Source organism: Homo sapiens, chromosome 5, assembly GCF_000001405.40.
Source record: "Homo sapiens chromosome 5, GRCh38.p14 Primary Assembly".
Classification (NCBI taxonomy): domain Eukaryota; kingdom Metazoa; phylum Chordata; class Mammalia; order Primates; family Hominidae; genus Homo; species Homo sapiens.
In genome coordinates this window covers 148,058,174-148,160,556 of record NC_000005.10, presented here as the reverse complement: position 1 = coordinate 148,160,556, position 102,383 = coordinate 148,058,174, and the positions used below count along the sequence as shown (strand labels likewise).

The following is a 102,383-nucleotide window of genomic DNA, read 5'->3' as shown; positions in this document are numbered from 1 at the left end:
TATAACCCTTAAATTCATGTGTTATGATCCTGATATCCAGTATATCAGAATGTGGCAGTATTTGGAGATAGGGTATTTAAAGAAGTAATTAAGGTTAAATTAGGTCATTGGGGTGGGCTCTGATTCAGTATGACTGGTGTTCTTATGAGAAGAAAAAATTGGGATAAAGACAAGCAAAGAAGAAAAATCATGAGAAGGCTCACAAAGAATATCGCCATCTATAAGCCAGAGATAAGTCAACCCTGCTGACACCTTCATCTCAGACTTCTAGCTTCCAGAGCTGTGAGCAAATTTCTGTTGCTTATGCCATGTAGTCTGTAGTACTTTATTATGACAGCCCTGGCAAATTAATACAGTTGCATGTTTAGAACACTTAGATTCACAAAGACCAACAGTTGAACATGTTTTTAAATAACTCCTTTGACTTTTCTGAAGCACTTTTAAATTATATTGACCATAAGTTTGATAGGGAAATGATAGATTTGTTTTTAAATTTCAAAATTAAATTATTTATATGGTAAAACACGTACAGCAAAATATTAATGGCAAAATTTTGGAGGTGGGTATATGAGTTTTGCCATAAAATTCTTTCAACTTTTTTGTATTTTCTGATATTTAATAATAAACTATTGAAAAAAATTTCACAACTGTGAATATCACTCACTTTCATTTATTGATCGGTAATGGATTTGGAGAAAGTTAATGAGTGCATTCTTTTTTTTTTTTTTTTTTTTTTTTTTGAGACGGAGTCTCGCTCTGTCGCCCAGGCTGGAGTGCAGTGGCGCGATCTCGGCTCACTGCAAGCTCTGCCTCCCGGGTTCACGCCATTCACCTGCCTCAGCCTCCCGAGTAGCTGGGACTACAGGCGCCCGCCACCACGCCCGGCTAATTTTTTGTATTTTTAGTAGAGACGGGGTTTCACCGTGTTAGCCAGGATGGTCTCGATCTCCTGACCTCGTGATCCGCCCGCCTCGGCCTCCCAAAGTGCTGGGATTACAGGCGTGAGCCACCGCGCCCGGCCATGAGTGCATTCTTGACCAACTGAGATCTTAATGATTTAGAGAAAAATGCAATACTTTTCAAAAATATTTTAGAACTTGAAATTTTTAAAAATCTTAAAAGCAGTTATTAGCTATCCCTAGTAAATACTCATTCAGCCAATTGAAGAAGTCAAATCAAATTTCCCTTGGGTGTCTAATTTAAATTGTAAATTTATTGCTAGAAATATATCAAAAGTTTGTAATATTGTGACTAGCGTTGAGCTCATTGAGCTTAACAAAATTATCAACAAGATATAGAAGGTAAAACAAATTTTATTTGAACATTTTTAATTTTAAATAATAATACCTTGAAATGTCTTCCTCAGGTTAGTCAACTACAGATCTCTGTTGACATTTTTTCATAGGGCATTTAAGTTGGAGGCTGGACAAGGCAAAATACTCGCAGGGCTAGGAATAAATGAAATCACTCATATTGACAGGCAGGAAGGCTGGCGTAGGCAAAATAAGCTATCACCATAAGCAGAAGATACTGATAAAAAGAAGGAGAAAACAGAAAAGAATTCACATCCTAGAAGAGAGAAAACCATAAATTAAGAGAATAACAATTCGAGGTCAGAGGGTACTATGTCAGAGAGGAGACACTATGTAGGCTGAATGTGCTTATTTGGGGCCAGGGCTAGGAGAAGCTGACAAGGGGATTGTTTTCTTGATACACAATCCCAAAGACAGAGGAAGGAATATCACTGATACTCTGAGCAGTGAAAGGTCTTAATGTTTGAAAGAGTATGTTCAAATTTACAAGAAAAAAACAAACAACTCCATTAAAAAGCGGCCAAAGGGGCTGGGTGTGGTGGTTCACGCCTGTAATCCCAGCACTTTGGGAGGCTGACGGGGGGGGGATCACGAGGTCAGTAGTTTGAGACCAGCCTGGCCAACATAGTGAAACCTTGTCTCTACTAAAAATACAAAAAATTAGCTGAGTGTGATGGTGGGTGCCTGTAATCCCAGCTACTTGGGAGGCTGAGGCAGGAGAATTGCTTAAACCCAGAGGCAGAGGTTGCAGTGAGCCAATATTGCACCACTGCACTCTAGCCTGGGCAACAGTGCGAGACTACATCTCAAAAAAAAAAAAGTGGGCAAAGGACATGAACAAACATTTTTCAAGAGAAGACATTTATGCAGCCAAAAACATGAACAAAAGCTCAACGTCACTGATTATTAGAGAAATGCAAATCAAAACCACAATGAGATACCATCTCATGCCAGTCAGAATGTTGATAATTAAAAAGTCAAGAAACAACAGATGCTGGCAAGGCTGTGGAGAAAAAGGAATGCTTTTACACTGTTGGTGGGAATGTAAATTAATTCAACCATTGTGGAAGACAGTGTGGCAATTTCTTAAAGACCTAGAACCAGAAGTGCCATTTGACCCAGCAGTCCATTACTGAGTACATACCCAAAGAATATAAATCATTCTATTATAAAGATACATGTATGTGTATTTTCATTGCAGCACTATTTACAATAGCAAAGACATGGAATCAACCCAAATGCCTATTGATAATAGGCTGGATAAAGAAAGTGTGGTATGTAGACATCATAGAATACTATGCAGCAAATGAAGGGAATGAGATCATGTCATTTCCAGCTTTTTCACATCCAGTATGATGTTGGCTATGGGTTTGTCATAGATGGCTCATTATTTTGAAGTATGTTTATTTAATACTAAGTCTATTGAGAGTTTTTAATATGAATGTGTGTGGAATTCTATTAAAAGACTTTTCTGCATCTATTTAGATAATCATGTATTTTTCTTTAGTGTCATTTATGTGATAAATCACATTTATTGATTTGCATATGTTAAGCCAGTCTTGCCTCCCAAGGATAAGGCCTACTTGATCATTTTGGATACATTTTTTGATGTGCTGCTGAATTCTATTTGCCCATATTTTGTTGAGGATTTTTGCACTGGTTATCTAAATTTTTGTGGGGTCAGTGGTAATACCCCTTCATTGTTTCTAATTGTGTTTATTTGGATGTTTTCTCTTTTCTTCTTTATTATTCTAGCTAGTGGTCTATGTATTTTACTAATTTTTGTTAAAAAGCCAAATCTTAGATTCATTTATCTTTTAAATGATTTTTTTGTGTCTCAATCTCTTTCAGTTCAACTCTGATTTTGGTTATTTCTTGTCTTCTGCTAGGTTTGGGGTTGTTTTCTTCTTGGTTCTGTAGTTTTTTTTAATTTTAATGTTAGGTTGTTAAACTGAGACCTTTCTAACTTTTTGATGTGAACATTTACTGCTATGAATTTCCCTCAACACTGACTTAGCTGTGTCACAGAGGTTCTCATATGTTGTATCTTTGTTCTCATTAGTTTCAAAGAATGTCTTGATCTCTACCTTAATTTCTTTATTTACCCAATAATCATTCTGGAGTAGGTTGCTTAATTTCCATGTAATTGTGTGGTTTTGTGTAATTTTCTTAGTCTTGATTTCTAATTTTATTGCGCTGTGGTCCAAGAGAGTGGTTGTTATGATATCAGTTATTTTGCATTTGCTAAGGATTGTTTTATGTCTGACTTTGTGGTCAGTTTTAGAGTATATGCCAGGTAATGATGAGAAGAATGTATATTCTGTTGTTTTGTGTTGAGAGCTTTATATAGGTCTATCAGTTCCATTTGGTCTAGGGTTAAGTTCAGTTTCTGAATATCTTTGCTAATTTTCAGCCTCGATGATCTAATACTCTCAGTGGGGTGTTGAAGACTTTCATTATTATGTGGAGGTCTGAGACTCTTTTAAGGTCTCTAAGAATATGCTTTATGAATCATGGTGCTCCTGTGTTGGGTGCATATATATTTAGGATAGTTTGGTCTTCTTGTTTAATTGAACTGTTTACCATTATGTGATGCCCTTCTTTGTCTTTTTTGATCATTGTTGGTTTAAAGTCTATTTTGTCTGAAATTAGGATGGCAACCTCTGCTTTTTTCTGTTTTCTATTTGCTTGGTAGATTTATTTTGAGCCAACAGGTGTCGTTGCAAGTGAAATGGGTCTCTTGATGAAAGCATATCATTGTGTCTTGGTTCTTTATCCGGCTTGCTGTGTTTTTAATTGGGGCATTTAGCTCATTTAAATTCAATGTTAGTATTGACATGTGTGGATTTTATCCTGTTGTCATGATGTTAGCTGGTTATTATGCAGACCTGTTTCTGTGGTTGTTTTATAGTGTCATTGGTCTGTGTACTTAAGTGTGTTTTTGTTGTAACTGGTAATGGTCTTTCCTTTCCATATTTAGTGCTTCCTTCAGAAGCTCTTATAAGGCAGGTCTGGTGATAACAAATTCCCTCATCATTTGCTTGTGTGAAAAGGATCTCATTTCTTCTTTGCTTATGAAGCTTAGTTTGGCCAAATACAAAACTCTTGGTTGGAATTTCCTTTCTTTAAGAATGCTGAATATTGGCCCACAATCTCTTCTGTCTTACAGGGTTTCTGCTAAAAGGTCTGCTGTTAGTCTGATAGGCTTTCCTTTGTAAGTGATCTGCCCTTTCTCTCTAGCTTCCTTTAATATTTTTTCTTCTATTTTGAACTTGGAAAATTTGTTGATTATCTGTCTTGAGGATGATATTCTTGAAAAGTATCTTACTGATGTTCTCTGCATTTCTTGAATTTAAATATTGGCCTCTCTAGCCAGGTTGGGGAAGTTCTCATGGATGATATCCTGAAATATGTTTTCCAAGTTGTTTCCGTTCTCTCCATTTATTTCAGGGACACCAATGTGTTGTAGATTTGGTCTCTTCATAATCCCATATTTCTCAGAGGCTTTTTTTATTCCTTTTTATTCTCGTTTCTCTATTCTTGTCTGACTGTCTTATTTCAGAAAGCCAGTCTCGAAGCTCTGAGATTTTTTTCCTCAGCTTGGTCTATTCTGCTATTAATACTCATGATTGCATTGTGAAATTCTTGTAGTATATTTTTTCAACTCTATGAGGTTGGTTATGTTCTTTTCTATACTGGATATTTTGTCTGTCAGCTGCTGCACTGTTTTATTGTGATTCTTAGCTTTCTTGGATTGAGTTTCAACGTACTCCTGTATCTCAGTGATCTCCCTTCTTATCCATATTCTGAATTTTATTTCTGTCATTTCAACCATCTCCGCCTGGGTAAGAACTTTTGCTATAGAACTGGTTCAGTCATTTGTAGGAAAGAAAGCAGCCTGGCTTTCTGAGTTGTCAGAGTTCTTGTGCTGATTCTTTCTTTTTTTTTTTTTTTTTTTTTTTTTTAATTGAGACAGTCTCACTCTGTCACCCAGGCTGGAGTGCAGTGGTGCAATCGCGGCTCACTGCAAGCTCCGCCTCCCAGGTTCACGCCATTCTCCTGCCTCAGCCTCTCCAAGTAGCTGGAACTACAGGTGCCCACCACCACGCCCGGCTAATTTTTTGTATTTTTAGTAGAGACGGGGTTTCACCATGGTCTTGATCTCCTGACCTCGTGATCCACCCGCCTCGGCCTCCCAAAGTGCTGGGATTACAAGCGTGAGCCACCGCGCCCAGCTGCTGTTCTTATCTTGTGGGCTGATGTTTCTTTAATCTTTGAAGCTGCTGTCCCTTGGAATTTTTTTTTTCTTGTATTCTATTTTATGACCTTGAGGGTTTGATTGTATGTAAAAATTGGATTCTGTCTCATGGCTTCATTATTGGAAGATTTTAGGGGGCAAAGGCTCAGCTACCAACTGCTGGATTTTCTGCTTTAACTCTGGGGGACTGCTATCAGGCCCCAACTTTGTTCTCTGGCTCCTTGAAGTTAGAAATCCATTATGATGGGGATGGGGGTCATGGTGCTTCCAGACCACTGGTCACCAAACCCTGATGGGTGGTGATAGCCAAAGCAATTTGTAAGGTAAAGGTGGCAGGATCTGTCATTGTTCTCACGTGCCAGCAGTAGTGGCAGCAACAACAGGGCAGGGTGCATGCTCATCAGCTGCAGAATGGTGCTAGGGGATACGAATAAGGCAATGTGGGGTATGGCTGTGGACCCTGGGGAAACTGCAGTGGCAGAAGGGATCAGGCAGGCTGGTGCATGTCTACAGAGACTGCTCTGCTGGTCAGGTGCAGTCTGCCAGTGCAAGAGCTATGATGAGGGTCGCCAGGGCACCAAAGCCTGCACTGCAAACAGATACAGCAAGGCTGGGACCCCAAGAGAGGCCAGCAGACTAATAGGTGCTCAGGTCAGACTGGCCCTGTCTGATGAGCAAGACCTCCCTGCAGAGTTTAGGTCTGGCAGTTCCCCCAGGGCTAAAGTCTCCTACAGAAGAAAGTTGAGCCTAGGGGGATGGGCATCCCTGGACAAGCTCCACTACAGATGCTCCCACACCAAACCCTCTGGGCTCTACACCAAATGGAGTGCTTCTCCTAATACTTCACTAAGCAGCTCTTCCTGCCAACTCAAGTGTCCATAGTGGTTGAGGGGTCTTGTCCTGCCAGGATTCCAGAAGTCCATCATGAGAACAGGTTGCTCCTTGCCAGTTTAACTCAACCATTCCCCCAGAGTGGTTGGGGGCCAGGAATGAATCTCAGTGTGCTCTACGGTAGCCCTGTGCATGGTTCCCAATAATTTTTTTCTTTATAAATTACCTAGTTTCAGGTATTCTGTTATAAGCAACAGTAAATGGACTAATTACAGCCCTCAAAGAAGAGGAAATTCTGCTTCCAGGACACCTTCAGATTTGAGCAGCAATGTCAATACACCTCTGGGTTTCCAGCCTGCTCCTCTGTCTTGCAGATTTTGGACTCTCCAGCCCTATAATTGTGTGAGCCAGGGACTTAAATCTCCTACTGTCTTGCTCTCTCTCTCTCCACACACACACACACACACACACACACACACACACACACTTTATCAGTCTGTTTCTCTAGAGAACCCTGACTAATACAGACTAATACAGTTGTATTAATTCTAACATCCTGCCACTTGTTTTCCATTAGTCCAACCTATTTTTCTTCGTTTTGCTTCCTTTTTATTCTCTTTTCCTTCTTTGGGCTGAAGTTTCTTTTTTAGTTTTTTTTAAAAATTATTATTCCATTTTATTTCCCTTATTGGCTATTTAATGTTGTTATAGGGTTTAAAAATATACAACCTTAGTTTCTCACCAAGACCCCAAAATATATGTATTCTCACTGGGTAAGTCTAAATGGTATGATATCACTTTACTTATAGTATAAGAAATTCATAATAGAATACTTTCATTTCTCCTGTCCAAGTACCATCCTTTATGCATATAAAAAAATATAAAAATAAAACTCTAGTAACCTAGCTGCAATAAACTGAAATATGTTCCCCAAAATTCACATATTGAAATTCTAACCCCTAATGTGACTGTATTTGGAGATAAGGTTTTTAGGAGTTTATTAAGGTTAAATGAGGTCATAATGGTGGGGTCTCAATCTAATAGGATTGATGGCCTTATATAAGAAAAAAAAGAAAACTCTCCCTTTCTTGCCTTTTTCCCACCATCACCCACATCATGTGAGGACACAGTGAGAAGGAAGCCATCTGCAAGCCAGGAAGACAGGTTTCACAAGGAACTGAATTAACCAGCACCTTGATCTTGGACTTTTCAACCTTCAGAACTTTGAGAAGATAAATTTACATTGTTTAAGCCATGCAGTCTGTGGTATTTTGTAATAACTGAGAAACAAGTAGACAGATTGATATAGTATGTCATTAACACCTCATATCTTTCTTTTTGTCTTGATTAAACTTCTAATAGTATGGTCCTTGTGACATTGTATAGTAATTAACTCCTTAAAAGTATGTCTCTCTCACTAGTCTGAAAATTTCTTTATGAAACGGATTCTTCTTTTGCCCATTAGTATTGCTTTTCCCCACACGAAACATTGCCTTACCCTTCATTACTTTTCTATACATGTTGCTAGGAAAACACACACACACACACATACACACATCTCTACTGCATATTTGGCATGTATTTAACCAACCTGTGTTTAAAAACCATGTGCTCTCCACAGTTAAATTTATAGGGCATTACTGTGTTCTAAACTTACTACTAGAAAATTCTTTTCTCCTTCAAGATGAAATATCTATCTCAGCAAGTTGAATTAATTCTCTGGGTGCTTTCTATGGCATGCTAGATGAGAAAATTCTGGAGTTTCTCTCTCAGGATGGTTTTGAATATACCCTCATCATTCCCACCTCCATCATATTTTCCTGAGGCCTTTTAGTGACTTCAACATTTAATCAATCAGATCTTGTTTTTAATGTCTCTCTCCCTTCAACATAATGCCTTTTTTGCATGTGCCCATACGTGACTGAGTCCTCTTTAAATGATGACACCTAAAATATACGTTATGACTGGTCTGTTCTGATTAGTGTATAGTATTTTGGATTCTCACTTTCTCCAAATCTAAATTTTTCACTTCATTAGTGTGCCAAAGATAATATGAGACCAATGGACAGATCCATCCTCTGACTCATGTTTACTTAAAACAATTGAGTCTTTTAAACATGATATAAGCATATTCTCTTCTCACCATTGTGTGTATAATATCTAGTTCCCAATTTGTATAGAAATAGAGAAAATCTTTCTATATGATTTTTAGCTTAGGAAAATGACCATAGATATTCTCCTTAAGAGAAGAATCACATCCACAGATAGGACTGATAGTCAGTTCCTTGCTGAGAATACTTTGTTGAAGACTCAAATCCATGTTTGTACCAGATTATTGCTTGCCTCCTCAGCCGTCCAAGACAAACTGGTTATCTAAGTGGAATCTGCCAAAGGAGACTTGATATCCTTAAGCATCAGGGAGATTCAGCACAATCCATAATTTTTCAACCAAATTGCACCTTGGCTCTTCCTACAAGAAAAGTTATTATTATTATTTTTTAAAAGGATGGCTTTGGAAATATTAAATGAGAAGTTTCATATTTTTAGATTAAGCCAGCTAGATGAGTACATGGCATTAAAAAACTGAGTAATTAATCAATAAGCTTTAACATGGTAGAAAAGAGACGTTTCATGGTAATAAGAGCCAGAGTCAGAAACCAAAGAGTCTGTAAATTTTTCTCTTAGCAGCCACTTAGCGATATTGATCAAATTTTTTATTTTCTTAGCATCAATTTTTTCCTTATGTATTTTCTTCCTCTTTTCCTCTCTCTTTTCTTCTTTTCTTTTCTTTTTTTTGGTAAAATATTATGATAATAATCATAGTCTTATGCTTCATAGTAACATCTAGCCTGTTAGGTACTAAGATTGTTTCCGGCTATTTCTGAGAGAGGCTAGTTCTGCAAATAATACATTAAATTCAGCACTTACACAACGGTATTGCAAAAGGTACATCTGTTGGAATATACATTTCCATCAGATCCACAGTGAAGTGTGTAGTCCATGGTACATGCCTCAGAATACCTGGTACACTGAATCTGCTCCATCAGAAACAAACAAACAAACATGTTTTATCTTTCAAATAATTAAATCATAGAAAACAAACTTTTAAAATATCTTAAAAGATCATTCATTCCAAAATTCCATATGCAAAAAATATAGCTGCTGCACTTTACATACTCTGTCTCAACAAGGCTGGGAGTCTTGTCACAGCTAGGGACAGCTCAGTCCAGTTTAGGCCCTCCCTCTCACTAATTCCCTATATCTAAGTGATGAATACACCTTGTGGATTCTATCTGGTACTTCATTTCTGAGTCAGTCCTCTCCTCATCATACTGTCATCCACTTTATTCAAGCCCTCAATATGTCCTGTTCAAACGACCCCAGTTTTCTGCTAATTCTCTGCCCATTCTCTATGCTTATCTGAGGTTTCAATCACTCTCCACACTGATGCCAGACTGATCTTTTAAAAAGCAAAATAGATATTGCTCTTCAAATACTTAACTGATTCTCCATTAGGAGATAATCCTCTCCTGACTCATGCTTATCTCTTCAGGTTTGTCTGCAATGTCTTCTGCATCTTACTCTAATTAAACCTCAGGACTGAGTTCCCAAGTATTTCCTGCCCCTGGATATGTTTGTGCTTTTGCTCTTGCTGTTTTCCTATCTTGCCTAACTTTTACCAACTGTATCTATCAGGACAATTCCCACTCCTTCTTAAATGTCATTTTAACTACTTATAGAACAGTTTCACGATGATACTTCTCTTTCTCACCCATCAAATTTGGTTAGGTGCCCGTCCTAAAAATGAACTGTCTTTATTGTCACAACCCCATGTTTATAATTATCTTATATCACATTTTAAACTCTATTAGAATTATTGACACTCCACCCACCTAGCTTTTTACCCCTGAATTAATTGTGTCTACGCTTGTTTTTAAATTTTTTCATACTTTATTTATAACTTTTTTATTGTTATAAAAGCGTCTTAAGTTCCTAATTTTCCTTGAAATCCTCACCTTAACCTTCTAGTTAATTGCAATGTTAGAAAATAACTATATGGATAGCAATATATTCCAATTAAGGGCTATAAATAAGGTTTGTGAACTCTTCCTCTGCTATATTTCAGATCTGCTTAGGTTGGCCAGATGCCTTATCTATGAATATAAATAGTCATAGGTAATTTTTAGAATATGTATTTTTAAATGGTTGTTTTCTACGAAAATGAGGCATATTTTACATCAAGAATTAAGAATTAAGAATTAATAAAATTTCTGCATATACTTACACATTTACCTTCATGAAGTTTTCTGAGTTGAAATTCTTGATCTCTGGAAGAGAAGATTTTATTGAATGCATAATGTGATAATTTGAGATTTCATAGTCTATAGAGTAAAATAGTCATATGTTATTTCTTTGTTGTCTGACCTAGACTGAGAATGAGAAGCTCTTCTTGAATAACTATCCCAGTTGGTTAATACTGATAGTAAACATCTTTAATATATGAACATTTTTGAATCAAGTAAGAATATAAAAACATAAAATCAACACTAAAAGTAGATTGAGCATTTTTTAAAATCCTGTGAATATTCAGTGAGAATCTAAGACATAATATAGTGTGAAAACATTCTTAACTTTGCAATTAAGAAAAAGAAAATACACCCAAATCTTTCCCTGCCACTTAAAGTCTGTACAATTTTGGTATAGTCACTTCTTTCTAAATATTAGATTTCTGCTCTCTAAAAACAGGATATGAGATAATATAATTTTAATCTCTTCTGGTTGCATTAGTGTGTGAGCTAACATATACTGAGAGACCTTATTCTGGATAACACTTGCTGTGACACTTGACTTTAAATTTTCAAAAGGACTAGAAAATAGGAGAAAAGAAGGAAGAAAAAGATAAGAAAAAAGGAGCTTACTTCTATAAAGCACTCTGTGTTGGCTACTTAGCTAAGATTTGGCATGCTTTATCACAGTGAATCCTAAATTCTATTATAATTTCTGTCTTAGAGATAAGAACACTGAAGCTTGTAGTAACTTGGGTATTTGCATAATCTACAAAGTGGAGTCTGGATTCTAATCCGAATGTTTGACACCAAAGCCCATGATTTTAACCATGAATCATAAAGTATTGAATTCATACTACTGGAAGGCTGGTAATAATCATTGTTTCATTCTTCTAAAGTCTCAGATCTTGTTAAAAGTAAAGACTTAATATTAAACTTGTAGTGCTAGTAGTGGTGGGGATATGCTAATTCCAACTATTCATTTGTACTATCATTCTCTTCCCTCAACTTTTCTAGACGATCATGAGAGGAAACACAAATTCTAAAGGATAGATCAAAGTCATATATTTCCATATAAGTTCACAAGGTTTTATGTGTCTATGGCTAACAGCCTAAATAGAAATAGCTATCCTCAAAATTATCCTGTGGAGGAAGAAAAGTATAGGAGATTCATGAAAATGTGACCAATATATATTTCCTGCTTGAGACTGTTTCCTTAAATGCAATGTGGGTATCAAATGCATATAGGTAACAGCTAATACCCAAAAGATAGTGTATAATGTGAATGAGAATTTGGTTGAATAACCAATATATTTTATATATGTATATATATGTACAAAAGTAATTGCAGTTTTTGCCATTACTTCCAACAAGTACACAAACATACACATATATATATTTACATATGTAAATCCACATATACACATATATGTATATTTCTTTAGACATATAGCTAAGCTTTTCTTTTTCACAACTTTAACAGAGCATTGTGCATGGGGTATTGAGGAAGCACACAAAAAGTGGCATTTGTCAAGCCATGTTTTAAAAGACCAAGATTTTGGCCAGTGTGGGCTTTATAATCATAAAAAAAGACGAATTGGGGCTTCAAATTGAGTATAACACTTCCTGGTTTTGCATGCAAAACATGCATTCATTACTGTAAGTTTTCTGATCTGTGCCACATATTGGTCTCCAGTCTCTTGGGCATGCAGTCTTTAAGCCTTTAATGTATCTGGAACAGTTCACCTATAGTTGGAACAAAAAATAATGCCCTGTATTCCCATTATTAAATTCTATTCTTATATGAAGATGTTGAAGGGGAAGGAAGTGGAAAGAAAACTAGCCTCTTCAGCTTTTCAACAAACACATCTGAAGAACTTCTATGGACCAGGTGTTGTGCTACAGAAATAAACAGACCAGAACATGCGCTAAATAATAAGGGAATTTTCTGTTTAACAAGGAAATATCAATCTCTCCTTTAAGGATTCTAATGAAAGTCTAAAAGAATAAGGAATGTGAAAAATGCTCAGAAAATTTAAAATACTATACAAAGATAAAAGTTTACTTTATCTGCGGTTCTTTTGAGAAGAGGTTCCTTGTGCAAGCTTTAGAGAAGGAAATACCACCAGGAAGGCGCAGAGCAGACATGTTTTTACCTCCAGAGGAGTTACGTGAATCCACTGTGAGCCAGTTTAGCTACTTTCACAGCTCTATTTACACATTCACTATGACTTCATTTTTACAAATACCACACAGAGAAGGTTGCACTCACCTTTGTCCCTTTTGTTTGATCACCAGAAGAGAGCGAAGCAAGAATCAGTTGAAGAGGAGCAGTTGGAGAAAGAACAAATTGCACAGTTAGAAGTGCAAAGCTAAATCCCCATTGTTCATGGTAACCAAAACCCATTTCCCAGCAATAGTCCTTGCCCAGCCCAGCCCTAAAAGAGGCCATTTCTTCATGCAAGTCCAAACTCAGGATGAAGATAGACATGCATGTGGCTCTGATTTAAAAAAAAAAAAAAATCCAGTGGGGAAAGCTCTGTTTATTGAGAAAGGACTGTCACAGATGTCCAGGAGTTCCTGTGGGCATCCTCTGAGTAGGATGGCATGGGTTATGGTCCCAAAGCTTTATAGGTTGTTTCTGAAAGGGCAAGTCATAAACCTGAGGGATCCTGCTCAGGAATGGAACATACAGCCACAATCCTTTTATCCCTCTCCTCAGTCTCTCTTCCTCACACTAAAGATCTGACTCAACTCACTTTTGTTAATCAGGCCAATTCAAACAGATGCCTTCTAAATTTTCTTTAGACATTAACATTTATAATTTAATGAAGGCTGAATATATTACAGTTAACATAAACGCGTGACTATTGGAAAGAAACCCTGACTTGCCATATGGCGAGGTAGCCCAAGCAGTGACTGCTAGACCAAGGATGGCAAAAGCAGTGAAGCCCTTCATAGTGATGGTGAATGCCAATGATGGAGATATGCTGCTCTGAGCCAAGGAGTCCAGAGAGAGAAGAGTGGTCTATCCCATACAGGTATAAATACACAAACAAGGCAGGGTCCCTCCCACATCCAAGATTGACCTTTTCCATGATGATTGTCTGTTAACTCAAGATAGGGTATTTGCTTCATTTGTCAAGGAAAAGCACATGCCAAACCACATGGCATTTAAACATGCCAAAGGTCATGTTGCAATTTGATCTCCGATGTGTAAATGTTGGGAGGTGAGGCCTAGTGGAAGGTGTTTGAGCCTTGGAGAACCCCAAAATATATGTATTTCTCATGAATAGATTAATGTCCTCCCTTGGTAGTGAGTGGGTTCTCACTATTGAAGGACTGGATTAGTTACCAGAAAGCAGGTGTTATAAAATTGAGTTCAGCTTCCTAGATTCTCTCTCTTCCTTACTCTCTTGCCATGAGATCTCTTTGAACATGCCACTCACTTTAATGCTTCTCCACCATGTTTTGACCCAGAATGTCGCCTCACCAGAAGCCAGCCAGATGTGGTGCTATGCTCTTGAACTTAGCTTGTAGAACAATGAGCTAAAAAAAAAAAAAAAAAAAAAACTCTTTCCTTTATAATTTACCTAGCCTCAAATATTCTGTATAGCAAAACAAAATGAACTAAGACAGCTAATCTGAGGGTGAGCATCCCTACCAGAAGTTCCTGAGTAAACCCTTACAGCTGGAGCTCATCCAGCTGCTGCTTCTGAGTGTATAGGAATAGCTCCTGGCTAAAGAATGTGACATTTCCTGTTCAACTCCTCAATGCCTGTTCTACAAACAAAGGCTAGAACATAAGCAAATATGTTTAAGAGCTCACTTTTAGAGATCTTAGCAGTAGAATTTCTGCCAACTCTTTTTACTTAAAACTACAGGAACAAAGTTGATTCCAAAGTAAGAATATAATAGCTGACAGCCTTTCATTGTATAACTGACCCTGTGGATTTCTTTCATGTAAGTCAAGGCATTGGAATTCACTTTTTATCACTAACCCCATTGCTATATGCGGATTAAATCTACAAGTGTACTTTTTCTACCTCATGTCCTGTAGATATAAAATTGAAATATTCTACAAATAAGCAGAAGTGACCATTTCTGCAGATAACTAACAATTTTCTAAGATCACTGAATACAAATTCCATTCCTTTTGCCTGAAAACACAATCAGATAGACAATATTATTTATACAGAGAACACAAGACTAGGATTCATGAGGCTAAAGGATGTGGTGTAAAGAACATGAGATTACAAGCCATTCACTTAAATTTTTATTTCTGATTTATACTCACTTAGGTTTGCTCAGAAAATCACTGTTCCTCTCAGCTTCAGGATCTCCATGTATTAAGGATATTGGATAAATTATCTCTAAGTCTCTTCCAGTTCTGTCAATCCAGGATCTTATCAACCTTAAAGAAATACCTTTTCCTGATTGAGATCTTTGTCAACTACACATTATGTATTTAGCTAATAAAAAACAATTAATTAGTTGAAAGTACAATGTTAATTACAAAAAAAAAAATACACTTAACAGGATATTTTTTTCTGGGGTCATGCTACTCTTTGCCCTCCTTTTTAGCTGCAGCTTATCTAGTATTTCTGAGAACCACCTCATGATTATAGCCTTCTTCAGAGGGAGATGGGTACATTTCATAAGTTCATATTTCATGGAGCTAGCTTATTTCCAACAATGCCAGCTGTTTCCATCAGTGCTAACAATTTTTAATCTGTACCTGGAAGAGAATGCAGAATCCCTAAGTTCTTTGAAAAATAAGTTCCCTTCTCTATCCTTGTAGAGGCTTTATGTTACTGATCAGAACTGAGAGTGTCTGCCCTAAATATTACTTCCTTTTAAAATTCTTATCTTAAAGGTCTAAGTTTACTCAACAACTTTTAATGAGCAATTGCTTCATGCCCAGCATCGCATTCAGCAGTAGGGATAAAAACAATAATAAACTGTCTCTTTTTAAAGAAGTCACATTCCAGTGAGACAGACCAACTTGTAAATAAGTAGCTAGTAAACAGTGACAGTGGGTAATATAGGTGTAAGAACAGGGTGTTATAGGAGCATAACAAATGAATAAATAATTCACATTCATATGGGGAAGTAGGTCATGGAAGGCTTTTAGAATAAAGCAGCATCTTTACCGAGATGAAAAAAAATAGTATAGAGTTTGGGGAGGCAAAATTTCTAAAGTGGAAAGAAAAAGGGGAAGAGAAGGAGCAGGGATGGATAGAGTGGTTATGTTAGGAAGAGGGGACATGTGGAAACAATTTCAAGAAAATCATTCAAGTGTAGACAGGAAGGAGAGAAACACAAGTGTTGAGGCTGAAGAGGTAAACAGAGCATTCATGTGTCAGAAGAAGCCACTTCAAGGTTTTAAGCACAATACCATCAAATCCTAACTTTAGATAATTACCACAGGGGAGAAGGGAATGAAGGAGAAAGGAGTACAGCACTGAGATCTGTTATAAAGCTGTTGTGTCTGTTCATGTCCTTCACCCACTTTTTGATGGGGTTGTTTGTTTTTTTCTTGTAAATTTGTTGGAGTTCATTGTAGATTCTGGATATTAGCCCTTTGTCAGATGAGTAGGTTGCGAAAATTTTCTCCCATTTTGTAGGTTGCCTGTTCACTCTGATGGTAGTTTCTTTTGCTGTGAAGAAGCTCTTTAGTTTAATTAGATCCCATTTGTCAATTTTGTCTTTTGTTGCCATTGCTTTTGGTGTTTTAGACATGAAGTCCTTGCCCATGCCTATGTCCTGAATGGTAATGCCTAGGTTTTCTTCTAGGGTTTTTATGGTTTTAGGTCTAATGTTTAAGTCTTTAATCCATCTTGAATTGATTTTTGTATAAGGTGTAAGGAAGGGATCCAGTTTCAGCTTTCTACATATGGCTAGCCAGTTTTCCCAGCACCATTTATTAAATAGGGAATCCTTTCCCCATTGTTTGTTTTTCTCAGGTTTGTCAAAGATCAGATAGTTGTAGATATGCGGCATTATTTCTGAGGGCTCTGTTTAGAAGACATTTATGCAGCCAAAAAACACATGAAAAAATGCTCACCATCACTGGCCATCAGAGAAATGCAAATCAAAACCACAATGAGATACCATCTCACACCAGTTAGAATGGCAATCATTAAAAAGTCAGGAAACAACAGGTGCTGGAGAGGATGTGGGGAAATAGGAACACTTTTACAATGTTGGTGGGACTGTAAACTAGTTCAACCATTGTGGAAGTCAGTGTGGCGATTCCTCAGGGATCTAGAACTGGAAATACCATTTGACCCAGCCATCCCATTACTGGGTATATACCCAAAGGACTATAAATCTTGCTGCTATAAAGACACATGCACACGTATGTTTATTGCGGCATTATTCACAATAGCAAAGACTTGGAACCAACCCAAATGTCCAACAATGATAGACTGGATTAAGAAAATGTGGCACATATACACCATGGAATACTATGCAGCCATAAAAAATGACGAGTTCATGTCCTTTGTAGGGACATGGATGAAATTGGAAATCATCATTCTCAGTAAACTATCGCAAGAACAAAAAAACCAAACACCGCATATTCTCACTCATAGGTGGGAATTGAACAATGAGATCACATGGACACAGGAAGGGGAATATCACACTCTGGGGACTGTTGTGGGGTGGGGGGAGGGGGGAGGGATAGCATTGGGAGATATACCTAAAGCTAGATGACGAGTTAGTGGGTGCAGTGCACCAGCATGGCACATATATACATATGTAACTAACCTGCACAATGTGCACATGTACCGTAAAACTTAAAGTATAATAATAAAAAAAAAAGCTGTTGTAGTCAATCAGGAAGGAAGGATGATAGCTGGAACCAAATGTTTATCAAATTTTGTGATTACATGAAGGATAAAACTGAAAGAGGAAGACAAGGAGAATGCATAGATTTCAGGTTTGCCTAGTTTTGCTTTGTTCTAATGAAGTTTGGCTGCTGAGTAGGATTTTTCAACCAATTTGAGTTGGGAAATTGAACAGATCTGTGTTTTGAAGAGGTCATTTGAAAACAAACAAATTGTAAAAGATACAGCCCTTGTGTTGCTCTCCTTCCCTTCTACACTTGCCCCCTCTTCCTAGCACAACCACTTTATCCATTCTTGGTCCTTCTCTTCCCCTTTTTCCTTCCATTTTAGAATTTTTGTCTCTCCAAACTCTATACTAATTTTTCTCATCTCAGTAAAGATGCAGCTTTATTCTGAAAGTCTTCCATGACCTCCTTCCCCTATGAATGTGAATTATTCGTATTACAAACAAGTGTATTGCAGAAGGCTATCGCAAAAGTCTGCTGAAGTGAGAAAGAGGGTAGAAAATACATGTTAAAAAATAAGGTAGAGGCCACATGCGGTGGCTCATGCCTGTAATCCCAGCACTTTGGGAGGCCGAGGCAGGTGGATCTCCTAAGGTCAGGAGTTTGAGACCAGCCTGGCCAACATGGTGAAACTCTGTCTCTACTAAAAATACAAAAAATTAGCCAGGCGTGGTTGCCCGCGCCTGTAATCTCAGCTACTCAGGAGGCTGAAAGGAGAATCGCTTGAACCCAGGAGGCAGAGGTTGCAGTGAACCAAGATTGTGCCACTGCACTCCAGCCTGGGCAACCAGACCGAAACTCCATCTCAAAATAATAATAATAATAATGTAGAATGCAAGATGTCCATAGACTTGAGAAATAGTTAAAAGCACTATAGCAAATTAAAATAAAGTACCTAGAATGACTTGCAGCAAGACAGCGCATCATCCCTCAAAATAATCCAAGAAAAACTTTTACATGGTCAAATGAAAATTCTATCAAGAAAGAAAAATATTTTAATTGATGTTTTTTCCAGGCACCTATCAAAAAGTGACAATCTTTCTCTCTGTTCTCTCTTCATGCTTGAAGAATGATTTATTGTCATATGTTATTTACTTAAAAGATTAATTTCAGTACTGGAAAGAAAAGGGGATCTCTGTGCCAGGATGGTGCCCAGGAAAGAACAGGATGTCCTATTCTGCTTCTTTCTATGAAAAGAGCAGTTTGGGACATCATCATTAGTAAGGTCCTCAGCGAGTGTCATTTGAGGACTCATTCATAATCTAACTGGGTTAGATATTGGAGTAACCTTGGTCAAAGTCAATCAGGAAGGCCACAACTACACTAGTTAGCTCTGCTGCTATAACGAAGTACCACAGGCTGGGTGGTTTAAACAACAAAAATGTATTTTCTCACACTCTGGAGACGAAAAGTCCAAGACCTAGGTGCCAGAAAATCCCGTTTCTGGTGAAGGCTCTCATCCTGGTTTACAGGTGGTTGCCTTTTTGCTATGTCCTCAAATGACCCTTCCTTGTGCACATTCAGAGAGAGATCTCTGGTGTTTCTTCCTCTTTTTATAAGGACACCAATCCTGTTAGATTAGGGTCTTTCCCTTATAATTCCATTTAACCTTAATTACCTCCCTAATAGCTCTATCTCTAAATACAGTTACTGTGGGGGCTAGGGTTTAACCTGCAAATTTTGGGGGAATGATATTCAATCCATAAAATAGCACATAGATTTGGGGTACAAATGTGAGCTTCTCTATGTGTTTTTCTTGATTTCAAGCACATATTAAGTTTTTTATAAAAGTGAACTTTTAAAAATTATTACTGTTATTATCGTAAAATGAAGAATGTTGTTGGTGTTTGAAGGTGTGGAAAGGCACAAAGCGTAGACAAGTTGCAAATAAGGACAAGAGCCAGACATTCATCCATTACTGAGTTAGTTGGTCTGCACCAGGGAAACTACAGCCCCAGGGTCAGATCCAACCCATCATGTACCTTTGTAAATAGAGTTTTATTGGTACATAGCTGTGGGAACATGTTTACATAATATAAATTTATTTGCATTTGTTTATACAATAGCAGCAACAAAAGAGAATATATATTACACAAAACCAAAAATAGTTACAATTTGGCTCTTTACAGGAAAGGTTTGGAGATCCATAGTCTAGATAAGCGCTCTCCTTAGTTTCTTTCTTTTTTTTTCTTTAATACTGTGCTATAGTATCCAATCCATTTTATTAGAGTGAAAATTAGGTACAAATAAACAACAGCAAATCCTGATCCAAGATATCCACAGGACATGAGTGCTTACTTAAAAGATTAAAAACTGGTGAAGAAAATGGTATGTTTCAAGAAAATTAGAAACCATGCATACTTTTGTATTTTCTAAAATTATAATTTTTTAAAATTTATGTTGTCAAAAATATTTTGGAGGTTAAAACAGAAAAAAAATCACAGGGAAATTAATTGAATTAGAGAGCTTATTGAATAGGGAAAATTCTGACACCTTACTGTTTTTATATTAAATAATGATAACAAGCATTTATTGAGCTCTTAATGTATATGAGATCTTCAGTTTACGGCATTCATAAACTATATAATATAATCCTCATTGTAACCTGTAAGGTAGAAATTATTAGCCCCCCTTTTATAGAAGAAATGAAGACCCAGAGAGATAAAGTAGCATTTTCATTGTCATAGAGTTAGTGAGTGACAAAGTCAGGATTTGAGCTTAGATCTGCTCAGTTCCTAAGTTCCTGCCCTATTGTGGGATGGCAAATACCTGATGTTCCTGCCTTTTTTACTTCTCCCTGTGCCTATGGCAGGAATTACTAATCAACTACAGAATTATTTGCTGTTGGTTCCAGAGGTAACTTGAAGTTTTGTCTCATTTCTAATTTTAGATTCAATGAGTAAATGTGCATATTATTATATGGGTATATTGTATAATGGTAGACTTCTAGTGTACCTATCACCCAAATAGTGAACATTATATCGAATAGGTAATTTTTCGACCCTCATCCCTCTCCCATCGCTCCTTTTGGAGTCCTCAGAGTTTATTTTCTGTCTTTATGTCTATGAGTGCCACTTATAACTGAGAATATGCAATCTTTGATTTTCTGTTTCTGAGTTAGTTCACTTAGGATGATGGCCTCCAACTCCATCCATGTTGCTGCAAAGGACATGACTTCCTTCCTTTTCATGGCTGCATTGAATTCTGTGGTGCATATAAAACACATTTTTAATCCAATCAACTGTTGATGGATACTTAGGTTGGTTCCATGATGTTGCTACTGTGAATTGTGCTGTGATAAACATCCTAGTGCAGGTGTCTTTTTAATATAATGATTTATTTTCCTCTAGGTAGATGCTTAGTAGTGGAATTGCTGGGTCAAATGGTAGTTCTATTTTTAGTTTTTTGAGATGTCTACGTACTGTTTTCCACAGAGTTTAAAATAATTTATATTTTCATCTAAAGTATGTAAACGTGCTCTTTTCTCCACATCCTTAGGCATTTCTGAAGCCTGAAAGAAATGGGAAGGCTTCAGGAGGACTTCTAATATGAGAAAATAAGAGTTTCAAAGGGATAGATCTCTGAACACCCTTAATGCAAAATGAAATCTGAAGATCAAATTATACAGAGAAATGCATAACTATTTGGTAGTAGTGGATAGATGGGGCTGACAGAAGTATTTTGGCTTTCTTTAGTCCCATCTCAGCATCACCTTCTGGTTTAGAATTTTAGATCTAGTTTTGAAGCCTCAGTGAGATAGGTCTGGTTTTCATTTACCTCCTGTCCATCAGGATATAACTTAAGTAACCCAAAGATTAGTTTACTTGATATTTAGTGAAGCTATTTGTTACCATTTTGACATAGATTCCATTTTATATACACTCCTAATTTGTATACACCCCAAAATAAATCAACTTTTAGCTTTTTAAATCACAAGCAATGTGTTCTACACATTCACTCTCTTAACCCTAATCCTTGAGCCTCACAGTATTTTCTACTTTATTTTCCTTGGTCATGTTCTATTCCTGACCTCTGCACCCACCCTGCCCTCCACCTTTGATTCTTACTCCTGAGGTCACTGCGCTTCTCCTCATTTCCTTGTCTCATCCCATTCCAGACTATTATATCCTCTACCCCACTCTATCCCTAAGCCAAACTCTTTCTCTGTACTCGGAGTGATTACCAAAAATTGGTTAAGTCTTAAGGACAGGATAAGAATGTCTTTTGAGTATATTAATAATAATAAAATAAATATAAAGGGTTTGTGTTTATATTCTAATCAAATATTCAAAATGACATAACAAAACACCTTCTCAGAAAAACATATGTTTTAGCCAGAAAAAGAGTTTTTCTGGATTTCCTATAAGTGAACATGAAGAAGATAAAATCTCATATGTCATGGGCACTCTGAACCCATCCTATACATCCTGAAATTGCCAAATAATAATAATAATTCAACAGGAATTACTCCGAATTTCTCATGCTTGAAAAAATTACTTATTGGCCCTTCTTCTTTTTTTCTTAATGTAACATAGAAAAGAATGCAGCATAAGGGATAATTTATTTTCACTCAGTTACAAAGGAAAAATAGGGTTTGGTGATATTTTTCAACAATCTTCCTGTCATTCATCCTAGAAGAGAAGATGGGTAGGTTAGATGCTAGAACCCAGAGATATTTTAATTGAGCTAGTAGAGACTTAAAAAAAAGAGGAGAAAAATAACAAATTAACTTCCCAAATCCAAGTAAGTCCGTCCCATCAGGCTAGTTCTTCTGGAGCTGAGAACATCTTGCAGCAAAATGGATTTTCCATATAATTTCTCCCTATGGAGTGTTTTCAGAACTAGCCCAGAATTTTCAAGTGAACAAAGCGACTAGGTAGAGTAGGGATTTACAGAGTTTCAGCATAGAGGAAGGTGCTTACAAGCATTTCATCCACCCCTACCTAGTGTCTGCATTCCTCCTCTGATTTCCCACGTCCATTAGCTCATGGCAGCACTGCGTTGCCTAATACGGTGACCTCTATCCACATGTATCTCTTGAGTACTTGAAATGTGGCTGGTCCACATTGAGATGTGCTGTAAGTGTAAAATATACACCAAAATCAAAGACTTAGTAAATTTAAAAGTTTATATTGATTACATTAATAGTTTTGATATCTTAAGCTAAATGAAATGTATTATTAAAATTAATATTTTTATAATTATTAATTATTTGTAGCCTCTAGAAAATTTAAAATTGCATATATGGCTTAAATTACATTTCTATTGGAGAGTGCCACTTTAGAGGCTTACACAAATTGGTAATTAATTTTCTTAGTTCTTCCCAGATTATGGGTACAAGGAAATTGTCAGGAGGTAACTTAATGAATAGACATGAAAACTTACTGGTTTATGTGTTTGGATGGGACCTAAATAACCGAGAGGCAGTTATCCCATTCATGAAAATGTAGAAAGGGGAGCTGGTATGGTAATGAATAGTTAAGATGAAGCTGATTTATAGCTAGTTTAACTTTGTATAGCTGTTGGCTGATGGGAACCCATATCTCCCCACCTCTCTTCTAGACAGTCCTTCTCAGCTATGACAGCAACTTAAGCAGGAAAAAAGTGAACATTCTCTGTCCACCAATGGGTTTAGCAACACAAAAAGACAAAAGGGTAGAGTTTATTCAGTTTCTTTAAAAGCAAATATCTATTATCCAGATAGTGACAAAGAAATCCCAGAAAGGGTGTTCTGCTGAGTTTACTTTTATTGAACAGGCAGTTGGACAGACAGCATTGTAATCAGGACATTTTGAGGGCTCAGACTTGGTGGAGATGTCTTTATACCCTCAGATCACAGAGTCTAGGAGGAAAGAGATGGAAAAGACTGAAAATCAGTGAGTCCATTCCCAAAAGCTCTGTATTGTTTTCTATAGCAAATAAGACAAGCTCCGAAGAATTCTTTGTATATACAGATGGTGAAGGTAGGTGATTCAGAACTGGGGTTTATTTTTTCCCTCATGGCTTTCAACAATCTTCCTGTCATTCGTCCTAGAAGAGAAGATGGGTAGGTTAGATGCTAGAACCCAGAGATATTGCAGAAATGTGGGCTGTATATTTATAGCTGCATCTTAATCAAAGAAATCCATAGATCCTGCATTCTGCAAAGAAGTAGCAATTTAAAATCACTTTCACATTTTATCCAGTTTGATACAACAAATATTGAGCACCTAGTATGTACTACGTGTTGAGGTGGACACAAATATGAACATGGCTTAATTCTGCCTTTGATTACATGCAGCCTTCATGCTGATAAAAAAGAAGTAGGTGTCATTAGCACCATTTTGCAGATGAGGAAATTGAGCTTCAGAGAAGTTTAGTAACTTGCCACTGTCATGTTACGTCATAACTTGAATTCACTTCCTGTAATACGAATGTTTTTCTACTATAGTTTGTTGTAGACCACTAGAATGTAATCAGCTGTCTTCCTTTGCCTGACTCATCCATATATTTGAAATCAGCCTTTAAAACATTAAATGAATATTTAAAAATAATCTTAAAGGGGGCGAGGGCCTCAGGAAGTTTTCTTTCACATAACTGCACATCTTCAACTAGTACCACCTGGGGCACGAGCAGCACTGTCATTCCAAACTCAAATCTCCACTTCATTGCCTATATCAACTCCAGGAGGTTTTCTTTGGTTTGAAAGTAGCAAGCTTCGGTTTTCCTGAATCCTTGAAAATCTGTCATGAAATTGACAGATATAGATAAGAATAGTCATTTATCTCACAAAATAATATTTGTATTTTTCTTAATATAGAAATTTCCTTCCAATATAGCAAATCATCTTTTAATTGAGATAATGCCTTCTCAACAGCACTTAGTTTTCAGAATCTCCTGACAACTAAGGAATGGTAGTAGAGCACTGGAATTGAAGTCAGGATATCTACATTGAACCCAAGATATTATACTAAGGGACTTTAATAAGTGACAGTTTCCCCCAGGATGATTTTCTGTAAAATGGGAAAGACAGTGATCCCTGCCCTAATCAAATGACTATTGTAAGAGTACAAACAGAAAATGTACATAAAACTCTAAAGACCTATGTAAATCTTAGTAGTTACTGTATAATAGTTATTGCATAATAGAAAGTATTATGTACTTAGTAACAAAAGAGTGGGTTCCAAGATACTCAACCTACTTTTCCAAGAAACTTGTGACTGCCTGGACTCTTATTCTATTCTTGAGATTCCAGACTTTCTTAGAGAAACTTCCACCCAGAAATAAAGTTCAAACAACAGGCTTCCACCCCAATATATACATCCTTACTAGTCATCAGAACAATGCTAGGCCATGACCAGTCTGTACCAACTGTACCCGAGATCACACACTTGAATCTTACACAGGGACTGAAGTTCCACCTGTGTCCAGGACACGTTAATTTTTGTTTCATTAACTAACAGCATAATAATTTCTGTCATTATTAATGCCTGCTATGCAACTCCAGTGGAAAGCATACACTCAGAAATGGAAGAACGGCACTCTTTTACAACACCCTGTGTGATAAGCCCCGGCAACATTCTTCATTATTTAAAGAAATACATCTTATCAGTATAAACCTATGGCAAGTTCTTTATAAAGTAGTTTTTCCAAGTTGCCTACACAGGATGAGAGTTACAGGGAAGTGTGGTCTAAGGTGTGGTCTATTGGACTGGCATAAAGCTATTTTGACCTTTCTCTCCTGAGATATATGTAAAGGTGAGTTTGTGAGGACGGGGAACAGTATATTCTGTCAATAAAATGGGAGCCAACTACTAAGAATTTCTATATAATAAGACAGCAAACACAATATAGGGACTAGAGTTAAAGTTTAAACTCCCTTTTTATGGATCCTGGTAAAGAACCAGAGTAGAGGTCTTTAAATGGGTGGTAAATAACTTTGTCAAGCCCACATGAGAAAGATAAGGTCTTCTGATTTCATTCCAGTCCTCGGCTTCCTCTACATTGCTTTCAGCTGCTAATGTGAAACTAGGAAGACTCTAGCTTATGATTCTTGTTTTCACAATTTCCCTTAACAAAGATTGTTGGGCAGACGTTTTTAATATGGCCTTATCTAGTATTGCTTGACTAAGATTTTCAAATCTGGCTGAATAGTTTCTGATTCCATTATTGCCAAAGCTTTTTGTGGCAGTGGAATGGAGCAAAGAGAATGTGAATAATAATAAATAGCTTTATTAAATATAATGCATTAAAATATTGTTTATTACACATAATTTTATCAAACTACAATTGACAATAATTTATTAAAAATAAATAAGCACTATACCATGGTCTGTTAGAAAAAGTTCATACTTTCGACTCTTTTTCTAAATTCATACTTTGGTCTTAGGCATAATAATAATAGTGACATTAATTTTTCAGACACTGTGCCAAATGCATAAAAGTCAGTATTTATTGAATATTTTCATAGGTCATTGGGATATTTGGTTTAGAGTATTTATGTGATTTGCCAAGAGTCTCGTATAAGCACAGCAAAAACTGAAATTTGCACTCACATTTATCCCATAACAAAACATTTTTCTCTTATTTGAAAATTCCTATTTTTTCATGTTACATACCATCTCCCTGAGGATGACTATTCAAATAGCCACCAGGGAGAATGTTAAATTCAGTAACGTACGTTGAAACATCCTTTCAGGAGTTTAAATGAAATTGGTCAACTTTTAATGCTGGGAAATAATTTAATACAATGTAAAGTTCAAGAATATGGGCATTATATAGAAATTGTTTAAATCCAACTCTGTCACTCTCTGACCTCTCTTGGTCTCTGTCTCATCTTTTTATTATAGATCACAGAAAACAAAACCTATCCTGAAATAAGTAACGTTATGTTGGAGACATTGCTCATAAACAATCTATTAATGGACCCATTAAATATTTTAAAATATTAACTGCTACATTATTTCCACTTATTTCAGTAATTACTTAATTATCCTTATAGTGAAAATGTGACCAATTCTGGGTCACCTGACCTAGTGTCACCTCTCTGGCCAGATAAATGTCCATTACTCAGTGGAAGAGAACAAAACCAGAACCCAGTGCTCCTCACAACGTAACCATGGAGGCCAGTCTACTTATGTACTTACAGACGGGGGCATGCTGGCTGCGGTGGTTCCTGGGGTGCTGCTCTCCTCACACTTCCCTGTACTGCGGATGTGTGTATTTGTTTGGCGTATCCTAAAACAGATCAGAGGATGCTTCAACAACGAGGAAGTTCTCAGTTATAATAAGAAAATAAATAAGGACCAACATGCAGGACACTTGGGTATCAAACCAAACTGTATTTAGAGGGAGGATCTGGGATCTGCATTCAACTACTTTCATTTTCAGTAGGTATCATCCAGGCTGTCTCTCTTCTGCTCCAGATTCATCCCCTAGCCCTGGACCTATCCTGTCACATTTCATTCACTGATATATTCATAGAGAATGTTGGAAATAAACTTGGAGATCATCTGGTCTAAAGGTGATCTCGCATTTATAGATGCGAGAATCAGATCCCAGAGAGATGTTTGACTATATTGAGTACCAATAATACGACCTGGGGAAAAATATAACAAGACACAAATGATACAGTCTGAGTTTTGTAGTTGGAATGAATCTTAAGGAGTACGAATTTTAATGCCTCTCACTGGAGAAATATTATGAATCAGACATGTACTTGTTTGCCTCTGGTAATGGGAAACTCATTATCTATCAAGGCAGTGCAATTTGTCTTTTAGCATTGCTTAAATTGAAATTGCTCTCATATAACTTTCTCTAAAACCTTAGAAATGAATATTGTTTCCTTTTGCCTCAGATAACCTGATCCTTCTTTATAATATCTACTCCCAGCTCCCTTAGCTAAACAAACTATCCTGAGGTATGCTTTCTTAATATTTTCATCATTTCAGTTTCTTATGCTAAATTTCCCTTAAAAAGATCACTTGTTATGGGTCTATAAAGTTGATGAAAATGTTGAAGAAAATTATATGGATAATTTAGGCCCTGACATTTATAAGAAAGAGGAATTAAAGGATTTCTGGGCTGGAGATAAGGTATATATAGTAATGGAATTCCTGGACAGTTATATTTATTCCTTAAACGGGAATTTCTTAATTCTTAAAAACCTATAAGGTCTACAGATGAATTTCAAGTACTCCACGAGCCTATGAATATTATGTGTGTGGATTGTTCATATCACATTTTTTTAAATTTTCTTGAAAGGAGTAACTTTCTTCATATTATCTAAGGAATCTTTGGTCTTTGACAATTTAAGGAACTACTGTCTTAGAAATAACAGTAGTTTAGTGGAGAAAAAAGAAAACTGTATTTAGATCCAAATCAATAAGGTCAAAATCCTGTCTGATTTACTCCCTAGCTTTGTAACTTTAAACAAATTACCTGGACTCTCTGAGCCTCAGATTAACCTTCTGAACAATAAAGATAATAACATTCCATAGCAGGTTGCAGGGATTCAGTGACTGAAATCTGAAAGTGCCTTATCTACCATACCTTACCTATAGATGAAGTATACCTACCATACCATACCTACCATACCTTACCTATATCTACCATACCTTACCTAAAAGATGAATTCTTTTAAATATTTTTCCAGGATTAAAAAGCAGGATATCAGGGAGTCCTATCCTCATGTTCTGGGCCTTGCTTATAGTGTCCTAAGAAGGATAAAGTAGTACTACAATGTAGGTCTGGGGTCAGGTGAGATGGGAAAACCAAGGTTTGTCACCATTCTCTCCTTGAAAGCTGGCCAAATGGTGGCCAGGAGAAGGGAAGGGATGCATATAGAGACAAGGGGAAATTATTTAAAAATTATTTTAAAATTCAGACAGCATTTGAGCAGAGTAGCAACAACAAAACTAAAGCCAATAATAAGAGTATTAAAATGAATCCCTTGTATTTAACTTAAGATAAAAATATTTTCATATCTAGCAGTTCTTTTCAATCATCTGTGAAGTCAGCAGCTCAGAGAACTGTCTCCATTTCTCCAATGAAGGGAGTGAGATTCAGAATCATGAAATAATATGCCTCCAGATACCCAGATAGTCATAAATATGAGAGCAGACATCAGATCAGCTATTTATTTATTGGGCTTTCTTTTGTACAGTGCACTTTCCTTTTGCAAGGTACTACTTCTTTCAAGAGGCAGGGTTAAAGAAATGGGGAATATGTAGCTATATTATAGTCACAGGACCTTTTAGATATAATACACTGGGCTGGGTTATATAGCAGTAGTTCTCTACTGTTTTTCTCCACTACACACAGAATGAATGATGTTCACACTCCCATGACTGTACACAGGATTATACCAATATTCTGCAATTGTAACTCCACTATTTTTTTTCTTTCTCTTCTTCTCAGTAGAGCATATAACAATGTAGGTAAGCAATTTACCAAAGGAATAGCCTTAAATCTTTTCTATTTTACATATAAGAAAGATAATTCACAAATTTTGAATTTTTAACTTCTATGATGAATAAATTACTTGCAACACATTTCGAATTTATATCAGTGCATTACTATGGGTTAACACTCTAGCTGAGAAATTCTAAACTGGAAGATATGATGGGGCAACTTGAATACTTACAGGTTTTCATGACAGAGCATGCAAGGATTGTTGTAGGTTTGGCCATCGTCACCACAGACAGGCTTTAAATCCTTTGGACAAAGATAACCTATCCTGGGCAATACTCGGTAGTCTTTGCACATCTCAGAATCCTGAAGAAGCAAAAAATAAAGCAGACGTACTTTATGGCATTCAAGAAGAGGGGTGGGCTTAAGAAAACCTCTTGAGTTCCTTAATCCAACTTGAATAAATGGTTGTAAAAGGAGTGTGATATATGTTATTCAAACTCAAAGATTGATTTTGCACCATATGAGGTGGATTTAACTTCCTGTATTTGGCAATTTTTAACTTGACAAGGTAAGTAAACAAAGAAACAAGGAGTAGCAAAGCAATAAGAAAGCAAATATCCTTTATAATATGTGACACAATTACCTGCCCATAAGAAGAAATCTAGAATGATAGGCATGCCAGAAATAATATTCGCCTTTTTAAGTGAAGGTATTGGTTATATACAGCCTAGAAAGGAAAGACTCAGAGGTAAATACTCATAAATTGCATGAGTTTTTGAGTCCTAGCTCTACCACTAACTAGAGAAGTAACTTATCTAACTTTTCTCAGCCTTAATTTTCTCACCAGAAAATCATAAATAATAGTAGTCCTTACTTTATATTACTGCTTGAAGGGATTAAAACAGATAATGCATGTAAGTTCATGCTTAACGCAGTATCTGTCACATACTAAGTGTTCAGTAAATTTTAGTTGTTAGTATGTTTTCCACGGTAAAAAACATATGTATATTTTCCATGTAAAAGAAGAAACATATTTGCTCTTCGTAGTGTTTTGGAAGTATGAGTTTAATAATTAATGATAATTCCAAGACCTTGATTAGTTTTTTAAAAAGGCAAAAAGTAGAGCCAAAATATAAAAAAAGTATTCAAAAGCAAATAGGATGATGGAAGACTTAAATCCAATGGTATCAGTAATTACATAGAATATTAAGAAGTAAGTACTCCAGTTAAAAGACAGAAATTATCCAACTGGAAGAACAAAAAGAATCAACTATATAATATTTATAAGAAATATATTTATAAGTAAAAGGATGAGTTCTAAATAACTCATGACTCAAAGTAATCATAGAATTTAGAAATGAAATGAATCACAAAGAAAATACAACCTATCAAATCCCAGCAGCCAAAGCAGTAATTTGGGGGAAAATTATAACTTTAATACATATATTAGAAAAGAAAGAGGTTCTAAAATGGATGATCTAAACTTTCATCTGAAGGAGCTAGCCAATGATGAGCATAGAAAATTTTTTAAAATAAGTAATAAAGAGGAGAAATTGATGAAATAGAAAATAGAACAAAGCCAAAAGTTAGCTGCTTGAAAAGAATAAGTTGATAAGCTATTTGCAAAATTGACCAGAGTCAAGAAAACATATATTACCAATATTAGAGATAACAGGTCATCACTATATGAGCTGTAGATACTAAAAGAATAATTTAGAAATGTTATAAATAACTACATGCCAAAAAATTTGACAACATAGATGAAATTAATAAATTCCTTGAAAACTACTTACTGAAAACAGATACAAAGACGACATAGAAAATTTAATAGTATTATATCTGCTAATACTCATTTTGGAGGAGTCAAGCAGTATTTGTGTACTTGTTCCTTTGTTTTGATAAATGATTCAAACACCTAAATGAATTGCTTTAGATTGTGGTGAGTTCCATATTGGTACAAATATTCACAGAGAATTTAGATAAGTAACTTATATGAAACCCTGGCAAAGGTTAGACTCAACCAGGTATATCAATTGTATTTTTTCAGGTAACTGGTGCTATAATGTTCAAAAGGTACTACAATGTTCCTTACTCTCTCTCTCTCTTCATTTTTTTAACATAGTACATCAACTCAAAAAATTCTGTTGACTCCACCTTCAAAACAGACCCAGTATCTTACCACCTCTCAAGAGCTCCACCACTACTAACATGGTATAAACCAGCATCATCTCTTCTGTAGACAACTGCAATAGCTAACTAGCTGTCCAGCCCTTGCCTCCCTGCAGTGTTTTCAATAGGTATCAGGCAAAGTTATTCCTTTAAAACATAAATCAAATCATATTAGTCTTCTCAGAACCTTCATTCAGAATATTAGGCAAAGTCTTTAAAATTGTCTACAAAACCCTTTATAACATGGCCTCCCATTAGCTTCCTGACTTCCTCTTCTACAGCTGAGGTAGCTCTATTTCAACAACACTAAACGCTTTGCTATGTTTTCTCTCTGGAATATGTTCTCCTCAGATATACCTACAGAATCAATACCCTTAGGTCTTGATGTAAATGTCACCTTCTGAGAGAGTTATTCTCTGTATATGTCACTTAAAATTGTATCCCCTCCCCTCCCCATCTCAGAATTTACTGTACCATTTTTTTCTGCCTTATTTCCTCCTTGGCATTATTTTTTCATTTATTCATATTATTTATTGTATCTGCTTTTCCAATATACTATGAACTTCATGTAGTGAGCGCTATCTGTTTTGTTTATGGCTATTAACCTAGCATACGTAAATAATGCCTGGAGGCCGGGCGCGGTGGCTCACGCCTATAATCCCAGCACTTTGGGAGGCCGAGGCGGGCGGATCACGAGGTCAGGAGATCGAGACCATCCTGGCTAACACAGTGAAACCCCGTCTCTACTAAAAATACAAAAAATTAGCGTGGTGGCGGGCACCTGTAGTCCCAGCTACTCGGGAGGCTGAGGCAGGAGAATGGCGTGAACTGCGGAGGCGGAGCTTGCAGTGAGCCGAGATCGCGCCACTGCACTCCGGCCTGGGCGAAAGAGCAAGACTCCCTCTCAGAAAATAAATAAATAAATAAATAAGTAAATAAATAATGCCTGGAAAAATAGCAGGTGCTCAGTAAGTATTTGTAGACTGACAAAAGGACTGCCGGCTTGATGAAAAAAATGAATAATGAAAGATTTATTTCTCCAAAAGAAATAGCTCCAAAGCAGACTGTAGCTTATGAGGGAGAATGAGGGGGCTACTGGTCTGCTGATGATATCTTATTTCTTGCTGCTATCACAGGTATGATCACTTTGTGATATTTCATTTAGCTATTTACTTGCATATGTACATTTCTTCTATGTAACTATTATACTTTAGTATTTAAAAAAAAAAACATATTTTGTTAATAGCTCTTCTCCATGCCTTCGGATCCCTGATGTGGAGCTCAATTTACCAGAAATATGTAATTAATGCATATTTCATGTATGTAACTCATCTATTACCCTAGTTGAATTGGGTGAATAATGAAGTAAAATTCATGTTTGATACCTTTCTTTCTCCTTTTCTGGGTCATCAGCCTAGGTGCTAAAATCTTCCTTTTAGGGCCCAATCTGAGAATCTGCTTGATGTTCTCATATCCTCTTTGCTCCTTTCTACTCCTCATCTTGTGAAGGCTCTACAAAGTAAATCTTATCATGCTAATGTAGACTAATACTTACATTACTGGTGACCATCAGCTACGAGAGAGAGGAAGAGAGAAGGGTGGGGTCCTGTTCTGTCACCCAGGCTGGAGTGCAGTGGCACTATCACGGCTCATGGTAGCCTCGACCACCTGGGCTCAAGCCATCCTTCCACCTCAGCCTCCCAAGTAGCTGGAACTACAGGCACAAGGCACCATGCCCAGCTAATTTTTTTTTTTGTAAGTTTTCTAGAGACAGAGTTTCACCATGTTGCCCACAGTGGTCTCAAACTCCTGGGGCCAAGGGATCTGCCCGCTTGGCCTCCCACAGTGCTGGGGTTATAGTCATGAGCCACCGCACCCAGCTCAGCCTATATTTTAAACAAGAAGCTTTAGCTACTGCGAATTGCTAATTGGCGGAAATTTATACCTGTGAGCATGCTTGGCATAGAGTTCCAGGATGTAGAAACAGATTTGGTTGGAGGAGGGAAATAAGCGGAAGCTAGGTGAGGAAGCTAAGAATACCAAGAGGTATGCTAAAATTACAGAATTGAGGCACCTGACTATGTATTTTACCATATGTGAAATTAGTCACAATTATTCCACACACACATTGTAAATTTCAAAATGTACTAAATTGAAGCAGGGCAAATAATCTCAAAGGGCACAGGATAAGGCACTAATGAGAAATCCCAGAACTCTCACCAAGCATAAACTGCATATAGTCCTCAAAGGACTTCAGGCTGCACTGAATCAGCAAACCTCAGACCCTTCTATGAAAATAGCAAATAGCAACAGGTCAAAAAAAATCAAGAAAATTAAATTGATAAGTAGCTTTTCAGAAATAGTCCTCCTTACCAGAGAACTGAAAGAGTCTGGGCTGTCTTCCTCTTGAGAAGCTCTAACATGGGATGGCTTTTCTTGAAGCTTTGCCCTTTCCAAAGCTTCTGTTAGACTAGAGAAGAAAATAAAAAATAATTTAAAATAAGAAACAGTTCCTATAACTTCCAGTGAGAAGTTAAGCAATCCTCATAAAATGTGACAGAGGCCAGGCATGGTAGTTCACGCCTGTAACCCCAGCATTTTGGAAGGCCCAGGCTGGCGAATCACCTGAGGTCAGGAGTTGGAGACCAGCCTGGCCAACATGGTGAAACTCCATCTCTACTAAAAATACAAAAATTAGCTGGGCATGGTGGTGCACACCTATCATCCCAGCTACTCGAAAGGCTGAGGCAGGAGAATCTCTTGAACCCAGGAGGCAGAGGTTGCAGTGAACTGAGATCGCACCATTGCACTCCAACCTGGGCAACAGAGTGAGACTCTGTCTCAATAAATAAATAAATAAATAAATAAATAAATAAATAAAACAGAATCACAGAACATTGAGATAGTGACCAGGATGACATATTAAGAAAAGTACACAATTAGGAGCTGGTTTAGAACTTTCATCACTTAACAGATGACAAGTGGGTTAATGTTCTGAAGTTTTGATTTTCTAGAACATAAAATGGGAGTAGTATTTGGTAATTCCCCCTCAAAGAACACTCACTATGAAAAGCTAAAGAAATTTGATTATTGTTGTGTTCACAGTGTGCTTTACAACCATCATCATCATCATCATCATCATCATTTATAATGTCCATTGGTCTCCATTTCTATTTGCTTTTTAGAATAACCTAGAAACTCTTTCTAAAAAACAAATTCCATAGCCCCAAGATTCTGATATAATATATTTTGGGGTGTAAAAATTTGTATTTATTTTTAAAGGCATCTCAATTGAGTCTGATCTAGTTGTGGAATAAAGATCTTGAAGAATTTCTTCTAATTATGATGCTGAAAGTTGAAAACAAATTGTTTAATGACACAGCTAGTATACATCTTGGTTAGAACTTACATACGGAATTTTTGTCTCCAAGTCTCAGTGTTCTTTCTACTATATCAGGTGTTCTCAATTTGAGGGCTTTAATTCTAAAGACTTATTTTTAAAATCCCATGGGGTTCATAAATATACAAACTTATTCAAGCAGCAGTTTCTAAAAATGCAGTTCCCCTGCTAGCTACAGGGGGAGCAGAATCCTCTTACTCACAAGACAGCTCTGCACATGTAGCACTTGTTTGTATAGAACTTTCCATCAGCACCGTGCACTGGGTCATTCTCTCTAGGGCAGATGAGTTCATTGTTCCTTATATAGTTTCGAAATTCACTGCACTCATCCTAGAAAATGAGAAAGGGAAAGTGAACATGGCTTTGTCCCTTTTTGGCTTAGTGATTTCTTCAAACTTGGTTTTAGGAAGTCCTCTCTTAGCTCTGGGCTCAGACTCACTGTACTCATCCTGGCAACAGAGGCCAAGGAACGCCCAGGTTGTCTAAATTTTGCATCCTCCGCTTCATTCTGAACCTGTCTGCACTGGTCCTGAAAAATGTAGGGAAACATAAAACAACACTTGATAGACCTTCCTGTTTTTTTCTCCCGTTCATCCATCCTTCCTTTCCCCATTTTCCCCATGAAGCATGCTTTTGACAAAAGGACAATTGCTCAGGGATCTAACTCTACAAATGTGATTGTTACTGTTAAAGAATTGAATAAAGATGTCTTCTTTGTAGTCTTGAAAAATAAATAGAAAAGAAAGCATCACGCATGCACACTGCTGATTCTTTAATGCTGATAGAATCATCTGGTGAAAACAGAAGGGAAGCTAAAAGGGAGACTTAGATTGGTTTATATTGCCTGAATTATTAAAATAAACATCAGCAAGCTACCCAAAGCCTTGTTTCACACTTAAAGTGTCAAAGATAAGCATGCAGTTGAGTTGGTAAAGAATGTTACCCTCTACTTTTCAATCCATATTTCTCCCAAGGAGGAAAGACTAAAACAATAATAGACACACACTCTCAGAGAATTTTCTACAAAATCAAAAAAGGTATCAAACCCCCAAACCCCCAAAAATCTTGTTATGATACAAAGTGACAAGACAAGAAAAATCAATTTTCTTTGAAGTTAAGATATTAATATATTTATTATTCCCAAAGCTGGAGAAGAATGCAAAATTCTGAAGGTGAAAAGTAAAATGGTTATTTTGGTATCCTTTAATAAATAACCTTTGCATTATTTGAGGGCTTGCTACTTGATTTCTCTTCATCTTTCTTTTTTCTTTCATTAGCTTCTCGATCACTGCAGAATAATTAAAAAAAAAGATAGGGTAATTTTTCAAGGGTTGTTACTGAATTGTCTTTAACCAAGTATTTCTGCGATTCTAAACATTAGCAAATCTAACACTGTTTTCTTATACCTAAAAAAAAATCTAAGAATATTTTTATAAGCTAATCAGTTCTGATTGTTGGAATTTTCATGATAATATATTTGTGGCAATGCTATCAACTTTCATAGATGCTGTTACTATACTCTTATCCAGAAAAATATGATCCTAAAAGGTCTTTATTTTTCCTTAATATAATAGACTTAAGACTCTCATCTAGAAAGTTGCTATAATTCTCATTTTTACTTTTCCAATTAAATTATAACCAAACTCACAATATTGATTGTTATTTACATAGGTATAATGCTTTGAAGTTCATAAACATTTTTAAAATGTCCTTGAATGTTATTTACGTAGGTATAATGCTTTGAAGTTCATAAACATTTTTAAAATGTCCTTGAATCTCCACAAAACTATATTGTTCAGTCATTTTTCCCTCAGGAGGAACTGAGGCTCTGCACAATGAACTGGCCTGTCCCAGGTTACCTAGCTGATAAGCTACCTCTTCCTACCCCAGAGGTTCTGGGTATGATTATGCTTTTCAACATCAAAATAAAAAAATTATTGTGAAAGTGCTTTGGAAATTGTCTCTTCAAAAGAGAGGAGGTATCATATCATTAATGTGTGATGCCAAGTATCTTAGGTTTTAAAAGTAACAAAAACTAATTTCTAGCAAACAGGCACAACTATCAAATTTATTGATAAACCTTTTTACGTACAAGATGCTCTGACACATAGCACATTTATTGATGTGCATCTTGCCATATGGGCCTCGAACAGGGTTATTTTCTCTGGTGCAGATAAGCTTTCCATTTCTCTGCATGCTTCGAAATTCACGACACAGATCCTACCAACAGTAGCAGAAAAAGTTGTTACTGTCATGGTATAATCTTTCAAACCTGATAACATGATTGACCGATTAGATATAAACTCATAACACAGGAAAAAAACAGAGAAGTGAAATTTCAGAGAAGAAATATGTTTTAAAGGCACTTTATTCAATCTCTACCTAAGAAGTTTGAATCTTCTCCATTGCATCTCTATCAAATGATTGTCTTGCCCTAATGGAATTTCACTAAAGCAGCCCATTCCTTTAAAAACTATATATATATATATTGCAAGCAAGATTATATATATATATATATATATATATATATACACATATATTGCACCACTGCACTCCAGGCTGGACAACAGAACAAGATTACATATATATAACAAGATTATATATATAGATAGATAGATAATATATATCTATATATATAATATATTATATCTATCTATATATATATATAATCTTGTTATGTATATAATATAATCTTGTTATATATATATAATCTTGTTCTGTTGTCCAGCCTGGAGTGCAGTGGTGCAATCATAGCTCATTGCAGCCTCCAACTCCTGGGCTCAAGCAACACTCCCACCTCAGTCTGCTAAGTAGCTAGAACTACAGGCATGTGCCACCATGCCTGGCTAATATTTTAAAATTTTTTGTAGAGACGGGAGTCTCTCTGTGTTGCCTGGGCTGATCTTAAACTCTTGGCCTCAAGTGATCCTCTCGCATTGGCCTCCCAAAGCACTGAGATTACAGGCATGAGCCCCCAGTGCCCTGTCCCATCTCATTTTAATACCATTTTCTATGAGGCAGAGCCCCAAACCTGTCTCCCTATGAGTGCACTCAGTATTCCACACATAAGTCTACTTCAAAAGCCCTGGAATGAACTAAACGACACTCTTCTGGCAAAACATAAAAACACGTAAACTTTCAGCTTCATTTCTCAACCACAATTTACCAAAAAAAAAAAAAAAAAAATTATTGTGCGAGGTGCTTTATCGTGTGGTTTAATAGATTTCCTTTAGTGGTTGTAAAAATCTTATAAGATAAATACGCATCATCCCCATTCTACAGATGAGAAAAATAAATCTCAGAGCTATTAAATAAAGTCAGTGTTGAATTTGTGATCAGAAACCTGCTAACCACCAGGTTATACCTTTTTACTTATTTGCTTTTACAAGTCAGAGAATAAAACTCCTATGTGTGGATAAGTATATGGAGCTGCCTTTTGTGTTCATTGAAACATAATGATCATAAAAAGAAGCCAATAGAACCGAGTCTACAGATAGGATCTAGAATGTACTAAAATCTTCAGAGAGCTACAGAAGTCTCTGGAACTTCCTGTAAGCCCAAAGAGCCAAAGTGGTGATATGGAAACATTACCTTAAAAAATAACACAGTAACCTAGATTGTACTTACCCTTCTTTCTTTAAATTGTGATGTCCGTAAACAAACAATTCCAGGCCTTACTTTTAATTGCAGCATTTTAAAAAATTCTCTGGAATTAAATACCTATCAACATATTAAATGTCTCACAACCACCATTTTCACAAATTACTGGAAGTATTTTCTTTTCCAGGTGCTCACAATACCACATATTTTTATAATAGCACTCCTCTGACTGTATTGCAACCCTCCAATTCAGTCTTTGGCTCTTCTATTCATTAATTATGTGTAGTTCACTTCTCTTAAGTTTTCCTGAATTCTAAAAAATTGGAACAATATCACCACTGAATAGATTTTGGGGAGGTTTAAATATAATTATTGGTAAACCTTATTTAACGTTGCATGTGTAGATAAAACGGTAGTTCTCTATTTGACACACACACACACACACACACACTCACACACAATCTCAATATTTTTATTTTTTTTTTAAGACAAGTTCTTACTCTGTTGCCCAGGCTGGAGTGCAATAATGCTATCATAGCTCACTGCTGCCTTGAATTCATGGGCTCAAGTGATCCTCTCACCTTAACCTCCCAAGTAGCTAGAGTTACAGGTGTGCACCATCATGCCTGGCTATTTTTTTTTTAATTATTATTATTTTGTAGAGACAGGGTCTCACTATGTTGCCCAGGCTGGTTTTGAACTCCTGGGCTCAAGCAATTCTCTTGCTCTGGTCTCCCAAAACACTGGGATTAAAAGAGTGAGTTACCACACCCTGCCTCCATATTTTCTTTATTTTTTTTTTACTCAGTATTTTCTATATATAAATATATATAGCATTTTTCTGTTCAAAATTTTTTAAATAAGGATCATAAAATTAAAAATTTACCAAGATTTTAAATAGATGTCCTTTAGAGATCATGTGAAGTTGTGCAATAAGGTTATTTTCTCAAAGCCATTTCATCTACCGTAACACACAACAGATATTCCCAAAATATTTTTAAATAATGATAATTACTAATAAGGTTTCATTTTCTTTAGCCACTACAGGCTTAATGAAAAGTTGCCCTACTAATAGGAAAAATCTTCCCAGGGAAATTTCGCTATTTATCTTTTCTAATTGGAGTCCGTCGGTGCATTAAAAGATTGTGCTGTGTAATATTCTACGTGTTGGTGTTGTAGTGTTGAATACTATTTATAAGGACCAAAACTGAACACTAGGTGGCAATGAAATGCCAGATCAAGAATTTATTATCTCAAACTCCAACTTTTCTTCTTTTTCTTTTCCTTTTTTTTTTTTTTTTTTTTTTTTGAGACAGAGTCTTGCTCTGTCGCCCAGGCTGGTGTGCAGTGGCGCTATCTCAGCTCACTGCAAGCTCGCCTCCCAGGTTCACGCCATTCTCCTGCCTCAGCCTCCTAAGTAGCTGGGACTATAGGCGCCCGCCATCGTGCCCGGCTAATTTTTTTGTACTTTTAGTAGAGACGGGGTTTCACCGTGCTAGCCAGGATGGTCTCGATTTCCTGACCTCGTGATCTGCCCGCCTCAGCTTCTCAAAGTGCTGGGATTATAGGCCTGAGCCACCGTGCCTGGCCTCAAACTCCAAATTTTTGATACTGATTTTCTTTGTAATTTTTGGCATCTGATTGCTTGATATTTATTTGTTTAAAAAATTCAGAAACAGCAGAGTGCGATGGCTCATGTAATCCCAGCACTTTGGGAGGCTGAGACTTGAGCTCCGGCAAATTGCTTGAGCTCAGGAGTTCGAGACCATCCTGAGCAACAGCAAGACCCTGTCTCAAAGGAAAGAAAAAATTCAAAAATGAAATTCACTGGCTAACTACAATAATTTGACAGTTGTCACTGGTTCTACAATTGCATCAGAGTCACTCCTGGGGAACTGAAGAGCATGCTATTTATTTTCAAGATCTGGCCATGACTTCATTGTTTACCGTTATATCACCAATGATTGGGACAGAGTCAGCATTTCACAAATATTTGTTGAATAAATATACCATACAATGAACTAACTGAATTCAGGTATTAGCGTGTCTAACATCTATTACCTCTTTGTCATTGCTCCTTTCTCCTGTATTGCTCCTTTCTCCTGTATTGCTCCTGTCTTCATCCTCTTTCTTTTTTTTTTCAGCTGCTTCCCTTTCCCTGGGGGGAAAACAATGAAACATTTCAATCAAAGTGAACAAACGCCTCATTAATTACCAGATCTGCTTCTAAAACAATTGTCATTTTCCCAAACTGGTAAGAAATGATTATTGTACTTTAAGACTCACAGTCAAAAGCTCATTTTGAAACATACTCACAGTTTTTCCTTACACATAGTACACTTATTGCCATGTGTCTTGCCATCTGGACCCCGGACAGGGTCACTTTCTCGAGTGCAGATGAGTTTTCCATTTTTCATTTGGCTTCTAAACTCATCACATGTATCCTGAAAAGATGGGAAGATTATATTGGAAGTGCTGTTTTTACATAATATTTGATTGGATTTGAGAATCAGAGGATTTCTTTCCAAGAGTCAGGCAGCCATGTAACCTTGCTGTGATAGGCAAAATAATGTCCCACAGAGAGAGACGTCTATGTTCTAATTCCTGGAACCTCCAAATATGTTGCTTTACGTGGCAAGGAGGAATTATGGTTGAATATGGAATTAAGATTGCTAATCAGTTGAATTTAAAATGGGGAAGTTACCCTGGATTATCCAAGTGGGGCCCATGTAATCACAAAGGTTCTTACTCATTAAAGAGAGAGGCAGCGGCAGGACAGTCAGTGTGAGAATGATAAAGCATAAGAAGGACTTGACTGGCCATCACTGGCTTAAGGGTGGCCACAAGCCAAGGAATACAGGTAGCTTCTAGAAGTTAGAGAAAGCAAAGAAACAGATCCTCACCTAGAGCCTCCACAAAGGAATGCGGCATTACCAACATCTTGGTTTTATCACAATCAGACCATTTAAAACTTATGGAATCCAGAAATATAAGATAATAAATGTGTGTTATTTTACGCATCTGCTTATAGTAACTTACACTAGCAGCAAAATAATGCAAAAACAAAAATAAATCCCAGTATACTTGCAAAACCTCATTTTCCCTATCTACGAAATAAGGTTAAAAGGCCAAATTTGACCAGGCTGTTGAAATAATTAAATAAACTGTAATTTATAAAAATGCCTTGTAAAGTGTCAGACTTAAAGATGTCCACTTGGCATTAGGTTTCTTCACTGAACAAGTTATCAGTGAGAGTCACTGATAACTTGGTAACTCCTGACCTTCTAAGGGCAAGCTCTAGCTTGATCATGTTGACACCTTCTTCTATAGTTTTGATCGCCAACTGCTGACTCACAGAAAGACGATTCTTGCCAAAACCCAAAAAATAACTCACCTTCCCTGATTCTGATCCAGTCCCATTTGATCTGGAGCGAGAATACTCATTTTTTCTCTCTGCTTCTCTTTCCCTGGAGGAGAAAAAAGTGAATATTCATCTTGTTAACAAATATTGACCCTGGATTATGCACTAAGTGTGTCCCGTGCAAATGACAAGAAGTCAGCTTTCTTCAACTGTGCTGGTCAATGATTCCAAATGGCCGTGACAAAGTCTTCCTAGGATTCTGGCACAATAAAGAACAAGGGTCTATCATGATAGCACTTAGAGTTCACAGAATTGTAATAGAAAATACAATAGAAATCAGCCACTTGGTTAGCTGCCCTTGCTAAGGCTCATTGTTCCTTAGAGAACGCAAGAGAAAAAAATAGAATATTTGGAAATTAGCAAAAAGAATAATTTGCATGGAAGGAGCCATAGCAAATGAGAAATAGCCATTCATTCAAGAGGAATGTGACTATATTTTAGACATGCCTGTTGAGAGAAATACTTACAATTTTGCTTTACACATGGTACACTGATTGTTGTACGATTTGCCATCAGCATCACGTACAGGATCACTCTCCCGAGTACAGCTGAGTCTTCCATTTTTCATTTGTTCCCGATACTCAGCACATTCGTCCTGAAAACAGAGAAGAACGAAGAGCCCCTGGATTACTTAGTCTACTGTATTCTTAGTAAATTGTTTTAACAGTCTGAGTAAGAGAAGTTCTTTCACCTCTCTTTATAAGAAACATAACATTGCCGGGTACGGTGGCTCATGCCTGTAATCCCAGCACTTTGGGAGGCCAAGATGGGTGGATCATGAGGTCAGGAGTTCAAGACCAGCCTGGACAGCATGGTGAAACACTGTCTCTACTAAAAATACAAAAATTAGCTGGGCATGGTGGCGGGTGCCTGTAATCCCAGCTACTTGGGAGGCTGAGGCAGGAGAATCGTTTGAACCCAGGAGGCAGAAGTTGCGGTGAGCCAAGATTGCTCCATTGCACTCCAGCCTGGGTGACAGGGTGAGACTCCATCTCAAACAAACAAACAAACAAAAAAACCCCTAACATCTAGGTCTGGCATCTGCAGAGAAAAGGGGACCAGAATCACCCATGTTGTAATTATAAGAGATGAGTTGTCATGGCTACTAATGTTGCTTTTAAGGATCTACACAAGGAAATTATAAATATGACTGAATTTAATAGCATATATTAAATGTCAGCAAACTACAGTTTCCCCTTGGTACACTTGGGGGATTGGTTCCAGGATCAAAATCCATGTATACTGAAGTCTGTCAGTTGGCCCTGTACAACTCACCTATACAAAAAGTTAGCCCTCCATATATGCAGGTTTCACATCCCACAAATCCTGTATTTTTTATCTAAGTTTGGTTGAAAAAAAATTAAGTACAAGTGGACCTGGGAAATTCAAACCCATGTTGTTCAAGGTTCAATTGTATAGCCCACAGGGAAGATCTTTCCTGCTTCCTGTTCTTACACATAAAGTTTTACTGAAACACATCCTCACTCATTTATTCAGATATTATTTTTTTGCTTCTTTCCCACAACAATGGCAGAGTAAAATAGTTGCAGCAGACATCATATGACCCACAAAGCCCACATTGCTTAAAATATTTAGCTGGCCTTATACAGAAAAAAATGTGCAGGTCTCTAGTGCAGATAGAAGAGAGAGAAAAATGCTGGAGGAAAACCCAAAGTTATGCAAAATGTCAAGGAAGGTAGGTTTGACCAAGTTATGAACAAGACACACAAAATGTCTATCAGACAATTCTAATCAACAGGGCTATTCCTTAAAAGGGAGAACTCAGCCTCCTAAAGCAAAAAAGATGGGAAAAAAACAGAATAGCCAGAGTTTATCAAAGGTAAATATTGGGCCTTTGTCAGATCTGGAAGTGAAGACATGGTTTTGATATTCCAAGGTTGTAAAAAGATAAATAAGGCGACTGCAATTTTATGAAACTGTGTTCAGAGACCCAAGGAGTGACCTTATGTGCAACATTGCCATGCTGACACTTAAAAATGCCTCAAGAAACATGCTAAACCTTTGCCTAAATTATTTTCTTTTATCCCTGGAAGAGTACTGCTAAATCAGGGAAAGTAGAATTCAGTGAGAGGAAGTAATTTACTCAATGTCTCACAAGTCCAGGTAGTAGGAGCAGAATCATAACCCAATCTGACTCCAAAGCCTGTGCTCTTTTGTCCTATCATGCTGCCTTGGATCAACAGAAAAGACACCTAAAAAAAGTGGCTCTGTCCAAGGCAAGAAAGAATAATGAAAGAAAATGAAGAGCATGTGATACTGATGAGAACGATTATTGATATGAGGTCTAGATTACCATAAAGAGGGCTCAGGAGACTGGGATAAGGTCATTACATATTGTTAATTATTTCAAGGTGTAAAGAAATCCAAATGAACCCCAGAGCAGTGAAAATGTGCTGATATCTTACCCTGCAACCTTAAGGAGAAACTTCTCTGTTCTCTCAAGGACTTAGCACTGCCTTTACCATAGACTATATACGCTATTCACAGTCCTATTGTCAAGGAGTTGAGCCCGCCCCAGTTACTGAAATTAGAGGTTGCTCTCACCTGAGTGTTTCCTCCTCCACCACCACTGGAACCATGTCCTGCAGCATTTCTCTGATCTTCCTCTTCTTTCCTCTTTCTTTCCTCATTTTCTTTCTGGCTGGAAATTAGAAAGTGGGAGGTAGGGAACAATAGATTACAGAGAGTGGTGTGCATTTCTTTGAGTTTCTCATTATATGAACAAATCACATATGTACAGAATTATCGAGCATTGAGTTAACATCTACTATGCTGCAGGCCTTCTCTAAAAATAAAAATATAAATTATATGGAGTCCTTTGCCAGGAAGGGTCTCATTAAAATAAAAGAACACCACATATATATCACCATAAACAAGACAAGGTGAGTAAAGCTGGGTGTGTTGGTTTGCACCTGTAATCTCAGCACTTTGGAAGGCTGAGGTGAGTGGATCCCTGAGGTCAGGAGTTCGAGACCAGTCTGGCCAACATGGCAAAACACTGTCTCTACTAAAAATACAAGAATTAGCCAGGCGTGGTGGTACATGCCTGTAACCCCAGCTACTAGGGAGGCTGGGGCAGGAGAATCACTTGAACCCAGGAGGCAGAAGTTACAGTGAGCTGAGATCACACCACTGCACTTCAGTGTGGACGACAGAGTGGGACTCCATAAGAAAAAAAAAAAAAAAAGACAAGGTGAGCAATTAACTAACACTTCATAAATGTTCACTGGGGATCTCCAGCTGTGTTTATCGCCAATACCTAATGTTCAAGAGGCCCCAAAATCATTATCTTCTCTACCAAATGTATTCTTTCTCCTGGATTTTCTACCTTTCACAAAAAAACAAACACAAAACAGTGGAATCATCTCTAATTGCTTACTGTCCTTCAGCTTGCATAGCTGTCACCACATGACATTGACTTCACCTTCACAGCATCCCCCACCTTGATCCACTCGCCTTCTAGCCTACCTCCTTGCTCTGCGTAGCTGCCTCTTCCTGGGTTATTTATTGCAGCTCCTCCCTCTACATGAGTAGCAATTCTTAAGTTTAGTACTTTCTTTCTCTTTTTCTCCTGTTTACTGCTAACAAATGAATCTTCCTAAAGGAACAATATTTATGCCACTTACTGTCCTATCTGAACAACTTTTGCAGCTTCCCATTACATGTAGAATTGACCTCGAAATCTCTGGTGTGCATTCAAGGTTGATAAAGTTGGTAAGTTCTGACTAAACTAAATGACTTGTTTTTTTCCTAATTTTAGATCCTTACTCTTGCTGTTCCCTTCTTCTCCTCTCATTACTTTCTGTCATGTCCACATTTTATCCAAATTATAAGGTCTAGTTTTATCCCACCATAAAACTTTCTATTAATTATCCCTTTCTTGAAGTACTGTAACATACCACAGACAAATTTTTCATTCAACAGTCCCTCCTTTGTATTATATTACCTTACGTCTGTGACTAATATCAGTGGACTATATGATTTCTGAGAAGATTATCTATTTCATTCACCTTTGTATAATCATTATACACATTATACACATTGTACATTGTAGATGTTTGGTAAATGCTATTGAAGGACTTAAATATTCTAGGTGTACTTCCAAACTTTGTGTAAAGACCTACTTTTCATTTTCTGAAAATGTGTTATTTTCAACAATGTAGGTAAGGACTTTGACATTAAAATCTGTGTGTTTTCTTTCCAACATGAGTTGCGAGATAATCCAGAGAAAGGATCCACTTGATAGCAAATAACTTAAGAATTTTATCAAGGAAGTGTGATCTACTGGCAGGGTCTACCCCAGAACTAACAGAGAATGTAATAGCTTAGTTGTATTTATTTTATTTCTAGAACTGTGAATCTTGGCCATTATAAAGAAAAGATTTATTTCAAATGCTTTACAGATAACCTTCTGTTTCTATTACATGTAAGGAAAGGACAAACACAATACATATTATTTGCCTGGCTCATTGCTTCCCCAATTCCACCATCCCACAGTAGTGGTTTTCTTTGTGCACTCACAAGACTGCCTTACACATGGCACACTTGTTGCCATGGGTCTTGCCATCTGGGCCACGCACAGGATCATTTTCTCTTGTGCAGAAAAGTTTTCCATTTTGCAAAAGTCTCCGAAATTCATCGCATGTCTCCTAAAAGGAAAAGAAAAGGAGAAAGCTTGAGTATCTTCTGGGAAATTAGTTTACTGGGTTCCTACTAAGTGCTTTATAGAAAAAAAAAAAAGAGAGAGAAAATGACCTGAGAATTTTTTTTCTGGCAGTTATAGTGTTCAATTTATATTAAACACAAAGGACTTAAGAAGGTGGCTGTATTTCTTTTTCCTTGATAGCCCCAAAATCCAGACTAAACCTGCAACCATACACAAGACTCTCAATAAACTTAGTTCTCTGATGACTGGGCACACTCCTTGTTTAGGGTTACGTGAGAAATTGAGACAGAATAAGCAATCACTGAAGTTCAAAGAGTTAATTACAAATGGCAATTACAATTGATTTTGTATTTTATTCTGAATTCTTTAGTTCAAGTTGAAATTCAATGAGGATGAAAGAGGGAATTTTTCTCCTAGCTCTGCTTAAAGGTTCATTGCCAGATCCCCTAACTAGTTATATTTAGCAAAAGAAAAAATAATGAGAGGAGAGTTTGTCTGTAGTAGTAATGTGAAATCAGAAATTAGCTCATACTGAAGAATTTTCTCTTGTAGATGTTGAAGAGTGAATCTATTTTTCATATGAACTGCTATTATTTTTAAATTTAGAATTATTACAACTGTGCAATACAACTGTAAACAAGCCAAACATACAGAGTTCCAGGGCGATACTTCTTTAGAGGTTATTTTTAATCTCAATAGTCTTTGATGGGGGCAGGGAAATGACCACAACTTGGAATAAACTACTTGGAGCCAGCCTTTTTGAATCCAAGAAAATATTATTTGGGGATGCTACTTTTTAATCTTTTTCCTAAATGCTGGCACCAAAATATAACCACAGGTAAAGCAAGGAACACATGTGTTGACCAAATGTGGTAATCCAAAAACAAATAGTGTACTAGAAAGAAGGCTGGCTGTGGTATCAGGAAGTCTAGGATTGAATTCTATTGTTCCAGAACTTTGAAATATGAAGCTATTGGTACTGATACTCATACTCCCATTAACTTTACATGCAAGTTCTTCTTTTTCTCTGAATTTTAAATCTTAATATTAATATATGGGAACAGAATAAATCAGGGGTTTGCAAACTGTGACCTGTGAGCAACATCTGGCCAGCCGTTTGTTTTTATAAATAAAATTGTATTGGAGTCAGCCATGCCCATATGTTTGTATACAGTCTAGGGCTGTTTTACAGTCACAACAGCCAAGTGGAGTAGTTGTGACAGAGATTCTATGGCCACAAAAACAGAAATATCTGCTATCTGTTCTGTTAAGAAAAAGTTTCTCAACCCCTGGACTAAATGAACCCCTAGTTCCCTCACAACTGGGGTTTCAGTAATTCCATAGTTATTTTTACAGAGATACTGCAAAATCTCATCCTTTCATTGCAGTATAAACATTCAGGATTACTACCTTTTCAGCTTCTCTTTTGACTTTTGCTCTGGGTTCAGCTCTTTCTTTTTCTTTTGCTTCTTGCTGGCTATAAGAAAAGGGAGGACAAAACAATCATTCCTAGCACCCAATACATACTACCCTAAAGGAGAAATGTCTCTACATAAAAATGGTCCATTACTTCTATACCTCCACCAACTTAGCTTTGGAGTGGAAAGGTAAACACACATCTCTCTACATCATTGTTCTTGTCCTTTTGTTTGTTTGTTTTTTGGTTTTTTTTTGAGATGGAGTCTCACTCTGTTGCCAGGCTGGAGTGCAGTGGCGCGATCTTGGCTCACTGAAACCTCCTTCTCCTGGGTTCAAGCAATTCTCCTGCCTCAGCCTCCCAAGTAGCTGGGACTACATGCGTGCACCACCATGCCCAGTTAATTTTTATATTTTTAGTAAAGGTGGGGTTTCACCATGTTGGCCAGGGTGGTCTTGATCTCTTGACCTCGTCATCTGCCCGCCTCGGCCTCCCAAAGTGCTAGAATTACAGGCATGAGCCACCACACCCAGCCGTTCTTGTTCTTAAGGTTGTTTAAAGAATAAGACGCACATGCCATAGCAAACCAGTGAAGAAACTTTTATGACTATATCTCTTTTGAAAAATAAAGATATTGTTCTTCTCCCCAGAAATAAACTAAGATATCAATTAGATGTTAACTCATTTTCAATTTATTAGCACCTAATGATTACACCTTTGGATTATTTGACAGTGACCTATGCTTGCAGAGAACAGAAGTCCTAATCCTTTTATGCCATTAACTCCAGTGTAATTTTGCTCTTAGCACATGGTCCTTTCTTGATGGTGATTCAAGTACCTCTCAGACTATTGAAGAACACCAGAAATAAATGGGCTGAATATATGGCTTTATAATAGTAAATTTCCAAACTCAGTGCAAAGACAGCCTTTATTATCTATCTCCTGGAGAAAACTTCCAATGTCACCCCTCTTGCCCACCCGATGCTGATCTTCTCCCACACTCAGTAGCAGCAGTGGCTGCCGCCCACTCACAAGAAGGCTTCACACATGGAGCAGGTGTTGCCGTGGATTTTCCCATCTAGACCCTCAATAGGATCATTCTCTCTGGTACAGGGGAGTCGTCCATTCCTCACATAATGACGATATTCACTGCACAGCTCCTGCCAAATGAAGCAGAAGCAGGTTTTAAGAGTCCAATAACTAAACACTAGAAATCTTCCTCCACAATACTGCTTTAAAAACTAAAACATAATGATTGCATGGAAAAGGTGATGCTGAAGGTTGATAGTAACCAAAATGCTTTTCAGAGAACTAGGTCACACATTTGGAACATGGATTGCTGTTATTTATCTCATTAGAAAACCTTCAGGTCAAATATTATTCTGCACTAGGCACTGTGAAAGATACAGAGAAGAAAAATGTATGGCCTCTTAAATTGGTAAAGGAATCTGTGGTATACAGAATAATACCGTTCCACCAAATACGTCTAAGTCTTAATACTTGAGACCTGAGAATATGCTGCCTTACATGGCAAAAAGGGCTTTTCAGATATAATTAAGTTAATAACCTTGAAATGAAGAGATTATCCTGTATTGCCATAATGGGCTCAGTGTAAGGCTCAATCACAAGGATCAGTCCTTAAAACTGCAAGAGCGAGATGGAAGACAGAGTGAGAGGGAGATGTAACCACAGAAGAACAGTCAGAGAGATATAACATTGCTGGCTTTGTAGACAGAGAAGGGGGGTCCAAGAACCAAGGAACATGGACGGCCTCTAGATTTGGAGAAAAAGAGATGGATTGTCGCCTGCAAACTCCAGAAAAGGAATACAGCTCTGCCAACCCTTTGATTTTAGCCCAGTGAGATCCTTTTTAGCCTTCTAACCTATGAAATAAGATAAGAAGTTTATGTTATTGTTGTTGTTTTCATTGTTTTTTATTTTATTTTATTTTGTTTTATTTTACTTTAAGTTCTGGGATACATGTTCAGAGCATGCAGGTTTGTTACATAGGTATACATGTGCCATGGTGGTTTGCTGCACCTATCAACCCGTCACCTAGGTTTTTAGCCCCCTCATGCATTAGATATTTGCATGAGGGGGCTAATAATATTAGATATTTGCATGCATTAGATATTTGCATGAGGGGGCTAATATTAGATATTTGCATGCTCTCCCTCCCCTTTCCCCCAGTCCCCAAACAGGCCCCGGTGTGTGATGTTCCCCTCCCTGTGTCCATGTGTTCTCATAAGTGGGAGTTGAACAATGAGAAGTTTATGTTGTTTTAAGCCACTAAAGTGTGCTAATTTGTTATCGCAACCATAGAAAACTAGCACAGAGTTTTTAATTTCTTTGAAGAAAACACATAGAGGCAACTATAAGTTATAATACAATGAATAATATAACTAAAATACTTTTTAAATTGTTGGCATAACAAGTGATAGAGTTATTAAGTATATTGCACACATGGGAAAATATTTAGGGAGCAGTTAACACACAGTCTGAGCCATGAAAAGTGGCCAGAATTTTGGTAGACAAGAGGGATATTCTGACTGTGAGTAATGGCATATAGAAGGTAAAGTTCATTGTATGTTGAAGAATTGGTGAACTCTCCAGTATGGAACACCCCACTGGACAATGAGATTAGACCAATAATGACATTAACAGCAATAAATATAATATTAAAGAGTGACTACTTAAGATATGTGTGACACTGTGCTGTTATACATTAATAAGTTTCTTGGGACTTCATAAAAATAATATACGTAATAATAATGTCCTTATCTTATAAGTGAGAAAGCTAATATATGAAGATGTTAACTGTAGGACCTTACTGGTAGGGAAATGAAGCAAGGATTTGAACCCTGACAGTCTGAGCCTAGAGTCCAGTTTTTTAACCACATTGTTTTTGTGACCACGTGATAGAAAGCCATGAATCAATGCTTGGGATGTCCCAGAAACCAAAAGGTGGCCAGTATAATTGGTGCATGGAGAACAATGTAGAATAATAGGAAATGTGACCTATGAAAAGTGGCAGGGATCAGACCATGTATGGCACTTCCAGACACTACAAGGACCTTGATTTTTACTTTGAGTGAGGTGAGAAGCCACTGGGTAGCACGACCTGCCTTATGGTTTTAAATAATTACTTTGGCTTAAGAGTTGAGAGTAGATTGTAGAGAGCAAAGGTAAGAGCAGTAGAAATGAGCTCTTCTAAATCACAGAAGGACAAAAGAAAAGAATAATGAGGACCTAAGGCATAGTCTGCAGGAATAATACAAATGGCAGAAGCGTGTAAAATCTAAAGTGCATCATGGGCCTTAAAGCCAGAACTTTTGGTTCAATTCTTGGTTCTCAAGTTACTAACTACATATAATTATAATTATATATGATATTATTTGTATCATATAATATTTATGTTAATATATAGTAAATAATATATCAGTATATAATTGTATTATATGTAACTAATTAAATATATTTCTTAACTTCTTATGTCAGCTTCCAAGTCCTCTTCTATAAAACACAGATAATAATATGTCCCTTCAATGGCTACTACAAATATCAGTCATAAAACTTTATGCCATGATGCATACAGTAGCAACGAATGTACAATTATCATTGTTATCACCATCATGTGAGATGTTAAAGAATGCAAACTCAAGACTCAGAGATGCTTTTATCTCCTCAAAATCTCACAGATAATTAAGTGGGATCCCTAGTTGTTGCTGTTTTTAAGGTAAATATTCATATTCAAAAATGTACTTGAGAAAAATCTGAACATCTGTCTCTATTAGTCTGCATTCAGACAGTAAGATAACAATCTATATATACTTCTTTCTTAGGTAATATAATTGACACAATCAGGGGAGAAAATGGTGATTGATCTCTCTCCTGCACGAGCAATTAATAGATTTAATGTGAATAAATTGAATAAGGAAAGGGGAGTACTCTTGTATATGGGGATCCAAACACATTTTCCCAGTTTGCAAAGAAACTAAGAATACTGGAATGAGGAGGAGGGAATAGGAGCCCTCCCTAGGGAGAGTGATCGTTGAATATTTATGTGGCTCTGATGATCTCAAACAACTACCTGAACTGCTTCTCTCTTAACTTTTTCAGCCTCGACTTTCCCTTTTTCTTCTTTATCATTTTTCTTCTCTTCTTCTTCAAGTTTGCTGTAATAGAAAAAGAAGATATAGGCTGAATATGATTCCCTACTCTTTTTGGTAGTACATTTTTAAAAGGAATGAGGATCTTCCAAACCAACAGTCAGATTCAGTCTTCAATACAAATTTATCTAGTCTGAGAGGTGCTTTTGCTTTAACCAATAGTACAGATAAACTTAGCTGTTTACATTCCCCCTCTAAAGAAGAATAATTACAAAACAAGCATGCATCTTTATCAGTCTGTGGCCCTCAGGTGATCTTATTTTTTGTACGTCGCTAATTTTAATTAACATTCCGAATAAAGCTACAATTGTCTTGATTTTATTTCACTGCTTAAACCTTTCCTCTCCAAGTAACTACCATATCCGTGATAAAGGCAAAGGGTGATGCTAAGTCAGATGATGGGCTCAAAATCATAATAAACCATGTTTTACTTTAAACTAAAAATTTTAAATATTATTTCAATGGAGCTAATATTGAAGTTGAAATTCAAGGTTTAGATTGCAGTAGTGATTTAAGTCCAGTTAGATTCAACTGCTAATCTTTGGGGGTTGAACACAAGCCTAATATTCTGGTATTCTTGCCATTTTCTACTGACATATAGCATGTTAATGCTGGAAAATCCTTAGCATTTACTACATTTAGTCATTACCACAACACCAGCAAATTGAACGGGTGAGAGAAAAACCCTGGCTTCTTGAATTTCAGGCCACTTTTCTTCTAGTGCTCTACTCTGTCAACCTCTCCTTTTAGGGAATTGTATGCATCCACTTAAGGTTGGATCAAGACATGTGAAAGTTAGGAGACATTAACTTTGCACCTCAGCAGGTATTATTTAAATAAGCGTTTTTCTCGGCATTTATTTTAGGGTTAAGTTCAGGAGCAGATTAAGAGCCTAAAAAGGAGAATTAGAAGTGATAATAATTAACCTCTATATTGTCCCACACGATGGAGCTGTAGTCACAGGCTTACCTACACCACTCAGCAAAACAAAGACCTTAGAAGGCCATGAACCTGGCTTAACAAGGAGACATTTTAGTAAACATTTAGGGTATGAGCCTGTTTCCTAAAGGTTTTACTCCACACTAAACCACTTATGAATGTTTGCATTATATAGTAATGTCCTTGAAAGGATAAATAACAATCCTTCCTATTCCATTTATTGTTCAGGCTATTTTAATAGTCTTTATGTACTGACCCCACAGACCTCCATCCAGCTGGCTTCTCCTTAGCTCCTATCTGAATAGACTAACAAATCATAAAATGTCAGGAGTGGGAAAGACATCAAAAAGATCATCCAATCCAAATCATGAAATTTCTGCTCTCTCTTTTTCACAAATGAAGATTATCAAGTGTTAAAAAAAAACCATTAAATTGAGCTTTTTCCCTTGACTTAATTGGAAAATAGAAGGATAATTGAATAAATAATAGTATTGTCACTATATGATTCAATATTACTTAATGTCTTATCCATCTGCTTGTAAACCTTTCTAATATATAACTCACGGTCTATACTCTACACATGCATGAAGGATCTGAGACTCAGGGGCGATCATGGATGAAGAAATTCAGTGGGAGAGATGGGGTGGACACTCACAACACACTGGCACACATGGCACACTTGTTTCCATGCATTTTGCCATCTGGGCCACGGACAGGATTATGCTCCCTGGTGCATATAAGTGTTCCATTCCTCACTTGGTCCCGAAATTCACTGCAGATTTCCTGGGAAATGAAGAAAATATTTTCTCAGAGTAGTTTTCTATCCTTCCTGCATCTTTTCCTATTATGAGGAATATGTAACGTAGAGTAAAAAGTAAAAACAAAAGTGATAACACATAGTAGTAAATCAGTAAGTATTTACAAAGCTTCCGTCATCAATCAGAATTGTCCCATCATTATAGCAGATCTGAAAATATTTATCATCAAAAACATACGTGTGTGTTGTGTTGCATAGCATGGTCTGTAAAAGCTAGGAAAGATCAGAGGTGGGAAGATTCCATAGGCAGGCTTAGATGAGAAGCCTTCCTGGAGGAAATGAGAATATTGCTTACCTGTGATTTGTCTTTAGGGGTCTGAGAAAGAAGAGAAAAAACATGCTTAACCTAAGAAATAAATATATATTTTGTCCAAGTATGGTGGCTCACACCTGTAATTCCAACACTTTAGGAGGCCACTGCAAGAGTGCTTGAGCCCAGGAGTTCAAGACAAGCCTGGACACAATAGCAAAACTCTGTGTCTACAGAAAAATTCAAAATAAAAAAATAAAATAAATTGCCAGGCATGGTGGTGTGTGCCTGTAGTCCCAGCTACTTGGGAGGCTTAGGTGGGAGGATCACTTGAGCCCAGGAGTTCGAAGTTGTAGTGAGCTTTGATCGCACCACTACACTACAGCCTGGGCAACAAAGTAAGACCTGACTCAAAAATAAATAAATAAATAAATTTAAAAAGACATATCTTTATACATAGAGAAGAGAATAAGTCTGATCCCTGGAGAAACTAACATATTTCTGGGAGTAAATTGATTTAAAAAAATTAAAAACCAGGAATGGGAGATGTGGATTTGAAGCAAGAGGGTAAGAATAGGAGTGGAGAGAAGGAGGAATATGTTAATACCACTGGAAATATCTAAGAGGATTTGGCAGCTGATCAAACATAATGGATGAAAACACATTTTCAATTCTAAATGATCAATGAAAAGATAGTTTCACCTAGTAGAAACACTTATTTAAAAAAAAAAGAGTCAGTAAGAAGGCAAATTTTAAACTGTGTCAACTTTTCCCCAAGTAATGATGAGGTTTGTACTGTTGTGGCTATTGTTAAGAAATAGAATAAACAGGCCGGGTGCAGTGGCTCACACCTGTAATCCCAGGACTTTGGGAGGCCAAGGTGAGTGAATCACTTGAGGTCAGGAGTTTGAGACCAGCCTGGTCAACATGGTGAAACCCCATTTCTACTAAAAAAAAAAAAAAAAAAAATTAGCTGGGCATTGTGGCACGTGCCTGTAATCCCAGCTATTAGAGAGGCTGAGGCAGGAGAATCACTTGAACCCGGGCGGCAGAGGTTACAGTGAGCCCAGATCTGCGCCACTGCACTCTAGCCTGGGCAACAGAGCGAGACTCCATCTCAAAAAAAACAGAAAAAAAGAAAGAAAGATAAATCTTGTATGTAGCTATTATATGAGAATAATTCAACATCTCCACACAGATAAATTTGACTCTGCTATGTATAAAATTATAAAAGCATGGAGAGTGGAATAAAAATAACTGGAAAGTCAGAGGCCCAACTTAATAATCTTAATTGGGTGCAAGAAAACCACCACTTGCTCCATAGCTGGGTGGTGACAAAGCTCAAATATGATAATATATGTGCTTTCGTTTTGTAAATTGGAATGATTGAGATCTTATACTCTCTATTTGAAATAACAGAGATATGAATAATGTAAATTGAAATTAGTAAATGGCATAAGTTAATACTCTAACAACAGAAATCTAATAAAAGCCAAATATGGGGAAAATTCCTTACAAAAAGTTAACATTCCACTTTTTATGAAATAAACCTCAAAATTTGAATAATTGTGAAATAAAATTGGTACTCTGGACACTTCTTATCAGGACCCTTTTTGTTCAGGTTAAAAATGTTCTTCATTTATTTCAGGCATGAAAATTAAACAGAAAACATTTATTCTAATAGGATAAGTAAAGAATTATAAAGAAATGAAAAATGTCAGGGCACAGCATCAGCATTCCTGAGAATATTACCTTTGCAGCTTCTCTTTTAGCCTTTGCTCTTGCTCTTTCTTCTTGTTGACTTTAAGAAACCGAAAAGAAAAAGAGAGAAGAAATGGATTTTTTTTTTTCTTTTTTGAGACGGAGTCTCTCTCTGTCACCCAGGCTGGAGTGCAGTGGCGCGATCTCGGCTCACTGCAACCTCCACCTCCCGGGTTCAAGCAATTCTCCTGCCTCAGCCTCCCAAGTAGCTAGGATTACAGGCACATGCCACCACACTCGGCTAAGTTTTCTGTATTTTTAGTAGAGACGGGGTTTCACCATGCTGGCCAGGCTGGTCTCGAACTCCTGACCTCATGATCCACCCGCTTCAGCCTCCAAAAGTGCTGGGATTACAGGTGTGAGCCACCGTGCCTGGCCAGAAATGGATCTTAATATAGTAGACTAGATCCTTAACTTTCATAGCTTGATCATTTATTGTTTTGACTATTCTCAAACACTGCCAAATATCCACCCATAGTAGTTTATACTTTTATTAGACAATAAACAATTATGATTCACTCTACCTCAAGAGAATGGTGTGCAAGAGAAAGCCCCTGAATTAGGGAGTAAACCTGTTTAACTTCCCAGTATATGTACTGCAATAGTACTTTCTTATTTGCTGATTCTTTTGCATGTGTGATTACTCTTTATGGAGAGGTAATATTTATCTTCTGAGAGGCAGTATAGCATGGTGGTTAAGAGGAAAGACTCTGGAGCCAAATTCTGCAAGGAAGACAAGAAGTACCTTAACCTCTCTGTGCCTTCCTCATCTTTAAGTGTGTGTTTAGGAGGAATAGAAGAGGTAATAAAAGTACCTTTCTTATTGGAATGTTAAGAGCATTAAATGAGTTGCTACATGTAAAGCAATTAGAACAGTACCTGGTACAAAATAAAATAATTGATATAATTGTTATAAGAGATTGACATAATCATTATTGTCATTATTGAAAGGAAACTTTCCTTCCAAAACTAGGCATATGATGGAAATGAAGTGAAAGTGATAGCTGTTACATTTTGGATAACTAACAGTGTTGCAAATTGAGCTTGGTGGATTGGATCTACAGCATAATTGGATATATAACACAAATAGTTCAAAATGTAGAAAAAAATTACATAATTTGTGAAAATGTTTTAATGTGTCCCAATCAACAAAATACTTGCACATAGATCAAACTAAAACTTTTTTAAAAATTGAAAAGACTGTTTTCACATGGTATGAAAGTGTGCAAAAACTAACTATGGAGGGTAGAATAATTCTCAAAAAAAATCAATCACCTTTGTTAACATATCTATAAAACATGAGGTGATAAAGGTTATTTCTTTTCAATAAAGAATTTATATACTTATGAAATAAACTGACTAAAATAGATCTAAAATTATGGGATTGTTCATACATCTTTATATGAAAACCGATCTAACCTTTATCACGAGTCTAAGTTGACTAAAACATTTAAGCAGCATTTTCTTTCCCCAATGGAAAATTGTCAGAGGAGGCAGCAAAGATGACCACTAAGTGGCAGAATTAGTTTCTTGCTACTGAAAAATTAATGTAAGGGAGAACAAAAAACAGGCTGAAAGACTTCACTAAGTGATTATACCCCACAACAAGAAATACATTAACTTTTCCTTCATCTGTAAGTCCCATATCCTGTCCTGACTTTTCCGTCATTCTCAACTGTTCTGGGCCTTAGTTTTGTTTTTTGTTCTTGCTTTTTATCTGGTTTCATCTATTTCATATGGTTGTTGTGAAGATGAAATGAGATTAGGCAACAAATCTCTGAGCAAGTGTCACATAATTATATGCGTTCAACAAACGTTTGTTGTGATAATTATATGGTCATGATCTCAACTTTCCTTCTAATAGATTTTTAGTGCTCCAAGCCTCAAATGCTATGGGAAAATATGCTGGATTATATTGCTTTCTATATGGGAAGACTAAATAAATTAAGTCCTTTCTAAGATTCTTGGCACATGGGAAATAAAATGGGGGTTTTTTTAGTCAAAAATCAAGAGTTTAAGAAAAGCCTAGTCACGTTTTTGAAGGGCCGGCCATACCATGACATTCATCCTAAAGACCTATTTTAGGCACCCTATCAATAGGCTCCCAACTCCTACATAATAAAATCTCCATTCTTGTCTTTTTCTGCTTTATTACAAAGTTAATCTTCATCATGAGCCCAAATCTTTCTTCCTATAGCTCTTTTCCATTTTAATTATATTCCTTAAAATCACATAGAATAAGTAGGAAGAAAGATAGTGAACAAAAAAATCCCATAAATTTTCCATGCATTGTAATATTTTATGTGTAATCATATGTATTTCCTATTTCATCTGATAATGTTTTCATAAAACTAAAAGCAATTAGTATAATTATCATGAAGTATTCTCTTCTCTGGGTGAATGATTCTAGGTTACTTTTTAAATGTCATAGAAGAAATTATTCTGCACCTCACTTTTTTAAATTGTGTTCTTACTTGACATATAATAATTGTACATATTAATTGAATTCAGTGTGATGTTTGGTATATGTATACATTGTGATGATTAAATCAAGCAATTTACATAGTTGTCTCATGATACTTATCTTTTTTGGGAAGGTGTAAGGACATTTACGATTTACTTTTTTAATGTTTTTGAAATATATGATACATTATTATTAACTGTAGTCACCATGCTGTCCAATACATCCCATAAACTTATTCCTCCTGCTTAACTAAAACTTTGCACCCTTTGATTAACATTTCCTCATTCCCAACCCTCACCCTTCCCTACTCCCATTCTCTTGTAAGCACCATCCTACTCTCTACTATGAGTTAGCTTTTTTTAGATCCCACATATAAGAGACATCACACATTATATGTTTTTCTGTGTCTGGCTTATTCTGCATCTCTTTATATCATAATAGAAAGCCCTCCACTTGTTTTATTGTTGCTGTTGTTTGTTTTTAGTCCATTTAAATATGACACCCAAGACTGAATGCTACACTGAAGAAGAAAATGCATTATTCACAATGGTTTGAAAACTTCCCATGGAAATTCCCACTGCTCAATCCTCAGACGCTATGGGGCTACTGCTCTACTCACAAGAAGGCCTCACACATGGAGCAGGTGTTGCCATGCATTTTTCCATCTGGGCCCTGGATGGGGTCATTCTCTCTGGTGCAAAAAAGCCGTCCGTTTTTCCTGGATTTGCGGTATTCACTACACAACTCCTGTGAAATTGAGGCAGGAAGTTGAAAGTGTTGAACATAGGCTGAATCAGATTGCAAAAATAGCTAAAGCTTGTACTTTTTTTCTTAAACGAGGATTAGCAATTGGCTTATTTTAGAATGATTAACTTTGAAGGCATGGATTTTTTAAGTGATAAAAACAATGAACCCAACAACCAAGAAATAGTCACATATGCACATGTATAACTGCACACATGAAAACACATATGAAAACACAAACTGTACAATTGTTTCATACAGTTTTAAGGAATGCACGTGTTCCCTGAACATGATCTGTGGATCCTCAGGGCCATATCCCTCTGAGTTGCTGGAGGATATAAACTCACCTCAAAGGAAGCTGTACTCTTAGATTGTCTTTTGTTTCTTGATTTACCTTCCTTCTTTTTCTTTTCTTCTTCTTCTGCTTGGCTAAAAAAGGATGGTTAAGAAGAGATAAGTAAAAATCATAGAATCGCCACATTAGAAGTGATCTCAAATATAATTTAATTTTACACTTAACAACGATTAAATTCTTTGAATGTGATGTGCCTAACCCTGTGCTTACACTGTGAAATCCTCACAATTGCATTACAAAACTATTATTATAACCCCAACATACAAATAAACTGACAGACGGAATGCATAACTCACCTGAAGATATAGAAATAATAAGTACAGACTTGGGATTTAAACCCTAGTCCAGAGGTGGTTTTCTAAATTTCCAATGCTCATTACTGTATCTCTAATGACTCCCAAGCCTTTGCTTTAATCTGCCTGTAAAGTCTGTACTGATATCATCCTTGGAATTCCATGGTAAATCATCCATCTTTGAAATCCGCAAACTGTTAGGAAGTTCTTCCTGGCATCCACTTGGAACCTGTCTTCCAGACCTTTCATTCTTTGGCCCACTGGCCTCACTTTTATTCACGGAGATAAGCTAGAACTTGTCCTGTTTCCACACTTAAAAGACAAAACTACTTGAATATTTCAAGATTATGACTTTCTCCTTGCTTAAGTGTGAAGTCTTGACAATCTTCAAAGGACATGGATTTTCAAATACATGTCTCCAATCAGACAGTTTCTCTAAATATGCCTTAATTCTTTCATTTTTATGTTGAAGTGGCCCTCCCATAATTGAACATGGAAATGAAATAGAAAGAACAAAATCATTCCTCCATGTTCCCAGCTGCAGGGCTACTCACAAGAAGACCTCACACATGGAGCAGGTGTTGCCATGCACTTTCCCATCTGGGCCCTGGATAGGATCGTTCTCTCTGGTGCAAGCAAGTTTTCCGTTCCTCACAAGCTTTCGATATTCACTGCAAAGCTCCTGCCGAGATAGAAGAAGTAAGTTGGCCATATATTTCATTTCTACTTAAAGCAGAAGGTTCAAACATCTACATTGGCAGAAACTAATGTTACATCTCTTTGAGCTGAGGATTTTAATTGTGTTTTTCTCAAATGTAAAATTCAATTTGACAACAAGAAAAACATCATATGCCAAGAGATAGGAAAAAATAAAACATAGCACAATGTCCCCATATAATACAAGCAATATATAAGCAAATTCCACTATAATCTAAACAGAATAAAATAGGTACGAACATACAGGGTACAATAAAATCTGAGAACTCAAAGGAAACCAGGGAAGGTGTCAGGGAGCAAGAACAATTTAGGTGAGACTGTGGAAGTGTAAATAGGATTTGACTGGGCAAAAAAAAGTGAATTGGGAAATACGCACACAGGTTTATGAAAATAAAACTAGCTGAAAAACACAGGTAGGAAAAGACATGGCACATAGCAGAGCATGATTTTCTGAATGGAGATAAGGATACAAATAAGAGGAGAGATAACAGGATTAAAGCATATCCTGTATATGATGATGAGCTGCTTGTGGGTTTTAAGAGCAATATTATGATCTTATTTACATTTTGAAACATTACTCCAACTATGTTAGGGAGACTGGTTGGGCAAGGGAAAGGATAAAATCCAGAGTGAAAATTAGGAGACTTTTATCATCAAAACCATTGGTGATGATAACTGAGCTAAGGCTTTGGAAACTAATATTGTAATATTTCAGGGATAAAAATCATGCGTTGGTGGGGGAATCAAGGTATTTTTTATCTCAAATTAGATGTGAAATATCAGAAACTCATATGTAGAAAGCATACATGTAGAATTTCTCTGGAAAGTAGTTAGCAAAAGCTAACAGTCTATAAGTGATAAAACTAGAAGTAGAACTCAGTTTTTCAGCTTTTAAACAATTTTTTTTTTTTTTTTTTGCAGAGTTAGTTTTTAATCAGCAAGAATGGATCAATCTTCCCATATAATTCATCTCAATACCATCCCCAGATTGAAGAGTTAAGATATTCTGGGGATTTCTGCAGGGCAAAATCTCACCCTTTAGGCTCTTAAAATTTGTTCAAATTATAGCACCAAATAGGATTTATTGGATGGATTCCACTCACTGCATATGAGGTTGCTTTTCCAGATTCTCTTTTGTTTCTAGCTCGTGCTTCAGCCTTTTTCTTTTCTTCATTTTCTGCTTGGCTGAATAAGAGGGAAAAAGAAGCAGATCCATTAGGAACAAACACATGCCATGATTTCTCCACATCCTTGCACTGTTAACTGTTCTCCCTCCTTAGAGTGGAACAATTTTGTCCCTTTATCACTGCATATCAATGAGAAGCAACAAAATATCCTCCAGGATAGTATGGTGCTATGATTTCTTCATAATGTCTGTTTAATGTTGAAAGAAAGACGGCAATAGTGGATCTGGGATACTTGCTTTCTGTAAATTAGTTTTCTTGCCCATAGTAAGAAAAGGAGCATGATCAATGTTCATAACAGAGGCACCAAAACTAAAATCATGGTGGCATAACCTGAAGGCTGAAAGTGGCCTTAACAAAGCACATCTACTCATCCCCTTGTTAATCAGAGAAGATGAGAGGTAGAGGGGGTCTTTGCTACATCTCAGGATATGACTACAACCAAGGTCTCCTCCCTCAAGACCATGGTCTATCTATCACACCATGTGTACCCTAGCTTTGCTTTAAACTTAAATATTTTGCTTACTCATAGCTGTTTCATCTAAAGGACAAGATGTGAAAAAAAAAACCACAATAATTTCCATATACTGATAAAACAAATAAGCCTAAATTTGCTTTGTACAATGGAATTGCACAGTATGTACAGTTAACTGATGATATTTCAACCATATGTAGTTGTCAATCAAAACAAAGAAAGCCATAGATTCTAAATATAAGTTAAATACTTAATTTGAGCTCAGCCAAATAAAGAGCTATCGTAAATCTTGAAAGAAAACTGTCCATTCTAACTTATTGAGAAATATTGCATTACATAAAATAATACCCATTGTAATTTTATAGGAGTTTAGTGTTGTTTCATGGGAATTTTGACTTTATTCCATTTCTACATTAAGCATCACCTTTGGACTCTTAACTCCCATGGAAGATGAGATACCTATAAATTGCTAAAACAGGCTAACGTGTGAAGTTTCAGGAGTAAGGGGGCATCTACTATTTGTACAAGTTCATGTTTGTCAGGACATTCCAGTGCTAAAAGAGGGAGTGTCAGAGGAACAAGGCGTCTTAAAACAAATAACTCTAGGTACTTACTCCCAGCTCTATCACTGATATTTTCCATGTAATGTTTTCAACTCACTTCCCTGTCTTGAGCCACAGTCTCCCCATCTATGAAAGAAGCTGTTTCTATTAAATTACCTGCAAGATCCCTTCTTTCTTTGACATTCTAAAACTCTATACTCACAAGTAGGCTTGACACATGGAACACAAGTTGCCATGCATTTTCCCATCTGGACCACGAATAGGGTCATTTTCTCTGGTACAGAAAAGTATTCCATTCTTTGCCTGATTTTGATATTGACTGCAGAGTTTCTGAATAATGAATAAGAAAAAGTTGAGATATAGTTCTGTTTTCTATGTATGAATGTTAAATGTTATTTTACAAAGAAAAAAGAGAAATTAAGGATGAAAAATAAAACTTTTAAGATTTAGGACCATCCAAAAATTGTGATATTTCTCTCCTTGTAATATCCATTTACATTTTCAACGAATGCTTAAGTTAGGAATATATAAATAGAAATATGATTTATTTATATTTATGTTCTTTATCAGTCAAATGGAAAAGATAAGTAATTGCAATATAAAAAGCTAAGAAATATAACACTAGTCTGAATTAAGTGTGTACAAGTACAATGAAAAGAATAATTCATGGAAGTTCAGGGAACTTATGTCTAAGTTCTATCTTGAGAATATATTCAGGAACATAATGTGGAAAAAGGCCATCCAAGAGGAATTAAATGGACAAACACACAGGGGTGTGAAAGAACATGCTATTTTGAGGTAATCTAACATATTTATGAATATAGTGGCTAAATAATTAGTTGGATAAAGAGAATAATATTTGGGAAATGGTCAAAAGGAGACCTTGAAAATCAAAGACCACTAAACTTTGAAAGGAATTTGGATATTACTTTTAGGCAATGGGAAAATTATAAATGTTTATAGCAGAAAATGGCAAAATCAAATCTTTGTTTTACAAAGGTTATCAACCAGATGTGTGGAGGATTTGATTAACTAGGGACTGAAGTTAGAACAGTAATTATATTATTAAAAAAGAGAGAAAGAGAGGGAGGAAAAGAGAAAAAAGAATAGAGAGAAGAAAAAGAAAAAGGAGAAAGGAAAGGAAGAAAGGGAAGGAAGGAGAAAAATTGGAAATAAATGATAAAATAGTAGTTGACAGATATTTGAATATCAAAATTAAAAGGACTTGGTAACCTAGGACTGAGGGGAAGAAAGCAGTTCAAAATGAGGCTTAAGCTATGTGTAGTGGCTCATGCCTGTAATCTTAGCACTTTGGAAAGCTGAGGTGTGAGGATAGCTTGAGAGTGGGAAGTCAAGGCTGCAGTGAGCCATGATCCCACCACTACACTCCAGCCTGGGTGACAGAGAAAAAAAAGAAAGAAAGAAATTGTCTTAAAAAAAAAAAGAAAAGAAAAGAAAAAGAAAAAGAAAAAAAGAAAGAAAGAAAGAAAATGGAGTTATACTGGCAGAGGGTGGCCTGATGGAGTGGCTTACTTAGGAGAACTGTTGACTGCACATCATAGAAGTCTGGAAAACTGTCTGTAAGAAATAAGTTAGGGTTTCTATAAGAAGTGAAATGGTCTGAATATACTCTAGAATATCTTCAAACATTGGAATTTTATAGCATCGCTGACTCGTGGAACCATAGTTTTTGTTCTCATATTCTATGACATATGAAAACAACATGGAGGATGAATTAAATCTTGAAGATTGAGAAAGATGGAGACCAACAGTGTACAAACCAGGTACAATGCCAATACGTCAATGCAAAAGAAAACTATTAAGTGTCTGAGCTAAGAGGGTAGCAGTAGAAAAACAGACAGGTGACTAGTTAAAAGATACTTAGAAAGCAGAGAACAGTATAATTTAAAAGGAAGCACATTAAAATTCAACATTGATATTGTTTTTGAAGTAAATACCTTCACAATAGCTACCACACATCGAAGACTACATATCACACTTTGAATTCAGACAATGTTTTGATATTTCACCTTCATTTAGGAGTGCAAAACTACATTATTAATGTGACTTGATTAATTGCCTCCATATACAGCTAGAAATTGTAATGCCATAATTTTTTAATCTAAGTTTCACAAAATAATAACTAGAAATTAGTTTCCAGCAAACCTACTAGTAGTGTGGAAAATATTAAACAATATTGAAAGTGCATACTATGTAATATGCACTCTCTCACACACGCACCCCCCCACACACACACAAGTTGTAACTAGATTGATCAAACTGATTCTCACCACAATTTCTCTTTTAACTTTAGTTTTTTCTTCAGCTTTTCCCAAATTTTGATCTGTTTTACTGTTTTCCTCTGAAAAACGCTGCTTGCTGGAAAAAGTAAAATAAATGAGTAGAGATGCTTCCGATCTTCATGTTACAAAACAGTCATTAGGTATAGATGGAAAAATATCTAAGTTGTCCTGAGTTTTAGTACAAACACTTTAAAAACACCTCAAATCCCCAAAAAGACCCTTTAATTTCACCTTTATACCATTTACTTCCACTAAAATGATCTTTTTTCTCATCTCCCTTTCTTAAAAGAAATTTAAAACTCTGCAGCTTAAATTCTACCTTTTTGAAGAAGACATTCCAGTTCCCAAATACAAATGAGCGCTATGTCTATTGCTGTGTTTTTGTATCGAATAGTCTTCTCTTATACAGCAGTTTTTATTCTATTTTGCAATATATAAATATGTGCACATGTCCATGGCTTATTTCTGCTACTGAACTTAAGCTTCTTGAGAGTGGGAGATCTTCATTCATATCTTCATTCATTCATTTAGTGAGTAATTATGGTTTTTTGGGCAAGTGTTGGCTGGGCCCTGGGCATGCAGGAGTATATAATACAAACACATACCCTGCCCTCTTGTAGTTCTTGAGGCTGGTAGAAAAGACTGAAAGTCAACAAAAACTTGGAGAAATAATTGTATAATTGCCAACTGTGATGGTGGTTAGAAAAGACAATTACTAAGGATTATGAGAATTTAATTTCAATTAGGGAAGGACTTTAGGAGTTCTTGTCCAAGGAAAGATAATCTGAAATGTAATCTACAAGAGGAGGGGACATCATCTGGCCAAGACCGGGAGGAACTGGCATAGGACAGGACACAGGAAAGGGCTTGTAGAGCTAGAGAAGCCGAAAGTGTCATGAGATGTCATCTAAGACATTTTCATAAATGTGATAATTTGTATGTTGTGAGATTTGCCCTTCTCCCAAGGTCATATGTCCCAGATAAAAAGATAAGAGTAATCCAATTAATGTATAAACCTGAAGTATCTGAGAGTGTTGCATCAACACTGTTACCATGGGATAATTACTGAAGAAAAACAATCGAAGTCGTGGTACCTGCTTTTACCCCCATTCTATACTAGAATTAGTTCACAAACAGTTTCACATAGGTCACAGTCACAGGGGAATGTTAAGAAGTGTGCTATGCTGTAAGTCAATATTTCAACTGGAAAATGGAATCCATTTCTCTTCAGAAATAGACAAACATCAGTAGTGCCTGCTCACTAGGTGGCATTATGATTTGTGGAGGGCATAAAACTGCTCAGATGGTTCTCAACAACAAAGCTTCCTTTCAAAGTTATTTTTACTCATCAATCCAATCAATCTCCACTCCCACCCTTTGAATCACTCTGAAAAAACCACTTCTATACTCACAAAATTTCAGCACACAGGGCACATTTGTTGCCATGCATCCTGCCGTCAGGGCCACGGACTGGATCACTCTCCCGTGTACAAAAAAGCCTTCCATTTCTCACTTGTTTTTCATATTCCTTGCAAAAATCCTTTGAAAAGACAATTATATTTATTTTACTTCATTTCATTTCAGGATATTTTATTTTTTGAGACAGGATTTTGCTGCATTGCGCAGGGTGGATTGCAGGGGAATGATCATAGCTCAGTGAAGCCTCTAACCTCTAGGCTCAGAGATCCTTCCACCTCAGCTTCCTAACTAAATGGGACTACAGACATGCACCACCACACCCGGCTAAATTTTTTCCTTTTTGGTAGAGACTGGATCTCATCATGTTGCCCGGGCTGGTCTTGAATTCCTTGGCTCAAGTAATCTTCCTGCCTTGGCCTCCCAAAGTGTTGAAATTATAGGCATGAACCAACACATCCAGCCAACAAGTAATTTTATTTACCATTTTTCTACGTTTTAATCTGGAAACTTTATAATAGATTTATTACCACAAAACATCAGGTCTAGAAGTTGGCAAATACATACAACATATTAATGAGGATTACTAAGAAACAGTAATTATATTGTCAACTACTTGGCACTTGTATCTGTTATGTGGTAGGTTTATTAAAAGATAAAAAACAGCCTCGGAAAAAATAAGGCTGACCAAGAGTTTTCTTGGATTAAAACTAGGTATTTCTTTTTAACTTTCAGATCAATAGGGGTCAGGGGATATCTTTCATGAGGTTCCAGCACAAACACAACAAAATGCAGCAGCCAAATCACAAAAAAAAAAAGAAAAAAAAGTTGTGAGAAGATGAGATGTCTAAAAGTGACTTAATATGGATCAAGTCAAGAATAATCCAGCTAAGTTTGTAAGTATAAAGAAACAAGATGTTATCCAACAGTGTTATGCTTACTTTAGTTGATTTTCTCTATGGATCTGTGGATAATTTTTGTGTATTCTGCCTTCTTTATCCATAATAATTTCTGACATTGTAGAGAGAGAGTAGATCTAATTTCCTTTCACCCTCACCTTAGACAGATAGATCATCAAGACTGATACTCATTTAGAAAAGCTAAAAAGGAGTGACTTCCCCCCACCAAAAAAAATCCAAGAAAGATTTGTTTTCAGATTTCCTGATGCTTTGGTTCAATACTTTCAGGCTACTTTCTGTGTTTTGAAAACTCTACTATGTGAGGAGGGCTAAACTTTACCAAAAAAATGATACTCTAAGCTACTCTAGGCTTGGGGATCTCTATGTCATTAAACATTTTGTGGTGAGATATAGTACTATAATATGACCTACAAAAAATCCTGGTCTATAACTTTCTTTTCAACTGTGTGACCTTCGTCATTCAATTTCAGGCAAGAAAACATGGGCATAAAGAGCATGGCTAGGAGTCAAATGACCTGGGCCACTAGATTGTCCCTCTCACCCAAATGGGAGACCACAGCAAAGTCCCTTCTCCTTTGGAACCACAGTTACTACTTCTACAATGAGGTTTTTGGAACAGATGCTCTGTAGGACCTTTTCTAGATCTAGCATTCTTTGGTTTTTTAAAAAATAATTCAAATTCCATTGGGATGCTTTAACAGAGAATCCTAACTGCTTCCTATTAAGAAGATATTTATTTTTGGAGGAGCAATGGATGTGCTCCAAACCTCATGGTTGTAACAACCTAGAAATAGAGAAGCAGAAGACAGTCACCTGATAATCATAGCATGGTATAAAAAATTAATGCTCAATGATTCTCGTAAAAGAAACAATGATAATTTCAGTTTATAAGTTGTGATTCAGCCAAGGAGATTCTGAAGAAACACTGTGTTTGCAACCTAGTGACAAGTTAATTATAGGGAACATATTGAGCCATCACAATAAAGCAGTCCTATTCACACCATCATGCCCGGTGACCCCACCAAAACAATGACCCTAGCCACAGAGAGGAAGAGGGAAGTACAGAGACCTAATGAAAAACAAAGGAAAATAACTCTCTGTGTTTATGAAGTAATAAAATGTTAACTATCACAGGATGACCCAAAGTTTTAGACTGAAATTTAACAACCACCACAAAAGAATTCCTTTTCAATCCTTGGCAAGTGTTGCATAAACTGTAGATGGTTCTGAATACTTAGTTTTCCTAAATGTAAACCTTCAATACCCTATTTAGGTTGAGAGCTTTGCTTCATTAAATAAGCATTACGAACTGAAGGGCTAGCTCTTGACTACCAAAAGGTGGGCTTGTTTCTTCCTTTAGGAAAACATAAGCCCTACGATCTGCAAAAAGGAGTGCACTTGTATTAGTACAAAAGTGTGCAGGATGTAGAATCACAGTCCAACAGGAAGGTAAAATTCAGGTCATTATCCAACCTCTTTACTTTGCTGACAAGAAAATTAAGGCCCAGGATGATTATTTACTTAGTCTCCCACACCCAGAGCATGGCAAAACCAAGGCTAAAACTCAGGCGTTCTGACTTCTCAACAAAAGGTTAGCCATTTAGCAAAGAAACTGCTATCCCTCTCATTGAAAGTAGGTGATTTAAGAAATCCAGGCTGCATTACCTAAAGTGCTTATTCAAAACTTTTTATACTAGATTGAATAATTAAATTATCAAGTAATTTCAAAAAAATAATTTTAAGGATTTTTTTAAAACACATTCTAAAAATTTGTCTTTTTTTTTTTTTAAAGCAGAATCAAGACCTTTATAAATGCAGGTTTTTCTGAACAGAATAATCACAATGGCAAAGTGAATAACTTCAACTTGTGTCAATTTAATTGCACATAAAATGCACTAGTGGATATAGTGTTTAAAACACTCTCACTATTTTAAAATTATTCCTGTTTAATTTATATTTCATTGCCAATTTTAAACAATTTATACAGAGTAAAATGGGTTTACACTAAACCAAAAAGAAGGCTGCTAGAAATTAAGCAGAATTTGGTTTATACAAACTTTCTATCTTATATCTTCTTTTGGGGGCTAGAGGACTGGAGAAACACAGGTGGAAACTGCACATTTTGGGCCTTAGGTAGGAAATGCTGTTTTAAATCTGAATCTAATGATTAATATTCTAGGAATAGTCAATTTGGGGAATTTTGATATTAAGAAAAATATCTATATAATAATAAAAGACAATGACTTTATTTCATTACTCAAAGGTTTAGGCATACATTTGTTAATAAATATGGCCACAAGAACAAAATTGCGTTGGTGAGTCATTTTACCTTTTCAGCATTTCGTCGAATTCTAGTTTCACCCTCTCGCTTGGCATTTTCAGCTTCTTTTAAACTGTTAAGAAAAGTAAACAGTTGGTCAGTTTATGACTCAATCATATTTTCAGTATCCTCAGTCCTGTGCTAAACACTTTCATATCCTCTGCTACGAATTGCTGAAAATGATCCTCTTACAAGAGACAAGCATTTCCGTCTTCAATGCCTGAGCCAGAGAAATTGCCAAAGATAAGGAAAGAAAGAAAGACGGCAATAGCTTATCTGGGAAACTTGCTTTCTGTAAATTAGCTTTCTTGCCTATAGTAAGAAAGGGTGTGAAACTGACTCACTGACAGTCAATTAGAAGCTTTGTTCTGTAAAACTGAATGGGTGTGACACCTTGATTGACAAACAGAAGATTGTCAGGAAAATTCCCTTTAACAGGCAGAACCAAGAGCTTTAAAATAATGCTGTGACAAGGGTGAAACCAAACTGAGCATTTGAGACATTGCCATCCACACCCTTAAGTATAACTTTGTATACCTTGTAAAGTATTTGTTTGCTTTCATGTAAAAGTACTAAGTTGTTAATGAAAGCTACATTTGAATTGAGCTTTAAGCCCTTTCACATCTATCATTTGATTAGCGTCTCATTCCGGAGATAGGTGTGGCTATCTCAGTTCCACAGAGTAAGAAACCAGGAGTTAGAGAGGTCAAATTCCCCTTTTCACATAATGCATAAAAAGAAAAAAAAACCCTACAGAATTAGGGCAGATTTGAACATTGAGAGAACATGTCTCCTAGATAAGAAAGTGGAAATCAGGCTGATTTCCTGTCTGGAAACCAGTTATCATCACTGTTTTGTAAACCTGATTGGACATGTCCTTGAATTCTACAAGGACTAACTGTAATTTTCAAAGGCAGGTGTGACGTTTGTTTGCTAATCAGTTAAATCTCTGTCCTGATTTTAAAGTTCCAGTGATGTAAATATAGCAATTTAAGGTTTGCTGGCACGTGAATTAGAGAGTCTAAACCTTGTTTAACAGCCAGAATATGAAAGACTAATTAGATCTTATCCACATCTGCGTCTTTAATGCCCAAGCACTGCCAGGCACTCAGATAAAGATTAACCCAATAGCCCTTCCTTTTGTAATGATCCGCGTTCCACTTTTTAAGCTAATAAATAGATTCAGACACATGGCATTATTACTATTATTATTTTAATTAGCCTCACATTACTCAGGAAGGGTCTCTACATATGCCCAAATGAAGCAATGGATGTCAGACGACTGACCTAGATCATTCCATATGAAAGTGCTTTCTAAATTTTAAAATATTGTGCCTTATAAAACACTATACATTTTCAAATTACTGTAATTTAAAAGAAATGAGAGTCTTGAATTTAATAACTAACATGACCACCTTATTCTCTTCTTTTAAGAAACTTCAATCAATGATAAGAAGAAAAAGAAAAGAAGCCTTTCTGTGAGAAAGGCTATTTCACAGTGTAAAGACAAAGAATTGCATGCTTCATGAAAAGGATTTTATCTCTCTGCTGAGTGATTCTCGGGACAGCAACCAAGTGCATCATCATCAAGTCCACCTGGGGATGATGCTACTTACAACAGCTCAGCACACATTGCACACTTATTGCCATGCGTCTTCCCATCAGGACCAAGAACAGGATCATTTTCCCTTGTGCATCCAAGTCTTCCATCTCTAACAAAGGGCCGAAAAGCACTGCATACATCCTGAAGAACAGGGAAAAGAACTTGAAACTTACCAAGATTGTAATGCTGACAACACTGTTTTCAGAAATTTTATTGAACTCAGTCCCTCTGACATTGCTATGGGCCACTTAGAGCAGTACCAGCTGTGTAGATGTAGCTCAGTAAGTACTCTATAATTCATGTGGTTAAATATAAAACTTTTTTACTTGTTTATTCATTTATTTAGTAAACAGATAACCTACTATGTGCCAGAACTCAGACAGAGCACAGTCCTTGCCATCAACTTGCTCCCAATCTCCTAGGTGATAAAAAGAGACATTTAAAATTGCATGATGCTAAATGACTTGGTGCAAGTCACCTCAGGTGCTCTGGAAGCTTATAAAAAGGGCATCAGACCTTGAAAATTAGGAAAATCATTCACCTGGAAAAAGACAAGTGTGACATGTATGAGATCCTTTCTTCCTTCCCCTTCCCCTACCATCACAGGCTCACAAAACTGTATCATAGAAAAAAAATCTATTTAGTTCAAATCTCATTTTAGGTTAAGTAATTTGTCCAAGGTCTCCAAACAGCAAGTGACACTGCTGGGGTTTTAACGCAGGCTAAGTGACTGAAGTGTTGTGCCCTTTCTACTACACATGTAGTTTCCTTTTTATTTCTTCTTCTTCTTTTTTTTTTTATACAAAGCAGCAATAGATTGAAAGATCTAACCACCAAAGTAATCTGATCCAGTTTCAGAGACTATAATTAGCTTTTTCATATTAGTGGGCAGTACTGGGTATTCCATTTCACATAAAGCAAGAATTAATTCCTTCCAAGGCTCCCACCTAAGAAGGAAGAGGAGAGCACCTACTTACTATTTGAAGTTAGCCTCCCAGTATTTCCCATCAGGCTGACAATTGACCTCACCTGCTCTGGATTACTGCTCTTACATTCCCCTTCACTTTTTACACCAATTTGGGACCCGGTTTTCCTAGAATCAAAAGTTAGTAGACACAGCAGTTTAATATCACAGAACTTCCCACCATTCAAACCTAACTGCTCTACATTGCATTGTCATTCTCCTTTACTCCCGAAAACAGCTGCCACATAGTATTATTTTATTACTTTTTCTAATAAAAGTCACTGTTTATAACTTCAAGTCAAAGAAATGTAGTTAACATGGAAGAGATGGTAAAGATTCAGACTTGTAAATGTTATTTATAGAAATCTTTTTTTAACCTTTGTTTAGAGGAGGGATCCACATCAGAAGATGGGGAAAAGTAAAGCTTGTAACTGGATAATAGATAACACTCAGCACCCAAGGAACTTTGTTGTTTTAAATAAACAAAGTCAAATTTGTATTATCTAACATCCCACTATACTACTCTTTATTTGGGTTATGAAGACTAGTATTTTATTTTTCATAGAAAGTACATAAAGTCTTGATAATTAATTTTGTTCAGTCTCGTAGACCTTTAAAGTATATCTGAAAACACAGAACCGCAAATGTAAGACATATTTCCTAATTTGTAAAAAGTTAAAGCAGATTACAATGATAACATCTGTAAAACAATAAAAATTTAGTAAAAACAATATAAAGAAAAAAACTAAATATTTAAAAGTGATAAGAAAAAAGTTATTTCAAAGGATATCAGCTGAGGGGCACTATAAAAATAAAATTTTCAATTTTATTGTAGAGCCTCCTAGCAGCTAGAGCTGCAAGGGAAACAACACAAGGAGAAGTATGATTCTCATCGCATAGTACAAAGTACATAGTACAAAGAAATATACCAGAAATTAGGGGAGAGAAACTTTCACCTGGACCAGAGATTTAAAGATTTATAATGGGATTCCCCACATAAGACACAGTAAGAATTAAATATATAGCATGCTCATACTTGTGCTACACAATATATATCTGATAAAAATCTGTGTGTTCTTCATATATCTACGTTTGTTTTCGGTTTCTCTATGTTGACCCTTGGTGAGAGTTGAGGACATAATTTTAAAGTGAATTTCTGAAAATACCATCCTGCAAAAGATGAGAGTGTTTTAATGCAGTTTTATTTTGCTGAAAATATTTATTGCAAGGAGAGCTAAAGCTTGCAGGATCTCAAAAAGTGAATAATTATAATACCCCTCATTAGCCTGTACACACCTTGGTTTTCATATTTGCAAAACCTTAAGACCAGACAATTCAAGATTGAGATCACAAGCCAGAACCCGCCAAGCAGGTATGTCATCTTGTTGGTGAAGACAATTGATAACCAAATCTAGCATTGAAGGTAGAGAAAGAACAAAACAGGGACAAGATATAGGACAGTAAGATGCCTTAGCTATTTGGTAAATGTTGAGAGATGGGAAGAAATTTAATATTGAAAGTCTCAATTATCTACTCTAATATTACAAATTATTAAGCACTTAATAAACATAATTTGATGATGAAATAATTCTCTGTGAAAAAGGGTATACACATAGATAAACAAATAGATAATAGATGATGGATAGATAGAAGATAGATGTGTGTATGTATATATATGTATATATGTATGTATGTGTGTAAATATATTATATAATCTGTTATATATGATAATCATATAATCTATAACTTATAGATTATAAAATCATAAGTCTATATTTTATTAAAATATTAAATCTGTTTTATTATATTAAAGCTATATTTTATTATACATTTTAAATATAAAATCTATAACATTTTATAGATTATGAACATATAATCTATAATCTCCCTATTCTGTCTACTTCATAAAGTGATAACCATCTGATAAATCATACATAAAAGTGCTTTGTAAAATATAAAGTGTTATGCTATACACCTTTATTTGTCTTAAGAGTAGTAAAAGAAGTGGTACTAATAATTTAGGAATGGCTAACTCCCACATAATGAATCGTTAGCTTAAAGACTGTAGGGAAAATTGTGTCATGTAATTATAGAGAGAACACGTTTTAGGGAGAAAGCCTACTTCAGAGAATACTCACGCATTCTCAGCACACAGTGCACATCTGTTGTCATATGTTTTCCCATCTGTGCCACAAACAGCTTCATAATAATCAGGACAGATAAAATCCCCATCTCTTTCTCCTTTTTTAAAATCATCACAATTCAGCTGCAAAAGACATGATCAAGGAACGTCAAAATGTAAGAAACAAAATAGTCCTTAGATGTATAAATAGATTAACATTTTAAGCCCACAATAATGTAAATTGCTGGAGAAGAAAAACATATCATGAAGGCTACATTGAGCTAATAAATTTATGGGCAATAAAACATGATCCAAGAACAGATAAAATTAGATTTCAAAAGAAAGAATTTCAGTATTACTTCAGCCACTTGCTGTCTGGGTGAAGTAGGCCACGTCACCACTCTGAAACTTGGCATGTTGTTCGTCTGTCCAATCCTGCCTGCCTTCTCCACAGAGTAGTAGTGAGGCCCAGTAGATTACGGATATGAAAGCTCTAAGTAAACTATAAACTACAGCAAAGTTTCTATTATTATAGATTAGAATAGTAATTAAGAGCAGGATTGCTTGTTTCATATTTCTAAGTCTGCCACTTAAGCTATGGGACTTGGACAAGTTATTTAACACCTCTATGCTTTAGTGTCCTCATGTGCAAAATGGTTATAATTTTGTCAAACTCTCAGGACTATATAGGGATTTACATATGTTAATTCATGTATAGCACTTGGAACAGTGCCTGACACAGAACCATTTATTGTTGTTGTTGTTGTTATTTTCAATGTTTTCTCTACTGACAAGCCAAGTAAACTAAACATCTTTTAGGTACGGCAGGAGAAAGCCCAAATCTCTATTCTAATAATGTGACATACACTTAGGAACAAACCTGATGGTAAAGAAAAACAAATGTACAAAGTAATAACTGAAGACTAGTGTTCAAGTCTCAGACCTGCCACCCACTCACTTCACCTCTTTGCACCTCACTTTCCTCATCAGAAAAATGGAAATTCACACCCTACCTACATTCCAGATTTGCAATAAGGATCAAGTGAATTCTTATGAAACATTATTTGGCAACTTATTATTGTGACATAACCTAGCTAAAAAAGATATAGAGTTAACTTGACTTTAACTTTTACCTAAAACCAAATAATAAAACTGGATAATTTTTCTTTAGAATATCACATTGCAAAATACAACTTCATGTTATCATTGTCAAAATAAAGACATTTTAATGATAAATATGAAACACTTAGAATGTAGACCTATGATGTATCAGTATGTCACATAATATAAAGAATAAAAGTAGGATACAGAAGATCAGGTTGAGAAACTCTTATCTAGAAGGAAAAGAACTGAAAATAGAAAAGAAAAGCTAAAGAACATACTCCACTATTCATATGTTTAGAAAGAAGTTAAAAATACATTGAAAATAAGATAAGCAGTGGCCATATAAGTTATTTCATTCATTCATTTGTTCATTTATTCCACAAAATTTATTACATATTAACTACATTTTAGCACTCTTCTGGACTGTGAAGCTGCCACAGAAAATATAAAATAAAAAAGAGAGAGAGAGAAAAAAATGGAATACATATTCTAAGGAGCTTACATTCTGATAGAAAGAGACAGATATGCACAACAACTATAAATTATAGTAAGTGCTCTCACAAATAAACAGAAAAATACAATAGTGACCAGAATGGGGACTATTTTAGATATAGTGGCAAAAACATTTGAGGGAAGAACATTCTGGGCATAGAGAACGGCAATTGCAAAGGATTTGTGGTGGAAACTAGACTGTCCTTTTTAAGGAATGGACAGAAAGAAGGGAAATGTGACCGAAGCATAAAGAAAAAGCAGGATGGCTCTTGGTTTTCTCTCAAAAATCATTCCTGAAGATACTACAGAAGCATAGGGAAATTACAGATCAAAGTAATTAACTCAAAACAATCACTACTATCCCCCTTCCCCAGAAAATCAACAGCAACGTACTAACTAGGTCACAGGTGTAGAGAGGGGAATGACAGAGCAAGTCAAAAGGCCAGCTGGGGGATGATGAAAACAGGCGCAAGGATATATGACTCCATCTCCTTCCCCTCCAAACCCCTAGGTGGTGGATCACAACCTACAGAAAACACCTCTTCCTAATGTTGACAATGCCTGAGACCTTACAGATAGATTCCTGACCTGGTGAAGTGGCAGCAAGCTGGAGTGGAAAAGAGGGGATTCAGAACCTCCAGCACTGGGTCTTATCTCTTTTTCTATCCTTATACTCACCAGAAGGGCTACAGACTGAAGCTTGACATTGAACACTACCTAACTGAATTTAGCAGAAAAAATAAATACAGCCATTATGGAATATTACAATAAGAATATCTGTATATCTGACAAGTAAAAAATAGAATATACTAAACAACATGTATTAATTGAAGTAGAAATATTGGAATGGGTAGAAAAATATTTTATCAAGTCTAATTATGTTATGGAGAGATAAGAGAAGATATCTGCATAAACAAATGTAAAACAATAACAAGAAAGAAGTTATAAAGGAAGAACAAAGTGGAAATTTTGTATATGGAAAATATTCAAATGATAATAAATCTAGCAATATAAAGAATAAAGATGGGATAGGTACAAATAAATAATGAACTTGTGAACCAGATGATCAGATCAAGGAATTCTCCTAGAAGGCAATGGAAATAAGAAACAATTTTTCTAAAAAAGGAAAAGCTAAAGAACATTTAAAATAGAATTAGAAGTCTCCAAAAGAAGGAAATAAATATAGAAAGAAATATCTGAAGAAAGGAACAATTTCTATAATTAACAAAAAAAGAATAAAAGAGAAAAGCAATAAGAATTTTAAGCTAAAATCAAGTTAATAACAAAATTATATTTACAGAAAATATATGGAGAGTGGATTAACATACATTTGGAGAGAAGACAAAGAAATTGACAATAGACACAGATATTAGCAATAGAATAAATAATCAAAAGTATGGCTATTTGTTTAGGGATAGTCATAATAAGAACAAAAATAAATCACCACCCAAAAAAAGCTAGAAAGAAGAAACTACTAAATATAGTAACCGAAAATATTTTAAAAATGAAAGAACCAAGTCTCACTATAACAGAAATAACAATAAATATAAATGTGCTAAACCTACAAATTAAGAGACAATTGGTAATTTGATGTTTAAAAAAGAACCCATGTATTGAGAAAAATTAAAATGAAAAGGCATGCAAATATCAAACCAGTAAGATAATAAAAATATACAAGACAAAAATGAAGAGGAAGAGAGCATATGCAGCAATATTAACACTTAAAAATTAGAATTGAGTCCAAAAATGTATCATAAGTGACAAAGAAGGACAATATATGAAGTAAAAAATGACAAGAACAAGAACAAGAAAGTATAACAATCATGAGCATATATTCACCTAATAATATAGACTTTAAATATGTCAAACAATAACAAACAGAATGTAATAGACTTAAATAAATCAATAACTGGAGTTAGAGATTTAAGCAAACACTTCTCAGAAATTTATATATTAAGTAAAAAAAAAAGAATATTAAGCCATTAGATTTTTATAGACAACTACAACCAAGAAACAGAAAATAAACATTTTTTAAGAATATATAGGCCGGGCGCGGTGGCTCACGCCTGTAATCCCAGCACTTTGGGAGGCCGAGGCGGGCGGATCACGAGGTCAGGAGATCGAGACCATCCTGGCTAACACGGTGAAACCCTGTCTCTACTAAAAATACAAAAAATTAGCCGGGCGAGGTGGCGGGCGCCTGTAGTCCCAGCTACTCGGGAGGCTGAGGCAGGAGAATGGCGTGAACCCCAGGGGGCGGAGCCTGCAGTGAGCCGAGATTGCGCCACTGCACTCCAGCCTGGGCGACAGCGAGACTCCGTCTCAAAAAAAAAAAAAAAAAAAAAAAAAAAGAATATATAAAACATTCATAAAAGCAGAATATTTGTGAGGTCACAAAGTCTTAAGAAATAACAAATAATCAATACTACATCATTTATATTCTCTGACCAAAATTTAATAAAATTAAAAGCTAATATAAAATATTTAAAAGTTCCACATATTTGAAAATTAGATAATCTATTACTAAATAACATTAGGGGTAGAGAAATTAAGAAGTGTTTGGAAAATAATGATAAATAGAAATACTTAAAGTATAAATCCTGAGATGTATAATTATTAATATCTTCAAAAATATTTGTCATAAATTTTTTAAAAATTAAATTTAAAGAATAAAGTATTCCTCAACCCCATTGTAAAATGAACAGGAACAAACATAAAGAAACAGGAATTAACACCATAGAAAACAGAAACAACAGAGTATATTATCAAACAACCTGATATAAAAGATTTCTAGTAGGACTGACCAAAGAGACAAGTAATATGAAAAGTAAAAATATATGGAATGATAATTAAAAACTACCATATAAATATTGAGACATTAATACGATGAAAGCATTTCATCAGTATCAGTATGCTAATACATTACAAAAACCAAATTGCATATATGACTATGAAAAAGTATAAGATAACTACATTTGTTACACAGGTCAATAAACATTAATCCAATTGATATATTGGTCTGAGATATTCCCACCCCAAAATAACTCAGTCCCAATAGCTTTATAATCTATTTTTCTGAAGGTCTAGGAAATTTTGTATTAAATAATAGTAATGTACAAATCATTCCAAAGCAGTTACAATCATATGAACTGAAAAATAAAATTCTAAACAGCTTTATTGAGGTATTAGTTATATACTATAAAATTCACCCATTGAAAGTGATTCAGTGATTTTTAGTAAATGGAAAGAGTTGTACAGCCATCGCCAGAATCTGGTCTTAAAATATTTTCATCACCCTACGAGATTCCCCTGTGCTTGTGTACAGTATATCCAGCCCCCACCTCCAGCTTCAAGCAATCATTAAACATTTTTCTGACTCTGTAAATTTGCCCTTTTTGGACATTTCATATAAATGGAATTATAAATATGTAATTGTTTAATTCTAGCTTCTTTCACTTTGCATAGTGTTTTTGAAGTTCATCCATATTGCAAAATTGTCAGTAGCACATCCCTTCTAATTGTTGAATAATATTTCACTGTATAAATATATTCCTTTTGTTTATCAATTCACCAGTGGACATTTGGACATTTGGATTGTTTTTAGTTTAGAACTATTAAAAACATTGTTGCTATAAATATTCACATGCCTGACTTTCTATGGACCTGTATTTTCACTTCACTGAATTCCTAGGACTGAATTTTCTGGATCACATGGTCAATCTGTTTAAAATTTTAAGAAGTTCTCAAACTGTGTTCCAATATGGCTGTAACCTTGTATATTACCCCGATCTGACTATATGTGTTCCAGTTTCTCCACACCCTTAACATTTTGCATTTTCTGTCTTTGTGATTATAATCATTCTAGTGGGTACGTGTAGTGATACACCATTGTGGTTTTAATTAGCATTTGCCTAAATAATAACGGTGTTGCGCATCTTGTTGTGTGCTTATTAGCCATTCATATATCTTTGGTGTAATATCTATACTTAATTGAATTGTCTCCTTATAATAAGGTTGTAAGAGGTTTTTATGTTTTGTGGATTTAAGTCCTTACCTGCTATATAGGTTGTGACTATTTTTCTCCCAGTCTATAACTTGCTTTTTCATTGACTTCTTGTTGTCATTTGAAGCACACAAATTTGCAATTTTTATAAATTTCAGTTTATTAATTTTGTATTCATGGATTACGCTTTTAGTTTTATGTCTAAAGTCACTCTACCTACCCAAGTTCATGAATTTTTTTCCTCCTATATTTTACATGAGAAGTTTCATATATTTAGCTTTTACATTTAGTGCCAAAATAAAATTTAAGTTAACTTTTGTGTATGGTATAAGATAAAACTGTTTTTTAAAATTAATTATATTCAATTTTCTCAGCATTACCTTGACATGTTGGTTAAACATTAACTGACCATAAAAGTAAGTAATCCCTATTCTATTCCCCTGATCTTTATGCCTATCTTGAAATAACGGCACGCTGTTATGATCACTATTGCATTATAACAAAATTTAAATTCAGTTACTGTTAAATGTCTCAATATTTTTTATATAACTAGTAGGATCAACTGCTCTATTTCTACCAAAAAGAAAGACTGACAAGATTTTGATTGGGAATATGTTTAATTTATTGATTAATATTGGGAAAATTGCCATCTCAACAATATTGAGTTTTCTCATCTATGAACATGGACTATTTATCTCACTAGTTATTTGGATCTTTCATTTTTCTCAGTACCATTTTATAGTTTTTAGTGTATAAGTCTTGTACTCATTTTGTTAAATTCATTTCCACATTTTTTATGCTATCGTGAATGAAATATTTTAATTTTCAAATTGTTCATTGCTAGTATATAGAAATACAATTTTGTATTATTAATCTTGCACACCGAAATCTTACTAAACTCATTTATTAGTTCTAGTAATTTTTCTTTTTGTGGATCCCTAGAACTTTTCATATATGGTATCATGTTTTGGAATTAAAGACAGTTGCTTCATTTCCAATAAAAAGTGTCTTTAATTAATTAATTAATTAATTTTGCCTTATACTGGCTAAGAACCTCCAGTACAATGTTGAATAGGAGTGGTGACAGTAAACCACCCTTTGCTTTCTTCTCAATCCTAAGGGCAAAGCATTCATTCTCTAACCATTAATTATAATGTTAGTTGTAGGTTTTTCACAGACGTTCTTTATCAGACTGAAAAAGCTTACTTCTATTGATAATATTTTGTGTGAGTTTTCATCTTGAATGAGTGCTGGATTTTAATAAGTGATTTTTCAACATCTATTAAGATAATCATGTGGTTTTGCCCTTTATTCTGTTAATATTGTGTATTAGACTAATAGATTTTCTGTTCCCAAACCAACATTGCTTTCTTGGGATAATTCTTATTTGGTAATGATTTATTTTTTTCATATTGCAGATTCATTTGCCAGCCAGTGTCTTGTTAAGGATTTTTCTGTCTATGTTTATGAGGAATATTTGTCAGTAGTTTTCTGCTTTTGTGATGTCTTCTACATTTTGTATCAGAATAATGCTGGACTGATATAATGAGCTGTAAAGTGTCTCTTCTTCCTGAATGAATCTGTAAAGAATTCATATTATTTCTCCTTTCAGTATATAATGGAAATTGCCAATAAAGTCATCTGCTCTTGGGCATTTTTTTAAATTTAATTACTGATTCAATGTCTTTACTTATGCTGTAAGTCTATTATGATTTTCCATTTCTTCTTGGGTCAATTTTCAATAATTTGGTTATTTCTAGGAATTTTTCTATTTCATCTAAGTTATTTAATGTGGTGGCATAATATTTTTCATAATATTCATCATAAGCCTTGTAGTTTCTCCAGGGCACATACTGATGTCTCCTATTTCACTCTTGATTTTGGTAATGTTTGTCTTCTGTTCTTTTCTTGAAGGGAAAATAAAACTAAGGGTTTGTCAGGTTTGTTGATCTTTTCAAAGAACCAACATTGGTTTTATTAATTTTTTCTATTATTTGTATGTTTTGTGTTTTACTAATTTCTGCTCCAATCCTTATATGTTTCTTCTTCTGCTTGCTTTGGGTTTAGTTTGCTAAACTTTGTTTTCTAATATTCTCAAGGTAGAGGATTAAATTATTGAATCCTATCTCTTATTTCTGATTAAGCCATTTAAATCTCTAGAAAGTGCTTTAGACAAGTCCAGTAAGTCTTAAATTGTTGTCTTTTTGTTTTCATTCAATTCAAATTATTTTCCAATTTCTCTCAAGATTGTTTCTTTAACCCACCAATTATCCAGAAGTGTGTTGCCTAATTTCTAAAGATTTGGGGATTTTCACGATTCATTTTCCTTGCTGGGTTTGAATTCAACTCTGTTGTGGTTAAAAAAAAATACTATATATGATTTTAATATATTAAAATTTATTATGTTTGTACCTTAGTATATAGTGTATCCTGAAAATGTTCCTCTGTTGCTTTAAAATAATACATATTCTACAATCAACGGAGAAGCACTGTCTATATTTCAGTTTAGGTTGAATTAGTTGATAGTATTCTTCAAGTATTCTATTTGGTCATATTTAGTCTAGCTGTTCTATCAGTATTTTAAGTGGAGTATTGAAATTCCTAACGATTATTTTTGAATTCTTCATTTCTTTTCATTTCTTTTAATTATAGCATTTTTTGTTATATAAATTTGGAGCCTCTATTAGGTGTGTATACATTTATCATTGTTATATTGCTTAACGTATTGACACTTTTAAAGTTACAAAATATCCCTATTTGTCTCTAATAATGTCTTAATGTCTATTTTATCACATATTAATATAGCCAATCCTGCTCTCTTACGGTTAAACTTAGCATGGTACCGATCTGTTATCATTTCAACTATTTGTGTCTTTGAATCTAAGGAGCACCTACTGGAGATAGCTTATAGTTCCTTTGTTATCATTTGACAATTTCTGCATTTTGATTGGGATGTTTAAACCATTTATGTTTAATATAATCACTTTTATGGTTGTATTTACATTTCTACTTTTCTATTTGTTTTCAATATGCTTTTGTCTTTTTTTGCTTCTCTGTTCTACTACCATCTTGTTTTGGGTTAAATATTTCTAGTACACCTTTATAATTCCTTTGTTGATGTTATATATTTATTATATATGCTATTTTCTTAGTAGCTACTCTAGTAATTACAATATGCACCTTAATTTATTACAAACCACTTCAGAATAATACTTAATCCTGGTAAAATAGAGAAACTTTGCCTTAATAAAGCTTTATTTTCTCTATCACCCTTTATGCTATTGTTGTCATATATATATATATATATATATACCTGATAAAACAGCATTATAATTGTTGCCTTATATATTAAGATTATTTCTTTTAAAAAGGCTAAGAGATTAACTCAATTTTCACTATTTCTGGTGCTTTTCATTTCTGTCTGTAGGTCCAAGCTACCATCTGGTAGTTATTTCCTTTCAGCTAAATGACCTCCTTCATTATTATTTTTAAGGTAGTTGTGTTAACAACAAAGTCTCTCAGATTTCTTTAGTACAGTAATATCTTTATTTTGTTTTAATTTTTGTAGGATAGCTTTTGAGAATATAGAATATTGCTTAATCTTTTTTTTCTTTCAGCATTCTGAACATGTCATTTTACTGCCTTCCGGCCTTCATTATTTTAGATGAGGGGCCAGCTTTTAATTGTATACAGCCTGTATATAGGATGTGTCATTTTTCTCTTGCCACTTTCTAAATTTTCTCTTTGTTTTTTTTTTTTATTTCAACATTTTAATCATGATGAGCCATATGTGGATCTCTTCATATTTATCCTATTTGGGGTGTATTGAGTTTCTTAAATGTTAAAATTAATTTTTTTCCATCAAATTTAAGGCATCTTAGGCCATTGTTTCTTCAAATAATTTTTGTATTCCTTTTTCTCTCACCTCTATTTGTGGTATTCCCATTATGCATATGTTGGCTTTCTTGCTGCTGTCTCAAAAAGTGTATAATTTTGTTCATTTTTCTTCTCTATTGTCTGTCTCTGTATTTCCATTGTTAGTTTTTATTAAGCTTTCCTCAAGTTTGGTAATTCCCTTTTTTAAGGATTCACAAATCTGCTTCTGAGCCTCTCTACTGAACTTTTCATTTCAGTTATTGTGCCCTTCAACTCCAGAATTTTCATTGGGTCTTTTTAAAAATTATTCTGTCTTTTCATTGAAAGTTTTTATCGGCTTATTCATTGTTATTATACTTTCTTGTGAACCCTCAAACATGATTTTTTTTAGTATCCTGAATACATTTTTAATAGTTGCTTCAAGTCTTTGTCTGCCACATCTAACATCTGTACACAGTTAAAGACAAACTCCATTAATTATTTTTCTTGAGTATGGGTTGTATATTCTTGTTACTTTGAAAATTTTATAACTTTTGGTGAAAACTGACATTTTTTTAACCTCACTAACGTGGATTATAAAAACTGAACATTTTGATTATAAAAACAACATTTTAGATAATATAGGTACTCAGGTTTACAATTTTTTCTTTAAAGATTATTTTCACTGCTTTTTTATTCTTTTTTTGCTTCTGTGGCTGGATTAAATCTTTGAAATCTTCCTCTCTCATAATTGCAGCTGCTGATGTGCAGCTAAGAAAATGATAGTTTCTATCATGGTTATTTTTTAAGCCTGGCTTCCTATGTTTTTCCCCTATGTTTTTGTAGTTTAATGGTCAGCTAAGGATTTAACACAGTTTGTGTTCAAATACTTCAAGCTAACAATGCTTTCACCCTCTCAGATAGACCTTTGTGTACAGGGGAGGGCATGCAAAGTTCAGGCCACTTTTGCATCTACTCCAGCATTTGCTTCTCACTGGGACATTTTGTGTTTATTAAGCGGATATGCGCAGCTTTATAGTCAGTTAGGAGTTTGCGAATCTCTTGACCCTCTTTGGGCTCTTTCAACTACGTGTGAAGGCTCAGCCAGGAATACACTTGCTTCAATTATGACTGCAACCTCAGACCATTTTCCTTACCCTTGGTGAAGATTATCACTTACACTGAAAACACCTCTGGGTATGACTTTTGCTCGTTACTCCAAATTAGGTTAGCCTTCTTCAACAATGGCAATGCCTTTGCTGACCTTTGTACCCTGTATAGAACCTCCATGCCAACCAAGCCAGGGGATGAAATGGGAATATCCCTGAGCAAGAACATCACAGACCTCTCGTTTTATTCCTAAAGTCAGCAGTTTTTCAAGATAAATGCTTCTCAGATTGGTATAGACTGCTGATCAATTTTCAGATTGCTAAAATGGTTTTTGGTCAATTTTGTCTAGCTTTATAGTTGCTTTCTGAGGAGAGGATCTGCTGACCACCTGATTTAGTCAGAGTCTAAAGTGTCACACCTTAGGATAATTTTATGTAAATTCCCAAGCCAGATAAGAATTATTTAAAAGATAAAAGTGGAGATTCACCTTACTTAAGAACATAATTGCAAATTTTCTAATTAAGATATTAGTATCCAAATTCATAAATTTATTTAAAATATATTATAAAGTATGATTTACTCTAAGAAAATAATAATAGTTTAATATTAAGAAATATATCCAGAAATTTATTTATATTAATAGACTAAAAAATCAAATTATTTTAATAGTTGCAAAGAAGACTTTTAATAATAAGCAACACATATTCAGCAAACTAAAAATAGAAAGGAATTTTCCAAACTTGCTGAAGTGTAGAGGTAAAAACCGCTATGATAAATATTACATTCAATGGAGAAACTTTAGAGGTATTCCCTTTAATATGAAGAGACAAGGGGATTATTTGATGTTCATTACCATCACTAGTGTTTAACTATTGAAGTCTGGATCCTTTACCAATTATATAAGAAAAGAAAGAAAGATGTGCTAAGATTGAAAGGAATATTATAAAACTCTTGTTATATGTAGGTAATATGATCAACTACCAAGAACAAAAACAAAAGTTGTCTGACATAAGATTAACCTGAAGAAATCAATAGAATTTGTCTATATCAACAATAAACAGATAAAACACAATAAAAAACAAAATATATTCAAAATAGTAATAAATTTACACATTTTAAAAATATTAACAAAAATTATAAAAATCTGAATATTTTGTAAATTTTATAAAGTAGATCAAAATTATATGACTTATTCATAAACTATTCTATGCTCATGAGTTTAGAAAATTAATACTGTAAAAAGTCAATTTTACCCCAATTAATTTACAAATTCTTTGTATCCATAAACACACTGGGTTACCAAATTCAAGATGAAGTTTTTATAAACTCAGTTATTTTTATCTCTAACATGTATATGGAAACCATATATCTATGCATAGGTCCCATCAACCTTTAACAACATGAACTAAGAAGGGGGACTTACCATACTAGTTATTAAAGCAATAAATGAATCTGAAAAAAGAGGGACCTCAGAAACACACAGACTCGTGTGAACTTAATATTCTATAAAGTTGGCAACCTAAATCATGATAAACATTGAATGAATGAATTCATCAATTAAAAAAACAAGTCTTTACATGTACCAAAACACCAGAGATCAGAAATTATGGATGACTGGATTGAGATGGTAGGGATGGAAATGGAGAAAAGGAGTTAGACTTTGGAGGCAGTACCAACAAGACTTGTTAATGGAGGGAATACTAGAGTCGGGAAATGAAAGGATGACATACTAGTGAAAAGAAAATTAGTGATGAAAGAGAGAGTGAGAGGATGTCTGTAGGAGGAAACTCCTTGAAATGCAGAGCACCTTATTCTGAGAGGGAGTAGCAGGGTTGATTTCTGATGGGCGGAGTCTAAGCAGAAAAAATCAGCACATTGTTCTGTTTTATAGTGGAGAGAAAAACAACAACAACAAAAAACACATGGTATAATTGGATGAATCCTTTTAAATACAGAGACAAGGAAAAATTTAGACAGAACTTATTTGAAAGGCACACAGCCAAATGTTAACTGCCTTAACTTAATGTAAGTTACTACTTGGTTATGTAAGTAGTTTCCTAAGTAGTGAACCACATCGCTATTAAGAGTTTTATCTAGAGGGTTTTTTTTTTTTTTACAGTTTTGTGTGTGTGTGTGTGTGTGTGTGTGTGTGTGTGTGTGTGTGTGTGTGACTCAGGCATAATATATTAACAAAAAGTAATTTTATTTCTTAAGACTGTAATTTTATTTTTTAAAACTCCTACTTTATTAAACTTCAATAAATTTGTGTCTACATATGGAAACATCTAACTAGCTATATTTTTTAGATAGGTTTGTTAAAATTGGTATGTTTGTGTGTATTTTGCTTTTTTGTCATTTCCTCATATTTTATATTTTTAAACACTATAGATATATCATTTTTTTATGATGAAGACAGAGGAGGAAGAGGAGAATGGATGTTAGAAAGTGAGCCACTCTTTGAATGTGACAAATAAGACACATATAAAGTTGCCACTAAACCTTTCTGGCCCCCACAGATTTTGTAGAATATAAAAGTAGCTCTCTTTTGCTACAGATAAAGAGTTTTCAATTATGGATCAATTTTGTGGTGTCTGTTATTGTTTTAAAAGTGAGACTGGTTGAGCCCAGGCAAATAATTTAGTAGACTATGTTTACTGTGGAGGCTGAGGTTCTCAGATGTTCTTGGCTAACACTGCCAAGGAAGATGTCAGCGTTGTTAGACCATGGATGTTATAAGTAATTAAGGTGTACTAACCTTGACTGATTATTTTAATTACGTGTTGGGGCCAGCAGAGAAGGAAAAGAAAGTGGAAATTAGTGAAGAAACTGCATAGGAGACCTGGGGTGATGTGAGTAGTGGTTAGAATAGCTGGTGGTAGTCCCAGCTTTGTCAGTAACCCATTTGTGAGATATTGTAGGCTAGATATATATTTCCACCAATCTGGACCCCAAATTTTTATTTTTTAAATTTTATTTTTATAATTTTGTAAAGATTTTAAAAATGTTTCTAAGTGAAAAAAATTATCAAGTGAAATGGTTTATATAGTAGGATAAATTTGCAGTTTCTTTCCTTCCTTCTATCTTACTTCTTAATGTTTTATGACCTTTTTTTTTTTTTACCAGAGAACACTTTTCTTAAACAAAATATTAGCCTGAGTCCCTGTCTGCAAAATAGATATAAACAAGCAACTATAGTTGAATTAGGAGGACCCTCCAGGTACTGGAACATATACAGTAAAAAGCAAAAGAGTAAAAGAAAAAGGAAACAGAATGAGTCAAATGCCTGCTAGAACATGTTAAACCCTGAGACCGGCTTTTAAAACTTAGTTTCTATTCGGTCTAAAACTCATTTTACAGATGAAAACATTGAGATCCAGAGATACATAAATTTTCTAAGTTACACAAGCAATAAGAATTCTAAGATTTGAACTTAGTTCTACAGTCCCAGGAAAGCTCTTCTTTGGGCTAAGACAGGACAAGAGGAATGAGAAATGATGGCCTTGGAAGGCAGACATCACACTGGCTCACTCCACCTCTTAGTTTCCGTCAGTGCCTAAAATGTTTTTAGAGTCGGATCATGGGTTGGGCCTATGGACAAGATGTACCAGATATTTAGCCCACCCCTGGACTAACCCATGTTCCCTCCCTCCTAAGTTGTTGGCTTCAAAACAGGTATGACCTAGTAATTAAGGAATAAACAGATAGCTCTAAATAGAGTCAAACATCCTCTCAAAAGTAAACAGGTTGGCTCCAAATAGTCTCACCTCTGTTGGGGCAGTAGCCTTGGGAGCTCTTGCTAAATGCCTGGCCCTCTTCTGTGATTTTGCTTCTTTTTCCCTGGAAAAGGACAAGAAATAGCATAGTTTAAACATTGTTTGCTCAACTTTTAACAATAACAGCTAACATGGTAAACTTAATTTTAACTGCTCTCCTCAGCCTAGCCTGGCATGTCAAAATTGGTAGCATGTTCAGAAGTGGACACAGAACCCCAGATCTCCCTTCAACATTGAAAAATATCTCGAACATGGTATTATAGGAAGAATCTCTAACTTTAACTGCATAACAGACTACCTTCCTGGAATACTTCCAACAGCCAGGTGGTCACCAACTCTCAAAGCTATCTGCACCATTTTTTGAATGCAGTTTTTGAAAGAGAATATTCACATTGAACCTGCTTATATTGGTTCTAATTCCAACATCTAGGGACCCACAGAGCAAATCAATTTTCTTTTCCATAAGCCAGTTCTTTAGGAATCTGATGACAGCTTTTATGCTTTGCACAGCCTCCTTCTTTCCAGGTAAAAAAAAAAATTTTATTCTAACATAATTTACGTAAGTCATAAAAATAATAATTGAATAACTTCAAAATGATAAACTGTCTTTAGACTCTTAAGGCATTTCATTTTTGTTTTACATTATTTTTCAGTAAATTTATTATATTCATACTTTCAGTCTCATATTAAAACATCTTATGAAACAAGAAGAAAATTTTATAATAAATAATATACCTGCTGGTTTACATTCAGCTTTCAAAAAAAGAAAGAATTATTCAACCTGCCCTAGGCCTCCCATCCTCTATTAAATCTTGTCCTGGCTTCTTTATAGTCTCACAGTCTCTTCACTAGAAGCAGTGCATGATCAAACGATCTGAGCTTCATTATCCCAATATGATTGACTACGTCAATCCCCAAATTAAATCCTGTGACACACACCAACCTGACATTTAAAAAGCCAATTGTAATATAATTATCCTAAGTGGGTAAGCTCAGTATTGGCTTGCTACCACTGTTGAAGTTTTGACAGTGGTCAGAAATTGAGGCTAACCTTCCTTTTCAAAAACAAATTAGGACATTCTGGTTTGAGGATTTGCAATTGATAACCCAAGCCTTCTTTTACCTTTGGGGTGACAATGGAGAGAAGGAAACCAAGTTAAGAAGCATTGAATAGAGATTGGTAAACTTCCAGGATACTAATTCTTTCTGAGCTGCAAGGAGTTGGAAACTATAATCTACCCTTTAGTTCATCTCATCCTAGAATAATGCTAGGTGTCTAAAGACACTGGCAGCTCACAGAATCAGGGTATACCTTGCTTAAGTCCTTCTGCTGGTTGGCTGTCACGGGAGAGTCTGGCATTATGCTTAAGCCAATCTTCTCAGTCCCTAGGCTGCAACAGAATCAGGTCTTAACAGGCCCAAGGAATCTGACTTTCTTTGTCAAATTCATTTTTTTCCAAAACCAGGAAGTTCAAAGTGGAACTACATCCTCAAAAGACTATAGAGTGCTACAGAAGGTATTGACACTGGGCCCTCTGGAATGCTTTCAGAATCTTGTTTGAGTGATTATTAAAATCTTTCCAGGTGGGTGGTAATTATCCAACTTTATCTGATGGGAAATGTCAGAGTGATCTGCTCAGCACTTTTATTTAACCATTTCGGTTTAGAAAAATGCACTTGAAAGAAAAAGAATACATTTACCAGTTCAGAGACTAGCTGTTAACTCAAACATTGGAAAGAAAGAAAGAAACCTTTACTCACAGTATCATTTTGCACGTGGCACATTTATTGATGAACATTATTCCATCAAGACTTTGAAAAAATTTCTTATCCTGGGGACAGAACAGTTTTCCATTTTTCATAAATGCCTGAAATTCATGGCACATTTCCTAAGATAATGCCAAAAAAGTTGTGTTAGCTAAAAGTACATCAAAACAAGCTTTATTTTGATATATATATGTAGATATATGTATATGTCTGCATATATATACACACACAATTCCAAGGTTTTTTGAAGATTAAGTATGTAAAGCCCTCAAAGAATGCCTGATACATAGTAGATATTCAATTAATAAATTATCCTCCTTCCTTCTTCCTCCTTTTTTATTATTATTGTTTTGATGTTGCTGGTGATTGTCAGTATTATTACTGGAATATGCTAAGATGACACATATAAAATACCTAGTACACAGTAGGCCAATAGTAATTGCTGTGAAAGGAATATGAAAATGTTGCTGAAGGACTGAGGCAAGGTGTTTGAGCATTGAACATTATAAAATGTCTGCCTACATTTCCCCATGGCTGTACTGCAACATATCAGTTCCTAGAAATTTTAACAGTGTTAAATGAAAAAAGGATTTCTTGGTTATATTTATCTGGAAAACAAGTTTCTAGACTGGTTTATTTTCTGAAAAGAACTTCATGTCCCTTGATAAATCATTTGACTTATGAGCACAGGCAGACTTACCTTAAAGCTAATAAAGCTTAAGATTCAGGGCCCTTCACTGTCACATCCCCCTTCCGAGGTTCTGGGAGAGGCCTAACCATTTTGCATTTTCAAATTTGTATTATATTTTTTAGAAAGTACCCATACTTCCACCCCCACCACCATCCCCACAAATGTCATCAGCACTACTATCACTACCATCAGAATCAAACCTTGTGAATCTATGGAAGTACTGAGGAAATTTCTCAATAATTGCATAAGGCTTTCTCTCTCTTTCTCTCTCTTTCTCTCTCTCTCTGGTAATTTTTTTTTTGGCACATCCCTTGGAACTAAAATCCTACTATGTTTGTTTTGGGCTTTTGGTTTTGTAAATACCAATAACTCCGTTATACAAAGTTTAAGGAGGACAGGGGAAACATTTTAAATAATAGAATTGGTGGGGAAAAGGAAAGTAGAATGATCTTCAAAAGTGGTAATTCTTTGATTCATTCAATATTAAATATTAATAAATAATATTAAATATTATTATTAAAGTCCTGCTATACATCACTCATTCTTTTTTAGGAGCTTAAAATATGGTGCATTTCTGCTACCTAGTAAAGTATGATTTTAAAATGTTATATTCCCTTTTAATTTAGAAAATTCACTAGGTATTTATTTATCTTTAGATGGAGTCTTGCTCTATCGCCCAGGCTGGAGTGCAGTGGCATGATCTTGGCTCACTGCAACCTCTACCTCCCAGGTTCAAGAGGTTGTCCTGCCTGAGCCCCCTGAGTAGCTGGGATTACAGGTGCATGCTACCACATCTAGGTAATTTTTGTATTTTTAGCAGAGATGGGATTTCACCATGTTGGGCAGGCTGATCTCGAACTCCTGACCTCAAATGATACACCTGCCTCAGCCTCCCAAAGTGCTGGAATTACAAGCATGAGCCACTGTACCCAGTGAAAATTCACTAGGTCTTTAGAATAGGCCTTTGGAATCTAAGGGGATTTTTGTTGTTTTTTGTTTTGATTTTTTTTAATCTGCTTCAAGTTGCTTGTATCAGGAAACAAATAAACAAAGCTTTTGCTTCAACTCTGACAAACACAACCTGTTCCAAAAAATTTATTAAAGGTTTCTATTTAGGCTCCTATATCTATATCTGGTGTTTTGTGCTTGTTTTTTCTTTCTTTCTTTCTTTCTTTTTTTTTTTTTTTTTTTTTTTTTTTGGAGAGGCAGGGTCTCACTACATCGCCCAGGCTGGTCTTGAACTCCAGTAGTCTCCTATATCTTTATGATCATCATTGAATGAGCCAGCAATCACTTATTATTGGATTACTATACTTTGCTAGGTGACATAGATACAGCATTAGGTAGAACAGAAGTATACTTGCCTGGATGAATAATGATGTACTTAATCTAGCCTCTTAAAAATGGTAGGCAGTTGGTAGCACTTGCAAAATGATTAATGGTGAAGGAGAATAACTAAACGATATCACAGACCAGCCCTGGGAAATTTAGCTAAGGATGGCATGCTTAAATATCTCTAAGATTATTATAGCTACACAGTGACTCCATCAGAGTAGCAGAGTAGTAATTTCTGGACACAGATTAATAACTGGGCATCTTGAGACCTGTCTGATCTCTGATTCTACAGTATCAAATGCCAACTTTGCAAGTTATGCTTACCTTGATGAATATAATTGATCCTAAAATCCATATAGTAGAATCAGAGAAGAGCCTGGGGTCTTTGTAATGAAAATATATCCCTTATTAAGTAAGTCTTATAGAAAGTATATAGACGACTCATGATAATCCTGGAATAAAGCTCTAAATAATTTTGAAAGCTTATCATAAAAGAGTAGCATCAGGCCAGGTGCAGTGGCTCATGGCTGTAACTCAGCAATTTTGGATGCAAAGGGAGGAGGATTGCTTGAAGCCAGAAGTTCAAGATCCTCCTGGGAAATATAATGAGACCTTGTCTCTACTTATAAGAAAAATTAAAGAGTTGCATCAATAAGAATAATCCCTAAATTGGACTTCTCCAATATCACTGTTAGATGAGAACTTAATTCCTAGAAAGACTCCCTTTCTTACAAACTGAGCATCAGAGGCCCAAATAATAGGTTAAGAAATTTGTTCACAGTGATTAATTAGTTAAGATGAGATTCAATGCTATTTTTCTGAGTTATGAAATTATCCAATGTATTCTCTTGGGAAACAGGAAAAGACCATAAAAATGGAAAGCAGCAGTTGAGTTTTTCTCTGAGCAAAATGGAATACCCTTTCAATGACCATAATAGAGAGGGTTGAAACAGAAGCATATTTAGACCAAAAGTCATCCTGAGTTGAGTAGATGACTTTTCAGCACCTGTTTACTTGCAGGGTAACTTCCAGTCCCTGGCCTGTTTTTGTTTTGTTTTGTTACTGTTGCTGTTATTCTCTTTTTCTCAGCATGTCCCAGGAAAACTGGAGCCCTCTAGGGCCAAGTTCTTCCTGTTTCCCTCACTGGCTGAGGCCTAATTTGTTGTCTTCTATTGTCCATCTCCAGATATTATAATAAAACCCTCCAGGAGCTGCCATTGCCCTATCTCAGTGTTAGAGCACTGACCAGCTTGCTTTTGCCTGAAGAATGACTCTTAGGTGATGACAAATTTAAGCATGCTTAAGATCCTTGCAGATTGCTGCAGTGCTTTTCCCTGCTGTTTAGGTTCATGTTTATGACATTTAACATGCTTTTATCATGCTGAAAGGAACCCAAGCTACTAAACTTGGAAAATAACCAAAATCACAGCATCGTAAAAAAGACTACATCAATAGTTTTCATTTCTGACACAGTATCCAAAAACTCTGATTAGAAAGGCTTCCAAATAAATAATTACTTCTTTGTGTTCTTGCCTTTAATACCAAATATAAGAAGTCACTAAATTTGTTTTTAAAATATTTTTCAGTGAAATAGAGGTTAATGCTATGAAAAATAGCAGTGTAAAATTCACAGTATCTGCCATAAATCACCAACCATCATCACGGACTCTGAAAAAGAAAATGATGGTTTTATACACAATGATATTTATATAATATCCTTCTTTTTTCCCAGTATAAAACTTCCAAGTGAGCATGCTCTCTGATTCCCAAATGTCTAGCTTATTTTCTACTCTACTGAACTTTCTGGACCTCTCCCTATCAGTAAACTTAGATGAAATAGTAGAGAACATGATAAAATTCTCTAGAACACTCATGTAAGAAGTTTCTTTAAAAAAAATCATTGCAACAAAATACGGCAAGAGAGTATTTTAACCATGGTTCTCAGAGTTTCAACGTAAAGAATAGCTGTTTCACATTTTTATTCCTTTAATGTTCGTGGCCAGAGATAAAACAAATTTTGCCACATATTCAGCAAAACATTTAAGATTGTGCTTTAAGTGCTGAATTAATAGCATGCATAGCAGTGTGTGTGTATATAAATATATAAAATGTGTGTGTGTGAGTAATTGGTCATCCTATCTTTCAAATAGATTAAAAAATTTAACTTCTAGTAGAAAATGATTTTTTAATTTATCAAACAAAAGAGGTTTAAGAGTTGGTAAAGCACCTTCTTGCGTCAGGGCCTCTGCGCTCACAGGTGCTTCTGTCTGGCCTGCTGTAAACTGCAAATACCTTCGTGGTTCATTCCCTTATGACCTTCAGATTCCTATTCTAATACTGTCTGTCCAGAGAGAACTTCCCTGATTATCCTTATGAGAATGGATACCACCTCCATTCTCAGGGATCCTATTATGCCTCCTGATTTATTTTTCTCCTAGCATTTATCATTATTTAACGTACCATATGTTTTGCTAAGCTACTTATTAATTTGTCTGTTTTCCTACACTAAAACGTAATTTTCAGGGCAGGAATTTCATCTATTTTGTTTACTTAAAAATAACCCCAGCATCTCAAACAGGGTCTGACATCTAAGAGATGCTCAATAAATATTCATTACATGAACTATATACACCGACTATATACAAGATACAGACCACCCTCTTTTGCATAATGATTACTAGAAAATTTATTTCAGCTTCCTATGTGGTGTATCATGGCTTGTTGAGATGTTAAATGGAACAATAGTAGTTTTCCAGTTGATTTATTTTTTGTTTATGAAATTTTAAAATGCTCCTTTAACATGATAAATTGCCTCTTGCAGACATCCATCATCATTAATATGTTGAGTGTGTGTGTGTGTGTGTGTGTGTGTGAGAGAGAGGCTCATGTCCTGATTCATAAAAATCTGTTTCTGTGTTTTTAACAAAAGCTATTAGTACCTACCAGTATAATATGTTTGTATTATTAACATGAAGGTGTTGGCCACAAACCACTTTTCTTTGGGAATCTTGGAATGAATTCAATGAACAGAAAAAGCAGGACTAACCTGATCTTCATTCTTACTGGCAGCATCTGGGATGAAAATATAGAAACCAAAGTTAAGGAAATGTAAAATATTTAATAAACAAAACAAATAATCCATTTAATGCAGCATCTTGATTGCTTTAATGACAATATGTTGTAAAACCGCAAATGGTTTTTGAACACATTAAGATTTATCATGGCAAATAAAAGAAGGGCACTGGACCAGGAGATTAGTATATATACTCACAAAGGTCTAATCACTCAGAAAGTTACAATTACTTTGGAAAATAATACTCATGTGAATTCTAACCCCATCAAAATAGCTTATCTTCAAAAGGTCCTTTCGGAGTAATAAATGCCAGCCTCCCTTTTAAAATTACAATATAACATACACACAAAATACTATACCAATTATAATTTTGAAACTATATTATAGTTGAAACTATAATATAGCATTACATTTATAGGATATATACATAAAATTTAATTTTCTGAATTCTGGCAGCTCTACCTCCTTATTACAGCTGCAAAAGTTAGAGATCTGACAGAAGGTAAGATTAAGGTCACAGGCTATTATACTCTCTCATTAACATAGGCTCTTTTGTACCTACACACCTATTTTAGGAAAATGGGCATTATTTGTATATGATTTCAGACTATCTATGAGTTTCTCTTTTTAAAAATTTTAATGTTTCAGAGCAACGTAAGTCTAGGCAATTTGTGTTCTCTTAGGGTTAAATAGCAAATATAAAAATCTACCTTCCAGCTCCCACAAAAGTCCCTCACTCTTTGGGAGAAATGCTTTCAACCCATTTAGCATTTGAAAACACAAGACTAAAATAAGCTAGAAGATACCACTGCTTTAAAATAAGAACAGATGATTGAATTTTAAAAAATATTTCATTTATACCTATAACATTAAAATACATATATTATTTACAATTAAGTTTTAAATGTCTATTACATATATAAGAATATGCATTATGAATTGATACATTTAGCAAGAGGAAGATGAAGAAGAATCTATTCAGTTTTCTGAATTAATAAAGAATTAATGGAAGAATTTCTCATGGTTAGAAAATTCAGATTATCTCAAACTACTTGCCATTTCTAAAGATAACAACATAATTATAAAGCCACATATATAAATCTTCAGAACTCTGTGTCTGGCAAGACATTTCAGGATTATACATGCATACGTAAACATTTTTTGGCAGGAGTAGGGGGAGAAAAGTCCCTTCCCCAGGGCTTTGAGATGTGTGGCAAGAGGCTTAGATTACACACAAATTGCTCACCTTGTATGAGGCAAAGAGCCAAGGGCAGAAGCACTGACACTGTGGCTATCTTCATGTTGAAGACGATGCAAGTCGCCTACAGGTCCACTCCATGCATTGCTCAGCTGGTGCAGTATGACTGAACTCGGGGCGATGCAGTTTACTTTTATAAAGCACTGGTGACACCCACATAAAACCAGTTGTTCAAGGTCATGGGACTTATATACCACACCACTTTAGCTTCCATCCTTTAGGATCCTGTCAGGGTGTCAGGTTTGAACAGAGAATATCTATTTCTAAAGTAGGAATGTTCTTTCATGGTACCTCCCCCAGAACGCAATTGATGGAGTCCACAGACCCTACTCAAAGTTGAATATTCTATAATCCTATATAATAACCGAATTCCTCAGAAATACCAGATATACTACCTCGTAGACAAACATGTTTCTGACTGGACTCCCTTCATAAGTGGGAGAGGAGAGGAAAGGAAGACAGATTGGTTGTCCTACCAGTCAGGTATAGATTTAAAGATTTCCACATCCAGAGAAATCCAGGGTTCCTGTTCTGAAGTGTCTGAGTTCAGTGTCACAGACTCATATATATGTTAGAGTTGAACGACCCTAAAAGATAACCTGGCAAAATTCTAATGTTGAATATATAGGGAGGCAGGAACTCAGAGGAGCAATGACTTTCTCATAAGCAGACAGTTTAGTTGGAGCAGGCAGAGGAGGCATCCAGCACTTGCAAGCAGACCACACATATAACATTCTTTCCTCTCTGTACACTGCTTCATCCTTAGACATTAGAAAAGGCAGGAACGTTGGAAAAATAAAACTTGTATGTAACTACTTTTAAAACTTCTCAATCTGCAGGATATTTTATATTCTGAAGCCTTATTTTATATCCTAGCCAAACATCATAATCATAAACATTGGAGACTCAGTTTAACTTTCCATAGCCTATGATTACCCATATTACCGTTTGAAAAATTTGGCTCAATCAGTTTTCTCTAAATCATATTTCTTCCTGTATCATCCCATTATTTAGTCTCCCAAAAAGAAAAGAAGAAAAAAGTTGTTAACAATTATAAATGTGTAAATGTAACATTTTTCTAGAGAAAGTTTCTTCTCTTTAGTTGCTTCTTTCATCCTACAAGTAACACCTTTTTTCTACCAGCTTATTTTGCCCTAATAGCTTAAGAAAGCACCTGAAGAAACATGTGAAGATGACTGAAACCAGAGCCAAATTGTTTCATTCCAGTACTTCTCAAGATATTCACATCCACAGAAGAAAAGTTCGAGACTTTATCCAATTAAAGGCCTTTTTATGATGGTTCCAGAAAACTGATCAAAGTTGCCCAACTTAGGGAGTATGCCAATATTATGAGATTTATCACAGTGAGATAATACGTCCTTTCTTTTTTCTCTCATGAAATAATTTATTTCCTATAAAAATATAATCACTGGGCCAGGCACAGTGTATCACGCCTGTAATCCCAGCACTTTGGGAGGCCAAGGCTGGCGGATCATGAGGTCAGGAGATCGAGACCATCCTGGCCAAGATGGTGAAACCCCATCTCTATTAAAATACAAAAATTAGATGGGCTTGGTGGTACGCACCTGTAGTCCCAGCTACTCTGGAGGCTGAGGCAGGGGAATTGCTTGAACCCGGGAGGCGGAGGGTGTGTGAGTTGAGATGGCGCCACTGCACTCCAGCCTCAGCGACAGAGCAAAACTCCATCAAAAAAAAAAAAGATATACACACACACACACACACACACACACACACACACATACATATATATACACACACATATATATATATATATAAAATCATTGGTTTCAAGGTCTGCACTATTGTTGTAGCTTGGCTCCTTTCCAATGGAATAGTAAAATTAGTGACCACGGAAAGCAAGTTCAAATTCCATTATTGTTACAGGTTAGAAAATCAAAGTCCATCATAGCTTAATGGAAAGAGAATGAGACAGGGTTTCAGAAATCTGTTTCTATTCTATGTAGTCTTTTCAACTATGTAGGGATAGAAATGAACCCAGCTTTGAAGCAAGCTAGAAATGGGTCCAAATCTTGAATTGTTAGCCATGTTGCCTTGGACAAGTCACTTATTTTCTCTAAGCCTCAGTTTCCTAATATGTAAAATAAAAATAATAACACGTACATTGTACTAGTGCTAAGAGGTTTAGAGATAAATCATATATATAATGCGTGTGTGTTTGTGTGTGTGTGAGAGAGAGAGGTGCTTAGAACAATTATCAAGTTTATGTGATAAGCTTGATAGTTAATGATAGCTGGTCTTGCATTTTTACATAATTATAATAACGTGGTTGTACTAGATAATTTCTAAGATACCAAGAAAAGTAAACATCTGTTGACTGTGGATTTCACCAATAGATTTATATTTACTCAGCATAGAAAAACTACCCCAACACAATTTGAGGTGAAATTAAACTATAACGATATATGTTCTCTTTTTCCCTTTTAATTGTATTTTAAACCATAATGCCTAAACAAATCGAAACATCACCTGTTAAAACTTAACGAAAACCATTGCTCTGTTTCAATCAGCATTGATTTCTTGTCTCTTTCTCTAAAAGCCTCTTCTAAATATTCACATATCAATACTAATTTTTTATCTTTCATCTGCCCTGTCAGACCATACGAAATGTGTCCCAACCATATATTCTGTTATTGACGGTAAAAGAGTTTGATGCCTTAAAATGGAATCAATGACTGTGTATTATGCTCTAGTGACCCCTAGCCTAGCCCAAATGGAGAATATTCCCAGGAGTGGAAGTGGTGCTAGGGTGGAACAGAAGAACCAAAAGATGATTGCCTGTCTTAGGAATCTCTACTATGAGGAAACATTGAAGACATTGGTTTCCTTCTTACTGGAAAAGAGCTCCTCAGAGATGCCAGCCTTTTCTGAAATGATGAATAAAAAGTTTGAAACTGATATCTTTTCCAAATGGAGAAAGTAGTAAAAAGAAGATTCAGTGAGCACCCCCAAAATTGGAAGTACTCATCAGCTGGCTCATTTCATTAGGGCTTCTTCTCCATTTCATTTTAGGAATGTTGTAAAGCCAGAGGTGATTCATCACATGCTCTGTTAATTACTCCTCATTCCTGAAAATCACCATGAATATTACATTTAAATGAATGGGATTGAAGGTTTGGAGAACTCAGGTTTGGGTCAGAGTTAGGTTATCAAGGTATTCTTCTAACTCAAAATATCATCCTTGTTTTTAACTCTTTCAATTATTCATCAAACATGTAGAAACTTTTTTCCTCTCATTAGAAATGAGTGGGCTTAGATAATAAAAACTATGAATTTTACAACCTTACGCATTTATGAGGTTGGCAGAATCTGAAGGATACTGATACAGGGGGAGGAAATGAGAAAATTATAAAGATTGTTGTAGATCAGTAATGTTACTACAAACAAAGGTTATTTCCAAAATATAAAGTTACCATATCATTCCTAAAGTCTTCTGTTTTTCTACACAGAGGGAGCCTTGATGACGATAATAGTTAATAAATAACTATAGTCTTTTATGATTAGATCACCTTCCACAGCTTTCAAAACAACCTGCCATTCATTAGCTCTTTTGATTTGTTTATGCAGTGTTGTGAGGCAGCCAATTAGGTGTTATTATCTTTTCTTTACCAGCCAAAATTGGTGTCATAAAAGAAACCTGCAGTAGGAACTAGCTGGGATGGTCATCTCAGCCTTGACACTTTCTTACATTTTATACCTTTAATTTCTCTGAGTTTCCCCACGGCCATCTCACAGACTTTTATACCGTTCAAAGAGAATCCAGATCGAGACCATCCTGGCTAACATGGTGAAACCCCGTCTCCACTAAAAATCCGAAAACATAAAAATTAGCCGGGCGTGGCAGAGGGCGCCTGTAGTCCCAGCTACTCCGGAGGCTGAGGCAGGAGAATGGCGTGAACCCGGGAGGCGGAGCTTGCAGTGAGCCGAGATCGCGCCACTTCACTCCAGCCTGGGAGACAGCGAGACTCCATCTCAAAAAAAAAAAGAGAATCCAGACGTTACAGTGCTTTAAACTAGATACAGCCCTATGCATGCACACACACACAGACACACATACACAATCACTTGGGCAAAAAGAGGTATGTTGTGACCATGAGTAAAATTTATATATTCTAATATATCTTAAAAGATGAAATAATTTCTTTTTTATTTTTTTATTTTCTTTTCTATAATTCTAATATTTTCCCCCATCAATCTAACATGTCTATATTCTCCTGTTTGTTTGTTTGTTTTGAGGCGGAATCTCACTCTGTCCCCCAGGCTGGAGTGTAGTGGTGCAATTTCGGCTTACTGCAAGCTCCGCCTCCAGCGTTCATGCCATTCTCCTGCCTCAGCCTCCCGGAATAGCTGGGACTACAGGCGCCCACCACCGTGCCTGGCTAATTTTTTTTTTTTTTTTTTTTTTTTTGTATTTTTAGGAGAGACAGGGTTTCACCGTGTTAGCCAGGATGGTCTCGTATCTCCTGAACTCGTGATCCACCCGCCTTGGCCTTCCAAACTGCTGGGATTACAGGCATGAGCCACCGCGCCCGGCCTATATTCTCCTTTGTAAAAGACACTAACTGGAAAACAGCCTTTACTCATCTTCTTATCTGGTAATGTTGCATTACCAACTAACTTCACTCTCTCTGTAGGAATTCCTTTCTGTTTGTCTGGAAAGACTAAGAAACTAGAGATAAGCCTCTCATTTTATCTAATAATAGAATGGGATGGGCATTGTTTGTTTACTGAGTATATAGACCCTGCTATTTACAGACATAATTACTGCTTTTATTAGATTAGGATTAAGAAGACAGGAATTTCAATGTCTAATTTTTAATTGTATTAATATTTTCATATGGGTTATATTTTATTTTAGAAACAACAATCAGCTTCTCCCTATAGCTGATATTACTTGAACCCCTGACCCATGGCCCCACACTGTTTATCACTCAAAAATTTAGTGCATTTTAAAGTCTCCTAGGATTTATCCTGACAATAGAAAACAGAGGTTTGAGGAGCTACAGTCTTTCAATAAATCATAACAAATTAATCCTGAAGTACCTAAGAGTCTACCGGCCGGATGTGGTGGCTCACGCCTGTAATCCCAGCACTTTGGGAGGCCGAGATGGGCGGATCACGAGGTCAGGAGATTGAGACCACCCTGGCTAACACGGTGAAACCCCGTCTCTACTAAAAATACAAAAAAATTAGCCAGGCACGGTGGCGGGTGTCTTTAGCCCCAGCTACACGGGAGGCTGAGGCAGGAGAATGGCGTGAACCTGGGAGGCGGAGCTTGCAGTCAGCTGAGATCACTTCACTGCACTCCCGCCTGGGCGACAGAGCAAGACTCTTTCTCAAAAAAAAAAAAAAAAGTCTACCTAATTTTAGCAAAAAAGCATTGCAAATTTTATATGTGTAATATGTGTGTGTGTGTGTGTGTGTGTTTACAGTAGGGAAGAATGAAACTGTTAGATTTATAGCAAAGTTAGAAAAAGATTATCTTTACAAAATAATTTGTAGGCCGGGCACCGTGGCTCACTCCTGTAATCCCAGCACTTTGGGAGGCCGAGGCAGGCAGATCACGAGGTCAGGAGATCGAGACCATCCTGCCTAACATGGTGAAACCCCGTCTCTACTAAAAGAAAAACCCGTCTCTACTAACAATAATAAAATTAGCCAGGCGTGGTGGCGGGCACCTGTAGTCCCAGCTACTCAGGAGGCTGAGGCAGGAGAATGGCATGAACCCAGGAGGCGGAGCTTGCAGTGAGCCAAGATCACGCCACTGCACTCCAGCCTGGGTGACAGAGAAAGACTCCAACTCAAAAAAAAAAAAAATTGTAAAGAAATAAAATTTGCTAACACATTTCATGCACTTAGGTACAACAATAAATAT

The 102,383-nt window shown here is 35.7% G+C and overlaps 1 protein-coding gene and 1 long non-coding RNA gene across 8 annotated transcripts, besides 2 other annotated features; one reads left to right on the top strand and one right to left on the bottom strand.

Annotated features, from left to right (window-relative positions):
- Positions 14,277–14,571: a silencer, noted in NCBI's record as "tiled region #6578; HepG2 Repressive DNase unmatched - State 8:EnhW, and K562 Repressive non-DNase unmatched - State 24:Quies". NCBI's record gives its function as "represses a minimal TATA promoter and a strong SV40 promoter by Sharpr-MPRA in HepG2 and K562 cells {active_cell/tissue: HepG2 | K562}" and the evidence as "EXISTENCE:reporter gene assay evidence [ECO:0000049][PMID:27701403]".
- On the bottom strand, positions 23,175–96,577 carry SPINK5 (serine peptidase inhibitor Kazal type 5). Of its 6 annotated transcripts, none has more exons than NM_001127698.2 (34): positions 96,458–96,577; positions 95,185–95,210; positions 90,107–90,234; positions 88,337–88,409; positions 74,025–74,152; positions 71,952–72,015; positions 70,936–71,063; positions 69,329–69,392; positions 66,076–66,203; positions 64,652–64,739; positions 62,563–62,690; positions 61,242–61,323; positions 59,976–60,103; positions 59,121–59,202; positions 58,649–58,776; positions 55,557–55,605; positions 53,393–53,520; positions 51,720–51,804; positions 48,662–48,789; positions 47,623–47,689; positions 46,068–46,195; positions 44,091–44,187; positions 41,993–42,120; positions 41,499–41,571; positions 40,421–40,548; positions 40,166–40,262; positions 36,597–36,724; positions 35,720–35,792; positions 34,944–35,033; positions 34,707–34,834; positions 33,478–33,574; positions 29,168–29,298; positions 26,670–26,760; positions 23,175–23,574 (listed from the first exon to the last, which is right to left on the bottom strand). In NM_001127698.2, exons 1-34 carry the CDS (start codon positions 96,510–96,512, stop codon positions 23,566–23,568), a joined length of 3,285 nt encoding a protein of 1,094 aa, NP_001121170.1. In that variant the 5' UTR covers positions 96,513–96,577; the 3' UTR covers positions 23,175–23,565. The 6 variants fall into 6 exon arrangements, with proteins under 6 accessions (NP_001121170.1, XP_047272618.1, NP_006837.2 ...); XM_047416662.1 differs by having other exon boundaries at positions 90,107–90,177; NM_006846.4 differs by lacking the exon at positions 34,944–35,033.
- Positions 45,877–46,046: an enhancer, noted in NCBI's record as "experimental_81997 CRE fragment used in MPRA reporter constructs". NCBI's record gives its function as "activates a minimal promoter by MPRAs in K562 erythroleukemia cells, with activity observed for both the introgressed and non-introgressed 5:147494159 variant alleles {active_cell/tissue: K562}" and the evidence as "EXISTENCE:reporter gene assay evidence [ECO:0000049][PMID:34662402]".
- On the top strand, positions 66,633–76,626 carry LOC124901185 (uncharacterized). Of its 2 annotated transcripts, XR_007059139.1 has the most exons (3): positions 66,815–66,975; positions 70,754–71,203; positions 76,116–76,626. It is a non-coding gene; the product is annotated as an uncharacterized LOC124901185 (long non-coding RNA). The 2 variants fall into 2 exon arrangements; XR_007059138.1 differs by lacking the exon at positions 76,116–76,626 and having other exon boundaries at positions 66,633–66,975; positions 70,754–72,393.

Excerpts from the sequence above, each read along its gene's own strand:
- SPINK5 (NM_001127698.2), bottom strand. The coding sequence starts at position 96,512 with ATGAAGATAGCCACAGTGTCAGTGCTTCTGCCCTTGGCTCTTTGCCTC. Across the intron at positions 41,572-41,992 it reads ACCATGTGTAAAGCAAAATT|GGAAAGAGAAGCAGAGAGAA; the intron begins GTAAGTATTTCT and ends TTTCTCCTCCAG. Across the intron at positions 26,761-29,167 it reads ATGCTCTGTCATGAAAACCT|GATACGCCAAACAAATACAC; the intron begins GTAAGTATTCAA and ends GATCTGTTTTAG.